This window comes from Dioscorea cayenensis, chromosome 5 (assembly GCF_009730915.1).
Source record: "Dioscorea cayenensis subsp. rotundata cultivar TDr96_F1 chromosome 5, TDr96_F1_v2_PseudoChromosome.rev07_lg8_w22 25.fasta, whole genome shotgun sequence".
NCBI classification, from domain to species: Eukaryota; Viridiplantae; Streptophyta; class Magnoliopsida; order Dioscoreales; family Dioscoreaceae; genus Dioscorea; species Dioscorea cayenensis.
This window is the reverse complement of record NC_052475.1, coordinates 17,053,015-17,197,193: the sequence shown is the minus strand read 5'-3', so window position 1 is coordinate 17,197,193 and position 144,179 is coordinate 17,053,015. Positions and strand designations below refer to the sequence as shown.

General features: G+C 34.1%; 4 protein-coding genes and 1 long non-coding RNA gene across 6 annotated transcripts; 3 read left to right on the top strand and 2 right to left on the bottom strand.

The window, feature by feature from the left end:
- Positions 1–352: 352 nt before the first annotated feature.
- LOC120261761 lies at positions 353–1,345 on the top strand. Of its 2 annotated transcripts, none has more exons than XM_039269743.1 (2): positions 353–588; positions 698–1,345. In XM_039269743.1, the coding sequence occupies exons 1-2, from the start codon at positions 417–419 to the stop codon at positions 1,225–1,227; spliced, it is 702 nt and encodes a 233-aa protein (XP_039125677.1). In that variant the 5' UTR covers positions 353–416; the 3' UTR covers positions 1,228–1,345. The 2 variants fall into 2 exon arrangements, 1 of the variants encoding a protein (XP_039125677.1); XR_005536634.1 differs by having other exon boundaries at positions 457–588; positions 679–834.
- Positions 1,346–40,651: 39,306 nt separating this feature from the next.
- Positions 40,652–41,013, bottom strand: LOC120260583. Its single transcript, XR_005536435.1, has 3 exons — positions 40,927–41,013; positions 40,767–40,826; positions 40,652–40,702 (listed from the first exon to the last, which is right to left on the bottom strand). It is a non-coding gene; the product is annotated as an uncharacterized LOC120260583 (long non-coding RNA).
- An 11,921-nt stretch (positions 41,014–52,934) lies between these two features.
- Positions 52,935–82,834, top strand: LOC120262052 (transformation/transcription domain-associated protein-like). Its single transcript, XM_039270105.1, has 35 exons — positions 52,935–53,183; positions 53,263–54,119; positions 54,204–54,289; positions 54,368–54,476; positions 55,119–55,214; positions 55,333–55,395; positions 55,560–55,619; positions 57,245–57,313; positions 59,289–59,370; positions 61,074–61,126; positions 61,199–61,297; positions 61,385–62,617; positions 63,119–64,114; positions 64,184–64,519; positions 64,648–64,906; positions 64,987–65,209; positions 65,290–65,665; positions 68,039–68,188; positions 68,301–68,522; positions 68,640–68,861; positions 70,076–70,726; positions 72,526–72,786; positions 72,860–73,210; positions 74,877–75,283; positions 75,364–75,790; positions 75,903–77,198; positions 77,289–77,549; positions 77,653–77,943; positions 78,039–78,515; positions 79,500–79,931; positions 80,049–80,327; positions 81,063–81,462; positions 81,547–81,695; positions 82,102–82,308; positions 82,559–82,834. The coding sequence occupies exons 1-35, from the start codon at positions 53,126–53,128 to the stop codon at positions 82,676–82,678; spliced, it is 11,658 nt and encodes a 3,885-aa protein (XP_039126039.1). The 5' UTR covers positions 52,935–53,125; the 3' UTR covers positions 82,679–82,834.
- A 12,066-nt stretch (positions 82,835–94,900) lies between these two features.
- On the bottom strand, positions 94,901–95,338 carry LOC120260046 (meiotic recombination protein DMC1 homolog). The gene has a single exon (XM_039267489.1). The coding sequence runs from the start codon at positions 95,336–95,338 to the stop codon at positions 94,901–94,903; it is 438 nt and encodes a 145-aa protein (XP_039123423.1).
- A 19,935-nt stretch (positions 95,339–115,273) lies between these two features.
- Positions 115,274–126,720, top strand: LOC120261002 (ran-binding protein M homolog). The gene is given in 11 exon segments (XM_039268654.1): positions 115,274–115,758; positions 116,323–116,469; positions 116,878–116,964; positions 117,358–117,403; positions 117,892–117,968; positions 120,916–120,961; positions 120,963–121,079; positions 121,994–122,062; positions 123,692–123,751; positions 125,342–125,428; positions 126,160–126,720. Coding segments are annotated over 11 exon segments (1,389 nt in total). The 5' UTR covers positions 115,274–115,366; the 3' UTR covers positions 126,421–126,720.
- Positions 126,721–144,179: the final 17,459 nt, after the last annotated feature.

The following is a 144,179-nucleotide window of genomic DNA, read 5'->3' as shown; positions in this document are numbered from 1 at the left end:
TGGTATGATCTTTCAAACTAAAATGTCCTTTAATTTATATATGCAAAAATACTTCAATATTAACCTGTCCAAATGTAAAATTGCTTCTTTCTAAAAATTCAAGTTGATTTCTAAGGTATATTAGCAATCATATATGTTTCACAGAGAACCAAAATATCATTTTAAACATGTTACAATTTTTTCAAAAAAATAAATTGTAAATATTCAACCAAGCTGAAGATATATTATTATTAGTTATAATCACTTACTAATAATCATCTACACATGAAAAAATAATAAAAAAGAAAAACAATCAATAAAAATCAAAACAGCTTCAAAGGATAAGAAACTAGTGGTACCAAAAGCTCACTTTTATTCATCAAAGATCCAAGACAACACCTTCCTTTCCATCCATCTCTCCTCTCAATATTCCAACAATGGCTTGCATGTCTAGTACCACTTGCATGCTTCTCAAACAAAAGATCAACACCACCCCTCTAAATCTCTTTGATTGGACCAAGAACAACAAATCCAAACCACCTCCCAAGTATCATGACACTGTTCACCTCCCTTTCCCTCCATCTCTCCTCTCAAAAACACACTTAAAAGGTAAACTAAATCCCCTCTCCATGTTTACTAACATCAATATCCATAATATATATATATAGACTGTAAGTGCATTCATGATCTCCTCTATAGGGTGTGTTACTGGTTGTAGGTAGAGAGCTGAGATGCTGCTACAAAGCCAGCATAGATGGATTCAGTGCCACTTCATTTCACAAACACTGTGACTTCAAAGGTCCTTGTGTGATAATAGGATACACTACAAGCTCCTTCAAGTTTGGAGCATTCAATCCTGAAGGTTATAGGAGCACAGATGACTACTATGACACATTGGATGCATTCTTATTCTATTGGAGAGATAGTGAAACTGATGATGGAGATGAGCTAGTTATATTGCCTAAGGTTGGAGGGAGTGGTGCTGCATTGTTTGATTATGCGAGAGGAGGACCACAGTTCGGCGCTGATGGGCTGCTCATCGGACCACCACTTTCACCGGTGATGGGAGTGTTTACAGGGCCGGATGCAAGTTCTGGGGTTGGTGATCTCCGGCAGGCTAAGTCTAGGTTGGGGTTGTCTTATGCTAAGAGGGAGGATGGCAAGGACTCATTGTTTGGAGATGATGGTAGAGCAACTCTTGTCGAAGTTGAGGTATTTTGTAGTCCTCAAATAGCAAGCATGTATTGATGGTTGGAGATTTTGGTTTTATGGTTGTCTTTTAAATGAAACATACATAGGCTTTGAGTGTAACTTATCTTGTGTGTACCTTATATTTCTAGTGGTAAGTGGAAAATTTCTTGAGCTATGACAATGTGTGCTTTGCAAAATCATTTTTCAAGGACAAATTAAAGAGTTTAATGCTCGATCTTGAGAGGAAAACTTATGTTTTTTTATTCTTATACTAATTGTAGCATAGTTTAATTTGCATCGTTTCACTTATAAATTTTTGCAACTATTTCTATAATGTGTAATTTTTATGACTTCTTCTATGTGTTTTTCAATACTCAATGAGTTTTGAAGTAGTTCACAAAGTATCGTCACGGTCGTCCCTAGTATGACAACCTGAACGCGCTCCGTGCGGCACTCGCGCTCCACGCAAGTCAGTCTACTCAACAGTGTGGGAAACATACTTGCCCGAAGATACTCACAAAGGGAATGAGGACACAAAGCTAAGAGAGAAAAACTTAAAACTCTCTATTGATGGAAAGAAGGCTATTACAACTGATGCCAAGATCAAGAAGGAAAACAAGAACAAGCTCTCTTCCGTACTCTTTGAAGAGAGCTCTCCCCTTCACTCCTCTTTCTCTCCAAGAGATCTCCACTCCGAGATGGGTTGGGATGATGAGAATGGGAGAATGGGGAAGCTTATATAGCCAAGGCCTTGGAATCTCATTCAAGGGCAACAGGACGAACGTCGCCCAAGACATTCCCATTCCAGGAGCTAAATGACAAAGTGTGTTCCTTTCCAACAACAAACAAACGAGACACGTTCCTGTTCAGCGGGTCTTGTCATCCACTCATGCTTCCCATTAGCTATAATGGGTCTTCCGCTTGTCCACAGTGCATGATAATCAGTGTTCATCCACCCGGGGATGTCTCGGTACCACAGCCGGCCTACTAAGAGACAGTCTCCACCCGTATGTGTCTGCTCGTACGAATACTTGGTCTTCATGTCTTGGCTTCAGTCGAGCGGGTCGCTATGCCGCTCTCTGACATAATGAACCGATCTTGTCCTAGTAAATTCCGACCGTACAGAATGAAGTCTGAAATTGGTCTAAGGTGATGAGATAATCCTTCTCGTTTGCTCCCCTTAGGCTAATCGGCCCGGTCACACCCACGCCTAGGGTGTGACGCCGAAAAGCCCTATAACAAACACATCTTGAACAATGTTCTCAATTTCAATAACAGTTAACTTGAAATAATTTCATTAGCAAAACTTTCTCTGAGGAAATTTATAGGCTGGGTGAGGTTTATTAAAACTAAGATGACATAACAATATGACACATTTGATAGTCCTCCATGTCTAGGACCGTAAATAGAGAACATGAGAGAACATGTGATATCTTGTTCTCTTTTATTTTATTTTTTTGTTTTCGGGCATTTTCATTATTTCTTTATCTCTTGTTTGGTTCAGAGGAGGAGGGGGGAGTGAGGGGGAGTAAGGAGGGGAGGAGAATGGAGGGTTTAAAAAAATTTATGTTTGGTTCAATGGAGGAGTGTGGAAGGGTAATCTATTTTTTTTTTGTTTGGTTGGAAGGAGTGAGGAGAGATGTAATGTGTATTTTTACTAATTTGTCTTTTATATAAAATTGATCATAATAATTTTTTTATACGTATCTAAGATTATTTTGTACAAACTTTGTTAATATTAATATTAATATAACTAATAATATTATTTGTGCAATATCATTATCATTATACAAATAATATTATTTTAAAACTAATACTATAATTATTCAATTTTTTATATTTGTTTTTCTTTTTATATTATTATTATTAAAAAATATTATTATTAATCTTTAATTGACACATTAAAATATTAAGAAAAAAATAATATGAAAGATGAAAGTAGATTTTAAATAAATATTATGGTAATTTCTCAAATTGATAAAGGGTAATTTGGTCTTTTCATAAAATTTTAATTTTTTATAAGTGAGGATATAATGGGAATTATAGAAATAAGTGAAGGGTAGTATTGGTATTTTATAATATTTAATTAAAAATAATAATAACAAACACCCACTCCCCCAAAAGACCCCAATTTGGGGCAGTGGGTTATGAGGAGTAAGGAACTCCTCACCCCCTCTCCACCCCTTTCACTTCCCAACCAAACAAACACTACACCCCCAAACACCGCTCACCCCTCCCCACTCCCCCAACCAAACATAACTAGGGGTTTTTAAGTGGAAGGACATTCATGTTCTTTTGTTTCATGGAATAGCATTTTAGTGATTTACTTGAAGTGGTGAGGGTAAAAGGGGCATTTTGCCTCAACCTTCTAGTTTTTGCATGTTGTTGTCTTACTGTATGCACAATAACACAAATCAAAAATTTTTTTGGGTATGAAAATGAGCCGTTTCACTTCGAAAATCAATTTGTCTGTTGTTCATCGTGTTCAAGTTGTCGTATGAACCATTTTAACCAAGTTTGATTAAATTAACTGAGTTTGACCAAGTTGACTGTTCACCAAGCTTGTTTGACTGGCCAGCTCTTTGAAATTGGATGTTTATCTATAGCCTTGGAATTCTAGAAGCTTGCATCCTTATCAATTGTGTGAGAGAAAGCCTTAAGTTTGTTAATGTTATCTTAACCTTTATGGATCGTTTAGTTCACAGCAATGATATATTACCATGGTAATCAGATTAGCATGGTAATGAGGTTGGGAATGCTATATGCCCATGAATGTTATGATAATTTATGATAATCATATTTAGTTGGGAACTCGTATTACTGCTAATCTTTCGTTACCATGTTTGGTTGACTATAGTAATCAAATTGGTAATGTTCCAAATTTTCCAAAATACCCATGTAGCTAAAATTTTGAGAAAATTTAAAGTTAAAGTAAAATAAAGTTTTAGATAAAAATAATTAAATTATATTACCAAAATTAATTTCTGGCATATTTTCCAAAAATACCCTTTTATGTAAAATTTTAAGTAAATTTAAAATTAAAATAAAATAAAATTTTCACATGAAAAATAATTAATGATAATACAAAATATTAATTTTTTAAGATATTCCCAAAATACCCTTATATATTTTGAAATTTTGAAGGAAGAGTGAGAAAAGAATTAGATTGAAAGGGTGAGGGAAAATTTGTGAAAAAAATTATGTCAGATTACCATCAATTTGGTAATCTGGATGGACACCTATTTTGGTGGTTATGTCATTACTGACTTATTTTGTAATATTTCACTGTTGGTAATCTCACATTATCATTAACATTACCACTGTTACAGTAAAAAACATGGTAATATGTTCAGATTACCGCCTGATTTCTGAAAATATTTTCACATTACAATGAACAAAACGACCCCTTAGTTGTCATATTTTTCTCCTCTTGGTTCTTTGTTCTTCTTCTTTTCTTGAGTTAAGCTCAAGTTTAAAGGAAGACAACCAATCTAGCAAGCAAATATTAGGGGTAAACATCTTTGATGCTTGTTCTATTGTATTTTCATTCTTTTGTATGATTCTTTGCATGGGTTGGTTACACATCTTGATCTTAAAACCAAGTCCTTTTGATTATTCAAGCTTTGTGGTATATTCACTTTATTTGAAGGGTGGAACAAGTGCAAGCTTCATTGGTTTTGCATCTTTTTTTTTTAGAAAAAGGAAGAGTAGATCACTGAAAAGATGGAACAGGTTAATGGTGTGATTACTACTGCCATGAAGTGCCAGCTTAGATGCTGGAAGTAGGGATGGCATTGGGGAGGAGCTGGGGCAGGGCATGCCTCTACCATTCCCGCCCAATATGGCAATGGAGCAGGGCAAGGTGGGGAACCCCTTTACCATCCACTCCCTGTCCTTTTTTATTATTCATAAATCACCCACCCCCACCCCGTCCTACCCTACTCATAGTTACAAATAAGTAACTAAAATTCCTAAAAATATTTTTAAAATAGATTTTTTATAAAACATATACTTATAAAAACAAGCTCACAAGAAATTTATTGAAGTTTAAAAAAAAATATTTACCCCTACACTATATAATATTTATAATAACTCAAATTAATAACGGAGTGAAGCAGGGCGGTGCATGGAAAAACCAAACCCGCCCCGCCCCACCCCAAGTTGGGGCGGATCGGGTCAGATCAGGTCAAAAAAAATGGGTTTGTTCGGTTTTTGCCATCCCTAGCTGGAAGGAACCAAGCACCCGGGATGAGATGGATACAGGGAGAACAGACTGAGTTGAGCAAGCTTCTAATAATAACAAGCCAATCGGTAAAGCACCAGTTATTAGGATGTCACTCAGAACAAATCAGCCAATAAAGATCGCAATCACAGAAAAACAAATGATGAATCGTAGGATGAAGGTTAAGAGCTACAATGATAGATAATTGTAATGCCTTGATTTCAGTAACTATCAGAGAATTGGCAGAAGAATGACCACAACCTGCAATAGAAATGTGATAATGAGAATCAATAATGAAGAAACTATTATTACAAACCTGATTATTAGGATTCCAATGCGAGGGGATGAAAAGGAATGGTCCATCTGGATTAGAAAAGTTATTAAGAAGAAGGCGCCTGCCAAGTTGTGGGGAGTTGGCAAAGGAGAATTCCATAGCATGTGCCAACGATTTGCAAACAATAATGGCAGGGTTCAAAGAAATCTGCCAGAAAATAATATCACATCTTGCCTTCCAAATGAACCAAATGGCCGTAGCTATAACATACTTGTAATACAAGGAATATAAGCTGCTAGTGAGCCAGGAGCTAGAAATAAGGCCATTGCAAAAAATAAAACAATTACTAGCCTTTTTACCAAGCAAATTATAAACCAACTGGGCATTTGGACACTCAGCGAGAAGATGTTTAGCAGATTCAAAAGTAAGGCCACATAGGATACAAAGATTTCTAGGACCCAGTTTAATGGCATGCAGATAATCATAAGTGGCAATTCTACCCTGAAGCATGAGCTAAAGAAAGTGCTTCACCCTTGGAGCCACCCCAAGGCGCCAAATTTCCTTCCAACCAAACCAATCATCATTATTGCAATTAAAACATTTATTGAAAAAATTATAAGTGGTGGTTGAAATTGAATTACTTTGAGACTTAGGAACCCAAACCCAGTGATTAAGAGTACTGACATCAATGCGCCCAAGTCTAGATTGAAAACAATCCAGATTATCACCAAACAAAGTATTTAATTTATCTAAATTCCAATGGTTATTAGAAATAAAATCCGAAATCATAAGATGCTCGAAGTCCAAGTTAACATTAAAAATAGTTGGGTTAAAAGCTAGAGGAACTTCTGAACACCAAGGATCGAAGAACAAAGAAGAGGAATTCGGATTAACAGAATTCAGTTTACAAAAAGGTTCATTTTGGAGGCTAATTGAGCAAGACACCTGATGAACCAAGAGCAGCCAGAAGGAATGGGATCTCTTCAAAAGTAGAAATTACCATATTTATGAGAGATAATTTGAACCCAAAAAGCATTACACCCATTTAAAAATTTAAAAACATTTTTGGCCATTAAAGAGTGTTTGGTTGTAAAAAGATTTTTAATAGCAAGACCTCCTCAGAAAGATCTTGTCTCACATTTTATATGTTCTGTGCCATGTGTGTGAACTTTCTATCTCATTTGCCCTGACTTGGTATAGCCTACTGATAAGTGCTTGTGTATTAGTACTATGAAGTATTCTTTTCTTACATTAAGCATTATTTTTCTCAGATTTTATCGCTTATGTATAGGTATTTGTGTTTTTTTGTGCATCTAGTGTTATGGAGACAATTGTAGAAGAAAGGAACCAAAAGTAGATCGTGGATGTATTTGTTGATGAAGTATTGGAGTGAACAAATGTGAAGACACAAGTTGTGCTCAAAGACATGTGAGTGTGTACCAACCTCCATTCTGCTCGAGCGAACATACAAATTGGAGGGGCACAAAGGCAGTCACACTCATGTGTTCAGACTTGTGCAATACTAGCAAGATCTTCGTCAATGTGGTTTAGTTGAAGATGTGACGTGATCTACTGCGTGAATGTGTGCCCATTCATGTAGCCTTGATGAAAATAATGGATTTGGAAGCATTACGGCAAAGTACTGTAGCAGTTACTGTTCATAGCGAGTGGAAAAACTCAAGTCTGCAAATCCACACGGTTGTGTGGAAATTCTACACTCCCGTGTGGATGCCTAATTCCAGCCCTATAAAAGTCACAATTTCAGACGTTTTGAAGAATCTTTTTCTCATCTTTTCCCCATCTTTGGAATCCCTCATGGCTAGGGTTTGGAGAGGCTTTGGCTAGGTCTTTGGAGTGATTCTACGGGGAAGCTTTCGTCAGCATCAATTCGGTGAGGTGTACCCTAGACTTGACGAGGAAACCTTTGGAGAAGACGAGGCAACTCCACAAGACCATCGATACGGACTACGAGGGGGTTTTACTTATGGATTGCATGCTTTTACATTTGATTTTATTATTGATTGTATCTTGCTCCATGGAGAGCTAAACCCCTTAGTGGGTGCTTGGACTAGTAAACCCTAGGATGATCTTGTTTCATTAACCTTTCATTATGTTTCTTTAATTGATGTTTTTAATTGAGTTCCAACCTTGAATGCTTGTTGGATTGATTTTCTCTTAGAGTGACACTAGGGCTGAGAATCTATCTTGGTAATCCTTGTAGATGAGTGACACACCATGAGGGTTAGACAAAGCTAGGTTGGAGAGGGTCGAGAAGGTGAGTCTAGAGGTAGCGGACCGCCCTCTTTCCCTTCCGATGTGATTTATCATACCTCCACATTCCAAGGGTTCTTCGCGGTCACAATAGAGTGAAGTGCTAAAAGACAAACTCCACTGGGGCTTAGTTGCGCGAGCAACAAAGTGAAGTATTGAAGTAATTTTTAGTGCTGGGGCTTAATTGTGAGTAGAGGTCTTTCGCCTGCACCAGAGGGCTAGATATATATTAGGGAATAGGGTTTATCACTTGGAGTCCCCAAATCTTCATGTAACCCCACACAGTGTGAGGTGTCAAGAGTATCCCTTTCCGCCGGGGCATAGTGTGAGGGTTAGTGACGGTTGACCTTAGGTTTGGGACAGTGTATCTTAGGATTTTCACGACTTATTAGACATCAGTTAGGAGCCATAATGAGGAGTCTTGCACTTGAAACAATAGACCTAGGGTGAGCAATGTCCGGGTACCCCATTTTCTACCGATTGCCTCTCCTTATTTCTATTGCGTCTCTTTCTTCCTTGCTTTATTTTTATTTGCATTGATATTTTTCACATCAGTCTTGAATCATCTTCACTATAGTTAAATAGCAATACTTGTGACTCTGAGTACTATTCCCTGTGGATACGACTACCCACTCAACAGGGTACTTTATTACTTCGACAACCCGTGCACTTGCAGTACACACACATGCAAGGGGTGTGTCACTACTAACTTCAATCAGCACAGCTCTATATGCTAATCACTCCACATGCAAAGAGTACTAAATGCTAAGTGCTACTTCAATGAACAAGTATGATCCTTCTAACCCTTGAACTTGAAACTAATTCCTTTTTCTTCTCAGAACCTCCAGTAGGCAGTCAAAAAGATTAATAGGGTTTTTATTTTCATTTTATTCATCATTTTTTTCAAGTCTGACTAATGTAGACTGCACAAAAAATCTTTTTGGAGGGTGCACATGGTGGTTAGGCATAAGAGTCACCCAACTACTCGATTACAGTCTACATAGACGCATTCATGCTTCATTAGAAGCGGAATACTGACGTAGACTATTTTTTTCTTTTTTTCTTTTTTCTTTTTTTTCTTTTTCATTCATTTTCATTTTTTTTCACATTCACCCTAGATCACGTCTTCAGACTACTCTCCCATGCCACAAAACTTGGGCTAGCTCAACAAAACTTAGAAGTTCTTAAGAATTCATTGAAAGATAGAACTTAGTGTTCTAAGGCCAAGTAATCAATGTTGTGTGTTAAGCATACAAGAGAGTTAGAGTAGTCAAGTTGGTTATTCCCAAGCCATCAACACAAGATTCAGTGCACAAGACAATACTAGAGGTGAAATAGGATTCAATAGAGCACTGAAAAACTATGTAATTAACATCAATCATGAATCCATACTAGAAGAATCTTACAAGAATAAACAAGCCATCATGGGTAACACTAGCATGCAAACAATGATCCTAATACATGACATACACCCATCCCCACACCTAGTGATGTACATTGTCCCCAATGTACACCAATCTTGAAAAAAGTATGGTAAAATAAGCAATGGAAATAATAGAGGAGAGTGAAAATGAACTTCCCCGATTCATCATGTGCAAAGGGCAAAGTGTGACCCGAACATAAAGTACAACAAACTATACATGTCGGGTCCGGCTTCCACCAATGGAAGGAGGGCTCACCGAGCTCCCTTAATGCTCTGCAAGGCAAGAAGGGGACATCATTATTCCACAAAAATTTACAAATAAGAGATGGGGAGTAATAGTGCAATAACTAAGATAAAACACAAAGAAAACACAAAAACTAGAAAATAAAGTCTAAAACAATAAAATAAAGTGTCCATGCTAGTCCTTGTCCTTAGAATTAGGTTTCTCATCAAAAAATGACATCTTTCTCTGTGGTATTCTTGTCCAAAAATGTGGTCACCCATGTGGTGTAAAATAACTCCATAGTTGCTTGTCAATTTCTTCATCCTCAATATTCCTACAAACCATGAAAAACCCAATCAAGCATGGAGGAATCCAATATAATTCAAAATGTAGTGTAAGAGATGAAGAAACAATGGAAAAGATTATGTATAGTGGGCATACGGCCATATGGGGGCTGTATAAGTACTGTTCACTTTGGAAGAGCCTCCCCAAAAACATGAAAATTGAAAAAGTTTTACATAAATTCAAGGGAGACTTCATCCACAACAATCACACCACAAAAACCAAGCCAAATACTTGAAAAATTCCACAAATAAGCTCCAAGAATGCAAGAAAAATGAAGAAGATAAAACTAGGGTCATCAAAGAGCTTACCGACGAAACCTTAAGAAAACTCGAGTTAAACCTTTTGTAAACCACTAGATCAAAGTCTCAAAGAGGTTAGGAGGTGATCTAGGAGAAGAAATGAGAGTTTTTGGCCAAGGAATGAGGGAGAAAGAAGAGGAAAAATCGGGAGAAGATAAAGAAGAAAAAGGAGAGAGAAAAGGTGGCCAAATAGCTAAGACTTAACTCGTGCTACAGTGTATACGGGCTCATTGAGGCCATATGCCCTAGTTATTTCTCTCAGGATGGTGGCAGACGGCCTTAATGAGGGGGCTCATTGAGGCCGTATGAAGCTAGGAAAATTCCTTAAGCCAATATTTACTTCTCCAAGTGAACAAAGAAGGCCATGAAAGGATTTATAACACCTCCACACTTGAAAGAAAGTTTAAAACCTGATCTAATGCATGAAATAACATTAAAAACATGAGTTTCTCAAGAAGGTAAATGATTAAACCACAAGAAGGACGACGAGAAAAATGCACAAGGCATGCGAGCATGGACTTATTCATGCAACAAAAATATAAAAGAAACACAAATACAATCAACAAAAACACAATCTACGCTTAACTAAAAATACGAATAGAAGAAAATGAAGAATTTGAAGCTTGGTTTGCCTCGCAAGAAGCGCTTGTTTAACATCATTAGCTCGACGTACCTCTTTCTTACCTTAAGGAGGCTTTAAAAGGGTGTGTTCATCCCGGTAACATGTAGCATAGCTACTTCCATAAAAGAAAAGAATTACCTTCCGGGATGATGAGCTTGTGTAGACCATGAACATGGTACCTTTAGGCCTCCATGGGAAAATTTTAGGCCGGGAGTTATGCAATCGTGGCTTGGGCGGATCATATGATGGCATGAGTATCCTATCCGCTTCCAATCTATTCCCGGCTGAATTTCCTTGGAGCTTCCTCAAAAATTGTTTTGGCCTCCAAGGGAATAGGTTTGGTTGAAGAAATTTCAAACTCGTCATGGGTGGGTCCTTGGGTAGTGTAAACCTCCTACCCACATCTCCTTCTTCAACCATTGTCAATCTTCCATTAATTACCCACAAAAATCGTTCGGGCCTCCAAGGAAAAAGTTTTGGTTGGGACATGTCTAACATCGGCATTGGTGGGTCATTGGATGGCTTCAACCTCCTACCCATTTCTTCAGTCGTCTCGGATAATTCTATTTTGTGCTTGGTGTCTTGAGTCACTTCCATGCTAAGGGATAGCTCAAGTGATATTGGTGCCACTTCTTCTACCGTTTTCACATCCAATACACCAAAGTTCTCTTCCACCTCCTTTCCACCAAACCTCTCTTCTTTTTCATTGTTATTTCTGGTTGGGAGTTCTATTGCTCGCTCTTGAATTAATTGTTCAATCTGACTCTCTAACTTGTGAAGAGATGCTTGCACCATCAAAAGTGTGGCATCGATGACCTCAAATCGGGCATTACATTTGGTGTTAAGGGTATAAAGTTCGGTGGTGAGGGCATCAAATTTGGTGTCGATGTGTCAAAATCTCTGTTCAATATGTATCATGAATTTTGACAACGCATCCTCTGTAGTAAATCTCTTTACTCGTGGTGTAGGACTTTGGGCCATGAGGTGGTTGATCATTTCACCATGGGCATCAACTTTAGTGGTTGAAACTGAATTAGAATCATTCAAATTGCAAGCTCCTTGCATTTTCCAAGAAGATTGACCTCGCACAAAAGAGAATACAAAGAACAAAGTCAAATAAAGCAAGAAAAATATGTACAAAGAGTAATATGTACAATGAAAAAAATGGCTAGAGTAATAGATTACAAGCTTTCTTAATATTCCTTAAGTCCCTGGCAACGGCGCCAAAAACTTAATTGCTTCCCCGTAAATGTATGGGATCGTCAAGTAATGCCCTGTGTGTTACACAGAAGTCATATTCCACAGGGCCAGGGAAGTATTATTACTCACTCTCCAACTATTATTTAGCCTAAAATTCTTAGTAAGAAGAACAAATAAAACAAAATAAACTAACTTAAGATAATCCTATGGCCGGGTAACTAGCACACGGATGTAAACAAACAAGGGAGTATCAAGCATGAGAAGGGAGTTTTTGGATAAGGAATCCACCTAGGGTTGTCATTAAGGTCCAAACTAGGATGGTTTAAAAATGCACTGATGATAGTTGAGACCTAGAGACCTCGTGAGTAGATTAGCCCCAATCTCTCGGCGACTAACCCCTGATCCCATACGAATGTCAATCGGAATCTCTTCCGGATCAACACAACTATGATCGCATTAAGTTCTAGGAGTTCTCTAAATAGGAGTAAACCTACTCTTCTTCGGATTAAATCTAGCAATAAAGGGCTACCAACACCCGATCTCTCGGCGTGTCGCCACAAGCATCCCCTTTCAATCTCTCCTAGATCTAGTAGACGTGAGTAGGTCACATCGACGTATGCAACTCATAATAGAATTATGGATTTCTCCATAAATGTAATTCTAAGCATCAAAGCACAAAATATTAAATTTTAAACAACAATCAAATTAAATGAAGAACAACATCCCAAGTTCTTACACAAGATGAACCCTAGGATTCATCCAAATCCAAATACAACAATAAGTTAATCCCTTAAGATAAGGGACACTTGTACAACATACAAGGAAGACAAAAACATAAAATAAGTAATGAAAACCACCTCTAGGTCATGATCCCTTGAATGGATGAAGCCTCACAAGTTTGTCGATGATGGCTTTGATCTTCACTCCAACTCCTTCTCCTTTGCTCCTCTCCCTCTTGGTGATGATGTGCGCTCATTTCCCACAAAGATTGTCGCCAAAAGATGGCTGGAAGGCCTCAAGGAAGTGCGGTGGCGGCGGCCCAAAAGGCCAAGAAGAAGTCCCCTTGTTTTATCCTAAAGGAGGCTTTTTATAAACCCACAAATTGATGTATACCGGGGTCAATACCGAGGTCGATACCGAGGTCAATACCGAGCTGCATTGAGGCCATATGACTTAGACCAAACTTTCTGGATCGACAATTCTCATATATTCTTCATGTGCTACAGTGCTTTTACTGCAGTAATCTAGCTACAGTGAATACGCTGCAGTACTCCAGCTACATTGAATACACTCTAGTACTGCGACACCTGGTTTTCATCCTTTTTCATCCTAATCATGTCCTCGTGTTCTCCGTGGCTTGTTCATGCCCTATAAAGCAAACAATACATGATTAGGCATAAAACGGGCATCCAATCCTACAAAAATGCATGGTAAGTGTATAAAATACATGTACTAAAATAACTACATTTAGACACTTATCACAAGGGTTTAAGCTTTCGAATAAGTTGTAAAATATGGTTGAAGATGTCCTGATTAGAGATCCCCCTGTAATTCCAGCAAATGAATTTAGCAACAGTTATGGAAAAATTAAAAGACTAGAGACCAGAGAAGAAGAAACTCCCTAATCATATAACCCCAGAAACAGAAAAACGGGCTAAGCAGAAATAGCCTCTAGCAGTTGCAAGATTCCCCTTTCTCAACTCTTCCCTTCTTGTGGGAAGTTGTTAGGCCCTGAAATCCCTTTCGGATCAGTGCCTCTCTATGGATTCTATCATGAAACTGATCTAAAGTCATCAAATCAGTAGGATCTTCACCAGGATTATCCTCATCAGTCATTTGGTCCTCACTAAAACATTCCTCATCAAGATCATCCTCATCCTCCTAGCCGTCATCGCCTAGGGCATTAGAGACATGGTCGACAACCATCAATTAGGAGTAATCCCTACACTAGACAGCTGGCCGGGTACCTCCTGAGTGGGTCTATGGAGGATAGGGGGAGGGGAATGGGAGCGAGAATGAAGGATGGCCTTACCCTCGTTAGACCGAAGATTAAGATGGGTTACAGGTGGGTGGGAGAAGGTCATCACAGTGTTCTTGACTTTTAGATGGGCCAAAGTTCCGAAGAAGTACATTGATGGAAGAATCGACGAATAGATTTGAATGAGCCAAAGGGACGTTCGGTGGATTTCCATCAAGGATGACAGGGTCAGTGCATGAAGCACGAGGAGAGTGGGAATTACCTCTTCCGCTACCTCTAAAGCCGCCACGTGCCCCTCTATTGACAGGCCTATCGCTTCGGATGACGTCAGGTACAGTGTTCTCATTGGTAGCTGCGTTAACAGTGCGGTGACAAGTTAGAGAACTAGCTCTGCGACCGCGACCGCAACAATGCCGGAGAGAAACAACTAACCATGATCCAAAGTCATTGTCAACTGGGGTTACCGAAGCTACCGACAGATATGCCGACATATTTTTCGATAGGGAATCCGATAGGTCCTACACCATAGTTTTAGTTTTTGGGTTACCAGATACCTTATTTGGGTGCGAGCCCACTACCTTCCTCCCATGAAGATGGGGGGTGGAGGAGCTCTCCCCTTTCTGGCAACTGACCCCCAAGGACAGGAATTAGTGCCATAACCCACCATGCCGCAAGAATAACAAAATGTTGGAAGTTATTGTAGAGGACCACAACAAAGATACAGTGTTGATCATCACCCAACCAAAAACCATGGCTCAGGGGTTTAGAAAGATCAATTTCTAAACAAATATGAGTAAACTTGGAACAGGCGAGAGGACTAGTAGGTTCATCAATTTTGAGAAGGCGGCCAATATGAGAGGTAATCGACTCAAGGGTCTCACCATCCTAGAAGTCAACCGATAGATTATGAAGTTAGAACCAAACAGTTGCCGTGCTGAGTTTAGCGAAAGCTGGTTCAAAGAAAGGTAGCCAAGGAGAAAGTTGGAGGATGATACCATTAAGAGACCAAGGTCCTTCTAGTAGGAGACGTTACATGACAGCATGTAACACACATCGAATCAAGATGAAGCCATTAGGGAGATAAAAAATGACAACCTCACCAATGTCCCTCTATTTGACCAGCAGAGCAAGTTTCAGCTGTTCAAATGGAGGTGGTTTTCCAAAGAACTTGCCATACAACGAATATCGGAACTTCATTCGAGCGCTAAATAAAGCATCCTCATCCAAATGTACGAAGTGTGTGGTGGAGTCTTTCGATTTGGCTAGAATTTGGGGGTTGTGAAAAGAGAAGGAATTAATTGAACGAGCTGCGTTCGAAGCTACCTGTGCCCAAGTTTGTGGAGGGGGTTAAGGAAGGTCGATAGGTGGTTTGGAACCTCCACTTTCCATAGCTTGCTTGTATTTTCATTAGGTTTTATATTGTTTGTTTTTTTCCGTTGAATTCTTGTTAATTGGCCCTTGAGAGTACGACACAATTTGGTATGATGTTCACTCCAAACTTTGTTGCAAAATTGAACCAAATTCATGCCCAAATTATCAATGGAGCATCGATGTTACTGTAGCTCAGCCTGAAATTACTGTAGACCCGAGAGTTTGTTTTTGGGTACTATAGCAATCGCATGCTGGCCATGTTGTTTTGAAATCTTTGAAGTTAGGGCTTTAATCCTCATCAAATCGTTATATCATCATCTTAAGGGCAGGCCCAAATTTTTAATTGTTGGCATAGAATTTGATTTAATTCGTTTGTGCGATTAATTTTCATTTTCGTATTATTCTCTTATGTTTCCATCTTTGGAATGCTTTCATATTTCTAGGAAGAGAGCCTTCGAGCAAAGGCAAGCCCCTAGAGAGAGCTTGACTACATTTTGTGATTTTTTGTGAGTGAATTTGTGTTGTTAAAGCACATAATCAAATAGGGTTTGAATGATAACTAATAGGAGTATGATTTTACTCGTGCATGGTTTTGGAATATAATTCTATTCTTGAGATTTTATTTAATGTCTTTTGATCCTTATTATTCTTTGATCCTTCTTCTCTTTGTGAAAAGAAAGGTTATATTATTGAAAATGTGACACTTCTTGCGAAATGAAAGTCTTGTGCTTTACTATATGCAAATGTTGTGCAAATACTTTCATGTTATTTGATGGTGACATGCTTTGTGCGATTCACTACAGTGGAGGTCCCCAAGGCTAGTCTGTAGAGACAGTGTAGTTGACCATTATCTTATTCATATCAGGAGGCGTGTAGAGAGCCTGATTTGGAATAAATGCTAACTAAGACACTTGGGGTCACCACATGAGGTTCCCAGTGGCTAACACCAAGGAGGGTTATCTAGTTGATTATGTTATATTCAAAACTAACCTTGGAGGGTTTCAAACTCTAGTTGTGGCCACAATTAGAGTGAACATTCTTTGAGGCTAGCCTAATGAGTTCTCAAAAGAATGATTTGTTGGTGAATTATGTATTCTCAAAGTAACTATCTTTTCTTAAGCTATTTTTGACTTCATTAGTGGTTATACTTCATTATAAGATATTAGTTTATTGGTTATTCTTTCTATCACACTTATTGGTTTCATTTTGATCCTATTCGAATTATGTGGCTTATTCACTAAATGAGTAATGCTATTACTCACCACTCTTCTTTTTCCCTCTTCAGGTTGAGTAGTGCGTGCTGTCGTTCCCTGTGTTGGGAAGCTACTTGTGTGTATTGTTTTGGGTTGTAGGTCTGTACACATCGTTTGGCGCAAGTTGTGTATTAGACATCCTTGTATAGACTGGATCCGTTGTGTTGTATGTTTGATATATAGATATATCACCTTGTGTACTCACATTTTGGTTATATACATATATCTATAACTATGGTGTTCTTTCCAAGCTTTTGTTTTGATGTATGTCCTAATTATAATTGCGTACGGTTTTGCTCAGTTCTTCTATCAACCTTGCGCTAATTCAATGGAGGTTTTCTTTACTTCACTTGAATTAATATGCCGATTGTCCCGTGCTTGAATGTGATTTGGGGTGTAACAAAACATGGCTATGTATAGATTAAGTAAAATTATATATTGACAAACCCCCTCAAACTCAAGGTGGTAGAGAATCAGATAACTTGAGTTTGGAGACAAGGTTACAAAACCAAGAAGCTGAATGAGTTTTAGTAAATATATAGTGATCTAATCCTGAGAAGAAACAAAAACAAGATCAACTATATTATGATGGACATGATGACGCATAAAGTGGCAATTAATCTCAATGTGCTTTATGCATTCATAAAAGACATCATTATGGTAATTTGCATAGCACTTTGGTTATCACAATAAAGAGGAGTAGCAAATGAAAATGCTTTGAAGTAACTAGCGAAACCATAGAAGATTGTTGATAGACAATTTTAATTACTTGATTTATACATGGCCTTGTTATGTATTTATACGGTCCCACAAAGCAGACATGAAGGACCATTAATGTGGCATATCATCATGTCATCTTGGCTTTAATAAGCCTCACTATAAATTTTTCAAAGAAAGTTTTGCTAATGATATTCTTTCAAGTTAACTTGGTATCAGAGTGAGACATAAAAGACCATCAATGTGTTATATTGGCATGCCATTTTAGCTTTGATAAGCCTTACGCAGCCTGTAAATTTCTCAATGAATGTTTTACCAATGAAATTCTTTCAAGTTAACTATAACAATTTTACTAATATTTTTTAATTTGATAGTTATCTATTGCCTAAGTGATTTGAAACAATTAGGGCATGTTTGGTGGACTGGATAGGATGTGAACGGAAATAATATGAGGACTGGATAGGAGTAGGAAAAGATATGGTCATGATAAGCTCATATCCTATCATATGTATGATGCGCACTCGATAAATCATTAGATAATATTTTGTTATCCTATTTTATGTTTGAAGGGGACCGAATAATCACATGATATGATATGAATGGTATGTAAATAGATAAAATTACCCTTTCTAATATAGTTATATATATTTTTTTAAAATAAAATTTTTTGATTTTTTTTTCTTTAATGATTTACTTATCGGTATATTTTAAAATTTTAAAAAATAAATAACTTATATATAATGTCCACAAATATATCGATTGCAATATCACCAACTTGTAAAAATTATAGCTAATACCTATTTTCATTGGAAAAAATCATACACAAAGTTATCAATATGATATAAAGCTAGAGTAATAAACTCATTAATGGAAAATAAATAGATCACATCAAAATCAATTTGAAAAAAAAAATCATCACACTAGAGAAACTAAAAATAAGACATGATTAAAAAAAATATTTAGATGATAAATAATCTGCTTATGCATGAAGATTGACGGAGAAACCTTTTAACCACTCTAAATGCATACAATATAACTTAAAATAGTGAAATTAGTTTTCTATCTAGTTGTTGACAAGCTTCTTGCCCCAAGCATCATGTTTAAAAGATAAAAAAAAATACAATGAAACTCTAAATAAGGGAGACAAACCAAATAATAGGGCAAAAAGGTAAATTTTTTTTATCATATCCCACTCATTTCTATCCTGACTCCCCCATCGGATTCATTATCATGTCTTCGGCATAATAAAGTGGGTCAATAGGATAAGACTATTATATCCTATTAGCACAATAAACGTAGGACAACAACAGGATATGTTTGCCTATCATATCCTATCATTCTTATACCAAACGGACCCGTATAATATCTAGATGGAGAATTACATTCATATTAGCAACCGTGTCCTTGCTACATACAATATTAAGATGCTACATATATACATTTTCTTAAAAAAAAACTCTGAATTATCAACATAAAAAAGATGTTCCTCATCATCACCACTTTTTCTTTTGTTTAAAATTATTCATCCTTAAATTCATATATATATATATATATATATATGACCAAACTTTCCCAATGATAGTAGGATTATCTTTTATGTGAACAATTTGAAATACCATAGTTTGTTTTAGGGAAAGGGACTAAAAAGTATTCATAAAGTCTCAGATACCCTAATCAATGCGTATAAAGTTTTTCATGACTAATAAATCTCTACAAAATATCTAATTTTTTTAAAAAAATTTTATTATACTCTTGATTTAAACCTTTGGATCTACTCCAACTCCAACTAATCTTGCCAAAGAGGCCCTTAACCTACAAAAAAAAGTGTACCCATAAAGTTCCTATTAATTGAGATGTCCATTGATTTAAAGCTCTCGAGCATCCCCAACTCCTACGTGATCTCACCAGAGAGCTCATTAACTTGAAGAAAAAACGGATCTAGATTTTTCAACAACGAATCTCCAATAGGATCTCACAGGATAGGCCACATTTTGTCATATGAAGCTAAATGAACTCTAACAAGTTTCCAATGGCCAATGGATCCCACCGGACTGGCTATTGAAGTAGTCGATGTAATGCCACCTAAGTTTGTGAAGCTTCCCTTCTTAACCGGGATAAAACTAGTGAGAGTTTCAGGACATTGCGAGAACAGTTGATGAACTCACAATGACCATGAGTATAAAGGATCTTGACAGAGAAAATATTACAAGAGTTAAGACTTTTAGTAACAACTTTTTTGTGTCACCATATTATTTAATTGTGTAACTTATGTTTTTGTTACTATTATAATGATAATGGTGACAATGTAATATATGTCACAATTATGCATCTTATCTTTTATGCAGATAATTTTGGATACAAAAAAAATTCAAACATGTAGTGTCCACCAAATGTCGTCATAAAAATATAAATTAACGTATATAGTCTTCTATAAATTAATATATGTGATTGTAAAAATTATATTCTTAATAAAATATTAAAAAGTTTATTTTTCCTACCCAATTTCAAGAGTTATGTAGTGCTCACCAAATGTCTTCATAAAAATATAAATTAACATATATAGTTTTTATATATATATATATATTAGAGCATCTATAATGGGAGGCTTGTCTACGGGCATTGATCGCTCAACATTTACCAGCCCCACTATGAGCGCTCAGTGGCCATTGAGCTCTCAGCTGGTGGGACGGGAAATTTAAAAATTGTATTTTTTTTTTAATTCAAATAAAGCATGATTAACTTTAAAAACATTTAAAATCTAAACATTGCATCCAACAACTAAATCTCTTTATAATTTTTTTTAATTTTTAAATTTTCATTTTACCTCTATAAATACATCTATATTCTCAAACAAAATTTACATTCTTCTCCACTTCTTCATCTTTAAATTTTCAACTATATTATGAATAAAAATACTCCTCCATCTTACCAGCTCAGAATTTTTCAACTGATTTCCAAAAATTTTTCATATTCTTTCTTTCCACCAAATATATAAAATTTTCAAAATTATCCTTAACATTCATAAAAAAATATCCTACTTGACAAAATTTCCCCCATTTTTATCCAAATATCCAAAATTAACCAAATTTTCCATACGGTTATCCTATGTTTTCTAAACTCTATTTTTTTTTTCTTAATCCAAACATGGCAAGTCAACAAACAAATGTAGAAATAAGTGGCTTTCACATTCTTTCAAGTAACCCAAAAATTTTGGATAAAAGTTCTTGTGCCGATCAATAGATTACAACAGAAACATGTTCATTTTCTGACTCTCAATTTCCTCCTTATTCCATACAACTAGGGATTGAGAAGATCGTTCTGGATAAAGGCCAACATTAAGATTAAGTTGAAAAGCGGTAGCTATGGAGCATGGAAGATGATAAAATGCTCGTAAGTGCATGGCTTACAATTTCAACTGATATTGTTGTAGGCACTGCCCAAAATGATAGGACGTTTTGGAAATGAGTGACCGAGTATTTCAATTAAAATCAACGCTATATCCAAGAAGAAAAATAACTAGTTGTAAGCAATATTGGTTTTGGATGCTTCCACTTATTAATGAATTTAACCAATTATACAACAGATTATTAGGGGAGCATCATAGTGGATGAAGTGATGATCAATAAAAGGAACGTGGGCATACTCTATATCATCATAATCTTATAAAAACATTTCATCCATGAGCATGTTTGGGGCATTTTTAAAAATGATCCAAAATGGAAAGCAAATACTCTTGCTAGGTCTTCAAAGAAATTAAAGATCAATGAAGCGGTTCTTATACATCATCATTCAGTCAGATACAAGTATTTATATTGATAATAGTGAGGTCGAGGTCCGTCCAATTAGTCAAAAAGCAGCAAAGGCAAAGAGAAAAGGGAAGTCAAATGTGATCTAAAAACCAAACATAGATGAAGAAATGAAATGATTGTGGGTCCCATTTTATAATATAACTATTATAAGAGATAGTTTGATGGGTTAGTTGTGGTTCCCATTTTCTAGTATAACTATTATGTAAGATAGTTTAATGGGTAAGAGTTTAGTGGGTTGATGAGGTGACAAGGGCATCAAACTCTATGATAGTCTAACGATTAAATATGCCCTTAGTATATATGGTTGTAAAAATTATATTCTTAATAAAATATTAAAAAGTCCATTTTTCGTACCCAATCTCACAAATTATGTATAGATTTTCTTAAAAAATTTTCATTAGGAATTTTAAGTAATTACAGATAAAATTTAAAAGGTCTTTAAATTACAATTTACCCAATGCTCAAAATTTATATTAAGACTTAGATAACAGGCTTTTAGTTTAGATCAGGATTTATAGTATTAGAGAAAAATTTTAAAATTTAAATTTAAATTAAATAGATATTTACCAAATCTCACAAAACAAAATCTGGATAATGTAAATTTAGAAAAAAAAATTAAAAAAGATATATATATATCCTCAATCAACTTAACATATAAAAGGAATAAAGGATGATGGTCAGGCTTTGCGTATTTATCTGCCTACGAAGATCGGTAGCAATGGTTAGGTATTATTTGATTTGAAGAACCAAAGTGACTCAACTAGCACAAGATGCAAAAAAACACATATCATTGATGGTCACAAGGTTTGTTTCTTTTATTTTTTTTAAATTCTTTTGCTTAGTTAATTTATGCCGTGGATAATAAATAATTGTTGATTTGATTTATCTTTTTCATCTTCAAAGTTAGGTTTATTGGATTTTTTCAATTATGGTTGTTTTATAATGTTTTCTTTTTCAGCACTTTGGGTTTAAAGAAGGAATATATTGTTTAGATTTTGATTGTGTGTTTTTTTTAATGATTTTTTATCTATTTAAAACAACAAAAGACAAATGCAACATGGAATTTGTTTTCTCACAATTGAGAAGAAATAATGGTATAAAAGTTGTAATCAATTTAGAATTTTTTGAAATTTTTAAAAATTATTTATTAGATTATTATTATAATTTTTATAAATATGTACAATAACCATCAAGAAGAAAGAAAAAAACATTTAAGTCCCAAACAAAGAGTTCTAATAAAAGCTGAGCTGAAAACCAAAAAGGAAGATTGAAATGCATAACGGAGTACTTCATCTCTAAATTTACATTAGAGAATAGTTTAATATAATTTTATTTTTATTTTGAATATTTAAATTTCTAATTTAATATATTCGAAATAAGAATTTTCTACTTTTTAGTGATAGTTATCAATTTTTATATAATATTAAATACTTTTATTTGTTTGTGTGATAATATTTTACAAATAAAAATTTGTTTTTTGTGACAAAATTGTTTAAGATATAACTTTATATTTATCACAAAATTTAGCCACAAAAGTTTAAGTATTTGTGGTCATATAGTTTTATCATGAATATTGAAGCTTTTAGTGACAATAATTTGGTCACAATTTTTTTGTGAAATTGTGGACAAATTTCTAAAGTGTCTACTATTGTATTTGCTGTGGAGGTGCTTATGACGAGAGATGACAATTTCAAAAATTGGCCACTATTAATAATAGTGGCAAAAATTTATTGTTTTAGTAATGACCTTGATTATCACTAAAAATATAAATTTTTGTAGTGAGAAGTTGCCACCAAGATGAAAATGGCAGAGGTTTCGAAGCTCTGTCACATCTTCAGGCAGCACTCCATATAGGTTATTATCGAGAAATTTTAAGATCTGGAGGTTCTTATGTCACACCCTGGGCTCACTCAAGATGAACCTCACATGCGGAAAATGCCGCAACACCACAAGAAAAATGACCACAGTCCTAATAAGCCTACAAGGCTTCAGAACCTATCTTAGAATAGATGAACATAACAAACTAACATAAAAAAAAAAATAGAAATACAAGTACAAACTTAAACATACAACATAGGTTCAAATACAAAAATGTCTAAAGTACAAGATTTGGTGTCTAGATAACATATACAACAACTCAAGATATAATTCCAAAGGAAAACAAATACTAACAGCTTGCTAAGCAACCCTTGGATCTACTGCTCCTAATCTAAAAAAGATTTAAAACAACTTCATCAACTCAATAGCACAGTAAGTAATTCACAAAATTTTAAAATTTTGAATTCAAAATAGCCACAATAATCAGAACTAAAATAAGGGTTTGTCAAAATTTTAAACAAGAGGCAAAGTAGATAGCATAACCAGGTCAAGTATAATCATTGACCAAAACATCTTGCAATAAGAGGAATATCCGATCTAAAAATGTAAAATAGAAAGATAACATATTCTCAAGTAATAATATATGTCTCCAAATTTAGTATAGATATTAGAGGTCATTTGTCTACTCTCGGTGATCTAAGCCAAAATAACAGAGGACATTTATTTACCCTCGATAACCCGAAGCTAAATATCAGAGGCCATTATTATTTCACCAACTGACTAGTATGAAATTGTAGTCTCACTTACCAAAATTTCTTATCGACAAGGCCAATGTTTAACCCGCGCTAATAGGGTTAACCACTTGCCGATGAGCTAGAGATAGCACTATGTCCTCACCTCGTCGTCAACGACACGAAGAAGTTGTGACCCAAATTCTCCTCTTCAAAGCCGTAGGAACCAAGGAGAGAATCGAGAATTATAGATGAAGTGCAGTGACAAGGTCTTAGAATGACCGGCTCACGGGATTGCTTGGGGTGAGGAAAAAGAGTGGAATCCACTATGCTTCCTTTTATAACAAAAGGAAAAGATAAAGAAGGGTCCACATATTAAGACATGAAAGATGATAAGGGAAGGTTCGATTAAAGATGTTTGAGAGATTTATGGTTCGAAGATTGGATATACAGGAGGGAGTAGGAGGGATGAGGCTGGAGAAGAAGAAAAGTGCGGATGCTTGCGAGAGGGGTGGCGCTTGTTGTCAGCAAAGATGTGGTGTTCCTCATTAGGCCATGCTTGATAAGTCAAAGTAAGTGTAGTGAAGAAACAAAAAAGAAAGATAAAGGAAGAAATGTAACTGTATAAAAAAAAAAAGTAATTAACATTGGTACTAAATGATCATTAAGAAGTTTGTGAGGGTGTGAAAAGGGTGTTGACTTTTTAAAAGGTTTTGATGGTGATGTGAAACTTTAAGAGGGTTTTGTCGTTGCTTTCCTTTTTGTTTTGTCCCAAATTTCACAGGATACATCTCTTTTAAATTTGCTTTCTTTTTTATTTTAGTCATATTTTTCCTTACCACTAACATTTTTCTTCCTTTTTTATGTCATTTTATTATTATGTTTGAATACTTTTCCCTTGAAACTAAATGGTCTCTTTGGTTCACTGGATAGGAATGAGGGAATGAGGATGGAATGGGAATATGGATATGGGAACGGAGATGGGAACGCAAAAAAAAAATTAAGAGAGAGAAATGTGGTAAAATTACTTTTGCACCCTTCAAAATTAATAAATCACATTGTGAATTATGTTCAAGATAACTTAAATTATTTATTTATAAAGATATCCTAAATAAAATTTTATTATAATTACATATTTAAATTAGTTAACCCATGTAACTATTATCCAATTTAATTTTTATAATTAAATATTACACTCTAATCATAATTATGTAAAATGAACAATTATCCAACTAAAAATGGATAAAATTTCAATATTCATTTTAACTATGTTAATTAAGTCTTTTAATAATTCAACTTAATTATTATGATTTAAATAATACGTCAATTAAAAAAAAGAAAACAATGAATAGACAATGGATTAAATTGGAGGGAAAAGTTCTCTTCATTTCTATAAATGTTTTCAATTATTTTTTGCTATATTTTTTACGACACTAATTCAATCCAAAATATTCGTTATTTAGATACAGTTCTATCATGCTATTAGTAACACAAACAAAATTGTGTTATAGAAGCTTTGAAAATTTTGAGTCTTTCCATATAAGCTTTAAGTTTATTAGGTGAATCAACCCTTCAATTGCCACTAATGCAATCTAGCAAGCCCTAGAAAGGAGGAGCATTCCTTTCAAAAACATTGCCTAAAGCAACCTAATGCAATCAAAAGCAATATGAAAGAATTAATTATGCCCTAAAGCAATATAAAGCAACAAAAGCAATTTGACACTATCTGAAATCAATAAAAAGAGGAAATAATGCATAAATAATGCAATAGTATCCTTTGATGGTATGTATAACTATAAGGCAGTGTTTGTTTGGAGTATTTTGGAGTTACATGTAACTTGAGTTACTTAGTTTTTAGAAATTCAGTGTTTGGTTTACAGGATTCCAGAAACTTATGTAACTCAGATTACATCCAATGAGGGATTTGTTTTATGCCAAAATTGGGCGTAAGTCAAAATCCCAAGAGTTGAAAATTCTTAGGTGATGTATATATATATATGTGTGTGTGTGTGTATATATATATATACATATTAATATACACACACATATATATACATACATGTATATGTATACATATAATATACATATAAAAACTATATACACAATACACATATGTATATATACATACATACATATACTTATACACATATACATACATATACATATATAGATATACACAAACATGCACATATACCTATACATAGTATGTTTACACATACATATACTCATACACATATATGCATACATACATACATACACTTATACTTATACAAATATATATATATATACACTGATATACATATACATATATATATACATATACACATATATACATGTGTATACATGTGTTTTCCAAATCCAGATCTACAAATCCTTTCAAACAAACATAAAATCTTATAATACATTAATTCCAGTTACATCCAACCAAACACAAGATTTAACTGCATTGTATTTTGAAAACCAAGTATTTCCAGTTATATTATAACTGGAAATACACTGCATTTAGAATTACATCCAACCAAACGCCACCTAAGAGAACCTTAAATAATTTTGGATATTTGTGAAGACATTTGTGGTGTGCTAGTCATTTAGATGTTTGTATTATTTGACACTTAGAATAAACTCTTGATTGCAATTTGAACCCTGCAAAGTGATGGAGTCTAACACAAAAGAAAGTAGCTCATGTGCAAGTATATATACAATGTTTGGCTGATAACATAACTTTGACAACGCCTAAGGTGGAAGTTATTATTAGAATATGAAATTAATATAAAAAAGAAACAACTATGCTACCATATAAAAAATTTTATTTAAAGCTTCAAATATTAAAAGAAGAGGAATCGAATGATGACCTCCACTTAGATTGCCATTCTATTTTCTTCAAAAAGAAATCAAATATGATAAAGATACAAAATAATACTTGAGTATTACTTTTTAACACATTCAAAATGATATGTCTAATTTAGTAATGATATGTATTATAAGTCTGACCAATCAATATTACTATTCTAGATTTTTCCAATAATGATTTCAAGTAGAGAAGGTTGTGAAGGCATGGTATAGGTACAATCATAAGCAGCAGTAGTGAGTGTCAATTAAGTAGTATATTCAACTAAGAGATGGAAAAAAGAAAAAAGAAAAGAAAACTATGTAGATTATTAAAGTTGTGAGTAGTGCTTCTTTAACAAGCCAAAGTTGTTCCAGTGTAAGAATCAACAAATTTAGTTATATTTGTACCATAATCATAGGAGTCTACTTACATCATCTTTCTCTTGCCCAGGACTAAGTGAGATTCCTTGACTAAGAGCCATTCCTTTCACCTAAAAGAGCTATAAATAGGGCATAGAAACAAATATAACAATGCACAAATATGTCAAAATCTCTTCAATTGAATTGTTGCTGAAATATAATACATTGTAAATCACTCATGAGAAGCAACATTCTCCAAATATTGAATGTAACCATTCAGTGCAAATCTCATAAAAAATAGAAAACAAAAGTAAAATTAGAGAATTGTCATAAAAGTTAAAGAAATGTAGCAGAGAAGGTGCCTTTTATATTCATTATCATGTATAATAACATCTTTTAATCCAACCTCTTGTGTCCTTCTAACCTTTTTTATCAAATGTGTCTTCCTCTGATAATCAATAGAAATGAACACTCTGAGCCTTTGATTATATTTAGTTTCATTTTGATAGCTAAAGTGCATAGTTTTAGTACATAATAAAGTAGAAATATTTGCACCCAAATACCAAAATGAAATTGAATATAAAAATAGGACTTCATTTCTCTAAGCTGAAAATGTTCACATAAAAGCAACATTAGCTACATGAGAGCTAAAAACATTCAATTTGATATGACAGGATGCATAAAAGAATTGCGTAATATAAGCTCTTACAATGGCGTGGATTTAAAATAAAGAAAAACATAACACGGTGAATAAAGTTTGTAAAGCACCCAACATTGAACTTGATATAAAACCTCACTAATATGCATGGTTTACACACTAGGGGTGTACATCCTAATCTTACTAGAAGTATAAGACAAAATGACAGCTTCATATTGCCGGGTGATGAGTGCAATTTATATAGACATTTTATATACTCTATTGTATGATTTTCTTGTCCTTTTAGCTTGTTTTTGTATAAACCAATGCTACTTAAGGTATGTTTGTCAATTGTTGCAGATAATTAGGCTTTGGATTAAAAAGAAACAAATAGAGTTGAATTCGGGCGCAAAATGATGTTGGAATGCACTTTTCAAGACAAGCATAGTAAGGAAGCACGTCGTGCTTCAGACCATGTTGTTTTCAGGACTTAAAGAATTCCAGCCCAACTGCCTAAACACACCGGTGCTGGGAAGCACGGCCATGCTTAAGCCCATGTACTTGACTAGGATCTGCACAAACCAGAGAGCACGAGTTTTGCTACCCCTAGCACCAGTGTGCTGAGGAAGCATGGTTAGCAAGCATAGGTGTACTTAAGTGGTGCACTTTACTGGGATTTTTGTAGAGCCCAGAGCACAGTTCTAGTGCTCCTTGTACCACTTATGCACCTTTTAGGAATCACACTGAGATCTATTTCCAAGACACCTAGAGAAAGCACGGTCAAGAGCATGGGCAAGAGTACGGTCGTGCTTGTATCTAGAAAAAGCCTTTTAAGACTTAAAGTGAGCTTTTTGGGAGGATCTTCTTCTTTTTTCTCTTGGAGACAAGGGTTAGGGCAGAGCTTAGCATCAATTAGGGCTGGATCTGGTGGAGAGATCATCGTGGGATTGGAAGAAGCTGGCAAGATCATCATAGAGAACTCCCTAACGAGGATTGTGAAGCAAGAAAGGAGTCTTATGGATAGCATTATTTACTCTTGTTGCTTTTTTTTGATGCATTGTAGAACTATGAGGGGCTAACCATCTTTCAGTGCCTCGAATTATGAACCTCTACTTTTAATGTATTGACATTAGTTGCTTTGATTATTGACTTTTCTTTGAGATCTTCCTCTTGTTTATATTGATTGTTCATCTTTATGTTGATTGCCTTGATGTTTGTCTGATGCAAAACTTGACGTGGGAATTGTAGCTATCTACATGAGCATCGATGTGGCGTGCATGTTCCCCGTAGTTGCAATTGTAGTCAAGAAGCATGATAACCTTAGTTGTTTATTACTGTCTAGAGGATCATCTGTTATTCAGTCTAGCTAAGACACACATTAAAGAAGGGTTTGAGTCCACTCTAAGCCTTGAGTGAGGACGTACATTATCAAACCCTCTGTAGCTAGTCACCATAGTCCAAGAAGATGTACATGAAATCGTTGCTTAGTCAATACATTTGCCAAGGGGATTAATCTAGGGGCACTGTCCTTCCCACTGTTATCTTTTCAACCCAAAACCCTGTCTCTCTTTCCTTTCTCTTCTTGCATTTTTTTAATCTCTTTAAATTAGTTTTCATCCAGTATCTTGAGTCTTCTAGATATTAGAAATAAAGCGAGTATTGAGAGCTATACCAATCTCTGAGGATTCGACTACCCACCCATTCGGGTACACTTTACTACTTGTACGACTTGTGCACTTACGGTTATGTAAAGGGTGTATCACCGGGTAACATGATAAAAGTTTGGAGTTCATTGTCATGTTTTGGTAAAATCTACGAGATAATAGTAATTAATATTATTGCTTTTAGTGGCAACTTCTATTGTCTCTAAAAATACAATTTCTTATAATGAGTTATTGTGCCCGGTTTGGATTGAGTTGTTCAATGGTGTCTCTATTCATAATAGTGATTAATATCATTGTGTTTATATAAATAATATAACGCATGTCCTAATAAAATTCGATGTCTTAATGGAAACCAAATTCCAATTTAATTTAAATTCTAATATATCCTAATCGTAGATATATTTAGAATTAAAATTTAAATGTCCTAATCTTAATTGATTATTTGATTGTCTTGGACTAGGATGTAAATTCCAAGTTAAATACAAAATGCAAATTACAAAGTTGCCCTTGAGAACATATCTCAAGGCAAAAAAAATTGTTATTATTACAAGATCACCCCTGAGAACCCCTATCTTGAGGCAATCTCAAATCTTGGATAGCCCAAACACACATCTCGAGGCAATCCTAAATTTTATGAGGCATGAGAACGGATCTCGAGGCAATGGGAGAAATGCAAATCCTGAAGCACCGAGTACGTATCTCGAGGTAGAGTGAATTTTTTTATAAGAATAAAAATATTATTAAGATAATAAATAAAATGCGAATAATGAAATAATAAATAAAAAAAAAATTCGAAATTTAAATTTTAAAAAAATAATAATAATAAAAAATTTCGAAATTTAAATTTTTTAAATTTAAAAAAAAATAATAAATAAAAAAAATAATAAATAAAAAATTCGAAATTTAAATTTCTTTTTAAAAAAATATAATAATAATAATAAAAAAATTCGAAAGTTAAATTTTTTAAATTTAAAAAAAAATAATAATAAATAAAAAAAAATCGAAATTTAATTTTTTTTAAAAAAATATATAATAATAGAAAAAAAATTTGAAATTTAAATTTTTAAATTTGAAATTATAATTCAAATTTAAATTTAAAAAATAATAATAATAATAATAAAATAAAAAAATAATAAAAAATAATAAAATAAAATAAAATAAAATAAAAGAAATAAAAAAACTATTAAAAAAATAAAAATATAAAAAAATTTATCCTCACCCCTTTGTTGTGATTTGACGGAGGGGGTTGGTGGAAGAAGATAAGATCCGTTTTTTTTCTTTTAAAAGGTGGGAGGAGATCAGAAAGAAGGAAGGGAGAAAAAAGTGAAAAAAGGATCTGAAAGAGGAAGAAGGATAAAAAGCTATAAGGTTTTATCTCTCCCTCTCCCTTGTATTCGGGATAGACATATAAAAAGCCGTTGCTCGCCGCAAAAGAAGTCGCCGTCATGGTTGAGTGGGTCGAGATAATGCCGCCAACCATGACTCGCATGCTGCCGCCTCGACCGCCACCGATTCGCCGCCGCACACCGTCGAGGAAGCCCCGTCATGGTTGAATGGTCGAAATAATGCCACCCGACCATGACTGAAGCTTCCTGTTATCATTGTCATCGCCGCTCGCTGTCGTAGTTTGTTTGATGGTGTTACTACTCATCGCTGCATCGCCTGCTCTCTCTTTCATCTTCGTAGAGACGCATATAAAAATATATATTAAAAACAACAACGAAAGCAGAGAAACGCAGTGGAGAAAGGAAGAGAAGGGAAGCATCACCGAGACACGTGTTCATCCCAAATGCTGAGCCATCGACGAGGTTCGGGTCGGTGATATAATCCGTAGCTCTACCGCCAACGCTACTGACCCGCATCGAAAGCGGCGAGGTTGAGATACATCCTAAGAGAATTCGATCCGAGGGCATTCGTCGTTGTTGGTGATCGGCATCCCGCTCTGCAGACTTTTGTCATCCATCTTCACCGACGTAAGGTCACCCTACTTCCCCGACCCATCGTGGGAATCCCTCCCAAGCCCTTCAACTATATTTCCCACTACTACCATGAGAACGTCTTCATGAAGATTCTCTGCCGGCTTCATAGCTAGGGCATCCGTGAGACCCCTGTCGCGCCTTTGATGCCGTTCCCTTAATCAATGAACCCGATATCCTCGCCATTCATTGAATCGGGATTGCTTCGACTTCGTCGAGTCTAGGCTCACATATGGCACCTTTCCTGGGTGATTCGGCAAGGGCGAGAACCCTTTTGTTGAAGAATCCTACCAGCGTGTCGCCTTGGATCATCTTATCCGCTGGCTTAGACGATGATGACTTGCTCATCATGTCTGATACTGATGAGATCCCTAGTAGGCACACCATCAATCATCTTAGTGGTGCGATGATATACCTAAAAAACAAACTAGGCCCACCAGCTCTGAAACTATCGCTACTCTTTCGAGTTCTTCTTGGATGACAAGAACTGGAGGGTCTCCGTTTCCGGAGGAGTATGACCTATACCAGGTTCTTATTCTGCTTAATTATATTGATAAATAAGAGTACCTCCTTCTGGGTAACTACATGAGAAAGAATGGTTAGCTCTCATTGGATGCAACACAGGAGGAGATCAATTATGTTGCTGTGAAAGTTTTCTTTGGTGAATGGTGCCTGTGAAATTGGAGTAATTGATGATCTACTCTATCATAAAAGAACTATCAAGAAATTTATAAAAGCTCAATGATCATTTATCCTTATCATCATTCTCTGATGGAGAACACCATTGGTGATAAAAAAAATAAAAAATAAAATAAATAATAATAATAATAAATAAAAATGATGAAATAAAAGAATAAGGAAAATGAGAAAGTGAAGACTATTCCATGCATATACATGTGTTCACGTGAATGAAAGAAAAATGTAAAAAAAAAAAAAAGGGAATTATTATTATATGCATGGCAATAAAAGAAATGATGATGAAGTATGCATACCTGCATGACAAAAATAAAAGAAGCATGCATAGTGGCATAAAGAAAATAAAAATATATATATGCACGCAGACATGCATTAAATAAAAAAAAAGAAATATAAGAAAATGGAGAGTCTCATATAAAAAATATATATGCAAAAAATAATAAAGATAATAAAAAATGTGCCCACCATTAAAAAAAATGAATGATAAAAAATGATGAGAAGCATGCTTGCATATTAAAAAGAATTAAAAATAATAGTCGTGGGGCACTCAAGAACAATGCAGAATTATTCATTCTATCATAATTATGAAGAAAAAATAATATAATACATCAAGCAAGTTATGGTGATGCTGCATTCTCATGTGCATGAAATAAAAAAAAAATGATTGAAAAAAAGAGAAGGAAGCATGCATACGTCTCAGAAGCATGTCATGCACAAATAAAAAAAAGCATACAAATAATAGCAAAAAAAATGCAATAATAAAAAGGGTTGGCCCACTCATGGAAAAAAACATATATGCAAGCCCACCATGAAAAGGCATATATGCGATGAAATAAAAAGAAATATTTGATGAATGATGAGATTCACATGCATAAGAAATAAAATTTAAAATATATAAACAAAAAAAACAAAAAAAAAACAAAAAAAGCAAAAACAAAAACAAAACCAAAAATGATGATAAAAAAAATAATAATAATATTAAGTATGTCTGAAGAGCATGTTATGAGCATGATATAAAATTGAGAGTAATGCATACGCTCATAATAAAATAATAATAGTAAAAAAAAACATGCATAAAAAAAAGAAATCTAGAAATAGGCACTACTAATCCCTAAGTAACGATAAGAATGCTTATCTCAAGGTAGTGGCTAGTTTTATCTCAAGACAGTAATGAGATATATATTGTAAGGCGATGATAAGGCATAAGCAGAGGTGACTTATTCATTTCGAGACGGCAACAAAAGAAGATTGTTATGTGAATCGAGGCGGTAGATGACAAAGGCACAGGCTGGCGATGAAAACATATATATATATATATATATATATATATATACATATAAGTGATAAATATGTTTATATAATAAAATAACAAGATTTATAATTCGCAAATCTTCTTGCTCTTACTTGTACTTTTGCCCTTAATCGGAGGTTCCTAAGATTTCTAATCTAGGGTAATTAATAATAGAGGCTAGCCTCTATTAGGAATGAAAAGAACCCATCACAAAACAAATACGATATTTGTGCTCGATATATTGTCCGGTGTCTTTTTCACGATCGCGGATGCATATTTTCGATCCCACACATTGCTTTTAGTAGCAACTTCTATTGCCGCTAAAAATACAATTTCTTGTAGAGATAGAGCTGTCAATTCGGGTTTGGCCCTAGCCGGGACCCGCCCGCCAATAAAATTGGGCGGGTCGGGTTGATCATTTATAGCACGCTGAGGCGGGACTAAATGAGCCAACCCGCATGGTCATGGGTTGGGCGGGCGGGCAGCGGGTTTAGGGCGGGTCGACCACGCCCGCCTATAATTTATATAATATATATATATATTGATATTGACATAATATATAAAAATATTGTTAAGGATTTAAATTTAAAAAAATAAATAATTTTTCATAATTAATTAATTAAATCAAAAATAAAATATTATAATAGATGTTTTATCTTGTGCTTTGTTGTTGTTTTTTTTTTTATTTTGTTGATTGTAAATTTGTAATAGATGTTTTTATTTAGAGATTTTGTAATTATTGTTGATTTTTGTTAGGTTTTGAATATTATAATGGATGTTTTTATTTTTGTTAATTATTGTATGTTTTTAATTTTTTTAATTTAGTTTTTTTTATGAATTTATAATGAATGTTTCATATATTAAAACATTTATAAAAATAAAATAAATTAATTATTTTAATTTTTTGGCGGGCCGGCCCGCCCAACCCATAAACCCAAAAGCGAGTCGGGTTGGGTTGCCATTTTTGCCGCCCGCCCTGACCCGCTTTTCATCTGCTCTATGTAGAGAGTTATTATGCCTGGTTTCGATAGAGTTGTTCAATTGTGTCTCTTTTTAAGAATGTGTATGAGTTTCAATGGAGATCGAATTAATGCTAATGAATAACTTTCTCAAAACATGTATTTAAGTATATTACCTCTATTAATATTTGTAAAGAGTCCAATTAGAGAACTCTATTGTAACCTTTGTTCTACAATGAATCGTTTATTGTTTTCTAGTGTTTGTACAGATGTCCTAGTATTCACACATATACAATCAATAAATGTAACATTTTCTAATTGCTTTTTCTTGTTGTGATACAACGTTGTGATGTTTTTGAAGTAGAGATACCAAAAATCTTTTAATTTTGCAAATTAATATAAGCATGTGCTTTATTTTTCAATCCTATAGATTAATATAAGCATAAACTCTACTTTTGGAGTAGTGATGTTATTTTTTTCCCACAAATTGAACAATAAAATTCAACACAAAAATGAAACTGAAATATTTTATTTATGTAGAGATACATCCTTAAAGCAAGAGTCATTTAAAGGTTCACACCAAACAAAAAAAAAATCCAATTTTTTCTTTCTGTTGAGTTGCCATGGATCACAAATGGATACTGCCACATGATCTCCATCACTTTTGTTGAGTTTCCAAACCACTTGGCAAGCAGTCCTATACATAAAAGATACTATGCAATTAGGAAAATTCCAAAACAATGCATAAAAAAAATTTAGTTATAAGTAAAAAAAAAAACATGTTTTACCTAACAAATAAATTGAGATGAATTATTTTCTTCTAGCATTCTTGTAAAACTCATGTTAGCTTGAAGATTGAACCCCTAATTTGAAGAAAAGACCTATATAGAAGTCATGTTAAATTGAATATTGAACCCCAAAATGCAATAATGATAAGAGAAACTGTAGAATATTGAATGAATAACTTCAAACGATGAATAAATTGGTAGTTTGGAGTTAGTGGCACTTAAAAATCTTGGGCATCTTTTAATGAATTGAATATTTGAAATCCTTATTGAAATCATCACCAACATCTTCTTGAGTTGTTTTTTGTGTAGCGTTTAAAAATTCTTGGACATCTTTTAAGGTTGTCATTTCTTTCTCAACTAGTTGTAATGCTCCATCAATTTGTCTTTAACAATTTTTGTACATTTCGGAGTCAAAGAACTTCTATTAAAAATGTTGTAACCAATATAATTTAGCTCACTGAGTCACAATAACCGAGTTGATTTTTCTTCATTCACCGATTTAACATTAAAATCAGTTACAAACTTTAACTTTTCTTTTTTTGTCCATCTCTTCATTATATATGGTTTGGGTATCTCTTTCACATTATTCATAACAAGTACCCGTAAAGCATGACTATAAAATAATCCAAGAGTCTCAAACATATGACAACTACAAGAGATGCTACCATTTGAATGGGAAAAGTTTACAGAGTAAAGTCTTTCATGGCTATCTTCAGTTAACTAATATTAGAAAATATTCATCACTTGCTCCTTTGACACAATTTACCCCAATGCTAGCCAGCAACTCATCTTCAAACCTCTTAAACATGGTAAGAGTATAAACATTGGAAGCATGTTTCAAAACCCCACGACCACTAACCTTTCCTAGTGCTTCATTTTTACATCGAAAAACTTGATTTAATTATTCTTAAAGAAATTCTTTTGCTATTTCCTCATAATATTCTATAACTTGAATAAGAGACATGGAGGAATTCATAATTTGATGCAATAAGTTGTTCATACTCTCACCCAATATTTTTGCTCGAAGTTCATATAAGCTCTTACGCCAAGAATGATCTTCACGTTCAAACTTTTCAATCATAGCAACCTAATTAAATTCAAACTCTACTTTAGTTTCACATTCATAGAAACATTTGTTAAATTGTGCTTTAAACTTAGAATTTCCAAAACAACCACCAAGATGTTATTTGGCATTATTGGGGGTAAATTTTTGAGGAGGTCATTGTGTTTTGGTCAATTTTCACTTTAGTCACTATATTTCAATTTGTATTGAAGTGGTCATCATAAATCGATTTCATTTCATCGGGAGGTCACTCTTGGATTTTTGGTCAATTTTATCTGATGTGGCAGTGGGAGGTGCCACATCATATTAAAATAAATAGCTTTTAATGCCTAGTTGGATAGCACATGTTAGCCCCAGTCCACGTCATCTTAAGGAGGTCTAGTCAACATCTCAGTCAACTTCCCCTCTTACCCGACTGCTCTTTTTTCTTGGCTCTCTTTGACATCTTCCTAGTTAATAAGCGCAACATCCTCATTGGGGACTTCATTCCCATCCTTAATTTTACCGGTGGCACTGGGTCGACGTCTACCTCAATCCTACAAAACCCAAACACACCCTCGTCAAGAACTTCTGCTTTGACATTCTGAAGCGCCACTCTTGTGCTTAGATCTTTGAGTTCTTAAGACACTCGGACCTCATGTTAAACAACATTGAAAAAGAGATTGCTGAAAAGGGAAGCTTTTGCCCATGCAGAAATACATCTTTATGTTTCTCTGTAAGGGCATCGCTGGAGTTGATCTGTCTAAATATAAGGAAATATAAGATAATGGTTTCGCAATGCGAGATAGCTGGGAAGCTCTTCAGCTATTCCCAACTATGAAAACTGGCGCAATACCTCAACCTTTGGAAGAGCTTCCCCTGCATTCTTTCCCTTACCCATTCTTTCTCATCAGCAGCATCATTGGAGAAGAAGAACTCATCTTTAGTGTTGGATGAGTTAGAGCTTGTGTATGGGAAGTCATTGCTGCTGACTAGGATGAGAATAATGAGGAGAGTAAGGTAGAAGGTTTTGGCTCCCAACATCTCCACCTAAGAATGATTCAATGGGAAAGAGAACAAGAGGAGGTAGACAAGGACGAGCTTCTTTCCATTTTTTTAATCATGCTTTGAGAATATTAATCATTAGGGTTGAAGTGTCTTGTCCAGCTGGGTACTAAAAACTATTTATTTTAATGTGATGTGGCACCTCCGGCTGCCACATCACATAAAATTGACCAGAAATCTAAGAGTGATCTCCTAATGAAATGAAATTGATTTAAGATGACCACTTTAATACAAATTGAAACATACTGACCAAAGTGAAAATTGGTCAAAACACAGTGACCTCAAAAATTTACCCGCATTATTGGAAATATGCCACATACATAATCTATGAGATGACTCTAGAAATGCCACCCCTGTTGCTTTCATCATTTCTTGATCTTGATCAGTAAAAATAGTTTTTGGTTGTTGATAGCCCATGGCTTCTAAAAATGTTTCAAATAGACAAACAAATGAGTCAATAGTCTCATTTGATTAAAAAAATACAACTAAACAACACATTGTTCCAATGATTGTTGATTCCCTCAAATGGAGTACAAACCAAATTCATACTTAATCGTTCGATATGTCATATTAAACATAAGAATATCCCCAAAACAATCATAATCCAATTTTAATCTTTTATCCCTCCAAAAGAAATTTGCTAGCCGATTGTTTTGTTTTGCTTGGACTGAATAAAAAAAATCAGGTCTTTAGCTTACTTACGCTTGAAAAAATTGATAATGCTTTGTGCATCCCAATTTCAATCACTTTGTCTCTTTCAATTGGCAAGAAATTATGACAATCTCACTTTGTAAATTAATAATTCAGATCCAATCTCTTTCATAAAGGACATGGTACAAATCTATTTGTTAGACTACCGCAACAACCATTGCAAGAAGAACATCGGCATGCCCTTTTAATATTTTTCTTTCCGATCTTTCCTTTGAAGTTGCTAACTTATAGTTATGCTGATCATTGAAGTAAGAAACCATCCAAACACCTTTTTCTATAGTAAAACAAATTTTAGCTTCACAACCAGTCCTTATCTCTAGACAGTTAAATTTTTCACTTCTTCAGCATCATCATGTTCATGGTATTTAGCTTATATATGAGCATAAAATTTCACGTTGCCTTATGGGTTCACCCAAACTTCGACGCTTGTTACCTCTTCGAACACTAAGCCCTTTACTCAGAGAATATTGACTCTAAAAATCATAAGCTTCTTTTTTAGATTGCACTTTCATTCCAACTTTAATTTCATCAAAAGTGTTATCTAAATGCACTTCCAATGGACTATTTTTTCCTTTCTCTAGCTCCATAATATAAGCTAATCAAATCTAACAGAAAATGATAAAAAAAAAATTGGTAAATTGTGACACTAGTGGTGTTAAAACCTATGGGTCTTGCAATTATCGATCTTCAAGAGTGATTAGGATCTCATTTGAGGTGTTAAGATCTAAAGAAGATACAAAGAGGCCTTTCTCCAACCCTAAAATATTCAATTAAAATTTAGGATTTTCATTTACCTTAGACATAAGATTATGATATCCAAAAAAAGCTGATGTGGAGTAAACTGTGAATGAGTTATAAAAAAATATGTGTGACAAAAACAAATTGGATGGGGATACCACGTCAGATACTACGTGGTATCCCTATTTTAAAGAATCCCTCTTCATATATATATATATATATGAAATTATATATATATATATATATATATATATATATTCTGCTAATGGAGTAACATTTGGTTAACTTTTATAAGAAATTTTTTTTAAAAAATTGGATAAATACAAGAATATTCTAGAGGAAAGTTTGTTCTAAGTAGTGCCCACAATACATGTTAGTTCTTAGTCAAGATATTTGGTTGCGCACATGTGAGGGAGACAAGATCAGAATGCTTGCTTTTGCCAACCAGTTCATGGTGCATAGCTCCCAAACAAGACCCATCATTGAATAGTTAAATTGACCTATGTTGTTGACTTTATATTATTGAATTTAAATAATATTATTCTCTTTGCTTATAAATATAGGGGTAAACTATTTAATTAGTCACTCAACTTTCAAGTAACTCCTATTTTAGTCACCATACTTATGAAAATTTCAATTGGCTACCTATACTTTAAATTCATGCCTATTTAAGTCACCGAGCCTAATTCCGTCAACGGCGTTCCTACGTGTCTTGCCACATCCCACCCAAAGGAAGTTGCTCCTGCCACCTGGAATGACACATGGAGGAGTTTATTTATTTATTTCTTCTGCGCCAAAGAGCAAGCATCCTTCGCGCCAAAGAGCAAACGTCCCATCTCCTTGTGAAGCTCATCACCTAGAAAAACCCTAATCGGCTGAGAGGGGAAGGACGATGAAGACCTTGGTGATGATAATGTCAGGCAAAGAAGCCTTCCTCTCCCTCCAACAATCAATTATTCTCTCCGTGGCCATTAAACAGTGTTTCAGTTTGTGTTTTTATTTTCCACTTTTTTTTTGTATTTGGGAGATGAAATTGGTTGGGAAAACCAATTTGGATGTGTAATTTCATTGTACAGGGTATTGTTAATTTTTTATGAGGCTTCATTACTATTTGATTTTTTATTTTTTGATGTAGTTGGGAAGTGAAATTGGTTGGGGAAATCAATTTGGAGTTCATTGTACTAGATTTTGGATTTTTTTAAACTTAATTATTAATGTTGTTGAAGCTTTATTATTCAAATGAATTGATAGTTATTTAGATGAAATTGGTTTGGGTAACTAAAATTGTGATTGTTATGTTTGCATTACCATTTGGATGCTTGTTATGTTTGCAATAGCATGTATCAGTTTGATATTTGTTTTGTTTCCTAATGTTTATGCTTTTTGCTGAACAATTTCCTATTTTTTGAACCTAAAATTGTGATTTGGAAATCAGTTGTACAAAACAAATTGTCTTCTCTCTCTTTCTATATTTATAGTATGGAATTCCTGCCTGAGCAATTCATATAATGCAAAATTGTAATCAGAGTAATTCATTTCTGGAATGTCCTGCTTGAGTAATTCATCATAAAATTCAAAATTATTTCAGATTCATTGAACTGAAAATTTTTGAAATCCCATCAAAACAATTACAACCACAGTGATTCAATTTCATATGGACAAAATAGAATTCAACACAAGATCCTGTCATTTGTTTTAAACAATAAAAGTTATGGTTAAGGACATGGTAACAAAAATTTCTAGCACAAAATAAAAGCCAAGCTCGATTAGTCCACATTGAACCAACAAAACTAACATCTCAACAAAAATTTCATCCAACTCTTCATAAGATTAATTCACACAATATGAGAACCTCCCCGGTAACACTTTCCTCCCTTTCCCTCACATCTCCTGTAACTGTTTTGAGAATTGCCTCCATCCTGAATATTTTTTTTTTTTGCAGCTTGTGGTCTTCTTGCCATGTACCTTGATGGCACTTGCCTATTGGGAGGTCTCTTTGCCACTTCATGTGTGTTTATATTGACAGCTCTTGTGACAAAACTCTACTGTGAAGGAATAACTTGACTAGAACCCTACATAATATTCACAAATAACGTCAGAAACTCTATAATAGAGATATATTTGGGTTTCAAAAGATAACTGACTCACATCAGGCATCCACCTAAGTGTAATTCCAGGTGGGTTGGTTGTTGTCACATTTGTAGAAGTTTGATTAAATCCCTATGTAGGAATAATTTAGTGCATTTATAAAATATAACAAAGCAGATGTTAGGTATAGTTTTACCATTCCAAATGTGCTTATGCCCTCTCTTTGTCCTTGACTTGCAATTTCATTTTGGTTATGCTGGATAGACTCATATGAATCAGAAATTATATTTTTGTTACTCAAACCACAACTAATTTAGGAAGCATTAAGGGAAAAACACATTAAACATCATGCATACTTGTGATGTTGGAGGTTGCCCCTGGGTCCTCATTCTCTGCTGTGGTGTTGGAAGTTGTCTATGGTTTCTCCCCCTAACCCTTCTCACCAATAATGAAAATCTTTGATTATAAGTCAATTATTGTATGTATGAAGGATTGTAATATTTTTTTCACCTCACTAAATGCACCCAGTTCAACTCCCTGTTGCCCATCGGCATTTTCCCCATTAGTTTGTCCCTGATGTTTGGATACACACACACACACACACACACACACACACACACACATTTTCAGTTTTCATCCCAAAATTTTCATTCAAAAAAAAATTAAAAAAGCATAAATATCCATACCATCAGTACTGAATGTTGCCTCCTTGCTGCTGAATTTTTCCCTTGGAGTTACTCCTACAGATCTTCTAACCTGAAATGGAAATAATATTGTCAAAATCTGAACTAACCTTGAAAATAATTTTAAATTACTCACACTTAATTTGGGTAGCCTTTTGTTAAATTACTCACAATTAATCAATGTGGAGAAATGGGCCTTACTCCATTGTCTTGGGTATTTGCCCTGGTTCCATTTATGTGCAACCTCGGATAAAGACCTCATTGTAGACATTGCATCTTCAAACTCTTTCATGTATGTTGCCCGTGATAGCTTTCCATAAACAATCTTTAATTGCCTTCCCTTTGGTGTTGGGTTGGGATTTCAAGTTAGTGTACAAATGTCTAACACAGTTCCTGTGTTCAGCATTTGGCACTAACTCCACCAATGCATCAACTAGTCCCTGTAAAAAAAAATATAAGTTATATGGCACAACAAATGAAATTGGAACAAGAAATTATTAAGTATATAAAACTGATGACAACAAATTAATGACATTAAATGTTTAATTCAACAAGAGGAAGTACCTTTTGTTTATCTGACATAAAGGACCAGTGGTATGAGTTCACAATCTCCAAATCTTGTATCAGCAAATCGATGAACCAACACCATGAATCAAAGTTTTCACCCTTAACAGTAGTAAAGGCGATTGGATACATGCGGTCATTAGCATCAATCCCCACAGCTGCCATTAGATGTCCCCCATAGTAACCCTTCAAAAAGCATGCATCTAAGCTAATAATATGCCCGCACCCAGCTTTGAAGCCACTATTGTATCCCTGCAGACAAACATACATGAGCAAGAATAATCTGGCCTCTAATCTGTAGATTGTTGTAGTCACTTCATTAGTTTCCCTCAGCTCTTGCAAGTAATCATAGATCCTAGAATATTGTTCCTTTGCATTCTCGAAAACCACTTCTAGTGCTAGTGTTTTAGTTCTATAACACTTGCTAAGAGGCACAAGTAAATTAAGATCATTTTTGACATCTTGTTGTAAAGAAGTGATGGAATAATGATGATCATTCGAGAACTTATGCAGGTAATAGGAAGCCATCCACCTAGAAGTGGCATTCCTGTTTTTCATTTCTTTTAGGCAAGTATGGTTACTGGTATATGTTTTAATCTGCCATGTGCTGTCTAATGTATCTTTTCGATTAAATGGAGACCCCCACAAGACCCATGGACATTCTTCTCTGCATATGGCCTTAACTCTTCTTTTATCATTTCTCACAAACTTCAAGTTATACCTATTCTTTCTCCCATATTGCTTTACAACTTCCTTAAGTGATTCTCTACTAGGAAACAATATGCATTTTGCTAACATAGGGTTTTCCATATTTGTTTCAGTGTTAAACTCTGGAAATCTTCTAAATGATCTGTTAGATGCATTGATAAGTGTTTGTGTGATAAGAAAACGAAGTGTTCTTTTCTTATGATGAGCATTACTTTTAGCATGTTTAAGTGATAAGAAAGTAGTTACTGTTTACAGCCGGCCAAAAACAGGATTTCCAGAGAATCCACATGGGCGTGTGGAAATTCCCCACGCCCATGTGGAAATTCTACAGGCCCATGTGGCAGATCCACAGGGGCGTGTGGATGCCCGATTCCAACCCTATTTAAGCCACGATTCCAGCCCGATTTTGGAATCCTTTTTCCCTTCTTCTCTTCCACTTTTCTTCATCGTTTGGGAAGCCGTCGGCTAGGGTTTGGAGAGGCTTTTGTCAAGTCTTTGGAGTAGTTTGAGGGATTCGACACCGCGATTCGCTTGGAAGAAGGTTATTGGGAGAGCTTTCGTCAGTATAGATCCGGCGAGGTGTGCCCTAGGCCGGACAAGGGGACCTTTGGAGAAGACTTGGCTACTCCACAAGACCATCGACATGATTACCGAGGGGATTTTCTTATGGAACACTTGTTTTTACTTTCGATTTCATTGTTGATTGTATTGTGCTCCATGGAGAGCTAAACCCCCTAATGGGTACTTAGATTTTGTAAACCCTAGGATGTTATTGTTTCATTGATCTTTTATTATGCTTTTTTTAATTGATGTTTCAATTGAGTTCCAATCTTGAGTACTTGTGGAATGATTTCTCCCCTAGAGTGACACTAGGGTTGAGAGTCCATCTTGGTAACCATTGTAGATGAGTGACACACTACGAGGGTTAGACATTGCTTAATTGGAGAGGGTTGGGAGGGTGAGTCGAAAGGTAGCGGAGCGTCCCCTTTCCCCTCCGATGTGATTTATCCTACCTCCATTTCCTTGAGTTCTTGGCGGTCACAATAGAGTGAAGTTCTAGAGGATGAACTCCGCTGGGGCTTAGTTACGTGAGCAATAGAGTGAAGCGTTGAAGGGACTCTAGTGTCTGGGGCTTAGATGTGACTAGGGGTTCGCCTGGACCAAAGGGTTAAGTTTATACATAGGAAGAGGGTTTATCACTTAGATTCCCTAGAACTCCATGCAACTTTACTCAGTGTGAGATGTTGAGACTGAGCGATTTCTCCGCCGGGATATAGTGTAGAGTTAGTCACGGTTGACCTTAGATTTGGGATCGTGTGCTTAAGGATTTCCATGACTCATTGAGCATTGATTAGGAAGTATAATAGTTGGTCTTGCACTTGAAACATTAATCCTAGGTGGAGCATTGCTCGAGTACCCCACTTCTATCAATTACCTTACCTCTCACTTACTTTTGCCTTTCATTCTTGTTTCTTTTTATCTTTGTTGTCATTACATTTTATCAACACTATCATTGTTCACTTTTACGTGGTTAAGTAGCAATTTAAGTATTTCTACTCCCTACTCCCTGTGGATATGATACCCCACTCACCTGGGATTTATTACTCGACAAACTCGTGCACTTGCGGATCACACGCAAGGGCCATTGTCATACATCATCAGAATCAACAACACTTTGCAATGAATCTGAATTATCATACTCTGATTCTTCATTAACAACATCAGAATCCACTATATTGCCTAAACCATAACCTAAATTATTGTGCACACTATCCATATCTCTCTCTATTCCTAGATTAACATTAATTTCAAATGCTCGGTCATTGTCATCATCTAGATCATAATCACTTTCATTAAAATCAGAATCTGTATTGCTATAACCAGGGCTAGACATACTATTGTTGGCCATGGAATTAGGAGACAATTGATGGTCTAAAACATTGGAGTCCACCTGAAATACATTAGCATTCATTGACATCATTTATTTGCACTACAACAATAGTAAGATACAATTACTGGTTAATAGAAACTCAAACATTAAATCAGAATAACAAGTGTAGAAACTCATAATATTACTAAACTCATTTATAAAAAATCAAACATTCTTCTTTAAAAACTTAAGCATTGTTCTATAGAAACTCATTCTAAGATTATTCTAAACATATAAATTATGCTAAACATATAAGTGATTTTTAGGATTGCAATTAGACAGTTTTATTGCGAAACAAACATATTGTGAAATAAACATATAAGTGATTTTAGGCTGCTGCTACATATGAGAACTTGTTTGTATATATTTATATATAATTTTGGAAATCAAATAAATAAGTTTTGTTGGCATCCCATGCAGCAGATGATAAAATATTGGGTGCATTTGTCATGTTACACTCACAAGTACAAGAAGAAAAATCTCAATAGCTTTGTTTCTTTTTGAGTGTGTATTTGTCTATAAATCTCTCATATAGTTAACCATCAATTGATACTAACTATAAATTCTTTTGCAGATTGGAATCCTCTGAGTATATGTGGATTGAAGCAAAACACAATGGGGAAAAAGAGAATGTAAACTAGAAAAGTAACAGTGCTATTTAAATGTGTTATAAATGAGACACATTCAAAGATACTATTTTTCATCCAATATAATGCAAGAATATGATTATGATCTTACAACACTAAGTTAACTGTGTAGAATTTCAAATAATAAACATACAAACCCTTCATAAATATAGTTCATGACCAATACATTGAAGAAACTTTTAGAGCAATTGATGAAAAATCCTTACATTCAACCAATGAAAAAAAACACTCATCCAATTTTATGTTGAACAACAAACTTACTAGTAATATTTATATGATCAAAGAATGCACACCAACATCAGATTTTGATAAAGATCAGTTATTCTCTAACAAGTAATTGCTAAAATAACTAAACCTATGAACATGCATGAAACAAAACTTTCATGATCTCGAAAAGAACTATAATTTAAACCCACATCCAGGACAGTTTTAGTGTTCATCAACTACAAAATAAATCAAAAATTCCAATCCTTAACCCTTATCTATATTTGTACCTGAAAGAATTCTAAACCCCACATCTTTGTACCCAAAAAACTGTAAATCCTACTAAAATCAACCACAAATTAAGGAACAAAACTTCAAAAATGAAAACATGGTAATATATAACTAATACATGTGAGGGAAAAAGCAAATGCCAAGGAATGAAAGTGAAAATCAACCTGATCTTGCTCATTTGTTGCCATAGCATCGGACGATGATGTAGCTCACTACAACAATGTTCTTAGAGGGCTAAGGGTTCTCAAAATATGAAAATCTCAGAAAAACTCTAATATTCTGGGTGTCGATCTTCTCAAAAGGGAAAAACTCAGAAGAACCCTAACATTCTCAGTGTTGATCTTCTCAAAAGGGGAACATCTTTGAAGAACCCTAATGTCCTGGTGTTGATCTTCACGAGGGTGAGAGAAGATGGGCGATCTTTCACGAGGGTGAGAGGAGATGGGACGTTTGCTCTTTGGTGAGGAGAAAATAAACTCCTCTACGTGTCATTCTAGGTGGCAAAAGCAACTTCTTTTGGGTGAGACGTGGCAAGACACGTAGGAATGCCGTTGACGGAGTTAGGCTCGGTGACTTAAATAGGCGTGAATTTAAAGTATAGGTAGCCAATTGAAATTTTTAAAAGTATGGTGACTAAAATAGGAGTTACTTGAAAGTTGAGTGACTAATTGAATAGTTTACTCTAAATATAGAGATAGGTCCCTAGTTAGCAGACCAAAAAGAATAAATTATTTTGGAAAATATGAAAATAAAAGAAAATTATCAATTGGAAGAATATTTTTCATGATATTTAATCTCACGTAAATTAAAAAATTTAAAGCAAGAGGAATAAAAATATTTTTGGATGTATTTTCTAAATATTGCGTTGAGAGCAGATTCCAATTAATTTTCAAAATATTTTTTTTATTTTTTGAAGAATTTATATATATATATATATATATGTATATTGATTTTTAAAAATAAAACACTCTCTAGTAACATAGATGTGGCCATTTTGAACCGAAACCGTGGAACCAAATCTTCAAAAACCGGAAATTTGAACAGGAAAAACCATAACAGTCCTAAAACCGGAACCGGAACCTTCATATAAGGTTATGTTCCGGTTTCTAAATTTTAAAACTGTGGAACTGGCGGTGCCAGTTCAACCGTTGGTTCCACATGAATCAAAGATTCAAAATATCAAATTACTTAATTATATATATATTATATAAAATAATGTTATGGCTTATAATATCAAATAAAAGAACTACATGGCTTTGATTTCTCGAGAGGATATGTAGGCAACTTGATATAATTAAGTTCAAGCCCTTTATTTTTTATTTCTCCTATTATACTTTTATTGCAAAATATTGTTTTGAATTATTAATACTTTTATTTTTAATAAAATATTGTATTAAATTAATTCTTGTATTTTTGTGCTTATTTTAATTTGAAGTATTAAATCATTTTCCTTAAAAAAATAGCCTGAACCGTTTGAACCGTCAAACTGAAACCGTTGAACCAAACCGCCAGAACCGGAACCGAACTGGAACCAAACCGCCAAGAACCTTGCCTAAGCGATTCAGTACCGGTTCAAATTTTTTGGAACCGGAACCGGCGGTTCCTGAACCGTGGCCATGTCTATAGTAACCCTCTCAAAACTACGGAAGAGGAATGATAATGAATAAGGGTGAATATGGGATGTGAATGAAAAAGGTGTTTGGTTGAAAGAAGAACTTATTGAAAATGAGAAAATAGGAGAGTGATTTATTGAGAATTGAAAAGTAATGAAAAATATGATGTAGAATTATTTTTATGTTCTTAATAAAAAATTAATTTTGTTGTTTATAAAATATTTAAAATAAATTTTAATTATTATAATATGTTATTTAAATTACTTATTTTATTTAGTTAAATATATTACTAGGGATAAAAATATCATTTAACTTTAATTATTAGGGTTAAATATCTAAATTAAGTAATATATGTTAATTTTATCATTCGAATTATTATAATTTAATGTTTAAATTTATGACTTATATTTGAAATAAATATTTATTTAATATAATTATTATACTATTATTATAATTAAATATTAATTATTTTAATATTAATATATTTATATTTATTTAATATATTAATACTGCTTCCGTTCCCTTTTAGTTGTCATATTTACCTAATTCACACCGATTAAAAATAAAATTAGTTAGCCACCTATATTTTATAAAAACTTTCATTACTTTCCAAAACTATCTATTTAAAACTCTATTAGTGGAGTATATAATTTAATACTTACTCTCTCCGTTTCTCAGTACTTGTCACGTTTTAGAGCTTTTCTTTGTTCTTTTTTATTTGTCACGTTAGAAATTTTATATATCATTAAATAAATTTTCCAAATTTACCCTTTCATTTAATATACTTGCACAATTTTTAATAAATCACAATCAACTAAGCATTAAATCATATACTCCACTTAAGTGGAGTTTTAAATAAATGTAGTTTTGGAAAGTAATAATTTTTTTTTATAAAATACAGGTAACCAACTACTTTAACCAATTTTACTTAATAGGTATGAATTAGGTAAAGTTGACAACTAAAAAAAGGAATAGAGGGAGTAGTCGATTGTGATTTATTGAAAATTATACAAGTATGAAAAAAGTTATTTAATGCTGCACAAAATTTTTAACGTGATAAGTAAAAAAGAAACAAAAAAGAGCTCCAAAATGTGATAAGTACTCCTTCCGTTTCTTTTTATCTATCGTAGATAACCAAATTTCAGATACCAAGAAACGTAGGGGTCGTTTGGCATCATTTTTGTTTTGTTTTTGCTTTTGTTTTGTTTTTGTTTGTTTTTCATTTTATTTTCAATTTTTTGAAAATAAAAACATGTATGAATACACTAACTATTGTGTATTTTAAAAAGCTGCAAATAAAAACATGTTTAGTTAGCACAAAATTATTATAACGCATTTTTTATCTTTTTTTTCAAATTCATATTTAAAATTTTTTATAAACCTTTATTTTTCATATTAGTTTATTTGATTATATTATTAAATAAAATTAATAGCATAGACTGGTATTGTATGGGTAAAAAATATCTCATAAAAATTGCACCATTTGAAACTAAAAAATATATTAATCTATCTGATTAAAAAAAAGGGAAGAGGAGGAGCAATATAGAGACATAGTCAAATAATAGGTTTTTACAAATATTTTTTCAATATATATATATATATATATATATATATATATTATATGTTATATCATAGTTTATAAAAATCAAGGGTCAAACAACAATTTTCACAAATAATTTCTAAAAAATCATTTTTATACTATATAAACTAATTTGTAAAATATCAAGCCAAAATAAAGAATTTTTATAAATATTTTTCTTAAAATATATTTTTTAAAATTATTAATATTAATTTTTAAAAAAACTGATATTTTTTAAAAACTTAAAAAATTAAAAATTAAAAATTAAAACGAGAGAGAGATATAGGAGTATAAGAGGAGTAGAAGAGTAAGGGTTTTATAATGGGAGGAAGAGTTTTGAAAATATTTCCAAAACAATTGAAAATAGAACATTGTTGTGTTCATCTTTTTTGAAAAGGTGAGCATAGTTGCCAAAATTTTCGAAAACAAAAATAAAATGTCAAATATGGTTTTTCAGTTTTGTTTCCAAAATATAAAATTGAAAACAAAAGATATGAATTGGCAACAATGTCAAACGATCTTTAGTTATTTCACAAAATTTTATAAAAAATTTACCCCTAATTTATATCTTCACATTTCTTTCTTATATTTAATTCCAATAAGAAAGTTGAATAAAGTTAAGTATAATTTTGGAAAAAAATAAAATAAATACTTTTTGATGTTAGAAAATGACGGATAAAAAGGAACATGAATTTATAACCGATAAAAAAGAACGGAGAGAGTAAAAAGGAATGTAGGGGTGTATATTGTTATATATACATATACATAAACATCTTTTAATGAGGGATAAAATGAGTAAATTTACACCCATCCTCTATGCATCCTCCTCCACTCTCCCAAATTGCGGGAAATGAAATGCCCTTTGTAAGGTGATTATTACTTCCATACAGGCAAGTAAAGATTTCCCCTGGAGGGAATTATGGTTGCCATCCACACACCCTAAATATTTTAAAGTGGCAAAAGACAACTTTTATCCATATATTTATCTTAAATAATATGATCTAAACATTTATGTAGAATGTTCCCACTTCCGAATGCCATTGAAATAATGTTTCTAAAACATCAAACCAAAATGTTGTTAATCTTAAATCTCAGGATGGTTTATTATTGCCCACAATTAAAGAGCGTACAAACATCCTCATATTGATATTTTTTAATAAAAAAATTATACTTTTACTGTTGATTTAATTTTTATATATTTTATCCCATTAAACTACACCCCTTCCCTTTCTTTGATTGTGTTATATTACCAAGGTTTTACGTGCAACCTCTGAAATACATTGAACTTAATTACCATCCCTTGATAAATTAAAGTGGAAATTGCTAAAAACACCCCCAAAGTTTGCAATATGCACATATTCTCCCCTAAATTTGAATATCCATAAAAACCCCTTCCTTTTGAATACAATGATTTTTTAAACCCTCAAGCATCTAATAGTGATTGATAGAGTTAATTTGGATTTTTTTGGACGAAATTGTCCCTTGTGTGGGAAGTTGTGGTAAGTGATGTGAGTTTGACTATAATGCCCTGAGAGTAATGAGTTTCTATTTAAAAACATGGAGCTACTGCTTTAAAATACTGAGGTTTCCATTTAAAAATATGAGGTTTCTGTTTTAAAAAAATAAGTTGTCTGTTTAAAAAATGAGTACATGCATTACTCTTCATGCTAACCTAAATTCTTTTGTTTGTAGTTATAATGTAATCATGCTAACCTAAATTTTTTCCTACAAACTTATTAAATTTTTAATGTAAATATCGTTATCTCCATATAATAAAGAATGGTCATCTTTATGCTTGTTTGTCTTTGTTTAACTATCGATGTTTCTGTTTAATATATTGCGATTATGTTTAAAAAAGTGCTTAAATATCGTTGTTTCTATTTAAATATGTATGAGTGGCAAAGATTAATTGGTTTTTATACCCATGATTAATTTGTCACGTAAATATTGGTTTTTTTTGTTTAAATATCAATATTTCTGTTTATAAAAATGAGTTTTCTGTTTAAGAAATGAGGTTTCTGTTAGATTTCTGTTTAAGAAATGAGGTTTCTGTTTAAAAAATGAGCTTTGTTTAAAAAATGAGTTCTCTGTTTAAGAAATGAGTACATGCATTACTCTTCATGCTAACCCAAATTCTTTTGTTTGTAGTTATAAGTTTGTTTGTAGTTATAATTTAATCATGCTAACCTAAATTTTTTCCCACAAAGTTATTAAATTTTTAATGTAAATATCATTATCTCCATATAATAAAGAATGACCATCTTTATGCTTGTTTGTCTTTATTTAACTATCGATGTTTCTGTTTAATATATTACGTTTACGTTTAAAAAAGTGATTAAATATCGATATTTCTATTTAAATATGTACAAGTGGCCAAGATTAATTGATTTTTATACCTAGGATTAATTTGTCACGTAAATATTGGTTTTTCTGTTTAAATATCAATATTTCTGTTTAAAAAATGAGTTTTTTGTTTAACAAAATTAGGTTTTTGTTTAAGAAATGAGATTTTTGTTTAAAGAAATGAGTTCTGAGTACAAAGAATGAAAAAATGTATGCAAAAAGGTTTAAGGGCAATGATAGAATTTCATAATGCAGGGGCAAAAAGGAAGTGAAATAATAAAGGAAGGTCTGTTTGAGTTATTCAAAACTCATGTGGGCTATTTAGAAAGTTTTGAAATTCTTGAGGGGTAAACAGTAATTTTCCCTAAATTAAATATTACTGGCCAACACTTTTATAGTTTTATTTTTTTAATTTGTGTTAAAATTACCTTTTTACCAACTTGTTTATATAATTGCCATCATTTCATTTTTTTAATAGTCTTTTCAACTTCCATTCAAGCTCATCCATATAATTTTTAAAAGAACGCCTTTCTCTAGCACTAAAATTTAGAATTTTCAATTACTTAAGAGATAAAATTATAATGTTTTATGGAAGAAAATACTCTCTAGTATTAAATATTTTTTTATTAAATTTATGTTTTAATGTATTTATATAATTTTTAATAAATCACATTTAATTAAGCATTAAATCATATACAACACGTGAAGTTTTAAATATAATTAGTTTTGAAAAGTAATGAAATTTTTTATAAAATTTAGATTGCAAGTGTGAAGTAGGTAAATTTAACAAATAAAAAAAATGAAGGAGTAAAATATAAAAAATTGATGTGGAGTAAAGAGTGAATTTATTATAAAAAAAGTGATGTGGTAAACATTAATTGGATGTGGTTATAAGGTGATGTTTCCTTTCCTAGTATTTATCCTCCATTTAAAAATGAAAATTAAAAAAATAAAATGCTTCAGTTAAGATTATGTTGTTGGAGGATAAAAGCAATGTAAAATACGGATTGTGATTCCACGAATATAGTTAAGATTTTTATCCAATTTATTTATGAATTAAATTTCAAAAGTTTGTATTTATATAATATAAAAAAAGTTATATTTGAACGCAGACCTAGTAAATAATATATATTTATGTGCATACCAACGTATCTCACTTTTTTCTTATTATATATAAATAAGTTTCCCTAAACTTATTTATGTGAGCATTTAAAATTAAAATATATAAAATGTTTATCAGCCAACAACCTCCTAGTCTCTTTGTCATTAATTTAAGGTAATTCTTTTGAAAGGTGACACCTCTAGTTTATTTGTCACAACAAAAATATCTAGTAAGTTGATCTCGCATTTTATCAAATATATATATTTTTTATAAAATGATTACAATGTTATTGAATTCATTTGGAAGCTCATTTGCTATATTTAATTAAATTTAGTTTAAATCATATTTTATAATAAATTTTGTGATACTATTTCGTTTCTTTTTTATCTGTCATATTAACTGAATCTAATATATAAAAAAAATTTAATTATTTTTTCAAAATTACCTTTTCAATTTTTCTTTCAAATTTAATTCTAAAATAATTAAAAGAAGTATTAAGAGTAATTTTAAAAAAAATAATAAATATTTTTTAATTTTAAAAAATAACAAAAAAAAGAATATGAATTTATGAGAAACAAAAACAAGAACGGTAGGAATAGTTCAGAAAAATAAGCCTTCTCCAAACTCTCACTCAAGACTGCAACATCTGTGTGTGTGTGTTTCTTTTTTTACATATCAAGAAAAACACTATATATAAAATCCAAGGGTCATTCTGAAAGTTTCCAGAGGTTCGCGTTGGCGAACATCACCCCAACAACGCTCCGGGGAACTTCCGAACCCCGTATTCTCTTCCACTTCCCTCCACGAAAAGCGAAACATCGAAACCCTAGAAGCCTCAAGAACCAAAACCCTAATCCCAATCGAGGCCATTGGAAACCCTAATCCTCTTCCATGGCTCCCATCACCAACTACGAGATCCATGCCCAGCGCCTTGTCGAACCTGAGCTCTGTAATTTCTTTCTCTCTTTCCCTTTTCTTGCGATTTGTCGTTGGTTTTAGGGTTTATGGTTTTTTTTTCTCTCTTGCAGCGGTGCAGGCGCGGCTGCAAATGGTGATGGAGGTCCGGGATAGCTTGGAGATCGCGCACACGTCTGAGTACCTGAACTTCCTCAAGTGCTACTTCCGGGCGTTCACCGCCGTGCTGACCCAGCTCACGAAGCCGCAGCTATGCGAGAACCACGAGCACAAGCTTCGCAACGTGGTGGTCGAGATCCTGAACCGGCTGCCCCATAGCGAGGTCCTGCGCCCCTTCGTCCAAGATCTCCTCAAGCTTTCCCTCCAGGTCCTCACCCAAGATAATGAGGACAACGCTCTCATCTCCATTCGCATCATCTTTGATCTCCTTCGCAACTTCCGCCCGACTGTTGAATCCGAGGTCCAGCCCTTTCTTGACTTCGTCTGCTCCATTTACCATAACTTCCCGGCCACTGTCTCCCACTTCTTCTCCTCTCCTACCCCTCCCCGCCCCCCCAACCCACCCAACCCCAACTCTGGTGGTATGGAAGACGCTCTTGACCCCGGTGGACCAACAACGCACTCCGGATCAGGACAGCTCAACCGGAGTGATCGATCGTTCAAGATTGTGACGGAGAGCCCTCTTGTTGTCATGTTTCTCTTCCAGCTCTACCACAAGCTCGTCCAGACCAACATCCCTTACCTTCTTCCTCTCATGGTGACAGCCATTTCTATTCCTGGTCCTGACAAGGTGCCCCCGCATCTAAAGACTCAGTACATGGAACTCAAGGGCGCTCAGGTCAAGACTCTCTCTTTCTTGACCTACTTGCTCAAGAGTTGCACTGACTATATCAGGCCACACGAGGAGAACATTTGTAAGAGCATTGTGAACTTGCTTGTGACTTGCCCTGATGCCGTTTCCATCCGAAAGGTGAGGGCTTAACTTTGGCTGGTGATGAATTCCTAGTATGTCTTGTTTCAAGATTTTGCTTATGGCCTTCATTTGTGATATCAGGAATTACTGATTGCCTTAAAGCATGTTCTCAGCACTGATTTCAAGCAAGGGCTTTTCCCTCTGATTGACACATTGTTGGATGAGAGGTACTTGAACTTTGCATTGAATTGCTTTCAATATGTTTTATGTGCTTATTTGATTTAGGTGGTGGCTTTGTGGATCAGGGTTTTGATTGGTACAGGCCGTGTTTGTATTGAGACACTTAGACCATTGGCTTATAGCCTTCTTGCAGAGATTGTGCATTATGTTCGTGGGGAGCTTTCATTGTCTCAGGTTAGATTTGGTTCTGTTTGTCTACTTGTGTATGCTTTGCTTTTTGTTCTCTGCATATTTTGCTTTTAACTTCATACTAGTGCCATTGTGGATAGGAAGGCATACTTGTAAGATTTATTCATATACTGTCCCTTGTAAGTTCACTTCTTTAGTTAGGTAGGGAAAAAAGATTTCAGCTTCCTTTGACCGAAAATCCTAGTTGTTTTTCATTGTCTTTGATTGTCAATAAGTAGTTTTATGGCAAGATGATCATTTGGTGACATCGTGAAGTAATCCTATATTTTTTTATCATAGGTTTTATTTTAACACAAGGTCTGAGCCCAAAGACTTGGACATTTGATATTATGAGATATTCGATAAGATTTTTGCGTACAATTTATGGTGGAAGTTTCAGATGGAGAAATTACCTATATATTAGTTAAAGCTAATGAAATTGAAAATAAGTAATTAAGTTCACATTGCTCGGGAATTCATCATTGTGCCATTGAACAATCAACTCTAATTGGATGCTTGAGCCATGAAAAAATGTAACTAATCGAAGCTTTTTGAAAGTGTTGCTACTTAAATTTCTTGAAGCCTGCATACTCTTGATTTCATCTCATGAGTTCTTTTTTCATTCTAATGATACATTCTTTAGTGCAGTTATCGCGCATTATTTATTTGTTTTCGAGGAACATGCATGATTCATCTTTGACGCTTGTCATACATACAACCTGTGCTCGTCTGATGCTCAATCTGGTAGGCAATCAACCTTGACTTCTGGAGGATCTCACATTAATTGATTCATGCTAGTTTCAAGATTACATGATGTTTTCATGATCTTTTCTTTCCTGGTGTGATTGGCAATGTGGTTTAGGTGGAGCCTATATATGAGAAAGGTACAGACCAACCGAGTATGGATGAAGCCCGAGTTTTACTGGTATAGAGCCTGAAGTACTTGCATGTTCATATGTTTTCGTCTTCTTCTCTAAACAGTTTCTGCTATGTCAGTGGTCTACTGTTATCTTGTGTTCAGTGTGTTTGAATTGATTAGTGGCTCATGATCAATTTGTTTTTGCTATTATTTGTGTTTTGAACTTTCAGGGACGCATCCTGGATACTTTCGTGGGAAAGTTTGGCACATTTAAACGAATCATCCCGCAGGTTTGTTATTTGAATTGTTGATCCTTCTAAACTCCTCGTTTGTCATGTTGTGGTATGTTTCTTGCCACTAATATTCTTTGTTGACCATTATTCAGTAATACAAGGGAGCTATATGTGTTACTCTCACTGGTTGACTGGTCTTATGGAAGTACCTGTTTATTCTTTACGTGTTTCTGTTCATATCATAAATATGAACTATTTTTCTTGAGGCTATTTCTTGTGCAGTATTGTGCACATTTTTTTTTATCACAATGGACGAGTGCATATTACTTGAGATCAGGAAAGTTCTATAATGAGCTAATTATCAAAAAAGAAAAAAAATCCGTTAGAACGGCTGACATTAGGTGCCTATTTTGGAACTTTTGCTGACAGAATTTTTGAACAAATCTGTGCTTTGTCCAACTATTTCCTCCTGTGACCATATGTGCATGTGGTAAATAGTTGTAACTGCAAGCATATAGAAAGTTTGGGGAAAATGACAAAATGGTTTTTTTTAAATGTGTTTCCTACAATGAAGGGGCCTACATCTGTTGCAAATTCACACTCAATACACGTGCATATTGGTATCTATGGTTCTGTATATGTTTTGTAAATCGAGAAATATTTTGGTCACAAATTCACATACAAAATGGACATGTGTATATTGGTATCTATGGGTCTGTATATGTTTTGTGAATTGAGATTCCTTCTGTTTGCAAATTCACATGCTAAACATACATTTGCGTAACAATATTAATGATTCTATATATGTTTTGCGACTTGAGGTATTTTTTTTTGCTTGCAAGTTAGTACCATAGAGTAATTTGCTCTTTTTAAGACATACAGCTGATGCTGTTTTTGTTTTTCATTGTCAATTAATCATCTGTAGGAGGTGTCCAACTACTTATGATCTAAATGTTTCTAGTAAAATGAAAGACTTTCACCTTTGGTTTTTGGGGGATTCGAGAAGGCCTAAACCACCATCATCTTGCTCTTTGGATCCTTTGTTTTATAAGTTTCCTTATCTATGAAGAGCTGACCTAATTGTATTAGTTTCTATAATTGATTTCTTCTGCTTGATGCTGACTGATAGGGCCTCATTATTGATAAGTGCTTTTTTTTGGAAATCTATTCATAATCAAATCTTCTCATTTTTCATTTCCCTGATTTGACTATTTTACTATCCCTCAATACCCAGAGGCTATTTGGTGTACAAGGCTATAGTTAAAGTGCAGACTTCACTTGTCTTTAATCAATATCACACTGCCTTGCTGCAAGAGAGGATATCACATGCTTATTTATGTGAAGTATGTTAGTAAAAATATCCCTGCATAAGATGAATTGACTGTTTGTCCTCTACATTTGTGGGGCATTTTTCAGTTGAGTTTCGTATTTGTTTCTTATGATTAATTGACTAAGCATAATGTCCTCTTAGAATAATAGTTTCTTCCTAAACCGCTTTATATTTTTGGACTGTTGCATACTGATATTTGCCTTAATTTGGTGCTGTTTGATATCATGAAATTGGCTGCTGGCTTTTGTTTGATTTCTTGATTGACAATTGTTATTGGGTTAATCTATGAGGGTCTTCTTTTTGCCAATCTTTCATAATGTTGGGTCTGACGATTGGTGTTTATCAAACATAGTTATTGGAGGAAGGCGAGGAAGGAAAAGAGCGGCCACTTTTGAGATTGAAACTTGAGGTTCCAATTCAGGTATTACAGTTCATTTGTCTCACTTTTGTTTCATCTAAGTTGCCAATTATTTGCATTTATTGCTTAAATTTCTATTAGTATGCTAATTCTTGCAAGTTAACAAATCTGATAATTCTGGAGGAAGATTTTATTAGAGTAACTGTCATTTTACATTTCAATACTATCTGTTATGTATTGAAAGTTTCAAAGTTTTTTGGGTTAGTCCAAGTGGTTGTGAATTGGCTTGAACCCTAATCATCCACTGGTTGAAGTTGAAGTCTCTAGATACACTGAGTATTTCCAAGTTAATCCATATCCCTGAAGGAAAGAAAGCTTATAATTTAAATTTTAAATCATCTGTTTCAATTGGTGAGATGGAAAAGCCTTGTATGGTGCCATTTTTAAGATATGATTCTGTAGAAGTTCTATATTCTGTTGTATCCTTCTGTTTGCTCGTTTTGGTAATATTTATGAAGATTTTGATGGAAGAATGTCTGAAAACAAGTGACGTTTTCGTTTTTGCCTTTCTATTTTGGATAACATTCTTTGTTTTATGTTATTTTTTCTTTTCTAATGATTAGAAATTTTATAGAAATTTAGAAAAAAGTAGCTGTGATAGAGAGAGGGCGAGGGGCTAAGATTGAATGGGCAAGGTGGATAGGGAAAACCGGGGTAGTGAGGCAGGGAGACAGTGGTTGTTAAAATAGGGAGAGAAAAAGGTGATGAGACCAACCAGGGTTGGTCCACATGGTAGAGGTTTGGGTCTCTTAGACAAGTGATTTCAAGTTTGAATTTGTATATGCAAAAGACACTTGCTGGGGAGGTTTATTCTTTAGTACCTTACCACCGACTAGTTTAGATGCCATGCCTCCTAAGAAACCAGTAAGTCAAAGACAAAAAAAAAAGAAAAAAAAAGAAAGAGGTGCTGAGGTAGGGAGAACAGCTGGTGAAAGGATATGAATCAGGATGAAAAATGAATAAATGTTTCAGAAAATACATTGTCTTGGAATTATACTGTAAAAATTGTCCAAAACTAAATTTTTACATTAGTGGATGAACTGGTCCAATTTCTGTCTGAAATGATGATGAAGCAAAAATTTAAGACCTTGCTCTCGAACAATTGAGTAACTAGTCCGATATTAACATTTATTTTAAACTTGCGTTCTTGTTCTGGTGTTATCTACATTATTTCTCTTTTTGCCACGACAGGGCTTCCTAATTGCATACAAGACTGGTTGGATAATGAAGTTGTGAAGATTCAAACTGACCATCCATTGATTTTGGCTACTAATCACAATTATTTGCATGAAAAATGAATTATGAACATATGTTTCAGCTTTTTTCTCGTTGAATCATATGTAAATGATTTAAGCTTACTAAAAACAAAACGAAGACTCACTCGATGATTATCAAACTGACTGCAATCTTTTTCTGTCCGTGAGGATCCCACCAGAGCGCCTTCTACTTCTAATAGGCCATGAACTAGATCAGAATCATTCTCAACGAATCCATAAGAAGTGATCCCATTTTTTTCATCGGGTCCGGGTGAAGACCAAAGATCTTGAGCGCTTTCTATTATATGCATTTCATTGTTTCTGCAGCTTGTTTTTGTTCCCTAGTTGCTGGAATTTTTAGCAAAGACTTTTAATGCATCTATGAGGAAATGCTTAATAAGAACATGAAGTGTGGTCTTATGCAGAAATTTTCTGGTGACTGGTTTCTGTTGATTTTTTTCAGTAAATATGGCCATCAAAATGGTTTTTTTTTTCCTTTCCTTTATTTAGCTTTTTGATTATGGACTAAAGTAATGCAACACCCAGAGATATCCTTTGCCACAGTTGATTTGTAATTGCCTGACAAAACCCTACTATGAAGGTTTAGGTTTGATACATCCTTGTGTAGGCATTCATGTCTTATGGTGGCTTTTAATATCATTTTTATTTACATACTAGTAGTTTATTGCAGGTTTCTAATCATTTGTGTTTTTTCTCAACAGGCTGCTCTTAATCTACAACCCCCTTTGGAGTACTCTAAGGAAGTCAATGATTACAAAAATTTAATCAAGACTTTAGTAATGGGTAATATGATCTTCTCTTTTGTCTTTTCAAATATGCTATGTTTGAAAGTCACTTATCATGGTTAAGATTATGATTTTTTTTCCAATAAGCTATTGTATTTTATTATTAGATTCTTTTTCCCTCTTTTTGGATATTCATTGATCATTCATATCAATTTGATCTTAAATTAGCACTTCGGTGATTAATATAGATTTATTCAGATTCTAAAAGTTTAGTTGCATTGGGCTTGTTATAAAATGTGCCTGCTTTGACAGTTTTTGGAGTTCTGCTGTTGAACTGAATTGATTCTGACTGTTTTCAACAATCTGACCTCCCTTCTTTTCTATTTGTTTCATTTACATTTTCCAATACTCATATCTGCTCTTTTTATTGTATATGGCATTTTGTTAAAAAGTCTTTTGTGTTGCACTATTTTATAATCTGGTTTATCAGTCTATGTTATAAGGTGGGTGTATGGTTGATGCCACTATCAAATGATTGAATTATATATGTTGTATTTTCTATTTGTTAGAATGGCTTTGGTTCTTTGGATTTTGTCACTACTATAGTTTGATCTACCAGAGATCGTAAACTTTGACTCCCACTTCTGACTTAATGCTTATCCTCTTTTTCATACCTCATTTGCTGTTTCATCTTTACATTTATAGTCCCTTATTCCCAGTGCCAAGTGGAGGGGGAAAGAGGAAAGAACTAAGTTTAAGTTGGATCTTAACTATATATTTTTAATCTTTTGTTTTCTTCTCAGTTAAATTATTTATCTATCTTTATTCTTGAACATAGTGAATTTTGAAGTTCTAGATCTCGATACAACTAATCTGTTACTTCGATGTCTTCTTTTCATAAAGATCCAGTGCTGCTTTGGTGTTTATTTGAAGTATTTTGTGTTCTTTGAGACTGTGTAGGGTATTGAGTCTCAGTTTTCTATCTGTAACCACACTCTAAACATAGTTGTTCCCAATGGGACATCTTGGTTTTTTTTTCCATTTTGTAATTGAATTTTGCTTGGTCATCCAAATATTACTGTAAGAAGCACAAAGTAGCATGAGAGTAGGTTAATGTTTGAATTGTGCTGTTCCAATTTGACCTGATTTGGTTGCTTTCCTGGTGTTGTATAGAGATCCTAATATTGCGAAATCTACTTATCTAGTGTATATTATCTTCTTGACAGAGGTCCAACTCTTTATACTATGTATTCGATGAGAAACAATAGCTGTCACCCAAAATCTTGATGGGGAATTTAAATATTTTTTCTAATGGTCTTTTGTAACGTTGAAATTTTGCCCCAGGTTGGGTAAGCTTTTGTTAGAATAGCTCTTCAAAATTTTTTATGAAACATGTTTAATTTGAAACTTTCAATTAGAATTTATGCATATGCTGTTTATTTATAAGCTTTTGCCTGTCTTGAAAAGCTTTTGGCATTCAATGCAAACCATTAATTTTGTTTGCCCCAAAGTGTTTACAAAAGCTTTTGGCGTTCAATGCAAACTGTTAGTTTTGTTTGGCCCTAATTGTTTATGAGTATGAAACTTGTTTTACTTTTATAGACAAATTTCAAGAGCTTTTTAAATGTTGAAATTACAATTCCAGTAATCATCCTATGTAGTTTAATCTTTCCAACAGTTACAAAATATTCGCTGACTTCTCGTTCTTCTGTGGGTGTTAATGACTTATTATATCTGATAAATTCTATGAAATTTCTTCAGGAATGAAAACCATTATTTGGAGCATCACCAATGCACATGTTCCGCGTTCTCAGGTTTGCATTGTATCTGTTTTCTCACTACGGCAATGTATTTCTCTTTATCACTTATGCTTCCATGGTATATAGGTCTCACCATCTGCCCATGGGGCCCATCAGCAAATGCAAGTCTCTCCATCATCTAATTCAGCAATGCCACAAGTTTTCAAAGGAATGAGAGAAGATGAAGTATTGTTTATATATATATAATTTACAGGATTTATTTTATTACAAAATATTTGTTTTATCTCAATCTATCCTATCTTTATTTTTTAGGTTCGAAAAGCGTCCGGTGTTTTGAAGAGTGGTGTCCATTGTTTAGCTCTCTTCAAAGAGAAGGATGAGGAGAGGGAAATGTTGCAATATTTTTCACTTATCTTAGCCATCATGGAAGCTCGGGATCTTATGGACATGTTCTCTTTGTGTATGCCAGAACTGTTCGAATGCATGATCACAAACACACAGTTACTTCATATATTTTCTGCCCTACTGCAAAATCAAAAGGTACTTCGGCCCTTCACGGATGTTTTGGTTAATTATCTTGTGAGCAACAAACTGGACACACTGAAGCAGCCAGACACCGCTGCTGCAAAACTTGTCTTACAGCTTTTCCGATTTGTCTTTGTTGCTGTTGCTAAGGCTCCTTCTGAATGCGAAAGAGTATTGCAGCCTCATGTACATGTTATCATGGATGTTTGCATGAAAAGTGCTACTGAAGTTGACAAGCCTCTTGGTTACATGCATCTCCTTCGCAATATGTTTCGTTCACTAAATGGTGCAAAATTTGATAACTTATTGCGGGATCTAATACCATCCTTGCAACCATGTCTTAATTTGTTGCTAGCTATGATTGAGGGTCCTACCAGTGAAGATATGAAGGACCTTTTGATAGAGCTTTGCCTCACTTTACCTGCACGGCTGAGTTCTTTGCTTCCTCACCTTCCTCGGCTTATGAAGCCTCTTGTGCTTGCTTTGAAGGGAAGTGATGATCTTGTGAGTTTAGGGCTTCGAACACTTGAATTTTGGATTGACAGTCTGAATCCTGATTTTCTAGAGCCTAGTATGGCAAATGTCATGTCTGAGGTTATACTTGCTTTATGGTCTCATTTGAGGCCCCCACCATACCCATGGGGTACTAAAGCATTGCAACTACTTGGTAAATTGGGAGGTCGTAATAGACGATTTCTTAAGGATCCTCTCACTCTTGAATGTAAGGAGAATCCTGAGCATGGGCTTCGTTTAATTCTTACTTTCGAGCCAGCGACACCATTTCTAGTACCTATGGATCGATGCATACATCTTGCCGTCGCTTCAGTTATGCAAACCAATGTTGGCATGGATGATTTTTATAGGAAACAGGCTCTTAAATTTCTTCGTATCTGTTTAATGTCTGTTTTGAATTTTCGAGGTAATGTTGATGAGAATGGAATGTCTCCTGATCTTCTTGGAACTCTGTTAGTCTCGACTGTGGATCCTTCACTTCGTTGTATAGAAACTTCAGATATGAAGGTTAGTGTTGAATGATTTTTATTATTTTGTTTCTTCTCATTGTGTCATGCCATGCACCATCTCTAAGCATCTTTATGTGTGGATCTTTGCCCATTTATTAAGTTGGAGGATAAGTGTAAGTAGTGCTAGTGATCCTGTCTAGTTTCTATTGCCTTTTGTTGTAACAGGTAATCAGTTCATTTTTATTATTCAATCTTTTTGGTGGAAACAATTTTTAACAGATTGATTGCCTGGTTTTTTCTATATTGTATTGCCTAGTTTTTCGTACATCATATTGTCTAGTTTTACCTACATTCTCAAAATCTTTTCCTTGTATAAACTTAATTCTTTGATTTCACAGTTCCAACTTTTGCAATTTAATTTCTTTATCATATTGCCTTATTGGTGCAAAGTGGTTTTTTTACCGTTGCAACTCCAGATTTAATCTCTTTGTGCCTATAATTGATCTAATCTTTTAGTTACTTTTTTATAAATTTTACCAATAATATTCTTTGTTGACAGGTTGATTTGGGTGTAAAGACAAAAACTCAACTTATGGCTGAAAAATCTATCTTTAAGACTCTGCTGGCAACCATTATTGCTACTAGTATGGATCCAGAGCTCCAAGAACCAAAGGATGAATTTGTGGTTGATGTCTGTCGCCATTTTGCCATGCTTTTCCATGTTGATTATTTATCTTGTACTTCTTCCATTGGAATGGGACAACATTCTGTCTCCATGTATTCGTCAAGTGGAAGTATGAGTTCCAGATCTAGAAGTAATACTTCTAATTTAAAAGAATTGGATCCATTGATATTTTTGGATGCTTTGGTGGATGTGCTTGCTGATGAAAACAGGCATCATGCAAAGGCTGCTCTTATGGCTCTGAATTCCTTTTCTGAAGCACTGCTTCTCCTTGCACAAACAAAGCAGACAGGTGTAATAGCATCTAGAAGTGGCTCCGGTACTCCAATGGTGGTGTCTAGCCCTTCCCTCAATCCTGTATATTCACCACCACCAGGAATTCGAATCCCTGTGTTTGAGCAGCTTTTGCCTCGCCTATTACATTGTTGTTATGGAAGTACGTGGCAAGCTCAAATGGGTGGTGTCATGGGGCTTGGTGCACTAGTTGGTAAAATCTCTGTGGAAACATTGTGTATCTTCCAAGTGAGAATAGTACGCGGTCTGATTTTTGTCTTGAAAAGGTTGCCAATGCATGCTCATAAAGAACAGGAAGAGACAAGCCAGGTTCTCACACAGGTTCTTCGTGTTGTAAATAATATTGATGAAGCAAACAATGAGCCTCGTAGGCAAAGTTTTCAAGGGGTTGTTGAGTTTCTTGCTACAGAGCTGTTTAATTCAAATGCGTCTATTATAGTAAGAAAGAATGTGCAGTCATGCTTGGCACTTTTGGCCAGTAGGACTGGCAGTGAAGTTTCTGAGTTGCTTGAGTCTCATCTCCAGTTGCTTCAACCTCTTATAGTGCGGCCATTACGGTTGAAAAATGTAGAACAACAGGTACCCAATTTTTTTGCTGCTTCATTCCTTTTCCATTGAATGATTCAATCTGATTTGCTCTGTAAACAGGTGGGAACAGTGTCTGCCTTGAACTTCTGCCTTGCATTGAGACCTCCACTTCTAAAGTTGACTACAGAGCTCGTCAATTTCTTGCAAGATGCTCTGCAGATTGCTGAGGCTGATGAAACTGTCTGGGTTTCGAAGTTAATGAACAACAAAGTGGTTACGACATTAAACAAACTTCGGACAGCTTGCATTGAGTTGCTTTGTACCGCAATGGCTTGGGCTGATCTTAAAACACCCAATCACACAGAATTACGTGCAAAAATCATATCTATGTTTTTCAAGTCTTTGACATGTCGCACTCCGGAGATTGTTGCTGTTGCAAAGGAAGGGCTTCGGCAGGTTGTATGTCTTATTTTCTGGCAAGAGCATACATTTTTCGGTTTTGCATGGTTTCATATCTTACTGAATGAATTAGTGTGTTTACTAGTTGATTTTTGGATCTAAGGTGGTTTCCTTATCGATATTAGGTTATTCAGCAACAAAGGATGCCAAAGGATCTTCTTCAAAGCAGCCTGAGGCCGATCTTAGTTAACTTAGCACATACAAAAAGTCTTAACATGCCATTGTTACAAGGGTTGGCCCGTCTTCTTGAACTTTTGTCTAACTGGTTTAATGTCACGCTGGGTATGAAATTGTTAGACCACTTGAAGAAATGGCTGGAACCTGAGAAACTTGCGCAATGCCAGAAATCCTGGAAGAATGGGGATGAACCAAAGGTTGCCGCAGGTATGCTTTACATGATTTTGTTTATTTTATCTGCAGTTATTTCCAACCATATAACACATCTGAAACCATGTCTTATGCAGCCATGATTGAGCTTTTCCATCTACTGCCGCCAGCAGCTGGGAAATTCTTGGATGATCTGGTGACTATAATAATTGACCTGGAAGGAGCACTCCCTCAAGGACAATTTTATAGTGAAATTAACAGCCCCTATCGTCTACCACTAACAAAATTTTTAAACCGATATGCTACAGATTCTGTAGATTACTTTCTTGCTCGGTTAAATCATTCAAAATATTTTAGAAGGTAAAACTGTGATAGTTCCTTCTGATGAAATTAAGGTGAAGTCATTGTTGTTGATGCCTATTTAATTTTTTTTTTTAAAGGTTTATGTATATTATCTGTTCGGATTCTGGGCAGCCGTTGCGAGAAGAACTTGCAAAATCACCACAAAAAATTCTTGCAAATGCTTTTCCCCAATTTTTCCCACAATCTGATGGATCTAATGGTCAACCATCTTCTTCTATCATTGATGAAGGACATAGTGGTCTGGCATCTGAGAGTTTTACCGGTTCACAAGCTAACTTGGCTGCTTGTTCTGATGCTTATTTTCATGGGCTCTACCTTATCCGTACTTTGGTTAAACTTATGCCTGAATGGTTGCATGGCAATCATACTGTTCTGGACACATTATTACTTGTTTGGAAGTCACCTGCAAGGATTGCTCGCTTACAAAATGAGCAAGAACTTAGCTTACTTCAAGTAAGTCATGCTGCTTTTGAAATTCTATTCAGTATTACAAGTACAAAAAACAATTCACAGTTCCTTTGTTTCTTTAAATTTAATATTGCTGCAGAATTCATGCCTAATAGTTGGAATAAGAATGGGACAGTTTAAAATAATGCACATCTATTTCTTTAAATTTAAGTGTGATTCCCGTTTATTAATAGATAACCAAGAATAAGAATGTAAATCTGGAGTTGCGATTGCATTACATCATTTACTGGCCATTCTGGGCGATCAAATATAGCTCTATAGTAGGCAATTGTTTCCTTCCTACCCAAACCATGAAAGCAGCTACGAAGGAAAATAGAACATGCCTTTTTTCTGGAATCCTAGAGTTAAATTTTATTTTCCCTGATGTGAACATTGCAAAGGAGAATACATGGGTGCTTTATACCGGAGAGATCTTGCATATTGAATTGGCTGCATCGCTGTAGCTTTATTTTTGTGCCATCTTTTTTGTTTAGGAACGAACCTGAAATATAAATGCTGGAAACTGATCTGTTTGTCTGTTTGAGGGTGCTGGCAATCTCAAATGATGTTCTCTTTAAAACTCCCACCAGCTAGTTATTGTGGTTGTTGGATTGCCATCGTTGGATTGTGATGCCTGAAAGTTTTGTAAAGTAATGGACACCTGGATATTGTTGAACTTGTGCCAAAACTCAAATTTAATGAAACTTAAATATGTTAAGAGTTGTCTGAATATGTGTCTGCAGTCCGTTTTCTTCTATACATGAATTTTGTGACACTATTTACCTTCAAACAGTGCATAGATTTTGTTAAGAAGCTTTGGTTTGCATATGGGAAATTAATTAGGATTTCCAAGACATGCAAACCAAATATGTTATTTGGTGGGCCCAATTCAACCTAAAAGTAAGTTGACCTAAGCTTATATATTCATATTCATTTTTAACAAATTAATCGCTGTGGGACTATTAGGTGATCTAATACTCCCCCTCGATACATGCTAGCCTATTTTAAGTAGGCATGTGGTAAACAAATGTAATAAATTAACGGATCCAATCTCTGTTAGATGCAAACCAAACTATTTTTTGAGATTAATTCAACCCAAAAGCTTAAGTTAATAGAGTGGGAGGCCCAAACTTTTTTATTTATATCTATATTTACTTATATAAAAACTGATGTGACACTATTAAGTACTCTAATATGTCCTCTTGATGTGTTGATCAACTTTGCACTCAGGCCAAACCAAAACAAACCAACCAATTAAATACGCTATGATATCAATGACATGTTAGACGCAAGCCAATTATCTAATTCGGGCTTGATTTAAACCAAAAGCATAAGCTAATACGATAGTGATCTAGGCTTATGTATTCATATTCATATTTACTAAATTAATTGACGTGAGACTTTTAGGGACTCTAATACACCCCCTTGATACATGCTGCATTTGAACTTGACACGTTGCAAACAAACCAAACAAACTAATTTGGTCTAGATTTGATACGATGTTATATGCAAACCAAACATATGCTATAAAAGCTTAAGCTGATTTATTGGATGAGAGACCTAGGTTTATCTATTTACATTTACCAAATTAACCGTTGGAGGACTATTAGGTACTCTAAAGTCCACTCTTTAATCTATTGCAGTAACTAGGAAAACGGAAAGGATGATAATCAAATTTTATGATGGTTTTATTTCAAAATGTAAGAAATTGTTCAAAGTTGGTTATTTACCAAAATTTTGGAGATTGATTTGTTTTTTCTTTCTTTAATAGAAGACGGATTTTAGCCTACGTAGAGAAGGGACATTTTCTTCTGCTTAACATCAGCAATTATTCTCAATCACCATCATTGCAAGTTGACCTGTTATCACGCAACACATTACACTTAATGCTACTATATCATTATGATATCACTTAAAAGTTGTCAAATATAATTGCTTTGTTGTATCTTTGTATTGCATTACCAATATTGGCCTTCTCTTTGCTAGTTTTTAGCCAATCTGGCATTTACGCAATATTTAGAACCATAATTGTATACTGTTTGTCTTGTTTATAATTGGCCAATCTCCTAGGCCATTTGTTTTCCACACTCGAACTCTCCTTCACTGATTCTTGACTTTTTCTTCTATAATTTATTTAGCAATATCGTATTCAAAAACATTTTGTAGTTTTTTGATATCTGCAAATATGGCCTAATAATTGTGCTGGTGTATTATTTTATTTGAACCGCCATTCTTACCAGATGATGAACATTTTTTTAGTATAATTGTATTGTAATACATGAGATTTTTGAATTTAATGAAAATTTGAATTAATTTATCAATTTTTAAGTGTTTTTATTATTTATTTGAACTTTTTGTTGGTTTACCTAAATTATGCAGGTAAAGGAAAGCAAATGGCTTGTCAAATGCTTTCTTAATTATTTAAGGCATGATAAATCAGAAGTGGGTGCTCTCTTTGATATGCTGTCAATTTTCTTATTCCAGAGCCGTATTGACTATACCTTTTTAAGAGAATTTTATGTTATCGAGGTACAATTTCCTTTATTAGGAAAATGTTTTTCTGTTAGTCTTTAGATCATTAACCTTGGCAGATTTCTCGGTTAATCAATGATGCTTTAATCCATGTTTCAATGGGATTCAGGTTGCAGAAGGATATGATCCAAACTTAAAGAAGCAAATTCTCTTGCATTTTTTAAACATATTCCAGACAAAGCAATTTGGCCAAGCTCATTTGGTTATTGCGATGCAAATACTGATACTTCCAATGCTCGCACATTCTTTCCAAAATGGCCAAAGTTGGGAAGTTGTTGACCCTAGCATTATAAAAACAATTGTTGACAAGCTTCTTGACCCTCCTGAAGAGGTGATGCTCTAAATGCATTTTGCTTTTGCTTCTTATTGATGTTGTGTATTTAGACATGGATCAGGCTGGAAAAATTATTTTGAAGAAAAGTCTTAGAAAAGCTCTTTTTATGTGCAGGTTAGTGCTGAGTATGATGAACCATTGAGGATTGAACTTCTACAGCTTGCCACATTACTACTGAAGTATTTACAAAATGATCTTGTACATCACCGTAAAGAGCTTATTAAATTTGGTTGGAATCATCTCAAGCGCGAGGACAATTCCAGCAAGCAGTGGGCATTTGTTAATGTTTGCCACTTTCTTGAGGCTTATCAAGCCCCTGAGAAAATTATACTCCAAGTAAAGCTCAAGAACTTAACATGCAATAAGTTCATCATGAACTTGAATTGTTTTCCCTTGTTTCTATTGTTTGGTCTTCTCCAACTCCACCCTGTAGCATAGGATGTTTCTATTAGTTATTCTTTTTATGTTTCTGTTTTAGGTTATTTCTCTTTATATTTCTGTTTGCTTCTTGATCCACTGAAATAATAACATGTAGGACAGGTATCAGTTCATGTCCCGAGTCTATTTATGCAACCAGAATAAGCAAGCTTTCGTAAACCTTTATTTTGAACTCTCTTTGAAAATATGATCAATAGGTAGTTATTTAAATCTTTGAAATTTCTAAACATAGTCCATTCAATTTAGCATTAGACATTATTTTTCCCCTAGTGTAGGTAACCATGAAATCATCCCAATAACCTGTAGTTCTTTGATACCAATTTTCTGTCTATTAAATCACCTAATAGGGACGGGAGTCAATAATAAGTCATGGAGGAAATGAAAGCGACTCTGCTTATTCAATTTGATTATATTAGCAAGAGTTCAATTATTTTGTCAATTTCAGATTGTGAACGTTCTGGATTTTGTTGTGCTCTTCACTATTGAATTCAGATTGACATGTAGCAGATGTAGGAAACTTAGTTAACTAGAGTGGGAAAAGGATGTATAGAAAGCTATATGCTTAGAGCTTTCTGTGGTGGATAATCCCATGTGACCTTGTATTTGTGCAATAGGGACCATGGCGATTGAGGGAAGAGAGGGAGTTTGGGGAGGGAATACAATGAGGATCATGGGCGACAAATTGAGAATGGCAATCCAAAAGAGAAAAGCTGTGATTTTAGATATAGTGACCAAACTTCATTAGTGATGGAGAATAAGCTACGTATCTGTGTAAAACACTCATATAAACAAGTTTTAATAAGTTCTGCTTATTTTGTACTTGAAGTTGAATGTGACAACCGTTTACTAGTCTCAAAATATCTTTTATGTTTCTTATTTAGTTATTTATTTTTATATGTGACTTTTATATAAAAGCTCATCATCATATGGAAAATCATTGTTTAGGTCATTGAATTTGCTTTTTCTTTGTGATGGTCGGAATACTATTTTATTGTGATTTAAAATTTACTGCCCAGTTTCATTTCTGTTGCATGTTCTCTATTCTGGTTAAGTTCGATCAATGAGATGGTGTTTGTATGCCACTGCATAGATCACACATTTCTTTTGTGCAGGTATTTATTGCTCTTTTGAGAACCTATCAACCAGAAAACAAGTTGCTTGTTAGACAAGCTCTTGATATCTTAATGCCTGCATTACCTCGAAGATTACCCCCTGGGGATACTCGTATACCAATTTGGATTCGTTATACCAAGAAAATTCTTGTTGAGGAAGGCCATTCGATTCCGAATATGATTCACATCTTTCAGCTTATTGTAAGGCATTCAGACCTCTTCTATAGCTGCAGGGCCCAGTTTGTTCCACAAATGGTGAACTCTCTTAGTAGATTGGGACTTCCATATAACACAACTGCTGAAAATAGGCGGCTTGCCATCGAACTTGCTGGATTAGTTGTTGCCTGGGAGCGTCAAAGGCAAAATGAAATGAAGGTGGTGCAAGATACAGATGGACACAGTCAGATTGGTGATGTTTTTAGTCAGAACTCAACTGGTGGAGATTTGAAGCGTCCACCAGACTCTTCTGCATTTCCTGATGAATTGAACAAGCGGGTAAAGGTCGAGCCTGGGCTGCAATCTCTTTGTGTTATGTCACCTGGTGGGGCATCTATCCCGAACATTGAAACACCAGGTTCTGTTGGCCAACCAGATGAGGAGTATAAACCCAATGCTGCAATGGAGGAGATGATAATCACATTTCTTATCAGGGTGAGGAATTTCTTATCACAGATTTTGCTGTTGATAATCAGACTCCTTTTATATGTTATCCGTCCTTTGAATGCTTTATGGATATTTCATATTTTGTTTGTTGATGTCTCACTGCATGCATTTGGTTGTCAATAACTGCGAATGGATGCCTCTGTTAACTTGGTTGCCAGGACAAAAGCACTTGTTATGAATGGTTAAGTCTTTTTTTTTTTAATTGTTATTATAATATATATGTATATATATATTTATTGAGAAATCTCTGGATTATTGTAGAGCTCTCAAAAAGATTCCCGTTCGAATTATAGTTAAGCAGCTTTACTTTTTGCAAGGCTTCCAATGCAAGAGCTATTGTAAGGAGGGCCATCCACTTGAGATGCATGCTTACTATAGTGTTTGGTGTATATGTTTATTCTATACTATCTCTTGATGCTAAACGTCAGGGTTTGATCTAAGCTGATACCAAAACCATTATGTGTTGAAAAGTGCTGTTTTCTTTTATTTTTGTTTTAAATATCTGGGTAAAGATTAATTTTGGCTCTCATAGGTATTAGAACAAGGTTCAGAAGTTTAGTGATATTAATATTTCAAAGTCATTTTATTGAAATAGAATTTTAATTATCAGTCATGACAGCACGTTGAGTTTTTTGATGATATGTGAAATTTTCAAATATCTCTTTAGGTTCATAGTGTCTAGTTCTCTTTGGTTGCTTATATACCAAGTTGGAAATGGCTCTTTATTTATGCATGGAAATGCACTTAGTACTGTAGGCTTTCTTTAATTTTGAATGGGCCCTTGGGACATGCATGAATGATGGGCCTTCATTACATTCTGAAAACATTAATTGTTCCCTCCATTTATTGCTTCTCTTTTGTTGTTGTCTGATTCAATACTAGGAGAATTGGTTTGTGAACTTATATTAAAAGAAATCATTTCATGTGTGATGCTTAAAACTAAGTTATCAAAATATTTTAATAAGCTCATTCTCTTGTGTATTTAAGATTAGACATGCTAAAGCAAGAGCATGTTGGTACCAAATGTTTAGGACTTATGGTTTTCACGCTTCATATAATGTATACACCCCTCTAAACGTCTTAAGGGAAATTTTGATGTACTTTGCATAGCAGTTATCTTGGTGCCTAGGGCTTATCTACTTTGGAACTAGTGTGCATAACAGTGATTAATTTTGATTGAAATTGTTGTCTCAGAGAGAATACAAATTGTGGTTCTATCAAGCGCATTTATGTTTTTCAATGCTATCCAATTTCATATATCTATGCTTGAACCAAGCAGAACTATGGTTCTTTAGGAATCAGTATGTCTCATGTGTTGATTTCTTGAAACTTGTTGAAGAACTGCTAATTGGTTTTGTAGTACAATAATAATCTCTAATTGTCAGTTATGTTACTTAAGGATAGTGATACATTGTTCTATTTGACACATTCTCTAATGTTGTTATGGTTCTCTAGGAATCAGTAGGGCTCATGGTTAGTAACATAGAACTTGTTAAAGAATTGTTAATTGGTTCTGTATTGCAATAATGGTCTCCTATTGTTGGTTGCCACTTAAGGATAGTCATACATTGTTGTATCTAATTAATTCTCTAATGTTATGCCACAGTGATGTGGAATAACATAACATTGAAGTACTATGGTATTATAAACATAAATTTTCTATGAAAAGTTTGTCCCAGATGTTTCTCTCACAAAATTAGCTCTATGTCAAGAGAACAACGTGCTATGGATGCCTAAGAAATACTTGACCTGTTTGATTTTTTCTCACCCCTATGTCGCACAAGCAGGTTGCGCTGGTAATAGAGCCCAAGGATAAGGAAACAAATTCAATGTACAAACAAGCTTTAGAGCTTCTTACACAAGCTTTGGAAGTCTGGCCAAATGCCAATGTCAAGTTCAATTATCTGGAGAAATTGCTGAGCAATATCCAGCCATCTCAATCAAAAGATCCTGCAACAGCGCTTGCGCAAGGTCTTGATGTCATGAACAAGGTCTTGGAGAAGCAGGCACAGTTGTTCATTCGGAACAACATAAATCATATCTCGCAAGTATGCCCAATTTCTATTTCATTCATCTGTAGCATCAAGTCAGTTGTACTGATTGTGTATTTTCTACTCGCAGATTCTGGAGCCTTGTTTTAACAGCAAAATGTTGGATGCTGGAAAGTCCCTTTGCTCCTTACTAAAAATGGTTTTTGTTGCTTTTCCTCGTGAAGCACCTAGCACACCTCATGATGTGAAAATTTTGTATCAGAGGGTTGAAGATCTCATACAAAAACATCTTGCTGCTGTTACTGCATCTCAGATATCTCTTGAACTTAGCTCCGCCAACTCAGTGATAAGCTTTGCGCTCTTTGTTGTTAAAACCCTTACTGAGGTCCATAAAAATTTTATTGACCCATTCATTGTTCCATTGGTTCGGGTCCTTCAACGCTTACGGGAGATGGCTTCCTCAAGCTCTCAAATTCGGCAGGTAGGACATCCTTCATACCACCTTTCTAAATAGATTCTTTTCCATATTGATTCTCTGGGCTTAAATGCTAGATATTTGATGTTTGAACATCAGTCTTTGATGTGCGCAAGATCTTGATGTGTTGTGGAGATTATCCGAATGTCTATACTTGTGTCTCTTTGGAATAGTCCTTTTTATTCCTTTTTGCTCTGGCTTAAGTGTTGAGTTCCATAATCTTTTCTCATTAACTTTTTCTTTAATGTAAACTCCATTTTTTTGGTTTATTATTATTATTATTATTATTATTATTATTATTATTATTATCATCTGATTTTTATTTAGTGCTTATTATTTTTTTATGCAGTGTTCGGTATTGTTCTTAACTTAAATGGTGATATTTCTAGTGCTCGACTTTTATGCTCGAAAGTTTTGTTTTATAAATTTCAGCGTAGAGGCATTTTAGTGTTTCATTTTTTAGTCCTATTATAAAACATTAAATTCATTTAGCTACATATAATATAATTCTTCGAAGTAACCTGCACCTGTTCCTTGCCCTTTTATGTTTATTTACGAATCCTTGTTTTAATTCTCTCCCTAGTGCTTGATTCTTACAGCAAGAGTAATCAATACGTGCCATTCAATATTAGAATTTTCACCTCCAAAAGTAATTTCACTATTTCCTCCGACATTTTTTTTTTTCACTTGAAGAAGCTCATCTTCTACATTGGCTTTTGTAACTGCATTCCCAAATCCTTCATTAATCAATCAGATGATCTACCTACGTGGTATAGTAGACAGAAAAATGACTTTATGTTGTTAGAACACAGCTAAAGTAATCTTATGCAGTTGTCAGAATATTGGTATGTTCCTAAGCTTCCCTCAAGCAATATAGGTATTTGAGGTATTGAGTTTTGACTAGTATTTGCCTTTAGTTTTGCTCTTATGTTTACTCTTGCTAAATCAGTTCAAAATATCTTAGAACAGGTCCTGCCTTCCGTCTAATGTTGCCTAATTCAGCTACTAATTTCTTGATTTGCTTCACAAGATTATGCTTTGGTGCAGTTTGTTATCTAACGAACACAAAAAGATTCATTTTGCTAGTAGGAACCCAGTACCTAGCCTGGTCTGTGACTAGTGGTCTTTTCTCATTCTACCAAATAGAAAATTTCAATGATAATTTACCTTTTAGAGCTGCAATACTTGGTTTTAGAACTCACAATGCACAACAGTCCTGGTACTTGGTGAAATCAATCAAGATTAATGTCAATGTGACCTTTGATAATTCTCACTTGTATGTTCTCTTAGTAGTATAGAAGAGATGAAGGTTGAGAAAGTTCTTATGAGTCCTGGGGGAGTTTTCCTAGCACCACATGATAAGTTGTATCAAAATATTTTATCATTGTCAGGTACAAAGATGCATCTGCCAACCATCTGGTTTATGGTGATTGTATATGATTTTTAAGGATTTATATGTACATCATGCAAATTAATAAGAAAGCAACCCATGAGGGCCCTCAAGCTAAAATTGTTATCCTTAACACTCTGTAAATGTTGCTTTGATATCATATTTAATGATGCTTAAATAATAAGAGAATTTGATTATTTTAGCTTCCAGACATTCTACTGTCATATAGAGCAAATTGATTCATATATCTTTGAATTAATTTATGAAAGTTTCTAACCTCAGGGGCAAAGATCAGATATTGAATCATCTGTCAATGCACGTGCTGTTCCTGACACTAGTTCCATCATATCCAACATGAAATGCGTCTTAAAACTCATCAGTGAAAAGGTCTTGCAGTCCTCTGATTGTAAAAGACTAATGGGCCAGATACTGCACACTTTACTTTCTGAGAAGGGCACTGATCCCAGTGTGCTTTTGTGCATACTAGATACAGTAAAAAGCTGGATTGAGGATGATCTTAGGCACCCTGCATCTGGCACTTCAAGTGCTGCTCTCAGTCCCAAAGAGATAGTTGCCTATCTCCAGAAGCTTTCACTTGTTGATCGGAAGAATTTTTCTCCATCTACATTAGAAGAATGGGACTCGAAATATCTACTACTTCTTTATGGAACCTGTGCAGACTCAAGCAGGTGCGCTTTTTTTCCCCTGTACTCACTGAATATAGATAATGAAACTGTTCTTTTAGCTTCTAATTTTTATTTGTCAGCAGATATCCGTTGCCCGTTCGTCAAGAAGTATTCCAGAAAGTGGAAAGGCTGTATATGCTTGGCCTGAGAGCAAAGGATCCTGAAATTAGGCGTCGTTTCTTCTCTCTTTACCATGAGTCCCTTGGAAAATCACTATTTGCAAGGCTTCAATACATCATCCAAATCCAAGATTGGGAAGCTGTTAGTGATGTTTTCTGGCTGAAGCAGTGCCTTGATCTTCTACTAGCTCTTTTGGTAGAGAATGAACCTATTGCACTGGCCCCTAATTCTGCAAGAGTTTTTCCAATTAAACCGAAAGAAATTCCAGAAAATTCTGGGGTTTTACAGCCGGTTGTTGATGCTTCAGAAGGTTCAGAAGGTGTTCCACTCACATTTGATCAGCTTGTGACTAGACATGCACAATTTTTGACTGAGATGAATAAACTGCAGGTTGGTTTGGTTATTTCTGTTTCTTTTGGTTAGGTCTGCAGAATACTATTTTTTAGATTGATGTTTGTTAGGTATTCTAACATTGTGTTGAGTTATTACTTTTCTCTGGTAGGTGTCTGATCTGGTGCGTTCTTTGAGTGAACTAGCGTATACAGATGCTAATGTTGCATATCATATGTGGGTGTTAGTCTTCCCAATTGTGTGGGTCACTTTACAGAAAGAGGAACAGGTGGCACTGGCCAAGCCAATGATAGCCCTTCTATCAAAAGATTACCATAAAAAGCAGCAGGGTAGCAGACCTAATGTTGTTCAAGCAATTCTGGAAGGACTTCACCTAAGTCATCCGCAACCTCGGATGCCAAGTGAACTCATCAAGTATATTGGAAAGACATATAATGCTTGGCATATTTCACTAGCTCTGTTAGAGAGTCATGTTATGTTGTTCATGAATGAAGCAAAATGTTCTGAGTCATTAGCTGAGCTTTATCGACTGCTTAACGAGGAAGATATGAGGTGTGGATTGTTGAAGAAAAGGTCAATGACTGCAGAAACAAGAGCTGGGCTTTCATTAGCCCAGCATGGCTATTGGCAGCGGGCCCAGAGCTTATTTTATCAGGCAATGATCAAGACAACCCAGGGAACCTACAGCAATGCAGTACCCAAGGCTGAGATGTATCTTTGGGAAGAACAATGGCTCCATTGTGCTAGCCAATTGAGTCAGTGGGAAATTTTAGCTGATTATGGCAAAAGTGTAGAAAACTATGAAATTCTCCTCGACTGTCTTTGGAAGGTTCCTGATTGGGCATATATGAAGGATAATGTAATTCCCAAGGCACAGGTAGAAGAAACACCAAAACTTCGTGTAGTGCAAGCCTATTTTGCTCTTCATGATAGGAATGCCAGTGGTGTTGGGGATGCTGACAATCTTGTTGTTAAAGGTGTTGAATTGGCTTTAGAACAGTGGTGGCAATTGCCTGAGATGTCTGTACAATCTCGAACACCCCTTCTACAGTTATTTCAGCAACTTGTGGAGGTTCAAGAATCAGCCAGAATACTAACGGATATTGCTAACGGAAACAAGCAAACATCTGGAAATTCTGCTGCAGTTCAAAATGCGTACGTAGAACTCAAGGATATTCTGGAGACATGGAGACTTAGAACTCCTAATGAATGGGACAATTTGTCTGTTTGGTATGATTTAATACAGTGGAGGAATGAAATCTACACTGTTGTGATAGATGCTTTTAAGGACTTTGTTTCAACGAGCCCTCAACTTCATCATCTTGGCTACCGAGACAAAGCTTGGAATGTTAATAAGCTCGCACACATAGCCCGCAAGCAAGGCCTACATGATGTTTGTGTAACTATTCTAGAAAAAATGTACGGCCATTGCACCATGGAGGTGCAGGTATGTTTCTAGAGACATTGTAATATCACATTTTCCCTTGAATTTGTCATATAAGTTTTTGTATCCTTATCTTTTACTGCATATATGCAGGAAGCATTTGTGAAGATAAGAGAACAGGCAATGGCTTATTTGGAAATGAGAGGGGAGCTTACAACTGGTCTTAATTTGATCAACAGTACTAATCTCGAATATTTTCCTGCTAAGCATAAAGCAGAAATCTTTAGGCTTAAAGGAGAATTCTTGTTGAAGTTGCATGACTGTGAGAATGCCAATCTAGCGTACTCTAATGCAATAAACCTTTTCAAACATTTACCCAAGGGATGGATAAGTTGGGGAAACTATTGTGATGTGGTATATGAGATTCTGGCCTTTCCATACTAATTTTGTTGCTTTTTTCTTTGTTTCTTTGGCGTGTGTGTGTGGTCAAACTGACTGTAAGTTATGTGTTTGCTAGATATACAAAGAGACACGTGATGAATTATGGTTGGAATATGCCGTGAGCTGCTTCTTTCAAGGAATCAAATATGGGGTCTCAAACTCCAGGAGTCATCTTGCTCGGATTCTTTATCTTCTTAGCTTTGATACTCCTGATAAACCAGTTGGTAGAACATTTGATAAATATTTGGACCAGATACCACATTGGGTTTGGCTTTCTTGGATACCACAGCTACTGCTCTCATTGCAAAGAAATGAAGCTCCACACTGCAAACTTGTGCTGCTAAAAATTGCTACTGTCTATCCACAGGTAGGTGCAACAAGAAATTTTTGGTTTTGGGGAAATTGATGCAAAAAGAGATTTACATCTATGCAAAAACTTTTGCTTTTGGATGATCTATGCAGGCTCTATATTATTGGTTGCGCACATTTTTAATGGAGCGTCGTGATGTTGCTAGTAAGTCTGAACTTGGAAGGAACATAGCTTTAGCTCAGCAGCGCATGCAACAGAACATCTCTGGGGCTGCTCCTAGTACTCATAATATGGTTGATGGAAGTGCAAGGCCTTCCAATCATCAAGGGATTTCTTCTGAAGGTCAAATTCATCAAGGTCCCCAGTCTGGTGGTGTTGGTGGATCCCATGATGTGGGTAATTCACACGCTAATGAATCTGAAAGGGCTACTACTGTAGAAGGCAATGGCAATAATGGACATGACCAGCCACCACAGAGCTCTTCAGCTATGGCTGAAAATGCTCAAATTGGATTGAGGCGTAGTGCTGCACTTAGTTGGGTAGCATCTGCTGCTAGTGGATTTGATGCTGCTAAGGATATAATGGAGGCTCTTCGGAGTAAGCATCCCAATTTGGCTAGTGAACTTGAGGTAAGGTTTTAGCTTGCAGGATTGATTTAGTGTTAGCTTTCACTGTTTGAGATAAACTTTTAAGTATTACTTGGATTATTTTGACTCAACATTTACAGTGCCATCAAAATTTTGAGTTAACAACAGTATAATCATAAACCACCAGCAAAGTTTTGGAGATTCGCATTCTTATGTGTTAGTTTTCTGTTTGTTGTCTTGTACAAATCTCCATGTGTGCTTCTTGAAGGTTTAGGTTATTGTGAAACATATTTATTCCAGTTCGTTAATTTCATAGCAAATTATTTCTTTATAAATGATTTATGGAAATTTTCATCTAAATACATAGGAACATTCAATTCATGTGTGTATAGGAATGCCGAATGCTTAATCATGCAATATTTTATATATTAATAAGATTCCTAGATCTTCAATATGATCTCACTGTCAAATGCCATGAAATAGTAATTGAAAGTGGAAATTTTTCATAGAATTATTGCTCAATAAATTTATCTTTATAGCCTGCATGAAACTATCACCTGAACTGAATAAAATTAAGGATTACCATAGTCATCTAATCATGAGCAATAAATCAAATTTGCTAACCCTAGGTTAACAAGTTGTGTTCATAGAGCAGCAGAAATATGATTACATAGTGCACAGGAATATGATGCTTGATGCCAAGAATTGTCATGTTCCTTTGAGATATTCAACTAATAAGGTACTTAAATATTCAAGATGTTTCACTTGTTTTTGTTCATAATGGATAGTGTGCATTAAGTTTATGATGCTCTTACAATTTACTTACTGGCTGAAAGTCTGCTTTAGATGGCCCTCAAAGGTCACACTGATAAGATTGGAAAAGTTTATAATTATGTATTATTATGTATTAAAAATGCTTATAAGTTTGTATTATGAGCTATACAAGGATTCCATATTACCAATAGTAGATCTTTCTAACATCCTTACAAGGTTTTCTGCTTTTTTTATGTCTGAAATTTGCTGCAGGTTTTCCTATCTGAAATAGGTTCAAGATTTGTGACTTTGCCAGAAGAACGGCTTCTAGCAGTAGTTAATGCACTTCTACACCGTTGCTACAAGTATCCTACCGCAACTACTGCTGAAGTTCCTCAGTCTCTTAAGAAGGAGCTGTCAGGTGTTTGTAGAGCTTGCTTTTCAGCAGATGCAGTCAACAAGCATGTTGATTTTGTGAGAGAATATAAGCAAGACTTTGAGCGTGATCTAGATCCAGAGAGTACAACTACATTTCCAGCTACTCTTTCAGATTTGACTGAACGGTTGAAGCACTGGAAGAATGTTCTCCAGAGTAATGTTGAAGACAGATTCCCTGCCGTCTTAAAACTTGAGGAAGAAAGTAAAGTATTGCGTGATTTCCATGCCGTCGATGTGGAGATTCCTGGACAATACTTTACTGACCAGGTCCAATTATAATCTAGTTGACGTCTTTTCACTTTTTTGTCTTAATTAAAGATGCATCTTGTTACTGCCCCTTTCTCTTAATGTGACATTTTGTTTTATTTATTTTCGTCCTTTCAGGAAGTAGCACCTGATCATACAGTTAAATTAGATAGGGTTGGAGCAGATATTCCAACCGTTCGAAGGCATGGTACCACTTCCCGGCGTCTGACACTTATAGGATCTGATGGTTCTCAACGGCATTTCAATGTTCAGACTTCATTAACACCAAATGCAAGAAGTGATGAACGTGTACTACAGCTTTTCCGAGTGTTGAATAAAATGTTTGATAAGCACAAAGAATCTAGGCGGCGCCATCTGACAATCCATACTCCTATAATAATACCTGTTTGGTCACAGGTGAAACTCTCTTTTTCTTTTGGTTTAGTGAAACTTTAGGAAAAATGGAAGGATTTTTCTCATATGAAACCCTGCTTTATATTATATCGCTAATTCTCCTCTACTTCGTCTTTAACATTTATTTTTCTGGACACATTCCATAAATCCACTTGCTGTGCTTTATTAGTTCAGAGGACAATTTGTGTACTTAACGGATTGTTATGGTTTTCCAATTTTATTTGTGTTATTATGTTATGTGGAAGTTAGGGTTTCTTTCTTTGTGGCAGAATCCCTTGTACGTGTCACCTCCACAAAAGTCAAAACTCCAAGCATCATTTATAATATTATTCTTTTCTGCTTCTCTCATTATATCCTGGTGGAAATCAATATTTCTTTCATTGTTGATTCTATCCCACTATTTCTTAACTTAAAGTAGAGATTTTTTATTAAAATAGTTTTGGTGAGTTGTTATGGGTTTTGGTTGGTGGAGATCAAGCATTGATGGTGAAGGTTGGGCCTGTGTATTGAGAAAGAGATGATAAAAAAAGATTGTGAGTAGTTATGTTGGGTAATAATTTGTTTGTGATAAAAGGAGTAATGGGCACTCTAAGGTCATAAATTTATTTGAAGGTTTTTTGTTGGAAGTGGCTTTGATATGGCAAGGGCTTTCCAGTTCCAATGGTTATAATCTGGAGGTTATCCAATAAAGCGTATTTATATTTCTCTAAGTGAACTAATACTCTTTCCATTCTTCAGGTGCGAATGGTAGAGGATGATCTGATGTACAGCACATTCCTTGAGGTCTATGAGATCAATTGTGCACGACACAATCGGGAGGCAGATACGCCTATTACCCATTTTAAGGAGCAACTCAATCAAGCAATCTCTGGACAGGTCTCACCTGAAGCAGTAGTGGAGCTCCGTATGCAAGCTTATAACGACATAATAAAAACTGTTAATGACAATATTTTCTCCCAATACATGTACAAAACCCTTCCAAGTGGTAATCTTCTTTGGACATTCAAGAAGCAATTTGCCATCCAGCTTGCGCTGTCCTGCTTTATGTCATACATGCTACAAATTGGGGGCAGATCTCCAAATAAAACTTTGTTTGCTAAGAATACTGGCAAAGTTTTCCAAATTGACTTTCATCCAGGTTAGATGTCCTGTGCTACTTCTTGAAGTCATTAGACCATCTGTGTTGTTCTTTTGAATGCTTAGGTTTATCTTTTTCGTGCAGCCTATGATGCAAATGGGATGATTGAGTTCAATGAACCTGTCCCCTTTAGGCTTACGAGGAATATGCAAGCATTCTTTTCACATTTTGGAGTCGAAGGGCTTATTGTGTCCGCTATGTGTGCTGCTGCACAGTCTGTGGTTTCTCCTAAGGTAGGCCATTCTCCTCCTACTTGTGATTATTTTGTTATAATTACCATCTAATCCTCTGGTAAACCATTAAGTTGGACCTCCAAGATTTCGTTTGTCAAAAATAATGGAGCTCTTTGAAATTCAGGAAGATGGTACTGGCTTCACTTAATTTAATTATCTATCTGACAAGTGTAATATTTATATCCTAGATCCTCAGGGAAAATGCAATTCAGCTTATTTCTTTATCATACTGAAATTTCCATAACTAAATTTATAGAAAATTTTTTCCAAAGTGACTGCTTTTTATGTAGGAAGGCTTGAGAAGAGTTCAAAGCAGCTAATTTTGGATTTTGTTTGCTGTTTATGTTGGATTGTTTCACCTTCTTGTTTTGGAGAATTGACCTGGAGAAATATTTCTTTTTTCCAGCAAACTCATCATATATGGTATCAGTTGGCTATGTTTTTCCGTGATGAGCTGCTATCTTGGTCATGGCGAAGGCCACTTGGGATGCCTTCATCAACAGTAGCTGCCGGTGGAATCGGCCAAATGGACTTTGAACAGAAAGTGACGACCAACGTGGACCATGTTATTTGCCGAATCAAAGGAATTGCACCTCAGTCCTTCACTGAAGAGGTATCTCTAAACATTTCCATGAATGTAACAACTCTGGTTAAAATTAGTGAACTTCCTGATATTTGAATGGTTCTCTGATCTAATACCTGAAGAAACTGCCCTTGCTGTTAACAACTGGTTCTTGAACATAATTTACAGTATCCATGAGTTTATAAATTGCTCATACCTTTCCTTGTGTTGAATTTCGTGACCACTTTTTTTATAATCTTTTTAATTGTCTTAAATATAAATATATATATACTATATGCAGGAGGAAAGCACCACTGATCCACCACAGTCGGTACAGAGAGGAGTTACTGATCTAGTTGAAGCAGCATTGTCACCGAGGAATTTATGCATGATGGATCCAACATGGCACCCTTGGTTCTGAAGGTCAGCCACCCTTGGTTTTGACAGTCTGTGTTGTGTCACCCCTGCAATTGTGTACAAAAATGTTTAGTCACTGTAAATAATTAAATCCTCAGACTAGCTTAATAACACTCTGTTTTCTTTATCCTTTATGTGACTTAGTTTCAGCTTCATTTAATTTGTGTTGTCAAATTTTTTGGCGTGGTTGGATGGAGGTTGGAAGGTTGTGCAAAATCTGCCGTGTTTTTGTGAGGCTTTCTTAATAAATTAAATTAAAGAATATTTAAATAAAAACAGCTGATATGCTGGAGCCGAGTGGTTAAGAAGACAGACTCCAGAGTATGATGGGCTCTGCCTGCGCCTGTGTGAATTCTACTGTCGACGTTTTCTTTGGGTAAGTGATTGTTTTCCCAATCTTTCTTTCTCGTTACTGTTTTTCCCTTACGAATTTCTATGGTGTTTTTAATTATTTGCTGGCCTCAGCTCATCTTTCGTTTTTGGTTGAAGAAAACCCAGCAAAAGAAAAAATGTCTTACTGAAGAATCAACTAAGACGTCAATGCAGAGGTTTAATGGCAAATTGGGTAGGTGCGGATAACACCGGATTTTTTTATTTTATTTATTAGGAAATTTTTCCAGAAAGAAAAAAACCTTGTGATTTTTTAGTTTTGGGAAAAAAGAGACATGATTTTTTATTTTTCGTTTTTAAATTATATGAAAAGCTTTATTTCGGGCCCATTCTTTAACAAACATTTCTTATTAAATATCTAATTTTAAGAACAAAAATAAAAAATAAAAAAATTAAGTCATATAAATGTCATAACCACTTGTAAATCATATAAGAAAACCACATGTAAATCATATAAGAGAACAAATAATTAAATGGTTGAACACATTATAAAACATGTGATACTACACCAAGGCACTTAAACTTAGGGATGGCAATAATACCTAAACCCGACCCTACCCGACCTGACCCGACTCGAGTTTGACGGGTAAAACCCGATTGACCTGGTTTCGGGTCGGGTTCGGGTAAAACCCGACTTGTATGAAACGGGTGCGGGTGCGGGTATGGGAATTCTAATACCCGTACCCGAACCCGTACCCGACCCGAAATTAAAATTACTTAAATATTTATATAATATATATATATACACTAATATGTTCTACAACTTAAAAATTTAGGGTTTTTTATTTTTTCTCTTTGTTTAGTCTTGTAATTTTATAATAATTTTATTTTATTTTATAAAAATATTATAATTACTTTTAAGTTATTTTTCTATAAAAAAAATATTTTTTATTAATTTTTTTAATATGGAGGCGGGAGCGGGTATACCCGCGGGTACCCGATTACCCGACGAGTGCGGGTGTGGGTTGGAGTTTTTAAAACCCGTCGGGTTCGGGTATACTAGCGGGTAGTGGGTACGGGTACGGGTATAATAAAACCCGCACCCGACCCAACCTGTTGCCATCCCTAACTTAAATCCTCTTATTCATAAGTCTCAATTCACTTCTGCCACTTTAAGCCCCATCCTCCTATGGCTTATTTGTTAGTGTAATCGTACTATTATTGGCATGATTTGACACATAATCAAGATGATGTGACAACCACGGTGACAATGCATAATTGATAACATGGAAATCATGGTCACATGGCAAGGAATCTTGGTTTGTAAGGCAAAATATCTTGAAGATCTTGATGGAACTATATTTTGGCAATATGTTGCATCTTGAAGACAAGATCATATCAAGACCATATTTATTTGATTGAAGACTAAATATGGATAGAGCTTAATTGAAGAAATACCTATCAATGGTATGATTGAAGACTATTGATAGTATGATTTGAAGAAACCTTAATAAGGATGATTGAAGACTGTTAAGGGCAAGATTTGAAGACATGTCTATTGGGAAAATTTGAAGGCCAAAGTTGGGTGAATTAAAGATCAAGTTTGGTGAGTTTCATGAAGATGCACAAGGACGTGCGCCCCTTACGAGGGGACTGTGTGATGAGGAACTGAGGAGGTAGGCTAGTTACCGGCAGTCGGGATCGGGAGATTTGGCTGCACTGACTCGAATTAAGCATGACCGAGAGGTTGATGGGTCTTGAGGTCGTTTGCAACGTAATCAGAACTCAGTCAAGTCAGTAGTCAGGGTCATGTTACAACTTATGTTACAACAGGAGTTGCAACAGCTAATTTCGGAAGGTTTTAAATTGGCAGCCGCGGAGATTTTAAAAGAGTTATGTGCTATTTTTGGGGCGTTGAGGCGTCTATATAAGCTACATTGCTCGAAGATTGTATGTGACTCGGGACAGAGAGTATGTGAGTACTAGACAATCTAGAGAGGGTAGTGATCTTTTTTGTTGAGAGAGTGAGTGACAAGTGTTTGTACTAATATATTTTCATCTCTTTTAGTGGATTGTTTATCTCCGGGCTTGGCCCCCCAGACGTAGGCGAGTGGACGTCGAACTGGGTTACCAATCTTGTATGTCTCTTTCTTGCTTAGTTTGTGTGAATGTTCTTTGAGTGTTTTGAGTGTTCTTTAAACCACAAACCACATCGGCGGAACTAACAAGTAGTATCAGAGCCTAGGTCGTCGTGTTCACTTTGGTTTTAAAGTCAGCGAGGTCCTAACAAGTTCCATTAATGGCTAAAAAATAAGGAACTTCTGTCACACGACTACCATTGCTCGATGGATCAAATTATCCATACTGGAAGGCACGTCATGAAGGCGTTTATTAAATTTCTTGATGAGAGTGTATGTACAGCCGTGGAAGAAGGATGGTCTCCCGCAATCGAAGTTAATGAAAACATGAACGAGACTATGAAAATGAAGAGTAACTGGAGTTCGGAGATATGCTTAAAGCAAATGTTAATGGGAAATCACTCAATACTATTTTTCGAGAGGAGTAGATGAGAACCAGTTCAAGTATGTTTCAACCTATGATTGCGCCAAAAAAGCTTGGGGGATTTTTCAAACCATTCATGAAGGTACAAACTTGGTAAGAGAATCTAAACTTCAAATGTTGACAATCATGTTCAAGAATCTCAGGATGGGAGAAGATGAGACGATAGGCGTGTTCAATGCCAAATTGATGAACATAGCAAATCAAGCAAAGTTGAAGCAGGCTGTGTTCTATCAAATGATCAAAAATATAAACAAGAGAAAGTATAATAAGGAGAAGAGACAACATATGGAAAAAGAGGCCATATAAGACCTAAGTGTTATCAAACTAAAGAAAGATATAAAGAATGGTAGAGTATTTGGAAAAGCAAAGAAATGGATTCTGACATGTCATTACTGTGGTGTCAAAGGGTACATTCGTCCAAGATGTTGGAAGATGAAGAAAGACATAAAAGAAGACAAAAATATGAGGCAGACACCATATACCAGAGAAAAGAAGAAAGAGCAAGAAGATATGCGTCAGAAAAGAAGATCTAGTGTGATACTCTTCAATGAAAAAATCCTCAAAAGACAATTGGTATTTTAACAGTGGTTGTTCAAGACACATGACAGTTGACAAAGACTTTTTGATGAATTACAAAGAATGTCCAATTGGGCATGTGACTTTTGGTGATGGTCAAAAAGGTCAAGTAGTTGGAAAAGGAACATTGATGGTTCCTGGATATCCAAGACTGAAAAACATTCTGCACGTAGAAGGACTGAAAGCAAATCTTCTGAGTATAAGTCAATTATGTGATCAAAATCTGGTGGTAAAATTTACTCATGACAGATGCGTAGTCTATGATAAAGCTTGTCAGTATATTTTAACTGGTTCAAGATCTTCAGATAATTGCTATTTGCTAGAGAAATTGGAAGTCTGTTATAACACATCTTGCAACATCACTGAAATTTGGCATCAGAAGCTCGAACATCTGAACTTCCGGAACCTAATGAAGATTACAGAAATGAAAGCGGTTAAGGTAGTGCCCAAGCTACAAAAAGGAAGATGGTGTATGCGGACCTTGTTAACTTGGAAAGCAAAGTCGTGCTTCTCATAAAGTAGTGGAAGTCATTGGTACAACAAGAGTGCTAGAACTCTTGCATATGGATCTTATTAGACCCACACAGACAGAAACTTTGTCAGGTAAAAGATATGTATTTGTGTGTGTTGATGACTATTCTAGGTACACTTGGGTGGACTTTCGGAAGGAGAAATCAGAAACTTTTGAAGCTTTCGCTAAGTTATGTATGCTACTCCAAAATGAGAAAGAGTGTCAAATAGAAAAGATTGTCAGAAGCAACCATGGAAAAGAATTTGAGAATATTTAGTTTGCAAAATTCAGCAGTGAACATGGGATTCATAATGAATTTTCAACTCCAAAAACTCCTCAACAAAACGGAGTGGTTGAAAGAAAGAATCGCATTCTCCAAGAGATAGCTAGAGTTATGTTGAATTCAAAGAAGCTCTTTACAAGATTTTGGGCAGAAAGCAATTAATACAGCATGCTACATCATCAATAGAGTGTATATTCGGCCTTCAACCAACATGACACCGTATGAAATTTGGAAAGATAAAAGGCCACATCTCAAATACTTTCACATCTTTGGAAGCAAATGTTACATTCTGAATGATAGAGATTAGCTAGGAAAGTTTGACAAGAAAAGTGATGAAGGATTATTCATGGGATATTCTAATACTAGTAGAGCCTATCGGGTGTTCAATTCAAGAACCAAAAAGATGATGGAAACCATTAATTTTGTTGTTGATGATCTCTCTGATATGGAGACTCAAGGTGCATCAAGTGAGCCAAACAAGCTTATTACTCATAATTATGAATCAACAGATGAAGAGTTACAGGCAGAACAAGAAGTTGCGACACAAGTTACAACACCAACTACGACAACAGAAACTACTCATGATTCTGACAGACAGTAGATTATAACTGATATTGCAACTAAAGTTAGAACAAGCGAAATCATCTCAGAATCAGATAAAGAAGAAATTGACAGTAAAGAAGATAATGAAGACAGCAGCCTTGTACCATCCTCAAGAATAAAGAAGAATCATCCTATTCAGAATGGGATTGGTAATGTGATTGAAGGAAGGAGAACCAGAAGCACTCAAAGAATTGATTATCGAGAATTGGCCGGCTACACATGTTACATCTCTCTTATTGAACCAAAGAATGTCAAAGAAGCTTTAGTTGATAAATACTGGATGGCTGCAATGCAAGAAGAATTGAATCAACTTGTTTGAAATGATGTGTGGACATTGGTCTAAAGGCCAAAAAATGTGAAAAGTTAGCTCAAAGAGTTCTAAAGAAGCAAGAAAAGGCTAGCAAATCATCACAGATCATGGATGCTATAAAAGCCTCTTCTCCTATTGAAGCATCAGAAGTTTTTATCCATGCCTATTAGTTCATGTATAGTTCCATCACCTTTGTGAGAAGAAGCTCCAACACTACAGAAGAAGAGTGAAGAAATCTCATGGGGTCCGTTTGATTCGTTAAAAAGAACAGCACAAGTAGCACAGTACAGTACAAATAATTAAAGTACAGTACAAGTGCTTGTGTTGTTCTATGTTTGATTTTCATTGAACAATACATAACACAAAATAGTAAATTACGATAATACCTTTTTATTATTATATAATTATTTTATAATGAAAAACATACAATAATATTTTATGAAAATCTTATCAAATTTTATAACGCCTAACAACAGCAATAACTTAAAAAAATTAACATAATTTTAAAAACATTTAATCCACAACAAACAAACTTTCATTAATATCTTAATCCTAAAATACAAATAAATAAAATTTTAAATAAATAAATAAAAGCCTAACAAATAAATACAGATAGATAAATAAATAAAATTACAAATAGATAAATAAATAGATAAATAAACAAATAAATTTTAAAAAGATAAATAATTAGATAAATAAATAAATAAATAAAACAAAATAAATCATGTTATCACTTCTTAATGAGTAGTGTAATTTTTAATTTTAAACAGGGACAATTTTGTCATAAGTTGTCCTGTACTTCGTAAAAAATTTTTGTACCGTGGTTTTAGCGGTACAAAAAAATTTAAAAGTTGTGCTTTACCGATAGGGTAGTTTGTGTTGTACTCCCATCCCATTTGTAAATCAAACACATAACAATAAAAGTTGTCATGTGTTGTCCCTTAAAATCTTGCGTATCAAACGAACCCATGGTATGGCTTTCCAAACATATAACGGAGTTGTTCAAAGAAGAAAGAAAGGCCAAAGAATCAACTTCAAGGAAGAGGTCATCCAAGGTATTCCATATGCATGGATCTCTAAATCTTCAAGAAAGGAGAGAAGAAGAAGAAGATGGAAGTTCAGAGAGAAGAATGGATCAACAACTGCAATCGAAATAGAAACTAAAGTAAATCAATGCAAACAGAAGAAAGTTTCTGAAGACATTCATGAAGAAAAGAAAATGGAGTCTGGAGGGAAAGAAGATGGCAAAGGGAAGAGTCCAATGGTTAAAAAAGAAAAGCAAGAGTCTTAAGAGACATATGAAAGTAGATGTTCAAGCAGTAAAGAGTATCTTGAGGAGATTGTCAGAAAAGCTATTAAAAAATTAACGAAGACTAGAGAAACTAGAGAAAATTCAGACTATGTTGCAACAACAGTTGTAACACCAGATGCAACATCTGAGAGTTTACATAGTTAAGACAATATTCCTTTGCAAGCAAAGGTCCAACAAATTTCAAAGAAGAGGAAGATTGCACCAACACTCAGGAGCCAGAAGAAGAAGACAGTGAAAAAGCATACAAGAAAATCATTCTCGGATCATAAAGTTGAAGTTGAAGAATAATCACCTAGTCCATGGCCAATGAAGAAGAGCAAGAAGTCAATAAAAAAAGGGGGAGAAAAAGGCATCTTCCCCATGCAAGGGAAAGAAGAAGAAAACTGGCGAAGATTATGAAGCTCTTAATGGAAAGAAATTCAACCTAGGAGAAATTCAACATGGGATATAATAAGCCAAGGATGAAATAGTAACTACTATCAAGAAGCTGAAGATTTCTATGAAATTGTTTTCACTTGAGAAGAGGATTGATTTGTCAATTGGTAGGGTATCACCATACCTCCATTTGCAGAAGAAGATGAAGGTTTAAGCGACAACATTGAAGAAGAATATGAGAAGCTTTTAAAGGAGCAACTAAAAGACTTGGAGAGAATGCAACACTCACTTTCTGCACAATTATTTATCATTGCCAGGCAAAAATAGAAGATCTTATCTCAGCTGGAAATTCTCGAGAAGAAGAAAAAGAAAGGAGCTGATGGCCATGATTTAGGGGGAGATGATGACCAGGAAACTTGAAGATTGGGGGAGTTGCCGGAAAAGGTGTAACAAGGTTTGCAACAACTCATGAAGACTTCGGCATCAATTGTGTCACAAAGGGGGAGAAGTTTGCTAGCACCAGACTGACTATTTTTTTTTTGGACATTTGGACATTTAGTCTTATTGTTTCTTTTAAACACTTTTATGTTTGTCAATTCTCTATGTTTAATCGTATTTTGTCTCACTAGTTGCAGTTTATAGTATTCTCTCCGTACTTTGTTAGCGACTAGATGTAATCTTGTGTCAATCCTGGTTTCTGTTGTCCAGTTTATGTTGTAACTGGAAGTTGTAACATTGTCAGTCTAGTCTGTGTCCCAGTCAATGTTGTAACAGAATGTTGTAATAGGCGTCAGTCTGGGTGCAGAAGTAGTTGTGTCAAATTATGCTAAAGGGGGAGATTGTTAGTACAACCGCACTATTATTGGTATGATTTGATACATAGTCAAGATGATGTAGCAAACATGGTGACAAGGCATAATTGATGACATGAAAAGCATGGTTGTATGGCAAGAAATCTTGGCTTGCAAAGCAAAATATTTTGGAGATCTTGGTGGAATTATTTTTGGCAATATGTTGCATCTTGAAGACAAGATCATATCAAGACCATATTTAGGTGATTTGATTGAAGACTAAATATGGATGGAGCTTAATTGAAGAAATACCTATCAATGGTATGATTGAAGACTATTGATAGTATGATTTGAAGAAACCTTAATAAGGATGATTGAAGACTATTAAGGGCAAGATTTGAAAACATGCCTATTGTTGGCATGATTGAGATGATTGATTGAAGATCTATTCTTGGGAAGATTTGAAGGCCAAAACTTGGATGAATTAAAAGATCAAGTTTAGTAAGTTTCATGAAGACGCACAAGGACGTGCGCCCCTAATGAGGGAACTGTGTGATGAGGAACTGAGGAGATAGGCTAGTTATCGGCAGTCAGGATCGGGAGATTTGCAACGTAACCAGAACTCAGTCAAGTCAGCAGTAAGGGCCATGTTCCAACTTATGTTACAACAAAAATTGCAACAGCTAATTTCGGAAGGTTTTTAAATTAGCAGCCGCGGAGATTCTAAAAGAGGTATGTGCTATTTTTGGGGCGTTGAGGCGTCTATATAAGCTACCTTGCTCGAAGATTGTATGTGACTCAGGAAGGAGAGTGTGTGAGTACTAGATAATCTAGAGAGGGTAGTGATTTTTATTGTTGAGAGAGTGAGTGACAAGTGTTTATACTAATGTATTTTCACATCTTTTAGTGGATTGTTTATCTCCGGGCTTGGCCCCTAGACGTAGGCGAGCGGATGCCGAACTGGGTTACCAATCTTGTGTGTCTCCTTCTTGCTTGTTTTGTGTGAATGTTCTTTGAGTATTTTGAGTGTTTTTTAAACCACAAACCACATCATCTCCTAACTCACTGAATACATACATGTAACTATGATATTGTAACAATAACCTATGAACCGACTTTATCTTGGAGCCTTATATCTATGATATTGTAACAATAACCTATAGTAATTGACTAACCTATTAGGAAATGTGCACTTTTTCTTAATGCAACCCTCTTCTCATTTCACTAACATCATCTCCTAACTCACTGAATACATACATGTAACTATTTTAACTTAATTTTGTCCAACTTCCTTAATTTTAACAACATTAACAAAATATCCACCAACAATACATATGCAAGTTAGATTCATGTATTTCATCTGCAGAACAAGCATATCTATCCCCTTAACAAAATCAATTTTGACATCCATCTATTCCAAAGCTCCATGAATCTTGATGTACATCTTCAAGAAGCCACACATGCTTCGGATTGTCAACCTCATCAACATTAATTACTCAACACCATACATCACAAATTATTTCTCATCAATTCACTATTCAAAACCATACATCTACCCTTTTTTTACATTTTAATATCACGAATAAAAAAACATGAATTTAGCACACTCCATGCACAATGAACTCAATCTAACTATCATGAAGTTTAACAATTTTAACAAAAACAACAATTTTCAATTCAAGATTACTTCTAATACAAATATAACATTAAATGCATACAAGATTTTAAAAAAATAGCCCATACAGAGCCATCTTTCGCACATCCCTTAAAATTTCAAGAATGTGCAAGCATACATGTACAATCCTTCCAAATACATAAACTCGCATCGATGTTGTACATACAAGCATAAGCTAGCTTAACAAATACATATCTTTCAACTCTTAATATTTGTTTGATTACCATTTTATGTTTGAGAAGTTTCTCATGTTCTAAACATGGAATTAAAATTGCGATATGAATGTTGTTAATGAAATTTGAGGTTAATGGTGAGGGTGTAAAGATATACTTGAAATTAAAATGGAATGTAAATGTGACTGAAGTGTTGATTATGGACATTTGTAGTTTATACGTGTGTTGTTGGAGGTTAATTTGATGATGTGAAATACTAAAGTATCAGTACGATAGTTTAAAAGCAATCAAGGTGGTTGATGATAGGAATATTGTGTGTATGTTGATACTTTTGGCTACTTGAAGATGTATATAAAGTTCTCTTGCATGTGTATGGTTATAAGTTCTCTTGCATGTGTATGGTTATTAGAGATTTGGTGTTTGTATTGATATATTGAGAATCAAGAAGCTTCATTGGAGTCTCATGAGTAGGCAGCCCTCCATGCATAATCCCATTAAGGAAACCTTTAATTTACAATGGTTACAACTTGCTTTATAATGGTTTATTTAATTGTTTTATAATGGTTTTATCACTTATTTGATAATGATTTTATTGCCTATTTTACCATATTTTATAACTATTTTTTGTTACACTTTCATATCTAGGTTACAGTGATAACATGTTCTATGAAGTCTTTACAACTTGGCCTTCAAATGAGATCCATGTAACATGAGATTTGTTAACAATGATGGTATGTGATTTAAAATTATATTATTAAATAATAAATTTGATTTGTACTTGTATATATGCTAACAATATTATATGTTGTATTTTTTATGCTTTGATATGATGTTTACATTGGTGACGACGAGTCATAGATTTGGCTATTGCAGTAGTGGGCTTTATAGGCCAGCCTATTAAGAGTCAGTGTGGTTGACGGGATTATAATTTCCCAAACTGAGGTTTGGAGAAAACTTAATTAGGAGTAGAAAGATACCCTAACGAATACTAAGACAATGTATCATCACAAGAGTGATCCACTTTCCAAGGGCAAGGTAGGCTTAACCCTGTTTTTATGTTTATAAACATAACATAGCCTTTGCAGGTTTAGTACTTTGTCATGGTTATAGCTAGTTCGAGATGGTTTCTTAGCAGACCCGAAAACTTGATTTTCAATATGTAGGTCCTTGAGTTGTATTTGATATTATATATATATATATATATATATATATATATATTCTTTAATTTTTCTTAATAGATCATATAATAAGTATTGCTTATTGTGTTTTACACTCAAGAAGTGTTTATATATTAAGTTTATATTTGTTCTTATTTACTATGGTTCTCACTAGAAATTATTCACTATACTTGACTTTTTCTACAATTTTATACTTGAGAATTGTCCACTAAGCTTTCTCCCTTAAATTTATTTACTAAGTTTTTATATGTGAGTTTTCGTTTAATATACTTTATATTTGGCATTATTGAGAACTATGTAATGTGTGGCTTAATGCGATGCTTATGGTTCTAAGAATATATTTTTTATCTTCTTGAAACTCAAAAACCTGTGGACTCCTTTTTTTCTCTCACCCGGCCTTTTATTAGGCTTAGACCGGTTAAAATAAATGGATCCCAAATCAAATTTAATTTTTTTTTGTGACTTCAAGAGATTATGGGTTCATGACTTCCATTAGGGGCAAGCCCTTAATGTTAATTACTCTGGACATTGTCGCAGGAACCTCCGATTAAGAAATACATGTGAAAAGGAAACAAGTTGTAACGATCAATTTCATTTATTTCAACAAATATGAATTCATGGATTTCATCATCTTGACTTGTGTCCGAACTTGTGTCTTGAACATTTTTTTTTTATTTTGGATTTGATTTGTATTTCAAGTTCTGGATCCTCTATGTGTTGTTGCCACCTTGAAATAAAAATTGTCGTTGCCTAAATATGAACATCCTTATTGTTGTTGTTTTTTTTTTAAGAATGGGTAATTTTGCCGCTGCTTTGAAATGAATATATGTATATATATATATATATATATATATTAAATGACAACAAATGAAAAATGCACGCCCTAGCTTTATGTAGCCCATGCATGCATGGACCACTCAGCCACGTGAGTTAAGATTTACTTTATCATTATTATTGTCATCATTTTTTTTACAAATATATATATATATATATATATATTATACACGTGGGTATGCATGCACACAAAAGCATAATTCTCATTCATTTGCATGGTGTCTCTTTCATGATGGGCCCATTCTTCTTCAATTTTTTTATTTTTTTATTTTTTATTTTTTTTTTTTTTTATATTTCCAAGTGGTGAGACGCGCTTTTGGATTTTATTTTTATTTAACTATGCACGGGAGTATACATGCATGCCGTTCCATTGCATGCTTCTCATTCTCTCTCAACACACTTCATCACTTTAATGTATTTATATATATATATATATATATATGAAATGCTTCAAAGTTCACATAAGATCCATTGTTATAACAATGCACAGCAGACATCATTTACCCGATCTACTTCATTGCCTTTTGTTTCTATTGATGTAGTCCAACGTTAACAACAATTTATCATGTTCATTTATTTTATTATATATATATATATATAGCAAAGTGAGTACACTCTTATGCTAATTTCCTAATGCTTCTCTTCAAGTAATATTGCTCTCTCAATCCATGAAATATCATGCTCTGGACTGCATGGGACAATCCAAAGGAGGGTTAGCATGGTTCGTAGTTAGGCACAATTTTGTAAACAGATCTTGATATTTTGATGATATGATATTTCAGAATTTTGGCTTTTGCACCGAATACTTTAGTGATAATAATCGGCGTCTCAATCCTGTCGCCAAGAAATTTGTCCAGTGCCTGGCTCCCGCTAGCGATTTTGATAATCGACTTGTGCTTGATGAGAAGATCGCTACCAGTCTCATAGCCAACATTCACGAGCTTCTCGGCGGCTTCCCAGATCTTATTGACATTGGCCACGGATAAACCCTTGATCACCGTCAAGCTCATCTTGGTATACACCATGAGATCATTGATGGTGTAGATCCTGGCGTCCGGGAGCTTCTTGATATCTCTGACCTCGATTCCTTGAGCAATCAACTTGAAGTAATCATCCTCATCAAAGAAGTTCATATGGGCAATCGTGTTCATGATTACAAAGATAGGATTTTTGTATTGGTATCTTCATCTTTATCCATGTTATCTTCTTCAACATCTTTGCTTCATCTCTTTCCTTCTTTAGCTTTGCTGTAACATGACATGCGACATCGTATTAATATAGAGCATGACTTAGTCTTTGTCACGTGGATATGAGGCATAACCTACATCATCGTACTGATATAAAGCATTAAGCATGACATGCAGTATTGTGCTGGCAGCTTGTAAATGTCTTGGCTTTGCTATCTTTTCCTTCTTGACCAGTATAAGGTAATCCAATGTGAGCTCCTCCTTCATAATCGAGCCCTTCCCATACTCTTTGATTTGCTGCATGCTTGATCAAACGGCTGTTAAACTGCAACCTAGACTTCTTCGAAACCACCGGATCATCAAGTACCTCGTCGGACGGCGTGCATATTGTTGTAATCAATGAGTTTGGATTTTGGCTTCGATGCACTAGCAGTGAAGGAGACGACTTGTAGTGCAGAACGAGCGGCGGGTTGGCTTTGGGTCTTGGCTTCGGCTTTAGCTTCAACGCAGCAGCAACAGCGTACAACATTGGTAGCAGCAACAGCAACACAGGAGGCAGGCAAGGGTGGCAACGCGGCGTTGGTTCCCTCCTTCATTTTTCTTTCCTTCTTGGTTCGGCTAGCTTCTCTTGGCTCCCCATCTTTTTCTGGGAATGACAGCAACGGTGGTGGCGGTGGCGACAGCGGCAGGGGGTGGCTTCAATCTTTTCTCAACGACGGTAACGTTGTCATGCAACGGTGGGAGAAACTCGGCAGGCAACGTTAGCAGGCAGCATATCTTCTTGGCCTTTCCCCCATTATCTTCTTTTTCTTCTTCCCATCTGACGGAGAGGCAGTGGCAGTAGTAGTGGCGACGGCGGTAATGGAGACGGCGCTGACTTCTTCTTCTTCTTTCTCCACCAGTCTCCTTTCTCTAGGTTTCGGCTGCCGACACCATCGATAAACTCGGAGGGATCAATGACGACGAGCTCCGAGAGCGGCGAATACGACCGGCCTCCTCTTCTCCACCTTCCTTTTAATTTTTGCCAGGCTTTCTCTTTTTAAAACGATTCAACCACGCTCGTCATGTGAGGATCGTGGGCAGTTGTTCGATCGTAGAGTCACCACAACATGGAGATCATCACACGTCCCAGCGATTATGATCAACACCCCGTCTCCACACCATATATATATATATATATATTTATAATTATTATATATATACACATATATTTCTTACATATGATTTTGTTTTCTTATCATTCTTTATATATGTTATGATTATTATTATTATTATTTGTTTTATTATTTTATTTATTTATTTTTTATTATTTATTTTACTATTTGATTTATTATCATATATATTTTTTATTGATTTAATTTTTTTATTTTAATATATATATATATTATTATCATTTCATCCGATTTGATTTGATTATTATATATACATATTTATTGAATTTGATTTTAATTTACTTTATCTTATTTGAATATTATTATATCAGATTTGATTTCACTGATTTTTATTATTATTATTATTATTATTATTATTATTATTATCTCGATTTGATTTGATTTGATTTATTTAGTTTATTATTGGATTTTATTTTATTTTTTTATTTTATATATATACTTTTTTTATCTGAGTTGATTTATTTTATATTAATTTATCTTGTTATATATATAGATATTTTTATACGATTTGATTTATTTTATAACCCTTTTTTTTATCTTTTATCCTTTTTTATTTAATTAATTATTATTATTTTTATTTTACTTTATTGTATTTGTTATATATATATATATATTCGGCTCGTGACTTGTATTCGCGGTTGATCTTGGTATTGTGGTCACATCAAGATTGGTGTTATAGGTTGGCTTTGAAATTTGGATTGCCTTGAGATCGGTGCTCTTGGCTGATCTTGAGATTTGAATATTTAGATCGCCTCGAGTTTGGTGCTCTTGGCTAATCTTGGGATTTGGGTATTTTTAGATTGCCTCGAAATATGTGTTATAGGCTAATCTTTATATTTGGATATTTTGAATATTTTGGATCGCTTCGAGATCAGTGCTCTCAGCTGATCTTGAGATTTGAATATTTAGATCACCTCGAGATCGGTGCTCTCGGCGGATCTTGATATTTGAATATTTTGGATTACCTCGAGATCGGTGCTCTTGGCTTATCCGAAGATTTGAATATTTAGATCGCCTCGAGATCGGTGCTCTCAGCCAATCTTGGGATTTTAATATTCAGGATTGCCTTGAAATATGTGTTCTTGGCTAATTCGGATATTTTAATATTTTTAGATCATCTCGAGATCTGTGCTCTTGATTAATCTAGGGACTTGAATATTTTTGAGTCGCCTCGAGATCGGTGCTCCTGGCTTATCCGGAGATTTGAATATTTAGATCGACTCGAGATCGGTGCTCTTGGCTTATCTTGATATTTGAATATTTTGGATCGCCTTGAGATCGGTGCTCTTGGCTTATCCAGAGATATGAATATTTAGATCGCCTCGAGATCGGTACTCTCGGCCAATCTTGGGATTTTAATATTTAGATCGCCTCAAGATATGTATTCTTGGGTGATCTTGAATATATCCAAATATTATGAAATTTATTTATCTTATCCACATGTTATCCTAATTTGATTATGATTGGGTCACATGTGGTTTTAAAATTTTAATTTGATTTGAATTAGGACATGCAAAATTTTTTGTATAAACAAAACCCATTTTTGATTTTGAAATGTTTCTTAGCTCCCTACTAAGTTATTGTGTTGCTCGTCAACATCTTCCATGTTCTCCATGAAGTTATCCTTTGAGCCATTCTTCGAGTCACTTCAGTTTGTGTGGATCCATCTTGTTATATGGTCCAAGTGTTGTTCTAAGAATATAAGTTAAGGACTTCTGAGTATAGAAAAACATATTTAGATTGACTTTTCTACAAAAGCAGAAGCTGATAAAAAAAGCTTAAAATCTGTTTTATTTTAGAAGGTGGTAGTGTGATGCTTTTGAAAAAAACAATTCTTAGAAGCAATTTTGGGTGCTATAAATTTATTAAATTACTCTCAAGAAATAAATAATTGACTGCCTTGCAGGCCTAATATTTTCCACCAAGTTCTTCTCCTACCTCTTGTCTCAGTCCCCTTCATCCAAACAAAGAAAGGAAGAAAGAAAAGAGAGGGACAACACAAGCATCTTGCATTCTCGCTCATCATCAGGTTCAGGTGAGGAATTTGTGTTTTCTTGTGCTGAGTTTGAATCCCTTACTTTCTTGTGATGGACTTGGATAGAGAAGGTTGTTTGGATGTTGTTTGGATGTTGCTCCACTCCTTACTTTTATTTAATTGAGTTAGAAAAGAGCATGAATCTTGCATGTTGTGTGGATTAAAGGTCGATTCACTTTCTTTCTTGGGATGGTCTTAAATCAAGGATTTCCTTGTAGCATTTGAGGTGAAGGGTGTGTTTGAATTGAAGAGAAAACAGAGAATAGCTCTAATTTTTCCCCATCTGTTGTTTTCCCTCATTTTAAAGGCATCCTAAAAGATAATTCTTCTTGAATGAATTTAGTTTTCATTATATTAATACATATTTTGTATGATTATTTTGGCATGAGATCTTAGCCAAAACTAGATTATCATTGCTTGAGTTGTTTGACTAATTTGATGTGTACCAAAGGATGTTTGGTTTATGTTCTTTAAAATGTATAGTTTTTTTTATTGCTTTTGAAGAGAATTAGGCAGATGTGTGCTTGTTGAATATCTTCTATTTGTTGTTGGGGTGCTACGCTTATTTTTTTACCATTATTCCTGATCATATTAAATTTTATTTTATTTATTTTATTTGGACCAATGAATACTAGCTTAATTTAGCTTATAATTTTCCATTAAGGCGACTATAGAATTATATGAGCTTTTGGCCTAGTTCTTTTGTCACACCCACCCCTTCTACCGAGGTAAAATGTGGCACCCATTAGTTAAAAATTCATTTTAACTGGAAAACTGACACCCATTTTTAAAACACAATCAGACTTACAAACATGACTGCCAACTTTACACAAACTATAGGTTCAAATACATAAATACAACAAATATAATTACTCCAATTTGCGGGTACAACCTCTACAGGATCACAATACCAACAAATAGAAAGAAAGGGGCCATTGCAAATCTGGGATTTAACCTTGACTAGCTCTATACTAAAACAGGTGATCTACTAGGGTCCTGCTCCTGAAATTACAGCACATTCAGTTGGTCGATAGTGGCTCAATAATTTCAAATAATTAAATGTAGTGTACGTAAAGTATATAAAGATCAATTTTCACAGATAGCTTCCAAATTTTCACAAATTCCAGAATTTTAGCAACATACGACTTCAAGAGCTTTTGAAACATAAGTTCATCACAAATCAACATCAAATCAATTTTCGCAGAAAATCCAAATTTTTGTCAGAGACTACCATCCTAAGAGCGACAGCTGAGCTTCGCCCTCTCATCATAATTCAAAATAACAAATAATATAAAAACTATCCTCAAATCCGCAGCATGAAAACTCTCCCCGACTTAGCCGCCAAGGTCTTCATAACCTTGACGTTGGCTATTGAGATTCCCGTGTGGTGACTCCAGGTTTCTCACATAAAAGACCCCCCTGTCAATAGCTTAGCGTACCTCTTGACCAGGGTAAACTTAGGGTTAACCACGCCGCCTCCCATCAGAACCAACCGTGGAACCCCACACTGCAGTGTCGGACTAAAGTCCGTAGTCACCATCAATGTCCGTTAAAGATCCACAATATAATACATGCATAATACCAGTAAAGTCCAGATCCATGATACCATTCCTATACCATGAATGAAAACCAATTCCACAAACATTGCCGGTAAAACATTTTAATATGCGCACATGGTTTCACAAATCATTCCAAATCAAAGCATATGTAACCATCAAAAATAAATACATGAATTGAATAATTAAATCATATGTACATGTATTTCTACTGTTTAAAAATACATAAATTTATACAAATAGATATATCAATACGATTGTCATGGCACATCAACGGCAAATAAATATAAGTATCTTTTAACATTATACACAATTAAACATTATAAAATAAAATAATTAAACCATTATTTCCAAAATACTAGCTATTAAATAATTATTTCAAAATAATAATAATTAACCAATTATTCAAAATAATAGCCACTATCAACTCACATGATCTTCCTTGGGTTTCTTGCTAGACCTGGAACTCCCTCCCAAGCCTAAACAACACCAAGCCAAACCATCCCTCCTGTGAGCTCCTTCCGATGATCTCTAAGTCTCATTCCTTAAAACCTCCAATTTTCTTCTCCATTTCTTCTTTTTTTTTCTCCGGAACACTGTAGCACTTATGAAGAAGAAGGAGAAGAAGACCATCCATCTCTAGATTTTTCTCTCAACTTAAGTTTTCTGCCAAAATTCACTGTCAGTCCCTGAAAATACAATTTTTTACAAAAAGTTCCCTGAAAAGTCACCAATGGTCCCTGAATCATGAAATAGTATTTCCAAAAGATCCTTGCAAACTTACCTTTCAATCCTTGGTCTCCGGAAACATTTCAAATCAAATCCTTTTTAATTTACTTGTGAACTCAAAATCTTTTATAACCCTTACACTTAGGTCCATGAGTTTTCTACCTGGGGTTTCTCAACAAAACTGCTCTGCAGGATAATCTTATTGTAACTGTAATAATACCCTGAATATATTTTTCAATAGGTATACAAAGGTTTAGTGTATTACATCTTTTGTTTACCTTGTTACTAGAATTTCTGAATTGGTGATGACATATCATGCACTTACAAGAAGAGATGTTTACTTGATAGAACATATGGTACGGAAATGTACAGTTCTTTGGAACTCTTGGTAGTACCTCTTCTAGGCTTTTGCTGATGTTTTCAGATTTCAACTAATGTCCATTTATTCAAATTTAATTTTATATTTTTATTTCAAATTTTTTTCCCATTGTTTAATTGAACTGTCACTATTGGTTCTTGGATGAAGTGTTGAGTTCAGAGCTTTTACATCATGTGCTATGTTAAATTTAGATCTTTTACAATTTGAGCTCCATCATTGTTTTAATTAATACTTCATAGATGAAACAAGGTAAACTTTCAGAAAAAAAATTGCATTCTTGAATGAAGAAGATGACATTGTTTGGCCGTTCTCCGCTCACACTTATCTTTCCATTTGTTTCAAGGAAAACCTTTAACTGATCATTTGTAAACCCTTCATTCACTCACATCACAAAAATGACAATTTTTTTTCATGCTATGTTACTGAGTCATATATTTTATTAACTATAAAGAAAAAGTCAAAACCAAAAAAAAAAACTACGCCATTGTGCTATAATTATATACACTCTTTGTGTAACCATGAATTTGATGAATTAAATTACTAGAACTGATCATTTAATGCTTTATGAATCTGAAATATGTTCATTACGTTACTGTTGTGTTTGAAACTCTTTTGAACTGTGAATCTTGTTGCAAATCTTTTGCTTTCTGACTACCCATTCTCTATAAAAGCCATGCTACGTAATAGATCTGTGCATATATACTACCTTCCGAGTAGTTATGTAGGCGTTTTATGTAATTCTATGCATTCTTTACTGTAATTTCTCTTAGTTAATATATAACATTTGGTGACATTATGCTTCTAGATCAAAATCATATTTGATTACTTGGGATTAGTATTATTTTCTAATAAACAATTTCTTAACATTTGTAATAAGCAATTTCTTATTACTTTCTATCTTGTGTTAAAAACAATGAATTGAGACAAACCATATTAGGATTAGTATTGTTCTTTTTTACCTTTTTTTAATTTACTGAAAGATGTTGATTTTGTTATGATATTTTTTATTAAGGGCTCAAGATCATAAATTTTTTGGACATGGCTTCAAAACTACCACACAAAAGAGTTATACAAGGGACAAATGTGGGTGATGTGAATGTGGTTGCAAGTGAAAATACTCCAAAAGCTAGATGGGATGACATAAATATTGAATTGTTCTTAAAAATATGTGTCAAGAAGGTCCATATTGATAATAGGCCGCACATACAATTTATAAAAGAAGGTTGGAAAAATGTCGTGTCAAAGTTTGTTGTGAGAATAGGGGTGAGTTACAACTACAAGCAACTTAAAAAAATGAGACTCACTCAAGAAAGGGTTTACTACATGGACAAAGTTACTGGAGTACCAGACAAGACTTGGTTGGGACACTGTTAAAAGGACAATTTTGGCAAGTGATGCTTGGTGGGAAAGAAAATGACAAATAAGCCTATGAACTTTTTAGATAATAATGTATTCATTTATTTATTTTGTAATTTTAATTTTGGAAAAATAATAACACATTGTCTTCTTTTTATTGATTTAATTGAAACAAGAAAACCCAGAATATTTGAAATATAGAAATAAGGGTCCAAAGTTCTTGGGCATAACGGAGATATACTTCCAAGATGTAATGGCGACAAGCTACATGGCATTGGTACAATATGCCGACCCATCAACTGAGGATGAAGATTTTAACCAAAAATGCTTATGCTCGAATAAATGAAATAGACATAGAGGTAGATAACTTTGATGATGATGGTGACAATTGTCAACATTATAATGATGTTGTTAGTATAAAATGCACTTTAATTGGCATGATTTGACACCAAGTCAAGGTGATGTAGCATCCATGGTAATGTGACATAGATGATGACATGGATAGTATGGTGACATGGCAAAAATTCTTGGCTTAGAGGCAAATATCTTTGGAGATCTTGGTGGAGATACTTTTGGTATGTAACAACAACTTGAAAACAATATCTTATTAAGACCATAATTAGGAGATTTGATTGAAGACTAAATATGGATGGAGGCTAATTGAAGAAATATCTATCAATGATTGAAAATTTATTTGTTTGAAGGCATACCTATTGTTGGTATGATTTTAAGATTTCTTGATAGTATGATTGAAGACATGCCAAATTGGAGGATACTTATTGTTGGTATGATTGCCATGATTGAATGAGGATCAAGTTAGGAAAGTTTTGTGAAGACGCACAATGTCGTGCACCCCTTGTAAGGGACTGCTTGGTGAGGAGCTGAGGATGTAGGCTACTTGCTGGTAGTCGGGATCGAGAGATCTAGCTGTATCAACTCAGACTAAGCATGACCCGGAGGTTTGATGGGTCTTGAGGTCGCTTTCCAACGAAACCAGAACTCTGTTAAGTCAGCAGTCATGGTCATGTTTCAAGTTGGGTTACAACAGGAGTTGCAATAGCTAATTTTGGAAGGTTCTAAAGTTAGTAGCCACAGAGATTCTAAAAGAGGTATGAGCTATATTTGGGACGTTGAGGCGTCTATATAAGCCACCTTTCTCTGAGATTATCTATAACCACCTGAGCTATATCTTGAGTGGGGATTAGAGAATCCAGTGAGGTTTCTTATCTACCTTTGAAAGATTGAGCAAAAATTTGTGCACTTATGTATTTTACTTTATTTAGTTGATTGTTTATCTCCGGGCTTGGCCCCCCAAACGTAGGCAAGTTGACATCGAACTGGGTTACCAATATCGTGTGTCTCTTTTTTGTTTTGGTTTGTGTAAAATTTCTATGAGTGTTTGAGTGTTCTTCAAAGCCACAAACCATACCGGGGAACTAATAGATGTTACAAGGGAAGAAACTAGTATAGGACAAGATAAAAAGAGACAAAAAAACATCATGTAGAGAAAGGAAAAAAAAAGAGAAATTACAGGAGTCATTTGACCAACTAATCTCTAGGATTGATAATATGTCTTGCACAAGTATGTAAGAATTAAGAACAATGATCGTTTCCATATAACCAAATGTGTGGATTTATTGGACACGGTGTTGGGGATTGAACAAGGAAGTCCACATTACTTTCACATGGTGAGGTTGTATGCAAGAAAATATCATATGGAGGTGTTTGTGGCACTTGTGAATAAAGATCCATCACTTGCTACCGATTGGTGTAACACTTTTATCATGGACGACCTTACCGCAATAAATGTTTAATAGAGGATGGGTTGATCCGTTCCGGCTAAGAAATAAGTTCCATTTATGAATAGAAAATGGTACACATCAACAAATATTCTAGTTGTATGTGATTTCAATATGTGTTTCACATTTGCGCTTATTGGTTGGGAGGCATCGACACATGACACACGTATACTAGTAGAGGCTTTAAAAAATCCATTTTTGAAGTTTCCTCGATCAACTGCCCGAAGGTTTGCATTTACTTGAAATTAATTTTAGTATCTATGTTTTATTTTCATTTCTTCATGTATTATACTTTTGTAGGAAAATATTGCCTTGTGGATTTTGGGTATCCTACGATGAAAGATTTCTTGGGGCCATACAAGAGTGCAGGATATCACATTCCACAATTTAGAATGTCTCGTGTCTTTAGGTCTCTTAATGAAATATTCAACTATCATCACTCGAGTTTGAGGAGTGTTATTGAAAAAACATTTGGGGTTTGCAAAGCAAGATGGAGGATCGTATAAAATATGACGAAGTATACGGCGAAGGTACAATTCCAAATTATTTGGTTATATTTTTCTCTCCATAATTATATTCGAAGAATGGGTAGTAATAATTTGGATGTCCTTGAGAGCCTTGAAAGCATCAACCAAATACAAAAAGGAGAATGTTGATTTAAGATGATAATAGTGAAAATTCACTTGTATGCAACAACCAACCAATGAAGACACTTAACAAATGATCATACTTAGGAACAATATTCGGGATCAACTCTCCAATCAATATATGAGTTGAATTTATAGTATTTATAAATTATTGTTATGGTTGTTGTGATGCTAAAAACTTATTTGTCCCCTATCTTTTGTTTAGGTTGTAACTGTTAGTTGTTGCTATGGTTGTTATGATGTTGCAAAACCTTAATGTTGTTATTGTTAATTGTTCTTGTAATAGTCATGATAATATTGTTATTATAGTTGTTGTGATGTTGAAAATATTAGAGATCTTTTTTTTATAATTTTTTTCATGTTGTAATGTTATTATTATTATTAGGTATAATACCCTAGTTGGTCCCTCTACTTTTCTCTCTCTTCCCTTTTGGTCCCTCTACTCAGAAATGCTCCCGACTAGTCCCTCTACTTTCGAAAAAATGCCCACTTTGTTAAAACAGCCCTCAACCAGCCCTCTACTTTTTAGAAATGTGCCCACTTGGACCCTCTAAGTGGGCACATCTCTAAAAAGTGAGAGGGACCCGCTGAGCATTTTTAACCAGGGCACATTTTCAAGAGTAGAGGACCAATGAGACTCGAAAGTAGAGGCCTAAAAGGGAAGAGAGAGAAAAGTACAGGGACTATTTTGGTGATTATACCTTATTATTATTATTATTATTATTATTGTTATTGTTATTGTTATTGTCATTATCAATGTTAATTGTTGTTGTAATGGTCATGACAATGTTGTTGTGATGTTGAAACTATTATTGTCCTTATTCTCATGTTTGGTGTTTAAATTTAATATTCTTACTTTTTTTGTTCTTATTAAATGAGAACAACAACAACAACAACAACAACAACAACAACAACAACATATTATTACTATTATTCTTATTATTATTATCATTATTATCATTAGTGTTGTTGTTATTATCATTATCAATGACAATTAGTATGTTTTCAATGCATAATAGTTGAGATATTATAATAACTCAATATATGTCTATTTTAGTAATTTGCCATTGAAAAAGTCCTTTTAAAAATGCACATCCAAACAACTTCACACATATAAAAGTACTTATGCATTAACTTATCCAAACATAAAATATAGAGGAATACTTAACTTACTTTGAAAAGCACTTTTTCTAAAAGTCCTTCTACACAACTGAAAAAAACACTTTTTTTTAAGTCAATCCAAACAAGCCCTTATTAGTCATGGGCATCATTTATTTTGAAGTGAAGGCCCTTAACATTTTATGAGACTGGTTTATAAGTGCCATTCATGTTCTTAACCTTCTTCCCTTCTTATACTCATACATTAACCCTTAATAGTTAAAAATTAGATTTAAAATATACAAATATGTCAAGATTTCAACTAAGTGGAAAACATAAAATTAATAATTTGTAAATGAGATTACCAATGTTATAACCATGCAACCAATGAAGGATGAGAATTAGACCTTGTACTTTTTCCGGAAGGATATAACTTCAGTACTTGTTGAGCACATAAGCACCAATAGAAAATGTTGATTCATATGCAACAGTTGTTATCAGGATAATCAAGACATCACCAAGCATTAATGCAAGGATTGGGAACCATTATGATTCTTCCAATAATCCAAAACATCCAATTTCCATAATATGCAAATTTAAGCTTTGGCTCCTCCAAATAAAGATCTAATTGAGATTTCTCAGCATCTATAATTCACTAGCTCTCAAATGCTTTGATTTTCTACAATTAATAATTAGGATATGTAATCATAAAAAAAATATATAAGCAAATTAGAGAAATAGAATTTTCGAAAAAAGAAAGAAATAAAGTGTTCGAACACTTACATCAAAAATTCTTTTGCCTCTACTTTTAATTCCTCCACCACTTTGTGTAGATGTAGGTGCAATAATAGAAGAAGAATATTGTGATTATGAAGGACTTGACTTATTCGCATTAGAATAATGCTTAAAAAGCTTGTATAGCTTTGTCCTCACAAGTAACACCTTCTCTTGACATTTACTAGTAGGATCGCTCTCAAAATTCCCATAAAAATACTCCAACATTGACAACTTAATTTGTGGGTTAAAAATAACCCCAAATGCAAGCACCATACTACATGGTCTCCAATACTTATCAAACTTTTCTTTCATCTTTCTAACATATCACTTATCACCACATCTCACTTAAAAAAATTTTCTTTTAATAAGTCTCAATCTTCCAAACTTGCATAAAATACAAGTTTGATGTAGGATAAGAAGAATCAGATATCAAGTTGGTAGAATCATAAAATGGCTCCAAGAACTTGTATATTTTCTCTCCTCTTTTCTATTCTTCATTTGAATGACAATACTTATAATTTTTATCATTCAATTGAAGAGAAGCAAAAACCGTTTATATTTAATGACTCTATCTAACATTAAATATGTTGAATTTCAAAGGGTAGTCACATTTGATCATAAGGTAATACTAGTGTCATTGTTACCAACTACTCTTACACATTCTTCAAATTTTTTCATTCTATTCTCTGAACCTTTCATATATTTGACAAATTCTCTGATTTTATGCAAAACATCACTAGCTACTTTCAAACTTTCTTGCACAATGAGATTTAATATGTGAGCGAAACAACAAATATGAAAAAAAATTCACCATCACACAACAACCTATTATGCAAATAGAGCTACTCTTTCAGAATATCTTACATATTATCATTACTGGATACTTTATCCATTGTCAAAGAAAACACCTTTTTCTCAATTCCCCATTCTTTCAAAAATTTAAATAACTTTGAGCCAATTAACTCCCGAGTGTTGAGACAAAATTTCACCAAAGCTAAGAATTTTATTGTTCAATTCCCAATTTTTATCAGCAAAATGTCTAGTCAAGCAAATATAGCCCTCATTAGTGTATCTAACCACACATCTCTCAAGCTAGAGTAAATTTTTTGGAGGGGTCCCAAACTTTGGTTTGGTTTCATTTTGGATTCCCAAGTTTAATTTATTTCAAAATGGGTACCAAACTTTAAAATCTATTTCACCAGTTGGGTACCCTGGTATCTCCGGCCACTTTTTAATTACGTGGCTGCCCTGAAAACCTTGTCAGCAACCTGGTGAATGCCACATCAGCTATTAAGGCCACATCAGCAGCCCCCTCACGTGAGCACTAAACCTCTCACCCATCACCCACGTGTCGAGAAACCTCTGCAACGGTCACCATCAACAATCCATGTTCTCTCTTCTTCTGGGTTCTTCCTCTTTTGAAGAAACAAAGTGAAAGGAGAGGTTCTTCAGTTCGGCAAAGCTTTAGGTCTCACCCATTGCCGACGGCGATGAAGTAGAAGAGGGTGCACACCTTGAAGATGGCTGTCAATTGGGAGAGGTGGCAGGAGGGCGACAACGCGCCAGATTACTGTGAGTAGACCGAAACCCTAAAACCCCATCGTTCTGGACCTTTTGGAATGGATGTATATGTGAAGATATGCAAGTTAATTTCAGTTGTTAGATGGATGTATATGTGACTGATTTTGTTATTTTTCAGATTAGTTGATAGATTTCTCATTTGGTTCCATCCACGGTTGATTAGATGCCTTGTTATCTAGATTTTTGAAAACAAATGAACATTTCAATAGATTTGGTGTTGGTGATGATGAAATCTTTGACTATAGAATTGGTTTATTGGTGGAAATTTTCAGTAAATGAACCAAAATATATAGTTTTCCCTACTAATTTAGATGAGTTATATATATTGGAAGACTAGCTAACTCATGTACTTCCAGACTATGGTTTTTATGTATTGATAAAGTTAGATGTTTCCATCTTTGCTTTGTTTCGTTCTCATGCACTTCAGAGTTGGGATCTTTCTATTGCTTTGTTTCGTTCTGCTATCTTCTATTTATTTTTATCTTGTTCTATTGTCTACTGCAGGTGGTTATAGACCCACTTTCAACATATACTGTGGATCAGACCTTAGCAGGAACTCAATCCAGAATTACAAAATTAACTAGAAGGGGTGGTAAAAAATCAAGCAACATTCAAAAGGAAGATGCATCACATGACATACACCCACAAAGGAAACACAAGAATGTCTGCAGAAGGGACAAGAGCAAGGGATCCCGAGAAAAGGAAGAGAGTGTGGCTACCACCGGAGTTGGAGCTTTTTGGTTAAAATGAATCAATTTCAAAATGGAATGGTTATGTAACCTGTGAGCATGGGTACTAGAATACTTACAAGTTTTTTGTCGGGTTGGGTACCATGCACTAAACATTATATCCCAAGGTGATTAGTTGGTGCATTGTTTACCATGCCAATTTTTGGCTTTTGTAATTTTTTTGTTCGAGTCTAGCTTGAAAACATCTTGTACCCACTGTTATAGTCAATGAAAAATCTGCAGTCTTGCTTTTTAAATTTATGATGGGATATTTAAACACTGTTCTAGGTATACAATTGCCAACCTGCACAATGAAAAACTGCAAAATTTTAGTTTTATAGTGGCCATTTCGATCGATGTACTAATCGATATTTCTCATCTCGTTGGTCTTGTTTCTTTTTCCGAAAAAACTGCTCGAGCTCAAGTGGACGATTACTGATAACCAGAGTTGGATAACACACATGGAATCATATAGCTGATAGCATAGTGATTTGCTTATTGATCATGATTACTATGAGTATATGTTACATTGTTTAAGCCTATTCCAATTTTATCATAATGTGTTTCCACTCTCTGATGAAATAATCAGTTGTGATGGGCTGATCCAAGTTAATTATCTCATCCAAGTACATTGTTTAAGTTTTATGTTTTAAAACAAGAAGGCAATCAACCCAATCAAAGGCCTAAATAGGTTCCATCACATCAATTTCAGAATACTAAGATAGGAATTTTTTTTCAAACTGAAGAAGTAACCATGAATTTCATTAGTAATATGTTCAAATGCAAGTTACATTTTCCCTCCAGCATATGTAATATACCACTTGGCATTTTAACAAACATCTGATATGCCAGGACCATTTGTAAACTTCTAACAAACTCCTAACCAAATCTTACTTGTTAATTACAACCATTCAACATAACTAATTAATCATCTCATCACTTCTAATTATTATCTATTACATACACACTAGTTAGTGAAATTTTCAAATTTGGTGGCCTCTGTCCCTTGGCTGGTTCGTGCTCGTGTCAATGACACCTACGCATCCTTCAACTGACAAGAGAGCGCAACATGATAGAGGTTCATGATAAAGGTTCATTGACGAATGCCATCTTCAAGAGAGCGCGACAGGGACCATCACCAAACCCATGTCAAGATCTGAGATGTTTTTGCTCATGCCTTCTCCCGATCTTTCTCCCTCAGCTTTCCAAAACCATTTTGAAGGCCATTTTGAAAGGGTGAAAGGTTTAGTGCTCACGTGAGGGGGCTGTTGATGTGGCCTTAATAGATGATGTGGCATTCACCAGGTTGCTGACAAGGTTTTCACGGCAGCCACGTAATTAAAAAGTGGCCGGAGATACCAGGGTACCCAACTGGTGAAATAGATTTTAAAGTTTGGTACCCATTTTGAAATAAATTAAAGTTGGGAATCCAAAATGAAACCAAACCAAAGTTTGGGACCCCTCCAGAAAATTTACCCCTCAAGCTAAGAAAATTTTGTTTTGCATATTGCCCAAAACATGTATAAGTTTCTCTTTCTCCCTCATATATATTCTTGTCATGTTAGAAACAAGAGTATTTCTAGAAATGTAAGAACCATTAGGATTTACATATTTCATCCGAGCTCTAATGCTGTCATATTCAACAAATGGAAATGACAAATCATATTTTATAATTGTAGTAGTTAATAAGTCACATGCAATCTTTTGGTCTATTTTCTTAGACCTTATCTTCCTTTCATGATTAAAAAACATTTATCCTATATCATTGAACTTTAACATTTTGTAGTTATACATATGGTAGCTCAATACAGAAGTTCCATCTTTTTTACTCCCTCGATTATACTCTTTATTACCATTCTTGCATTCTACTATTTGTATGCCATCTTAACTCACCCTTTTCTTTAAAAAGAAATTCCAAACATCAGAAAATTCTTTCGACTTTTTAGCTGACTCCTTACCATATTTAGTGGTTTTATAATTCTTATTCATCTAAGTTAATTCTTTAATTTAATGAAGTTGATTCCAAGATTTTTCTTTATTGTGCAAATATGTATGAAAAAATATGAAAGAGCATATATGATACATTTTAATGCATTATATAGTAGTAGTAGTAAAATTTTAACATATGTTACTCTTCAAGTTACTTTGTTATACTTTATTATATATGCTTACAAAATCAAAACTAGATAACACAGCAAACCAACAACAACATTACAAGTTACAACAACAACAAACTTACAAAGCTAACCAATAACAACCATCATTATTCACCATTCATCATCAACAACACAAAAACAACAACCATACCTATTCCCTTTCTCCAGATCTTCTCATTAAATACACACACACACATAAATTCAAAGCTGGAAATGTCAAAATAAAAAGGAAAGATGAGATTGAGACAATGAGATGAAAAGGCCGAGTTATGCTAATGAAGCAACAGTTGCCGTTGTTACCATTGTCATCGCCACAGTTACTGTAGTCGTTATTGCTACTATCGTTCTTGACGCCATTATTTGCTAAGTGAGAGCGAGAGTGGTCATTGAGAGTAAGGTTGTCAAAGGTGCAAGATGTACAAGGCTCAAAGGCTATGAAAGGGCCTAGCTACGATAAGGTTCAAATGTCATTGCTTAATAAAGAAGTGGAGGATGAAAAAATATGCTACAGTCATATGAAGAAGAGTGACCACATTATGGTTGCTCTATAATGGCCGATGGTTGGACGGATAAGAGGAATAGGACATTGATAAATTTTTTAGTGAATTCTCCAAAAGGAACAATGTTCTTATAATCTATTGATGCTTCAATTATGCAAAAACTAAAGAAAACATTGTTCAAATTGCTCGATTGCATCGTACAACGTGTTGGAGAGAAAAATGTTATACAAGTAATTACTGACAACGCATCTGCTAATATCTTTGCAGGTATAAAAGTAGATCTATCTTATTAAGTATTGTTTGATTAACTCTACATATTCGATGATTTATTTATTTATTTTTAGGTAAATAATTTGAAGAAATGGACAAAAACTTTGCTTTGGACTCCTTGTACCGCACATTGTTTGGATTTAATTTTCGAAGATAATGGTAAGATGCCAAAGGTGAAACAAACCGTCCAAAAAGCAATTAGCTTAAATGCATTCATTTATGTTTGGGCTGGCTTAGTGAATATGTTAAGGAGTTTTACCAATCAAAGAGAACTTGTTAGGTCTAGTGTTACAAGGTTTGACAATGTGTTTCTCACACTTCAACGAAAAATGTTTGTGAGAAATGTTTACCTCTGACAAATGGGAAAAAAGTAAGTGGTCAAAAGATATTACAGGGAAAAAGCACAAGCCACTATAATGATAAGTGACAACTAGATTTTGGACATTTTAAAGATTTTTTATCCTCTCGTTGGTTTGTTTTGATTGGTTGATGGTGAGAAAAAACCGTTTATGGGTTACATTTATGAAACCATGGATATGGCCAAAGAAGCTATAGCAAAGTCATTCAAAGAGAATAAAGGTCATTACAAGGTTGTGTTTGACATCATAAGCAAACAATGTGAATGTCAACTCCATCGACGTTTACATGTGGCTGGACATTATCTTAATCTAGAATTTTTTTAATGCCAACCGGATGGGGATCAGTGAGATAATGAATGGGGTGCTTGAAACTCTTGAGAGGTCGGTTCCGGATGCTTCATGTCAAGATAAAATTAATAGTAAAATAAGTATATATCAAAATGCAAGTGCCATATTTGGAAGAAACTTGGCAATTAGGAATCGAAATTTGAAATCACCAAGTACTTATGTTTTATTATTTTATTATAAATTGATAAGATTCAACTTATACTATTATCTAACTTTATTAGTGATTAATAGCTGAATGGTGGAAATGTCATGGAGTCTTAACTCCAAAGTTGCTAGACTTTATAGTAAGAGTACTCAGCCTAACTTGTAGTGCATCTGGTTGCGAGCGTAATTGGAGTATCTTTGAAGATGTAAGAATTATATATTCTATTATTTTATTTTTGAATTTTGTAGATTAAAATCTAATGATATAAATATATAATGTCTTTCTATTTGTGGTTGATACTAAAAAAAGAAATAGACTTGATTAACAAAAGTTGAATGATTTGGTCTTTGTGAAATATAACCTTTTTGCATTAAAGAGTCAATATGATGACCGTGATAGCATTGACCCAATTTCTTTACAAGATATTGATGAGGCAAATAATGGTCACCATCTCTGATCAATGTCATTTAAGAAAACTAAGAAGAACTAGCTATGGTTAGGGCCCTTGCGAGTGATTGTTAGGATAACAATATGTCTCGGTTGAAGAACATGCTATGTGATAATGGATCCCTAAAAGTGGGTCACAAATTAGGAGTTATGAAAAATATATTAAACAAAAGATCAAATCAATAATGGTATTCTATAAATTATAAAATTGAATAATAAATGAAAATGACATAAAATAAACATTAAAATTGAAAAATAAGCAGAAACTTAAAATATAAGAGGAGATATTGGTATATAACCAGAAACTTTGAATTATAAGCAAAAACATTAATATATAAACGAAAAATTTTAAAATACAAGTGGAAATGTCAGAAAATAAAACTCAACATTAATACAAAATAAATGGAAAATGACACTGATTGAGACTTAGTTAATGGCCTCAAGTAAACATAACACATGCTTCCAAATGTATATAGCGTATATCCAACAATATAAACTTCTAGAAAGTATAAGAATACATGAAATTGATATTTTCAAGTATAATGAAGGGCACGAGAGAACGACGATAGTTCCTTCTACTACGTCCTCCATGAGGTCGACCACATTTTTGTTAAACAAATAATAAATATGTTGCACATACGCAAAAAGTCCACCTTGGAGTTAACTAGACAATAACAAACTGTTAAGTGCGCATATGGCGCGACGAACTTAACTTTTACTATGGAAGCATCTAGGGCTCAATGTTCACATATCTCACTTAGTATTGACTCCCAAGAGGCCAACATGGTAAACACTATGACTTAACCCTTTTTCTTTATATCACATGGTAGTAAAAAAAGTTTTCCTATTGATGATTTGCAATAAAAGCACTTTATGCAAATAAAGTAGTTAATAATAAAATTAAGAGAAACCTATGGAAATACGATAAGAAAAGTCACACATTCATGTGGTTTCTCTGTAGGAATCTCCATTACCCCTCGATCTTACAATTCCATGAAAGCACACACTGCCTTAGATGAAGGTTTCTATGAGTATTTCTTCAATACCCGAGTTTAATGAGTTACCAAATAAGGAAAAAAAATAGTTTCACCTCACATGAGTAAGTTGCACAGGAACTAAAATAATGAAAAATTACATGAAGTAAAAGAGAAGAAAAGATGATATTAGGGTAAGGTGGGGGCAAAAGATGTTTAATGAAAGAAGAAGAAAGAAAATGTTAGTAGAAAATGGTAGGTGTTTACATAATATTTTTAACTTGAATAACTGGTAGGTATACGCAAGGCGCTCTATAGCCATACTCAAAAAGTTGATAAGATTAGACAAAAATTCCCTCCTTCTTAGCTCAAGGGTAAGATTAGACAAAAATTCCCTCCTTCTTAGCTCAAGGGTATTTACATGATTCAAAGAAATTAATAAGGTTTTATTTAATATAAAAATTTCAAAGTAATTCATTTGAAAAAAAAATGATTAAAATGTACATTGAAGGGTTGTCTGAGTAAAATCAAAATTCAATGAGATCTATAAGCCATTTTCCCACTTCCTTTGTCAATTTCAAAATTTTATTTTATTTTATTTTTTTTAAGAGATAAGATTCAATTGTTAATTTTTTTTTAAATTTCAAATTAATAATTAGAATATAATAATAATAATAATAATAATAATAATAATAATAATAATAACACATTATCTATAGATGGTTATGGAGTTATTCACTTCCTGAGAAAGGGAAAAAGACAATCATGCCCTTAGCATTTCCCGCTTACTAACGGACCTCATGAGGGCAATTCCGTCTCATTGTCATCATCATTTTGCTCCCAACCGAAGCTTGCTCCAACCAAAACCCTCATCAGATCCAAATCTCTTGCTTCGCTTCCAAAATCCCTCGCTAGGGTTCCTACCGATCCTCGTCAATGGTGGACGGCGGTGCCCAAGAACCGCGGCGAGAGGTGGATTTCGTCGACGCTGACCGCTGGATAGACATTTTCCAGTTGTCGGCTCGCTGGCGGTCGGGGCCGGAGTGGAACGCGTTCTTGCAGGAGCTTGACAAGGAGCAAGTTCCATCCCATCTCAACACCTGCAATAGCTCGGGGCTCTTCCACGTTGTGTCTCAGGACAAGCTTACGGTGTCGTACGTCGGTAGCCAGCACCACGGGCACGACGTTGGTATAATTCAGGCGGATTGTCCTGTTCCCACTCGCCGGGCGGCGTACTACTTTGAGATGACGGTCAAGAACTCCGGCGTCAAGGGCCAGACTTCCATCGGTTTCACGCATCAGCAGTACAAGATGCGCCGCCAACCTGGGTGAGAGCTGATCAGTCGTTTGGTCTTTTATATTCTTTTTATATAATTTTATGATCATTTTGTGTGTTATAAGTACTATATGATCATCGGCAGAAAATTTATTTGTGCATTTTCTTGCGGTGGAAATCGATTGTTGTATGACGTTCTTGCCCTGCACTAATTGATTAAAAGCATTTCCTTTGCTTCATTGATCGATTTTGTCATTGCTGAAAAATCAAGAAAGGTTTTTTTTTTATAAATTATAAACCTTTTCTAAGTCTTCTTAATTATCAATTTTTTTATGGGATCAAGTTAAGAATCTTTCTTTTTAGCATCAAGTAGAATTCATCCTTGGTTTTCATCTATTTTTTCTTTGACCTCCTTTTCCCCTGAACAAAGGGTAGACAATGCTAGAAAGCAGGGATTAATCTCTTTGTATTTTAGCTTGAAAGCAGTTCCTTGATGTTGAAGCGCGATGATTAATTCCATTCTATGTTTGTTTTCATTGATATGATACTAAACACTGTTTATTTCTTGCTTTAATTCAATAATTGTTTCTTGGAATACCAATGTGTTTTATTTCAGTTGGGAGACTAATAGCTGTGGATACCATGGGGATGATGGGAATCTTTATCGCGGACAAGGGAAAGGAGAACCATTTGGTCCACGATTTGGTACTGGGGATACAGTAGGCTCTGGAATCAATTTTATATCGCAAGTCTTCTTTTTCACGTAAGCTGCTTTGGCCTTTGAATTTGAATGTATTCAGAAATTATTACTTGTTAGACAACCAAATGAATTGAAAAATAGTGACCGGCTTGATGGAGAAAAGTCTAAATCACTTTTTCTTTCTTGCCACTTTCAATTTGGTATATCCTTTATGTCAAGTTTCATGCTATCTGGTTTGTCAGCACTTACCCCTAGAACGAAATAATAAACTGACAACAGGCACAGGTTTTGGTGTCATTATTTAAGCTTGAAATTCTAGGTCTCAGCTAGATTTTACTTGATACTCTATAGTAAGCTAGTTAGTTGTGAAGGTGGCTTCTTTTTATTTCATCAAAAAAAGAAGGTGGCTTATATATGGCTGTTTTATCCCTCATGTATTTTTTTTCTAATTTTGCACTTATTGTCATGCAGTAAAAATGGAGAACTTGTTGGGTCTGTCCCCAAGGAGATAAGGAGTAACCTATACCCAACAGTTGCTGTTCATAGTCAGAATGAAGAGTATGCATTAGCTCTTCTTTAAATCCATTTCTAATTCTATCAATTTGGTGAACATTCTTCTGGATTTATTGGCATTTTCCTCTTTCTGTTTCTATGGTGGGGCATAATTTGTGTGTTTGAAATAATGAGTGCCCTCATTTATTTTTGTGCAGTGAACAACTGCATTGTATTTTAGAAATAGTATTTTGTGAAAGGTACAGGATCAGTACATGATGAAGATATTACATGCTAAATGCTTCAAAAGAATTGCTCTTACTAGAGTTATTTCATAAACTTGATGTTGAACCACCATGTGCTTTCATATATAATTCACCTTTTCAGTTAGTTGCAAAGTCTACCTTCTTCTTCTTTGAGATGTGAAAGTTTTACTGACTTTTGATATTAATGCAATAGGGTCACTGTGAACTTTGGGAACCAGCCATTTCGTTTTGACGTTGAGGTATTTCTGATTCTTTTTTGAGCAAGACTGATTGTGTTACTGGTATATTTTGAGAAGTTTACTGATCAAGCATGCACAACTGATTATTATTCATAGAAGATTATGAGTGCTATGTTTTTGTAGAACTGCAAAATGCACTTTGATTACTGAAAACTAGTCATCGTTCTATGTTGGAAATACAAACAGAAACTGTTAGATATATTTTTGAGAAAAGCATTTTTGTATAAGCAATTCTAAACCCTGAAGTGAAAATGCTCATGCCTTTTGAGTTCTAGGTATAAATTGTTACTTTTTGTATAACTATATGAGTTATATTAATTGATCACATATTTCCCATAATTAGCAAACTAAATGACTTCTTTCAGAATTTTTTCATTCATGGATGAAATTTGGCTACTGCCTTCCTAGTTGTGCATGAAATTTTGTAGTTGATATTTTTACATTCCTCTGAGGGGCTTTTAGCTGATACAGAGTATATATGTGGCCAGTCTTTTATAGCAGAAGAGCGGTTTAAACAGCAGCAAATAATTGAGAAGTTACCTTTGCCAGCTAATATTGGTCATAAGTATGTGCCTTGCTAGTCTGTTGTTTTGCTTGGTTTACATCTTATTGTCATTTTAAAATCTGTGTAATGTTGTAATGAGTCTGAGCATGTTTTTAGTGCATTATATGTCTTTGATGCCCTATTTGTATGTTTATATCCTGCTATGTGTGAATGTCATTGGTCTATTGTTGTAAATTTATGATTTTTTATAGGCTATTGAAGATGCTTTTAGACATTTTGATTCTTTAGAACACTTATGTTGGTATTGTATTATGCATCTTCTTGAATTTTTCTGGTTATTTTTTGTTTTACATTGACTCATGCTTCTCAATTCTCTGGAAGTTGATGGGCCTGCATATGCTTATTTTCTGGAAGCACATACAGTTGATGTTGATTAGAATTTTGGATTCTTGTTGCTAGATCTAATAAAATATTCTAAATCTATGTATTGGATATGCCATAAGTTCCAAATTTAGGGTAGATTTAGTGATGAGAATGTAGAGAACATGGTCTATTTAGGGAAGACATGCTTTTAATGACTTCATGACTTTGGATCAGACTAAAACCATCTATTGTTGAGTTTAGCTCACCATCTAGACATGCTTTTATGCAAATCTATTTCACCTAGGCTGGGGTTCAAGAAGGGTCAGAGAGAACTGTACAAATGTCCACACTGGAAGCTCCAACTTGTGTGTCACTTATGTAGTTCTTATAGAGACATGCCCGCTTTTTTGGTTGCCTTCAGCATCTATCTGGTATCATTCTATAAGACATTGTTCACGTTCTTTCTCCACAATACTCGAAGTAGAATTTGACATTTTTGCTTAGCAATTGTTATCAGTTCAAGCATTTTATCCATGAAACTAGTTAGTGTCTGACAAATTAATGGGCGTGATCCCAGAGACTCCTGTACAACTGTCATATGCTAAACGATGTTTCTTGACAGACTTCACTTGTCTTTGAAATCAAAACATTGTTTCATGAGTATTGACTAATCCTCACAGTCCTACTTTCCCTCCTTGTTCATGCTACTGTATGGGTGAACAAGAAATAATTCTTATGTTTCTATGAATGTATGGTTGATAATGCATTTTTTACCAACCAAAAGTGGATGGTTTGTGGAAACAAAGATGCACCATACCTTATATATTGGATGATAATAGTTGAGGCATGGAAAGATTTAGCTCAGTTCGAGTAATTCTTGTAGAAACAACATATCCAAAAGTATTTTGTTAGCAAGCAGGAAATCTCTTGGTTTACCAGAGATTCACACATTGAAAATTTGGGCCACATCAACAAGCTTGAAAAAGACGCCCTATTATGGCTCCTATCTCTTAGTTCATTTGGTGTTTTCATGTTAGTGGTTATTTTCCTTCCCACATTGCATGGAGGTTAGCCTCCACTTTCCATCTTTCATTTTTGTGTTTTCTTATTATCAGGGTGGGCTGTTCCACTTGATTGTATTTAAAAGGAGCCAAGATTAATAAGGGGACAGTTCAGAATTCAACCCAGTTTTGGAATCTAAACTCAGAAGAAATTCAAGTTCTCTTCAACAATCATAGGTTGCAAAACAAACCTTCCCAAACACCCATTTGACCTAATCCTTTCCTGATCCCTACCACCACTGACCAATAACAAGTTTCACTACCCTGAACTGTAACAGTTTTGTATTTTAATTAATGTTTGTTTCACACAATCAAGTTCAACTTCAACAATGAAAAACAAAGTCCACACTATTAGTGATAGTTATTTTATACCAAATGAAAACTTAGTTGCCGCACATACACAAAATTGACCATTTTTTTCATATATGTTTTTAAGGATTTTCAATTTAAGTGAGAGATAACATTACGTATACATTATTGAACATGGGTGAGGCATAATATATGCTATTAAAAATGAACTGAAATTGAGTCCAGTTCAGTACATGATGGATGCAGCTGCACAAGTGACTGCTGTGGGATGTAGTCTGTTTCAGTAGTTACTACATATTTGATGTCATCAAAACCCGTTATCTTCAAATCTATGACCTTCCTTTGGTTAAACTGCCATGATGTTTGCTAATGGTTTTTAGAACAATATTCATTATTCAGTAAAGTCTCATGCTAGACGCTTGTTACTCTATTAGGTGATCTCTAATAGGGAAAACTAAACTAAACCCATTTGTGGTTTGGTGGTTGTATTTGTTTCTCCTAATGGATTTATTACTATTTTTTTACTACATGCTAAAATTTTCAAGTACTTCATGGTGACCCCAAATTCTTTAGCGAACATTCACTGGAGGGGTGTTCATTTGTTTTGAAGTGACTTGAAGTGAAGAAGGGTGTGAAGAGACACTGCCCTAAAGTCTTACAATAGTTTTGATGTTCATTTTGCAAGAAATTAAAAGGTGCTAAAGTGGAGGAAGTATAAAAGCTTACTTTCTCGCACTTCAGCGAGAAAATCCTAAAATGGGTCTAGTTCAAAATCAAAGTGTGGAAAGTGGTACTTCCCCTGCTTCACGGCAAGTGAACGACCACTAAATTACCTGAGTTTTCAAGTAACCAATGTAAATTACCTGAAAAATACTGCTTAGTGTAAACTTCTCTAAGAAGTTAGTCTATATAATATATATTAGATACTGGTTCTGAATTGTTTTCTATTTGCTAGTGGACATGCAAATTTAATAAGAAAGCTTACATAAATTTAATTAATATCTTTGATTTCATTGTTTCAACTGATGCACACTCAAATGCTAACTAGATTGTGTGTGAACATGGTTATTAAGGAAATTTGCCTTGCATATGTGTACCATGTTGCCAGTAAAGTTGTTATTGTTTTCCCTTGAAAAGTGATGTTATTTGTGTTGTGTTTCAGAGGTTCCCTAAATCATTGTAGTCAGGGTCAATCTAGAAATATGTTATTTTTCTTTGTGCAGATACTATCTATCCTTACATGCTAATTTGTGGTAGTTCTGATCTTTTCTCAGGATTGTGCGCTCCTATTTGCTTCATTATGGTTATCAAGATACGCTATGATTCATTTGACATGGCAAGTGAAAATACATTCCCTCCCATTCCTATGGCAAAGGATAATGCCTTGAATGAACAAGGGGATATATACGCACTTCAGCATAGAAAAATTTTACGTCAGGTATGTGAGGACATTCTAACTAATCATTAAATATTTACAAAATATTTTAGTTTATGGTTTTTCTATTTGGAGAGGTGTTTCTTTGATTGAGGCATTTTAAGCTTGACATTTTCAATTGTACTTTTTCTCTATATTTGTGAGAAGGCGATGAAAAATTCCTGATCCATTACATAGCATGATTCTAGTTGTATGATGTCCTTTGATGTGTTTGGCTATGCTGCTCAGAGAGCCACAATTTTTTATGTTACACACACACACATGGATATATATATATGTGTTTATATATACATAGCTTTGATTAGGTTATCTAATTTTTTATTTAAATAATTACCAAATTTAGAATTAGTGTTCAATAATTACCTTTTCTGAAATTTTTTTATCTGGATACTGTTGTCTATCTCTTAAGAATAGATTTGCCGTCTCACAGCTTGAGGTGATACTTTGCTTTACAATCAGGCTTCACACCACCAAATTAACTTGTACATTTTGTGTATTGTTTATTAGAAAGACTTCTTTGGAATCCAATCTTCCCCAAAATTGGTTTCTATTTGAACTATATTGGATTAGGATCATTGTGAATTGACTGCTAAAATAACATGAGGAAATTGTTGCTATCTACTTACCTTATTTAACAAGGCAGCTGCATCCATTCTCTTTTCTTTTAATATTTGTTTCATGATATAACTAGGTAGTCTTTATGCCAAAATACATGCAATTATTAGTCCCTATGCAGCGTGGTAATACTGCAGTTAACTACTGAAGTTTGTATCAGTTTGCTAATGCTTGTAAATTTATTTCATATTAGTATCCCTCCACCACTAGGAATTTTTTTCCTGGCAATTAAAATTAATTTTTGTTTGTTAGCAGATGACATTGTTTGTTTCAAATTTAATTGTTTTTTGCTACATGTGAAGTTCATCAAGAATGGGGAAATTGACTCAGCATTTCAGAAGCTTAGAGAATGGTATCCTCAAGTGTTGAAGGTAGGTCTATTAGACATTCCACTTATTTGAATGAACTTTTATACATTGGAGTTGGCTCTTCTATTTTCCATAATAGTTTGTTTTCCCATATGTAGATCCCCCAAGGTACAAGAAATCCTAATAAGGAAAGATGAGTAGAGTTTAATGGTTGTTAGAATTTGGAGCTGTACCTAATGAGTTGAATGAATTATCATAATTCTTTTACATAACTTATAACAACTATATGACAAAGATATACTAACCTTCTTATGCTACAGTTAGTTATTTATTGTATGCTGAAGTAACTCCTACCCTTTGGTAAAGAGCAGATGATTTTAAGAAAAGAAAAGTAAGAAAATTGGCATGGCATTACAAAGATATTTTTCTTACATGTTGAAGAAAGATTTGGATACCCAAGGAGTACTGTTAAGTTTATCAGATTAAAATTCTTACATTGAATCTCTTATCTTGCTTCATTAGTATACTCATGCTTTCTCCTTTAAGGGTTATCTAAAAATAATCAAGGCAATCATATAGGTGAAATTGAGTATTTTTTTTAATGGTATTTTCTGTTAATTTAGTTGACGAGGGTTTGTCATTTAAGCCAATTAATGATACCTATTCTATATACACATTTGAGCAAGTTTTGGTGGTTTAACAAAATAAAAAGGTGGATAACTATTTAAGTACTATGCCAATAATTAGTAAATTGATATTCACTCATGGTGGATATTGTAGTTGTACAATCTGATGCAATCTATGGGAGAAGTTGCTCACTTCGGCTTAGTCCATGCTAAGTGTATAGAATGGCTTTATTTTTTTAACAATGATTATGTCATGCTGCATCACAAAATTCACGTGAAAGATGTGTGTATCTTTATTGACTTGCATAAATTGGGAAATTCCATAAATTATTTTGCAAGTAGACAACCTTCTCTGCAGTACCTGACATTTATATTAAATATTCTAGCAAGTAGATAATCATCTTCCTGGTACCTAACACACATTTTATGAGAAAAGATAATATAAACAAGTGTGACAGAAAACACAATCTGTGATGATATTATGTTAGGACACTTTAAAAATTGACCTGTAAGCATTCCTCGTCCATACAAGGTTGGTATTAAAGTATAAAAGTACGGGCAACATAATAAAGTTTGCATTTTGATGTCTCAAACCTGTAATTTTCAACTAATAAAATTAACCTCCAAGCAATCTATGGCAAGACATTACAAAGAACTGATAAGCAATCTATGGCAAGACATTACAAAGAACTGATAAGCAATCTATGCTAATTCATATCTTTTTTGTTCTTTCTTTTTTTCTCATTCTTTTGCCCATTACAGTTTTAGCCTTAGAGGACCAAAGTGAGGAATTTTGTCAAAGCAATGATTTTCCTAGAACAGTATTTGATCCTCATTAGTTGACAAGGACTTTCTTTCATACCCAGCCAGGCACAATGATCGTTTGTACAAATTTTTGGCTTGCCTCTATTGTTCTGGGTTGAATGAGGCATCTCAATTCATTATCTAGTTTTTTTTTTCTTTTTAAAATTATTCTTTGTCATAGCCTATGTATGGCAATCATTTTTTAGTGGCAATCCTTGCCAAGGCTCTGCAACTAAAACAACAGTCAATTTAATATTTGCAGGATGATATGTCAGCGATTTGTTTCTTACTGCATTCCCAACGTTTCATCGAATACATTCGGGTATTTCTTGATGTTATCTTGTTTTCACTAGTCAAAGATATGGTTCCTCTATTATTCGATTATGGTTTATTTTTTATTTTTTATTTTTGCAGAGATGTTGCATTATTATTTAAATTTCTTTCAATAATGTTTGTCATATTTGGTTATTTACCTTAGTTTTATGTACTGCACTCTAGTAATTTCCTAAGTTTTATGTACTGCATTTGCAATTATTATCTTTTGCTTGGAGGAAGTTCTCGATATAAGAGACTGAAGTTGCAAAAAATGTAGTGAGTTAATGACTTTTGTTTTATGTGCAACTAAGTTTGAATAATTCTCCTTTTTCGGGAAGCATCCAAATGACTAGGATCCCAAACTTGCAGATTATGAATTATTGAATTAGTAGTAATTTTTGTTACAGTGATGCTAGGTCCTGGTGCATATTACTTTAGTAATATAGCTTGGAGTCAAAATTATTTTGATGTCAGAATTTATTGTTGGATGGGGAATTTAGGAGATCTTTTCATCTCTTGCTTTATGACCGTATGATGGATGAGACTTTCGCTTTTGGTTGTAGTGTAGTCATTTCAAGATGTGTCATGGCCCCCAGAGAAATCGTCAGTCATGTCTATTGGAAATATCCTTGTACTTGGTTTTATTAACCAGATTTGTGGGCGCATTTCTTCATTTATAATTTACCGTATCCAACTTAAAAATTTGACACCATCTTTCTTTGTAGCCTGTGCCACCCTTGTTTCCAATAGTGTCTAGCTTCATCCACCATTAATCATGTGAAAGCATCACACTTAAACCTGTAATTCATTCTCTAATCAGCTCTATGACTGATGTTATGATGCTTTCATTAATGGTTAATTTTTTTAACAGGTTTAGATTTTGAGTTATAAAGCTTTGTATTCCATTGTGTATCTTGCTTAATAAGCAGTTTGAATTGGGTTTGATTCAAGTAATATCCGGTTAATTGTTGACCCACTGGTCTGTTAATCACTACCTAGGCAAATGCTTAGGGCCTAACCCGGTGGATTCTTTTTGTTCACCCAGCTTGCACTTCTGGACAAAAATGCCCAAATGTGCCTATTTTTCCAGAAGTCTGCAGTTATGGTGCCTTTTTTTCCCTGAAATAGAAACTCGGGGCTTCTTGCATAGGCATTTGGTCAAAGCATTTTGAAAATCATATGTTAAGTACTCTCTTTCATAAGTGAATCCAAAGTGGTTCTTAGTCTTCTATGCAACCAATTAGAGCTTTGTGGATTTTTCATTAGACATTGAAGCATTCAGAAGCCTCACATTTGCTAAAAGAGGACCGTCTAAAAGCCTAGTTGATGTCTTGAATGATATAAGATGAGGATTCTCCTCTTTTCTCTGTGTCATACCTTTCATTTTCATGTTCCTTTGGTGGAAATCCGGGATTCATGTATCAAATAAACATGGAATACGGATTTTTAACTTTGAGTGTTGCATGTCCATCAGGCACCTTTTTATTCTATTTTTGTTGCATATAAGATTTCATCTTTCTAGCTTTTGTAAGATATTGCGCTACTTTTCTCTATTTTATATTTTATTTGTTATTATTATTTTTTAAATTTTCCATAGGCTAACAATTTGGAGTGTGCTGTGGCTTATGCTCGTGCTGAACTGGCTAAATTTTTTGCTAACGAGTCATTCTCGCACCTGCTTCAGGTACCTTTGTTATAAAGATTTGTTAGCTAAGTTCTCTTTAACATGTGATTATTTTTATGATCTCTGATAGACTCACCACCTTATTGAAGCATTTAATTCATTACAGTCATCTTCAAACATGTCATAAGTACCACATACAACTATAGAAAGAAAGATGTCATTATTTACAAAAATAAATCAAAGAGCTTGCAGTGGTAATGAAATGCTCCACTTATGCTTCTGAGCCTGTGAAGACTAAATCGCAGAGTTATTTACCACAACAACATTCAAATTCTTATTAAAGTTGCAGATGGTAGTGAAATGTACCACATATGAAGGCAGTTCCTCCCAAACTGCCTCAATGTTCTTTTGGTGTGGTTGAACCTATAGACCTCTTCCTGAGATAGTGAGATTTATTGTAGCCGGAAGACTGAAATTTCATTTGGTTCTTTTACAATCTTAAACAAGCTGGGCCAAACTTCTTTTAGCCTACTAGATTTATGTGCATTGACTTTTATTGTAAAATCTCGTGTCATAGATGGGAAATACTCGCATTTCAAGGTACGTTTTAATGCAGAAAATTGCAAATGAATGTTGCTTGGACAAGTCATGTGTATAGCTTCTTCGCCTCATCCAATCTGCCATGGACAAGATAAATCAATTTACTTAATGCTTCTGGCTAAAGCATCTTCACATGTTCTAACTCTGAGCTTCAAGTAGATCTCATTTAATGGTTTTCTTCTCTTGTGTAGGAAATCGTCGCCCTTCTGGCATATGGGGACCCATCTGATTCTTGTGTAGGATATCTCCTTGACGCCGACCAGCGAGAATTTGTTGCTGATGCAGTGAATGCAGTTGTTTTGTCTACCAACCCAGAAATCGAGGACGCGAAGAGTGTTTTGCAGTCTCGCCTTGAGAAGTTACTGAGGCAGCTAACAGTGTGCAGCTTGCTGAGAAGACAGTTGAGATCGGATGAAGGCGAGGTGTTCTATCTCCACAGAATTACAGAGTAACAGATTGGGTGCCCGTGGTTAGATGCAGTCTTCAACTCTCAGTACTTGTTTGTCCAAGATGATATTGCTTTGCTTTACAGGTGTTAAGTAAAAGTTAAGAAGATCATGAGATATTATCAACCACTGTAAAGCTCTCCATTTACATCAGGGCCAATTTGTGTTCCTGGAAATTTAGACAATGTGTACTTCACCTCTCACATTCTTAAAACTGCTGTAAAGTTAATACCTTTCAAATTGTGAATTCAAACATGTGTCAGCCCCTGCTTAGGAATGTGAATAATTTGTTATCTCTGTGTTTAATTGTGTGATTCTTCATTGAACCGGCTAGCAGTTTCACTTTAATAGCTACACTTTCTGAGATTATATAGTTTGATCTTACATGCAAGAAAATATTTCGCAGGAGAATTATTAAGTCTGTGAAACATACTTAAATAAATACATTTAATAATTAATTAATTTTTTTAAAACATTTTTTCATTAGATATTTACTTTGATTTGTTTTAATTAAATCAAAGTTTACAGTTGGTCCCTCCCTCAATTTCAAATTCACAAAATAGTCTATTCTAGTGTTAATTCTAAGAATTATTCCACACTATCCGCTATAGACAAGATATTCTTATTAATAGTTCCCTTCTGTCTATCTCTTTATATTAACTATCAATTTATTCTATTTTTTTTTCTATTTTTAATGCATTTATCGATTATATATCTAAAATGACTAAGAAGTATATTTGGAATAAGGGTCGTAGTCAAAAAGGCATCCACTTTATTTGTTGGAGCACTACTACTACTCTTGATCAAGCTAAGAGGGCTAAGGGGGGAGTTTAAGGGGGGGTTTCGGCATCTTATATCTTGAGGCACTCTAAGATGGTCTTGATGTAATGAAAAACAAATTTTTTTTTAATTCAAAAAATCAAAATTGTTAAGCACAAGTAGCGCTCTTTTATATATGGAGTCATTACATTTATATTTTTGTTGCAAGGCCACTAAGATTATTGAGTGTTGGGCTTAGCCCACATCTACTCCGCTGAAGTTTATGTACACTCCTGCTTTTTTTTTTGACGGCTAAACCTCTCATCTTTGAAAAAAGAAATAATAATGTTTCAAACTCTATTTGCAGCTACAAGCAAGCAACAACTTAACTTGCTTGGGAGAATCTTGACACGAACCATTTGTATGGGGGGCCATTATTGGTAAGTTTAGATTCCTTCCAGCTGCAATATCAAGCTTTTTAAATTCACAATTACATCAGATATAGATAACAGAACATTTCTTCTTGGAATGATTGGCGGGCCGTTCCAATACTTCACTTGGGCCCTCATGTCTTGTTTTTATATAAATATACATGCCTTTGTATCTGACGCTATCTAGAATATTTGAATCCATTTCACCTTTCCTTCATGGAATATTCAGAGTAAAGTCTTTTGCTGTTATGGCTGTTGCTCTCAACTTGGTGCTCGACTCAGGAACCCTTTTTTTATTTAATTTTATTTATTTATTATTATTATTATTATTATTATTATTATTATTATTATTATTATTTGGCAATGTAGATAAGCTACTCCTTAATCCTCATATGAGAAAAAAATCCAGATTTGATGATTCGATTGGATATCCGAATGTATGAAATTTTAAAATAAAAACCGGATTAGATCAATGGAAATTAGGTATCCAATCTGATTCGGTTTTTAATACTTGTATATATTAATAAATTTAAATATTACGGGCCTTTAAAGTAGAAAAAAAATCCAAATCTTAAATCAAATTGATAGTTCCGGTGGGCAGTGTGGTAAGAGAGGTCACTCAAGAAACTCACTCGAAGATTGGACACACACAATCATGAGAAAAAAGACAAGCAAATTTATAACCCAGTTCGGCACAACTTTGCCTACATTTGGGGGTCAGGCCAGAAGAATCAATCCACTAAAAGAGATTATAGAATAAAAAGTACAACACTCCCTTACTCTCTCAAGACAAAGAATACCCTCTTAAAATCGACCGATGCCAACCCTCATCAAAGGGTCTCTCACTCCATGGCTCATCCTAAATCTTCAAGCGGGATATCTTATATAGATTTACTTACGTCCATTAGATCTTTCTTCTTTTAGAATTCTCCGCGGTTTCCAAACTTGGACATCTTCCAAAGTTAGATGTTGCAACAGTGCCCACCTTACTGAACATGACTGAGTTCTAGCTAGATGCACCCGAATTTGGAACCTTCAACCTTCCCGGTTCCTTCAGTCCATCTCGTAACAGTTGATTCGACCCGAGCTCCTCCTACCTGCAGCTGCTTCCTAAATGGTCACCCTCTCCCGAGGGACGTGCCCACCAAGGCACACGCAACCATCTCACCAAAGATGATCACAGAAGATCTCCCGATCTTCTTTCCAAACTTGGCCCAAGTTTGGTCTTCCCAAATGATCTTCGTCTGATTCATGGAAATATTGTTACTAAACTTGATCTCATCTCATCCAAGTTTAGCCTTTAATATCTTCAAGCATGATCTTCAATCATCCATGCTTGGATCTTCAAATCTTCAATCAATCTCCATACATGATTAGGCTCCTTGAATAACTCTGCCCATAATTAGCTCTTAGATCTTTCTTCAAATTACATTGCTAAAGATGGTCTTGATAATCTCATTGGTTTGTCCTTGCCTAACTTAGTTTGTGTTTTCAATTAGCTTCACACCAAACTAAGCTTTCTGTCTTCTAATAGCTTCACACCAAACTAAGTTCCATACAATCTTCATGATCTTGAATTTTTGCCAATGATAGAATATTCCTCTCCATCTTTAAGATAGATCTTTCCTAAAATGAGTTCTATCAAAGATATAGTTTATCATCCCGAATCTTACCAGGGATAGATCAAACCATACCTTAAATAAAACTTATCCTTATTGAAGAGATCTTTTTAACTTGTTGCACTTTCCAAAAATAATTGATCATCACATGACTTCATTGAGAGGAATATCTTCTAAACATCATCTTCATCATGATCTTCTAACCCTTGTAGCTTTACATGTCATGACATCAACATTTCGCCACATCATCATTGGCACGTCACTTTCCTCTTGCCATGTTATAATTTGGCTTGTCAAAAATGTCAATCCACGACGTCAGACCTAAAACAAATCCAAGTTACATTCTTTTTCTGTCAACCCTTTTCTCTCAGCTTCAGCTTGAGAGCTCTTGGATCTTTTCTTCCCACATAAGTAAATTTTCTGGAGATTTCTTTAAGACTAAGTGAAATCAAAGTGTAATAGTTCTTGTTGATTAGACATCAAGACATTTGAATTCTTTTTTGCATTGCATAGAATTAATGAAACTCTTTTTTTGTTTATATATATATTATGAAAAGAATAAAAATTTTAATCCTCCGTGAAGTTTGTCATATTTATTATTATGTAGAGTTGTTATATAAAAAATTCGATGGAGAAAACAAAGCTTAAATTCCTCCGGATATCCAATATTTGATTTAGAATATGGATCAGAGTTTTTGTCTATCTGAAAAACTGGATATCATATTTTAGAAGGGAGTTTAAATTTAAGCATGGTATGTTTTTTAAACGTATTCATTCTTTACCTTCATTTTTAATTAGTGCATGTCACTCATCATCAATCGTTAGTTAAAAAAAAGATGATAATGTAAGTTGAATTGTGATGTGATTGTGTTAGACTTAGTCATGTTTAATAAAAAAAAAACAAACATATACATATAATCATTGGTGAGGGTTTGAGTTTTCTTCTCCTAAATATTCATTGTATGTATATAATGTTCAGAGATTTACAAAAAGGTAAAAAAAATAATTTGTTAAGATTAATTACAATCACTTAATTTTTTTTAATGAAATGAACCATTAAATATGATAGTTGATTTGTTACATATATAGAATAGTTAGACTTCTATTCATAACAAATAAACAATTCAACTAATTAATAATTATAGGTTAGCGTTCATTAAATAAATGAAGTAAGGAAAACAACTAGGCCATTTATTTTATAAAATATATTATATTACTTTGTATATATCTATAAATATATCACTCTCTAGGTTTTAGATTAAAAGTACTAAAAAAAAAAGGAAACATCACTCCTCAAAGATAAAAGATGATTAATACAAGTAATAGCTATCAAAGCTTAATTAAAAGCCTTCAATTAATCTTGCTAACTTCATGCCTCACCACCTTCACTTTGATATCCATCTTCTTCTTCACCAACCTTTTCAAATGCTTTCTTCAATAACATATCCATGTACCTATCATATGCATTCTTCTTTATTTCTAAATGCAACTCCACCTGTCAATCAATCAAACCATCCATGCATAAGAGCAAGAAAAAGTCATCCAAGAAATTGATTGGCATCTCTAACTTTTTTTCAAGAGAATCCTTTGGTCATGACAAGAGCATCAGATTTTAATACTTTTAAGCCTTCCTTTCTGAGATTCTATTTGCTTGGATAACAATTCAAGCTAGAGATACATATATATGTACATATATATTCGTAAGTGTATATGTGAATTTCTATATTATTTTGACTTAAAATGTCTACTTGCTTTCATTCAAAAAAAAGGGGAAAAAAAAGAGTTCATTAATAGATTGCCTAATGGACTATTCCTCGTTTGCTAATGAATATTTGCTCAATAATACATCAACAATTCAGAGTATATGCAAGAAATATTTGCTTTTCAAGTGATTAATCAAACAATATAAGTGAACTTTTATGCTAGATGTGTACCGTTTAGAACTTTTGATTTTAACTATAAATAGCACATTGATTCATAAGTTATCATATAATTAGTGTTCTTCACTGGGGAAAAAATGGAGGAAGGAAATGTGTTTATCTAAGGAATGGTCCAAAGAAATGAGATTAACATGTGATCATGTTTTCCATGCACAGATCCAAATATTTAATGGATTTCAGTTTTGATCCAAAAAATAATTTTTTATTATTATATGCAGCATGTGATATGAGTTCATTTCAATAAACATATTTGATCTAATATGATGCAGGTATAAAATCACAAGCACAACTGAATGAGATTCCAATTTACATCAAATAGTTTTTCATAGTTGAAGTACTGTTAATTTGTTTAGCAGTGTAAACACCATATATATATACATATATCCACATGCAATGCTTGCATTCCAGAGTTTAATGAGTTGGTTGATCAGTTTATAGTCATATGTTACTTTGAATATATATAATTCTTGTTGAGTAGTTTGTGAGCTCTTATTTCTCAAAGGGGCCTTAGTATCATCATGATCAATGCATGCATAAATTTGGTTCAAAGCTCTTAATTAAGAGTTAGAACAATACACTTAAAATATGCTCATGATAAACTAAATGTTATGAATCATCAAGATGAACAAAAAGAGGCAGTGATCATAAGAAGTATAGCAAATAAGATAGAAGTAAATCCATGGAGGAGAATAGCAGTAGTAGAAATAAATCCAACTTGCCCAAATAACTACATGCAGAAGCCCAAAGAAGAAAAAAAAGATGAAGTAGAACACACAAGCACACACAAAGAAGATAGAAAGGAAAGTGGCAAGGAATGAAGAAGAAGAAGAAGAAGAAGAAGAAATAGCATAATAACTCACAAGGACATTTAAGGGAGGAAGAATTTAAACACACACACAGACATGCAAAGAAGAAGAAAGAAATATAATCAAGAAGAAGAAAAGGAGGAAACATTAACACACACAAGGACATTCAAAGTAGAAGAGAAAAAAAATTGAAGTAATTAATAAGGAAAGAAAGAAAGAAGCATTAACGCACACAAGGACATTCAAAGTTGAGGAAGGAAAGTAATAAGGAAAGAAAGAACGAAAGAAGAAGAATTAACACACACAAGGGCATTCAAATCACGTAGAAGAAAGAAAGAAAGCAATAAGGGAAGAAAGAAAGAAGCATTAACACACGCAAGACATATACAGAAGAAGAAGAAGAAGAAGAAGAAGAAGAAGAAGAAGAAGAAGAAGAGGAAGAAGAAAAGGAAGCAATAACACCCCCGCAGGGTTATTTAAAGAAGAAGAAGAAAATTAAAGAAAGATAAAGAACAATAACAAAAGTGTAATAGAAAGAAAGAAAAACATTCATGAACATGCATAAAAACAAAGAGAGAATTAAAGAGCACGAATAGCCATAGCACCTCCTCTTGCAAGTCCTCATCCTCAGACTGAACACTAACTTCATCGTCAGTGTTGTCCTCATAACTTGATTCATCCTCCATTTCCCTCTTGAGCCTTGTGCACTGCCTTGCTTCTATAAATATATATATATATATATATATACTTCTTGTTCACAACACTACTAACTGACTAGTTTAGTACCTGAGCTCGCTCACCCCACCAGAGCCCTACAACTCTATTTATAATCACAACATTCATTTTCCTCCTGTTTGTAATCACAATAGCACTACATTAATGCAATATTAAGCAGTATACACAAGTTAACTTCACATCAATTCAAAGCTTAAGAGCAGTCCATAGACATAAAGACCAAGTAAAAGGCTTGTCCTAAAGCTTTCGTAGTTAGTGAAAAATAGAGTCCCTCCTTACAGGTGTTCTGCATCGGCAACGGCCTGCATGGCTGGAAACCCCCTCATCCAATGAAATTTCAAAGAAAAGTTATACACAAATGCTTACATAAGTATATATTTCTCTGGTATCTTTTAGAGTGTACGTCCAGAAAAGAGCTGCCAAAGCTGAGATTTGTATTAAGGTTATTGTCAAGCATGCAGGAGAGGACAGTGGCTACGTCCAAAACATTGACCAGTTCTAATTCCTTCCTTTTTCTAGCTATAATTTTCTATTTTTGTTTAAGAAAAAGTTTGTTTGAAAACATAGATTCAATATAAACTTTTTAACAAATCGTGAGGAAAAAAATGGTATGATATAAAAATGCTAAGACGAGAACAAAGATTTAAATTTTTTTATAATATTATTTTTGTACTGTTCATGCACTATACACTCAGGTGTAGCAATGTTTATCAGAACTCTTCACTGATTTGGGTGTGGATCTCCTGTTTAAGAAATAATAGTTTCACCCCTTCAGAGTTGCAAGATAAAGATTTTTTTAAAAGATCCATAAACTACTGTAATTGGTGTACTTTTGTACTTATCAATATTTTTTATAATTTCTAAAATGGGGTGCTTAATGCTTATCGGTATATTAAAAACAAAAATGCACAATATGTTAGAGTTTTTCATTTATTGTTGTTTTTGTTTGAGGGTTGTATTTTGATTTTATTTTTTATCATTGGTAGAGATACATGTATGGTTATTTTTTTCTAATATTTTGGTATTCATGTTAATTTGTTAGATATAAGGGGATATATATAAATTACTTTAACCATCTTGTTTATAATAGACTCATTTGACTTAGTTCATTCTTTAAACATAAGAGGATATTTTCTTACATAGTTGTATATTGACATGGACAAGTATCTTCTTTTTTTTTTTATATAATTATTATTATTATTTTAACCTCTATATATATGTTCCTGAGGCATTGCCCCTCATGATATTAATCTAATTGACATGGCCTCCCCGTAATATTCTATGAGACTTTATTTATTATTTTTTTTTTATGTTTGATAATATGAATTTCAAAATTTAGAAAAATATCTGAAATTAGTTTTTATAACTAAGATTAATTTTACCATATTAATTAAGGATGAGTAAGCATTTGAAAAAGACATGCTTGTGAAATGCTTTGATTTTATTTAATCAAAATTTAACCGACTTTTTGTTTGATTTTCCTTAGTTGGCCAAAAACTAGAGATGATAATTTAGATAATCCAAAGATCTCTAATTGTGGTAAGATGGGGAACAATGAAAAGACTCCATACACATCCTCATATCGTCTAATCAGAGTTAAATATAATGTATAATAAAATTTATAATTTTGTTAAATAAAATTTCATGAAATAAAATTTATTATATATTAGAATTGGAATTATAAAACTTACAAATAATAATTAATTAAGTAGTGATTAAATTTTGAATACTTATTAATATGATAATAAAAAGCAAGACTAGGCAAAATTAGGTTAAGGAACGTAATGACGAATCCAAGTTGAGCAAGATGCCCCATTTCTTGTTTGGTTCAAATGGTTTCTAGAAAGGAACCACCACTAGGGACCATGTGGTAATAGTGGTGGAGAGGAACATGGACATGGGAATGAATTTAAGAGAAGTAATATCGGAGACAGGCCTACAGTGGCCCAACACTATATAGGCTTCCATGTTGGCACGACCCAACTGCTAGTCGACACAACCCCTCTCATTTTTTTTAAAAAATATATATTGAAAATTTCTAAAAAAAACCTCGAATAAAACACAAAGTATTCCTTAAAACATGGAAAAAATCAATAAGTAAACATAAAATTATTTTAATGTAAAAAATTGGTATAATACCCTAGTTGGTCCCTCTACTTTTCTCTCTTCTTTTTTGGTCCCTCTACTCAAAAATGCTCCCGACTAGGCACATTTTTAAAAGTAGAGGGACTGGTTGGGAGCATTTTTAACTAAGTGGGCACATTTTTAAAAGTAGAGGGACTGGTTGGGAGCATTTTTAACTAAGTGGACACATTTTCAAAAGTAGATGGACTAGTCGGGAGCATTTTTAACTAAGTGGGCACATTTTTAAAAGTAGAGGGACTGGTTGGGAGCATTTTTAACTAAGTGGGCACATTTTCAAAAGTAGAGGGACTAGTCGGGAGCATTTTTGAGTAGAGTGACCAAAAGGGAAGAGAGAGAAAAGTACAGGGACTATTTGGTAATTATACCTAAAAAATTAAATATTAAATTAAGAATCTGAGACTTAATATGCAGAGGCAAAATTCTGTAAATATGCAGAGGCCTCTATCCTGGTTAATGGATCCCCTAGTGGGTATGTGCGATATCAGAGGGGATTAAGACAAGGAGACCCGTTATCTCCTTTGTTATTTGTGCTTGTTACGGATGCGCTATCTCGATGTTCTATCATGCTCTTCGCTCGAAGGTTTTGATTGGGGTGCCGTTAGGTGAGATAGGCAATATGTGCAACCTTCATTATGCTGATGACCTACTGGTTTTAACTACGGGAGGGCTTGAAGATTTGAGGGTGGTGAAACTTATATTGTTAGTGTTTGAGGGGATGACGGGTTTAGCAACTAATTTTTCTAAAACCTGCTTATACTCTTCTTCCCGGGACTTGCTTCCCGACCAGGCAGCTGCAAACACGCTTTCTTGTGGCAGAAGGGTCCTTCTTGTTACATATCTGGGTATTCCGATCTCGGGGCGTAGGCCAAGAAGGCAAGACTGGGAGGAGCTTATTGTTAAAATAAGAAGGCAACTTTCCACTTGGAAAGTGCATTACCTGTCGTTAGTTGGTCGGCTTACATTGGTGAATTCTGTCCTTTCTGCTATCCCTACCTATTGGATGTCTCTTTTCCAATTGCCCTGTTGGGTCATCAAAAAGATTAACAGTATTAGAAGGGACTTTTTATGGTCGGGACCTGACATTGACCATCCTAAGAGTAGGTTTATTGGGTGAAAGAACCTCTGTCGATCGCACGAACAGGGAGGGTGGGGTATTTTAGAGCTCCACAATTTTAACTTGGCACTATTAGGCAAATGGTGGTGGAAATACTTGTCGGATCCGACCTGGTGTGGAGCGGATATTGTTAAGTTTAATTATGGATTAGATCGGTGGAGCTTGTTCCCCAGGCAACGGGGAGAATATCCTTCTTCTGGAAAGGGGTAATGAGCTGCTTGCCGGCTTTAAGAGGTTGTATCCTTTAAGGTGTTAATTCGGGGACGGAAACACTCTTTTGGAAAGACTGCTGGGTTAATGGACAAGCTCCTATGTACATCTGGCCGGAAGAGTTTAGAAGATCCCCGACGCCTAACGGCACGGTGTGTGAGCTGCTCCATCTTTTTGAAGAGATGTCCTTTTATACGCACTCGGTTCTTGCTGACCTTCGTGTCCGGCTGCGGGGCCCTCAGTGGGTTTGGGGGATATAAAATGGTGGAGACTGACAGGAAATGGTTCTTTTTCGGTCAAATCTTTTTACAACTTCCTTAATGATGGTGGGTTACGTTGTCCAGTGGCGGGTTTCTTCTGGCGTAAATTGTGCCCTAAAAAAGTCAATATCTTCAACTGGCTTGCTTGGAAAAATAAAATCCTCTCTCTCGAGAATTTAGCAAAAAGAAGTTATAACCGGTTACCTACTGCCAACTGTGTTCTGTGCCATGCAAATTTAGAGTCAGTAGATCACCTGTTCTTTCAATGTTCTCTTGCTAGGCAGGTCTGGAGCTACTTTGTACATCTGCTTCAGCTTTCAAATCCTCCTCTGACTATTACCTCGGCTTGGGGTACTTGGAGATCATTAGTGAGACCTGTTTGTAGGTTTATGGGGGCCTTTGTGGTGAAAGCCATTGTGTGGAATATTTGGTTGGCTAGAAATGATTGTATTTTTAATGCTAATAGCATTTCTGCGCATGCTCTCATCATTAAAATTGCTCATATGCTTTTGACTTGGTTCTCTTCAGCTGGGGAGGGTTCCAGAGTCAAGTTGGAGGATTCCATCACTACCATCCGCTAGAGTCTGAATTTCTTAGGTCCGAGGGTGGAGGAGACAGGGGGTGTTTTGCCTTTTGAGGGGACCCAGGTCCAGCACACGGGAGAGTAGCAGGGAGGTTTCTGAGTGTGGTGGCGTCTTCTGGGTGCCGTTACTTCTTTGTTGTTTCTTGTTGTCTCTTTGTTTTGATTTGTTTGTGTCCCCTGTCTTGTGGTTTGCTGTTGTTGTTTGCGTTTTGTGCTTCCCCACAACTGTGTTGTGGGAGTTTGTTGTAGTTTTCTCCTTTCGATTTAATTATCGTGGTTTATCCACTTTTTCAAAAAAAAAAATTATGTAAATAACTTTTAAATTAAGTCTTATTAAGAATAAAATTTTAGAAAGAAAGTATTCCATAATTCAAAATTATTTGAGTTAGGAAGAATTCTCAAAACTGTCATTTACTTGAAAAGATTAGAATATATGAAAAATTACTAAAAATCCAATGGGGTCAAGGATTAAGTAAAAAAAAATCTAAAAATAACCATATAAAAAGTACATGAATGGAAAAATCTGAAAAATTTATTAAATTTTAATGAGATATTACATGAAGAAATAAGTAATGATAAATAAGTTGGTGATAAATGAATTGGAAAAAATAGTTATTGCATACTGAGTGACAAATTGATGTAAAAAAATTTAAGAAAATGATTTTTTTTTAAACAAAATTCTAACATTTAAATGTTCAATTTTGAAAACTTAATACTTGAAGTTGTACATTTGATCATTACATGCTGACTACTCATCAATTGGTGTAGGGGTCATCTCCTATATCACTACTAAAGTCATGTCCTCCTTGATCTTGTAATCTATCTTTTACATCTAACCAATCATGCAAACAGATGTATATTTACACTGTTTTTTAATTCATTAGACTTCTTATTTTATATACCATTTTTTTTTTTTGCATTAAAATAAGACTCAAACACTACTATTGACATCACTAGATCGAGTTTGTAGATCATGTATCATGGCGATTAGCACAAGATAACTATGCTTTTATGCTTTCTACCATGATAATTTTTAAAATTATTAATCTCTTCGAAAGTAAAGAAATCATTGAAATTATTACTTAAATAAAGATTTAACTCATGAAAATAGTAGAACTAGCATTAGAAGAAGAAGCACCGGTAGTAAATTTCTTACTAATTATATTTACAACATGAGCTACAAATTTATATTTGAGAGATGAGAAGAGGTCTTTTTCATAGATACTATTAGGAGGTATTTTAATATTTGTAACTAAAATAGAAGCTCGTCTATTATCATAGATAGTATTATATTCATTCTATATTTTATAAAGCAAACATAGATAATTCTCTCTACAAGAAAAATGATCTAGTTCCATATTTTTATCATAAGAATCAATTAAACAAAAAGTGCCATCAATTTCAAAAAGACATGTCAAGAATTGTAGATAAAATGGGAAGAGGTTCAATTTTTTCAAAATATGTTTTTATTTGTGTGGGAGCAACCATAGGAGCAAAATTATGATCATATCTATATTTTGAAAAAATCTCACTAATAAAATACAATTGATTAATAGTCATAGAACTATTAGGATAATAGATATCTGAAAAATATTGGTTGCATTAATAAAAATTCCCAAAACCTCCTTTACTATATTTCTAATTTCTCAATTAATTTTTTAAAACTGGACCAGGAAGCAAACATGCCTCACATTTCAGTTTGCATTAATAAATTTTTGAAAAACATAGGATTTAATTGCATTTTTAAAATTTTAACCGCACCACTATTTGATGAAGCATTATCTAAAGTAATTGAAAATATATATTTTTCAATTTTATATTCTTTGATGTTATGCATGATGTAATCAACAATAATATTTGCCGTAAGTCGGTGTTCAAATTCAATAAAACTCAAAATACTTTTTTTGCAAAGTCTAATTATTATTAATTAATATAATGATTGGTAAAATTAATTTGTCTTTGAGAAAAATTATATTGGCTTGTGACATGTATATTTTTAAATGCATTTTTCCCTCGAAGTTTGACGAGAAAAATCTTTTTGTATATTTTTACAAACCGCATGAATCTCTTTATTTAGAAATTCAACAATATCATAAAATTGTTGTACTCCCGAAGTTTATTTTCTTGTAATTGACTGATGTCTGCTACTAGACGCTCCCATATTAGGGGATTCGATAATAGGCTCAGCATCAGAATCAACAAAATTCATGGGCGAAGCATTTTCAGAAAGAAAATTGGAAGAACTGACTATTATGTAAAATAAAAAAAAATTAAAGTTCAGGATTACCCTCAACTACTGTAAGATTAATTGAAAAAAATAGATTAATTACCCAACTTTCTTCCTATGTAGTTGATGGATTGATAAAGAACTTCAAGCTGAAACTTGCAAGCTTAAAATTTTGAACTTGAGAAGGTTAGGAGTTAGAAGAGCTTAAAACATAAGTAAATTTGATGTGGAAAAATTGTTGGTATTACAAAGTATTTCTAGTTTTTTTTATATTATTTCCAAAATACCCTTATAAACTAGTTGTTTATAGTTATTGCGAAAGTGGCTTTACCTATAAGGAATGAAATGTCCTCAAAACTATTGGCTTTATAGTTGTTAGAAGGCTCAAATTAAATGGTAATTTACCCTTTGAAAAAAGAAAAAAGAAAACTTGGCAAGCTAGGATCGCCAACCAAGATTCCATTACAAGTGATGCTAGCATGGCTTGCAATGGCTAAAATAGGCTGGCGAGCTAGCACAACCCGCCAAAGCGCCTTACTGGCTCGCTTATCTTGCTGGCTTGGGGTTCTAAGCTATGCTTAGCTGGTATGGCACTACAATCTCATGCCTCAGTCGAGGTAGGACTCATTCCATACCTGATTGTGCCGTGTCGAGGCAGATACACCCCAATTGACTACTCAAAATTAGAGCAGTCAAAACGGGCTGGCGGGGCGGGCCGACCCGCCAAAAAATCAAAATAATTAATTAATTTTATTTTTATAAATGTTGTAATATATGAAACATTGAAACATTCATTATAAATTCATAAAAAAACTAAATTAAAAATTAAAACATGCACTAATTAACAAAATGAAAACATCCATTATAATATTCAAAACCTAACAAAATCAACAATAATTACAAAATCTCTAAATAAAAACACTATTATAAATTTACAATCAATAAAATTTAAAAAAAAAATAATAACAAACCACAAGATAAAACATCTATTACAATTATAACATTCATCCATTACAATCAACAAAAATTTAGCAAAATTAACAAAAGACAAAAATAAAAACATCCATTACAATCATAATATTCACTCAAAAATCAACAAATCATTAAAATGTTTTTGTTATCTCCATATTTCTTTTTAAAAACATAATTAAATGCATATTAAACTTCATTAAAATTATTTATTTATTTTTTAATTTAAATCCTTAATAATATTTCAATATCAATATATATATATATATTATAAAATATATTATATATAAATTAGAGAGGGTCATGGCTGACTCCGCCCCTAACCCCATGGCCCTGCTGGTTGGCTCCATTTAGACCCGCCTCGGGGACTCTATAAAAGTCCAACCCGACTCACCATTTTTATCATTGGCGGGCATGGCTGAGTCTCGAATCGACGTACTCTACTCAAAATCATAGGATGAAATATAACAATATTTTAAATTACAATTCTCTAGTTTTTTTTTATTCCGCTATTTTAAGATATTCCAACTTTAGATTTATATCAAAATACGGAAATATTCTTATATTCGTAAAATGTCAAAACATCCTTATCATGTAAAATAATCAAAATATTTATTTTTATCAAATAATTATAATACCATTTCAAATGTCTCTAAAATGCCTGTGTTTCTTAAATTGTGAAAAGAATTATGGCCTCCTTAAAATTGGCAATATCTTGATAATATTAATTTGACCAATAAATTTCAAATATGCACTTGCCTCCTTATATTTTTTTGTGTTACTAAAATATATGAAAACGACAATTTAGTCATTTTTATTGCTTAAAAATACATGTAATTCTATTTATTTATTTTTAATTTTCAAATGTAATTTAATTACTTCTTTAGTTATTAACGTATTTGATAAAAATATACTATATTGTCAAGTTATTTATTTTATTAGTATTCAAAATTATTATTTATAGAAATTTTTTGTAATTCATATATTGACTCTTCACATTGCCAAACATTTGCCTAATGTATTAATATAGTATACCCAATAATTCAATGTGACATATTCATCAAAGTAATCCCCTTTCCCATATTTCCGAACATGAGAATCAATAATAGGATTGTCACATTTCACAAACAAATCAGACATTGAAAATGATAATATTGAATTTAAATTTAAATTACCAATATTTCTATAAAAAAAAAAGGAAACTGAAGTCAAAGTATGCATATCATAAATTTCACTTACAATACGTACAACTAATTTAATTTAATTAAAAATCTCAAAGTAAGTATTTTAACTTAAACTTATTTTCACTAGATAGCAGTTATAGACTATTGGATTATTAAATAAAATTATATAGGTGTCAAATAGATGTAACTAGTAATTACTACTAAATTATATTCTAAGAATACTTTCCGGTACAAATGATATTCTATTATTGTGTGCTTATTATAAACTATCTCCTCCTTTAGTAAGATACGTAATTTAGGGCTAAAAAATAATTATGATTGTATACCAATTTCTAACTTAATATTAAAAACAAGAGACTTATGTTCAAACTACTAAAAGATCACATTTTTATTGGGGGAAAAAGAAATAGTAAGATAATAATTTATCTTTTGGCGTGACTGAGCTTTGTCTTGATTGTATTTTTGAACAAGGTTATAGAGAGTATCATTTGACCATTTGAAGGACAAGATAAGTTTTCTCTTAATATTTTTTTTTTTTTTGAAAAAAAAAATTAACCATTTAAAATGTTAAAGGTGGACAAATTAAAATAGGTCATAATCTTGCTATGTTTAAGATAGGCATGCCTTCAATTATGATAACTTGCCCTCCAACAGCCAGATGATAGATAGAATCATAGAAAGAATATGACATTAAGAAAGCAGTTAATGACATGTAGACATGCTTACAATCCTATTTCATTTTCTTGCCATAAGAAAAAGAACAAGAACATCCATGATATACATGAGATCCTTTAATAATTTCCTCACTTTAATAATGTATCATTATCTATATCTCTTTCAAGGTTCAACAAATTTTGAGCTCTTTCTCCTCTCAAACTTCATATTAGTCTTAAATTTGTTTTCTTATTAGCATGAGCCCAGAATTCACTGCCACTTGCAACTTTAATTAATCCTTAATTAACATCAAAGTTCCATGATTATTAAAATTTAAAATTGAATTCTGTCTTAGAAAGTCCACTTGGAATTTAGATATTATTACATCAAATCAATCTTCTTCTATGTAGATATCTATAAATATATACGATAATAGTATGGCAGCTGTTTCTTTTGGCACTGTTGAAAATTTTTAGATGTAGTACAAGGTCAAGAATTTTATATTAAGTGTTGACATTACTTGGCATCTCATTTATTATATTACGACATCTCTCTGTGTGTAAAGTTCAAATACTATATGGTCCATAGATGTTACATTGCGTGAGCATTGTTTTCAACTTTCATAGGAATGCTTTGAAACTCGACATGGGGGCAATCAGGGAAAGCTACTGGTCATGGATCAACGGTTTAATCGGGGTTAAACCAAGATTAATCCGCCCATGAATAATATATATAATAATAATTTTAATTATATATAAATTTATAAGATATACTATAAATTACTAAAAATTAAAAAAAATAAATAATATAAAAGCATAAGAAACAAATATTCTTTTCTATAATTTATAAATTCTAATATAATATCTTAGATAAAATACAACAAATATGTAATAATACTTTGATAATCTAAAATGGTGTTATTTTGGTATCCAACAAAATAAAATTAAAATAGTAACCCAGACAAACTTTACTAATCAGGTTTAGTGTTAACCAGTTCTCTAAGTACTTGGTTAAATTAGTTTAGTCAAATTTGAGTTTTAAGTTTAATTCTTTTTTTTTATAAGAATCAACTTGGTGACCTAACAAGGTCCGATCAAATTTGATCAAACCAACTTCATCAATATGATTTTAAAACACAGTTCTTTAGAATAAGAAGTGATAATTGATGGAAATTTTTTATTATATTCTTATTTTATTGAATTGAATGTAAAAAAGAGCTTTTAGTATACCTATTTAAAAAAAAAGAACCTGTTACTGTTTCAGAATTTATTATTTGTGACAAAACTAATAAACTAGTTGAAAAAAATACCATTCTATTAACTAATGGTTACTCAAATGCTCCAGTTGGTGAACAAATTAAAAAACAAAATATCCCATTATGTCGTTTAGCTTATCATTTTCTAGAGTTAATTTTTCTTGTTCATTTAAGTAGTTGGGCTACTACTTCAGTGTTTAATTATTCATGATTCCCTTGATTTCCTTTTATTCTTTCTCGTATTTCAAAAGTAAAATTAAATAATTTTTTAACACATTTTCTACATATAGATAGATTACATATACTACATGTTACTCTGTCTTAAAACATGATACTTATGACATTTATCACATCTTGTTTTTAAAATTGGTTTAAAGGGTTCAAGATTACGAGTACATTTATGAAATTCTTCAATTTGATTATATTGTTCTAATATGAATTTTGGATTTTAATCTAAATTAAATGTATCAAGAATTGGAACTAGTAGGGGAAATTGATATACTTAGTGTTGATAGTAATGACAATGAAAATGATGGTGATATATGTAGTATCTTTGGAGGAAATGAAGCAAATAATTTAATAGAAACAAGAAAAATGATAGATTTTAAAGAAGCATATGAAAATCTTAAATGGATATGTAAGACCATGGGCTTGAGAGGTCTTGGGCCATGGTCATGGTCTCATTGGAGTCTATATGAGGCTTTTTTGTGTCTTTAAGTAGGTAGGAAGAATCACCCAAGGAGGAGAAATAATCCCCAAACCCGACCCCATCCACCTGACCCGACCTGAGTTTGACGTGTAAAACCCGTTTTGACCGGGTTTCGGGTCAGGTTCGGGTAAAACAAGACTAATGTAAAATGGGTGCAGGTGCGGG

Excerpts from the sequence above, each read along its gene's own strand:
- LOC120260046 (XM_039267489.1), bottom strand. The coding sequence starts at position 95,338 with ATGAACACGATTGCCCATATGAACTTCTTTGATGAGGATGATTACTTC.
- LOC120262052 (XM_039270105.1), top strand. The coding sequence starts at position 53,126 with ATGGCTCCCATCACCAACTACGAGATCCATGCCCAGCGCCTTGTCGAA. Across the intron at positions 64,115-64,183 it reads TGAAAAATGTAGAACAACAG|GTGGGAACAGTGTCTGCCTT; the intron begins GTACCCAATTTT and ends CTCTGTAAACAG. Across the intron at positions 81,696-82,101 it reads AGTCTGTGGTTTCTCCTAAG|CAAACTCATCATATATGGTA; the intron begins GTAGGCCATTCT and ends TCTTTTTTCCAG.
- LOC120261761 (XM_039269743.1), top strand. The coding sequence starts at position 417 with ATGGCTTGCATGTCTAGTACCACTTGCATGCTTCTCAAACAAAAGATC. Across the intron at positions 589-697 it reads CTCAAAAACACACTTAAAAG|GTAGAGAGCTGAGATGCTGC; the intron begins GTAAACTAAATC and ends TACTGGTTGTAG.